This window comes from Ochotona curzoniae, unplaced genomic scaffold (genome assembly GCF_017591425.1).
Source record: "Ochotona curzoniae isolate NIBS_2020 unplaced genomic scaffold, NIBS_Ocur_1.0 contig_1, whole genome shotgun sequence".
NCBI lineage: Eukaryota > Metazoa > Chordata > Mammalia > Lagomorpha > Ochotonidae > Ochotona > Ochotona curzoniae.
The window spans coordinates 31,801,957-31,926,617 of record NW_024464918.1 but is presented as its reverse complement, the minus strand read 5'-3'; the positions used below and the strand labels follow the sequence as shown (position 1 = coordinate 31,926,617).

Sequence of the window (124,661 nt, the reverse complement as noted above, 5' to 3'; positions counted from 1 at the left end):
GACCCAGGCCATCCTCTGCTGCTTTCCCAGGTGTATTGGCAGGGAGCCGGGTCAGAAGAGGAGCACTCGGCTCGTCTGGGACTTCGCCTGTATTTGGTGCCGGTGTCCCAGTTGATGGCCTAACCCAACACTGACCCTGAATTTCCTGTGCTTTGCTCAGCCTTGCTGCTTCGTTTAAGGTATATTACACAGAACAGGCTAGGGAGGAAAAGGAAACCTTTGTAGGTGAGGTAGGAACCCTGCATCCCCACAAGGAGAGTTCATTTGCATTACCTTCCTCCGGCATTGGTGGGGAGAGATGGAAGCAGGGGTGCCCTTTCCCTGCCAAAGCAGTGTTGTTGGAAATCGCTCATCCTCAAGGTGAGGAAGGGTGAGGCTGGTGTTGTGGTGCAGCATGTTAAGCTGCTGTCTCTGATATCTGCATCCCCTGTGTGCACTTGTTCAACTGCTGGCTGTTCCACTTCCTGTTTAGCTCCTTGCTTGCTCCTGGGAAAGCAGCAGATGATGGTCCAAGTGCTTGTGCCCTGCCACCTACAAGGGAAACCCAAGATGGAGTTCCAGGCTTTTGGCTTCCACTTGGCCCAGCCCCAGCCATTGTGACCATTTGGGGAAGAAAGTAGCTGATAGTATCTGGTCCAGTGCTGTGGTGTGATAGCTAAAGCTGCCTCCTGCAGTGCTGACATCCCACATGAGCATTGGTTCAAGTCCTGGCTGCTCCACTTCTGATCAAGTTCCCTGTAATGTGCTGGAAAGTTGTAGAAGATGGCCGAAGTGCACCCATGTGGGAGACCTAGAAGAAGCTCGTGGCTCATGATTTGGCAATGAGCTAGCTCCAGTCATTGTGGCCATTTGGAGAGTGAACCAGTTGATAGATCTGTCCTCCTGAAACCTTCCAACCTCCTCTAATTTTGCCTTTGAAATGAATAAGATAAATCTTTTATTTTTTTTTAAGAAACAACAACAAAAAACAGGATCTCTGCAGTTGCCTTTCAGCAACAGTTGCCAACATTTGGGGAATGATGGAAGATCTGTTTCTCTTGCCTTTTAAGTAGGAAAATAATACTTGAAAAAACTTGTAAAAGTCGCATGATCGTGGGGATAGAATAAATTTGGCCACTGTGATGTTTTCCACATTTGAAATAATTACTTTCCTAAACACAAACTTCAAAAATAATTTTCTGTCTTTTGATAAGGCAGTCACTTGGGATTTTTAAAAATTAAAATCACATTAAATTTACAAATGGAGAAAAATTAATTTATAATATCCCAGTGTTTTAAAAGCAATATATATTTATCTTGAGTTGTTCAAAGTTTTATGGTTCCTAGTACAACTCTAAAGTTTATTTCATTCAATTTTTTTTACTTTTTAACATTTTTTGTTGTTTTTCTTTCTTTTTTAAATTTCATTCAATTTCTTCATAACTTTTAGAATTATCCCACACAAGAATACTTGGCTGTTGGTTAAGACGTTTGTGTCCCATACTAGGACACTGGGTTTGATGTCTGCCTTCAGCTCCAGGCTCCAGCTTCCTGCTAAATGCAGACCCTGGGGGCTGTGGTGACTGCTCAAGTGATTGAGTCCTGGTTTTGGAGTGAACCAACAGATAAACTCTCTCAAAAAAGAAAATTATGGGAAAAAATAGAATTAATAGTTTACTGTGTTACAAAACATTGTAAAATACTTTAAAAAAAAATAACACGCATTGTCCATGGCCATTTTGAAAACCCCTTGTATTTCTTGATTTTGGTTGTTGAAAATGGGATCTCTCATCTCGCATGCGGATCCTTGCTGAGGCAGTTTGCTCTCCCAGGTGGATGAGGCGGGTTGCACAACATCTCTGCCTTTTTGCCGTTTGTGGTTGGGTGCCCGAGCCTGGCAGCGCCTCCCCTGCCTTTGGGAGAGCTGGCCAAGGTTGGGGTATGAGGCGCTGTCTTTGAGGGAGTGACCTGTAGGTGTCGCTGTTGAGCAGAGCAGGCTGCTCTGGAGGGGGGCGCTCTCTCATGCAGAGGCCGCCCAGGAGACATTCCCTGGCTCTTTGCTCTGGCTCTGTGGTTAACTGCTCAGAGCTCACTTAGGTGAGCTAGACTCCCCAAAAGCTCCAGGAGAAGCAGCAGCACTTGCCTGTAATTGCATGGCTGCATCTTTAAAAGTGGGAGGTGTGATTCCAGTGTTTTCTGTCCTTGCCCCTTCCCCGCCATGAGCCTATTTGTGACTTCATTTCCCACAACTCTTTTTTTGATTCTCACACACTTACCAGACTCATGATGTCCCAGACAATCTTCAAAACACTGTAGTTTAAACCCATGTATTTAAGAACCCTGGGAAGAAAATACCAGCCCGATCCTCATCCTATTGCTGAGAAAATGGAGGAACAGAAAGTCACAGAGATTTGAATCCAAGCTGTCATGGATGTGAATGTTGTTTTTAATTGTGGACACTTCGATGCCCTCCTTCCTTGCCTTACTACTTTCTTGTTAACGATGGATTTAATTTTTATTTGAAAGGCAGAGTCGCAGAGGGGAGGGACAGACTTTCCTTCCTAGGGTTCATTCCCTGAATGGCCACAATGGCCAGGGATGGGCCAGCAGCTACTCGGAATTCCATCCAAGTGTCCCAAGTGGATACAGGGGTCCGAGTAGTTGGGGCTTTATCTGCTGCCTCCGCAGGAGCTTTAGCAGGAAGTGGAGCAGCTGGGACTTGAACCGGCATCCGTAAGGGATGCAAGTGTTGCAGCAGGCAGCTTGACCTCCCCTCGGCAGCGCAAGGTGGGCCCCACCCGAGTCTTTGGTAACGGCTGCGCCTTGCTGTTTTGTAAGTCCAGACCACAAACTCCCCGTGGAGTGGGTGCTCACTCTGACACCCCAGCACTCCTGAACACTGACTTGAGATGGCAATTCCCACCCACGGAGGCATTTCCCATGTAGCCGTAACGTCTGGAAGGGAGTCCTGGCGAGGTTCCCTCACCCCAGAGTCCACTCGGCACCAGCCGCGTCAGGGAGTACCACCCGCGTCAGGGAGCACCACCCGCGTCAGGGAGCACCACCCGCGTCAGGGAGCACCAGCCGTGTCAGGGAGCACCACCTGCGTCAGGGAGCACTACCTGCCAGGCAGAGAGAGTCCTGAGGCCCATCTCCTTGACCTGGACTCCTCAGGCCTTGTGCAGTCACAGGCCGCTGATCTCAGGGTCTGTCGGTGCCCTCACTTACCCCTCCCGGCTGCTTGTACCTCTGCAGCAGGTACCACCTTGGAAGTGGCATATTCAGTGGAGCCGTCCATGAATCTTTTTCTTTCTTTTTTAATTTTAAAGATTTATTTAGAATATTTTTTTCCATTGGAAAGGCAGATACACAGAGGAGACACAGAGAGAAAGATTTTCCATTCACTGGTTCACTCCCCATGTGGCTGCAACAGCAGAACTGAGCCAATCTGAAACCAGGAGCCAAGAGCTTCCGGATTTCCTGCATGGGGGCAGGGTCCCAAGGGTTCGGGCCATTCTCCTCTGCTTTGCCACAAGCAGGCCACAAGCAGGGAGCTGGCTGGGAAGTGGAGCAGTCAGGACACAAACTGGTAGAGCAGCAGGGACACAAAGCAGCACCCATATAAGATCCCTGAAGGTGCAAGGTGAGGATTTAGCCACTAGGCTACCGCACCAGGCCCAGAGCATCTTTCTTTCTTTTTTTTTTTTTTTAATTTTTACTTATTTATTTTTTAAAAAGATTTATTTTTATTGGAAAGGCGGATATACAGAGAGGAGAGACAGAGAGGAAGATGTTCTGTCCGTTGATTCACTCCCCAGGCGGCCGCAATGGCTGGAGCTGAGCCAATCTGAAGCCAGGAGCCTCTTCCGGGTCTCCCACGTAGGTACAGGGTCCCAAAGCTTTGGGCCGTCCTCGACTGCTTTCCCGGGCCACAGGCAAGGAGCTGGATGGGAAGCGGGGCTGCCAGGATTAGAACTGGTGCCCATATGGGATCCCGGGCATGCAAGGCGAGGACCTTAACCACTTGCGCCATTGCGCTGGCCCAAAGCATCTTTATATCTAATGCTTGTGTGAGTTCCCACCGAAGCCCCAAGTCCAGAGCAACCTCACAGTTCAGTTTTCCCTTTCACTGTCTGCAATCTTGTCTGTTCCAGGCAGAATTCTGCCTCCTTGGCTTCGAGTCACTCCCTGCCTCTTAAGCAGTCTCCTCCCCACCACTGCCCCACCCAGCACCTCTCCTCACCTCACCTCACTCATAGGTGCTGCTCCTTTGCATGGAGACACCTTCCCCAACTATCTTGTGCCTCATGATGGTCTGTCCAGGCACACTGAAGGCCAAGAAAGAGGGCCTGATCTTTCCTCAAATGTGCGATTTTGAGTGATAACGAAAATAGCATCAGTTGTGCTCTGCTGCCAGGCTGCCAGTTTAGGAGTGGGGAATGAGATGGCTGGACGGGTGGATGGGCAGATGGGCGTGGGTCCTGAAGGCCAGGCCGCCCTTTGCCAGGCTGATGCACCTTAAGGGTTGACCCTCTGACCTTTGCTCCCCCGGCTGCAAAAGGAGTGGGCAACAGCCAACAGTGGTTTATTTAGCATTTATTCTGAAAAGCAAAATGTCTGTTTCTCTCTCTCTTTAAGACATTTTTGTTGGAAAGGCAGATTTTGCAGAGAGAAGGAGTGATAGGTCAATATCTTCCATCAGCTGGTTTACTCCCCAAGTGGCCACAGTGACCGGAGCTCAGCTGATCCGGAGCCAGGAGCCAGGAGCTTCTTCCAGGTCTCTCAGGTGGGTGAAGGGCCCTAAGGACTTGGATCATCCTTGACTGCATTTCCAGGCCACAAGCAGGGAGCTGAAAGTGGGACAGCTGGAACCTGGACGGGTGCCCATATGAAATCCTGCACTGCAAGGGGGAGAATTTGTTGAGCCGTGGTGCCAGCCCCTAAATTTGCATTGTTTTATGTGGCGGCTCTGCGCTGTAATTAGCTCTAGGTGGGGCCAGCTTGGATCTTGTTTCCTTAGCTTGGCTGTCATGGCCCTTCCAGCTTCTCCCAGCCGCAGGCTTCAGTGGCCGTGTTCTTCAGGCACTGATGACTTGAGCTTTCCTCTCTGTATCCCTTCTTAGCTAAGAACAATCTTTGAACCTAGAGTGCAGCTAATAACTGAGTTGTGGACAGCACTGTTGTATGATTTAGGATATATTTTATTTTCTTGTAAGTTAGAAAATGCTTATCCTATTTATTTGAGAGAGAGAGCATTTAGTATTACTCTGATTTGCTGCTTCACTGTCCAAATGCCTGCAACAGCTGGGTCTCAACTGTGCTGATGCTGGGAGCCAGGAACTCAGTCCGGGTCTCCCACATGGGTGGCAGGATCCCGTTACTTTAGCCAACACCTGCTGCCTCCATGGGAGCACCTCAGCAGGATGCTATGTAAGTGAGGCCACAACACAGGCGGACACAGTCCTGGATGGTGTGGGCCAGTCCAGCTGTTTTGACAAGAACTGCAAAGAACCCAGCGTGTGAGCAAGGTTCTTTCTTGTTCAGCAGACCAGGACTGTGGTCCAGGGTGACTTCTGACCTTTAGTTCCTTCTGTAACTGTGTTTTGTAAGGTGGAGGGTGGCTGCCTGCTGTGTCTGGACTTCAGCTGTCCGTGAGGGAAGCCACGCCCCTGCCACTCAGAGAAGCGGGCCATGCTGCTTGCACCCTGTCTGCAGGGACAGCACTGCTCACACCCAGCAGGAGGTGGGAAAGCAGGCTTTCATTCCTGGGAGCCCCATACTCCGTCAACAACTGGGCATTCTGTTATATTCACAGAGCTCGCAGCCTCCACCCCTGCAGTGTCCAGGGCACTGTCCATTGGAGCTCGCAGCCTGCAGCTGCCTAGTCAGCCAAGCAAGACTCCACCTCGGGGCCTCTGCTTCCCTAGGCTATTCAGCACTCATTCCTAGCAAAACCCCTAAGTCTCCAGCTTCGTAAACAGCTAAACAGGGGCTCATTTCAGCACAGACCAGGCAAGTGAAGGAGGGGGAGGGGATCCTAAAGGCTGGGAGGAAAGAGTAATCGGCTGATAAAAGCAGAGAGGGAACATCTCCTTGCTCCATTTTCTATTCTTTGGCCCTGTGTCACTTTTTTTTTTTAAGATTTATTTATTTTTATTGGTGTGTCAGATCTCCAGAGAGAGATTGAAAGATCTTCAATTCGCTAGTTCATTCCCCAGATGACCGCAATGGCTGGAGCTGGGCCAGTCCAAAATCAGGAGCTTCTTTTGGGTCTCGCTCGTGGGAGCAGGGTCTCCAAGCTTTAGGTGGTCCTCGTCTGGTTTCCCAGGCCAGAAGCAGGGAGCTGGAGGAGCCAGGATATGAACTGGTGCCCCTGTGGGAGCCCAATGTGTGCAAGGCAAGGACTTCAGCTACTAGGCTATCGTGCCGGGCTCGTTCTTTCTTTCTTGCTGTCTTGTTTTTTCTTGCTTCCTTTCCAAGGTTTCTTTCTTTCTTTCTTCCCAAGGTTTGTTTTTAAAATTATTTTATCAGAAGTCGCCAAGCGTGGATGGGGGGACACTTCCATCTGTTGATCGATTCCCTAAATGCTGCCATGAAACCAGGAACTGGGATGTCAACCAAGGTCTCAACATGGATGGTAGGAACTCAAGTAGCTGAGCCATCTCTCATTATCACTGTCACCTCCCAGAGGCTGTGCTAGCAGGATGCTGGACTCAGGCGAGAACTCGATCTCGGGCATTCTCATGTGGAATGCGGGCATCTTAATTGTTAGAGCAGAAACCTGTTCTCCATGGGGGTTCTTAATTTATGTCATTAGGGTTCTCAGAGCACCTGAATTTTCAGCTCTGGGTCCTGTGGCATTGGGAAGTCATATATCTCCTTATGCCCAGCCTCCTCCTCCCATAAAGTGGAGAGAACCATGAGTTTTCTTCCCAGTAAGAAGATACACGCCATCATACTGGACACGAAAAGCTCCTGTGCAGGTGGTGTTACTGATGGGAGTGCCGAGGGCTCCTGCTGCCTCTGTGGGGCTGGGTAGGCCTGGCCCGTCCAAAAGGCACCCATTTAAGTGGGAGAGGCTCCACGGTCTGATCTGATCAGACACCCCTGATTCCACGTTAATTTATTAGGCCAAAAAGACATAAGAGACTTCACAAAGCTTAGCAAGGAGAGTTTCGATTCTCAGAGTAGGGACACCTGCCTGAGTCAGCACAGGAAGGAACGGGCCAGTGCAGCAGGAGCCCTGGAGCCGCCTGTGATGACACCAGGGTCCCCTCAGGGAAGTCCCAGCCAGGTCCTGGAGAGGGAGCCAGGGGAGAAAAACAGCTTCCTGACTGCCTTTCTATGTTCTCTGGCAGGGGTTTGTAGGGACGGCGGCGCCTTGTTCAGCCCTTGACCAGTGAGATAGAACATTCTTTTTTTTTTTTTTTTTTTTTTAAAGATTTATTTTTATTATTTTTTTATTGGAAAGGCGGATATACAGAGAGGAGAGACAGAGAGGAAGATCTTCCATCCGATGATTCACTCCCCAAGTGAGCCGCAACGGGCCGATACTATGCCAATCCGAAGCCAGGAGCCTCTTCCGGGTCTCCCACGCGGGTGCAGGGTCCCAAAGCTTTGGGCCGTCCTCAACTGCTTTCCCAGGCCACAGGCAGGGAGCTGGAAGGGAAGCGGGGCTGCCGGGATTAGAACCGGTGCCCATATGGGATCCCGGGCGTGCAAGGCGAGGACTTAACCACTTGCGCCACCGCGCCGGGCCCGAGATAGAACATTCTATCCGGTGCCTCCCATGACTCCAATCTGGGTGAGCATCTTAAGGAGAAGCAGGTGTGGAGGGCCAGTGGAAGCCTAACACAGCTGGGGCCTGTGGAACGCCAGGAGCCACGCCCACAAGCCAATTGTGCCTTTTATTATTTAATGCCCTGCGCCCCCAGCGGATGGTCACTGTTGACCTCTGCAGTAAGCCAGGTACCTATTTCTTTTTTTTTTAAAAAAAGATTTGTTTAATTATTTTATTGAAAATGTAGATATTAAGAGAGATAAAGAGAGGAAGATGTTCCATCCACTGGTTCACTCCCCCAAGTGGCCACGACAGCCGGAGCTGAGCTGGGCCAGGAGCTGCTTTGGGCTCTCCCACCTGGGTGCAGCGTCCCAAGGCTTTGGACCATCAACAAGTGCTTTCGCAGGCGACAAGCAGGGAGCTGGATGGGAAGTGGAGCAGCTGAGAAATGACCCAGTGGCTCATGTGAGATCCTGGTGGAGGTAAGTCGAGGATTTAGTCACCAGGCTATCACGCTTGTTCCTCTCAGCTCCAGCTTTCTAATGCCTTTTCTGAAATTAATGACCTATGCACAAGCCTTCTTGGAATCTGGGCTCCCATAGCCCTTCGGGCCATGTAAGTTTGTAAAGAGGGAACTTTTATAAAATTGTCCCGCTTTTGGGCAAAGATGGGGTGGACCAAGAACTTTGCTTGCGTCTACTTCTTTTCGGTTGCCTTCAGCTCGACATAGACCTTGGTGGGTTGAGGGCAGCAGATGGCGGCAGTATTGCAGACCTAGGAGCTTTGATTAGAAGTGATTTAATCTGAGATTGCAGTGAGTGGGACAGCTGTACTGTTTCCCATCTAGGAATGTGCGTTTGTGTGTGTGTGTGTGAGAAAGATTTGTTTGAAAAGCTGAGCTGATGAAAAGCAGAGCATTGAGAGATCTCCCGTGTGCTTGTTCGCTTCCCCATGGCTGCGCTGCCTAGGCCAAAGCCGGGAGCTTCATCCGGGTCTAGCATATGGTTACAGCAGTCGAGGTGTTCTCCCAGGTGTATGATGGGGGAGCTGGATCGGAAGTGAAGTGGCTAGGACATGAACTGGTGCCCCTGTGTGGTATTTGCATTGCTTAGCCCTCATGTCGCAACACTGGCTCCTCCACCAAGTGTTTGAAGTGTTGAGTGGAGCCTTCTGTGATGGAGTTGAGTGTCTCTCTGGATTGCATGGGTGTCCTCAAAAAGGTTGTTGACTGCTCCAATTGTAGGGCTTTCACCTGGGAGGTCCCTGAGCTGCGCCGTTTGCGCTCAGCTGTGAGCTGGGGAAGCTGCCTCTGCAGAGTGGGCCTGTGGGCAAGGGGGCTGCTCTGTGCTCTCCACCCTCCTTGGGGACCTCGGCGATTCACTGTGTCCTCTCTTCTTGGGGGAGAGGGAGGGAGGAAACACTTTAGGGATGCCTCTCGCTCTTTGTGCTTCAAACCTGGAGTGCTCGCTTTGGTAGCACACACACTTTGTGCTTCAAGCTCTGAGAATCTGATGTGAGTTTTCTACTGCACTTTGAATTTTAGAAGTTTAAAGTCTTAGAAGAATCAACACGATGCACTGAAGGGATTGCTTGTCTTCATAAAGAGTGGTTGACAGACACACACACATTGTTCTGTTTGTTGGTTCACTCACCAATACCCACAGCAGCCAGGGCTGGGCCGGTAGGAGGCCTGGACCCAAGCACTGAATTTGAGTTTTGCACGTGAGAGGAAGGAACGTGTGTATTTGAAGCATCATCCACCACCTGTTCAGCAGAAGGCTGTTTTAGAAGCACAGGCAGGGGTTGATCCTGGGAATGTCGTCATAAGTTGCAGGCAGGGGCTTAATCCACTGCACTGCAACACCTGCCCCAGATGGAAGATTCTTTGCTTTCTTGATGCAGCTTTTTTTATTCCTATGCAGATTTTAACTTATATCATTGAGATTGTCTTGTATATGATTCTAACATTAGAAAGACAGATACATGGAGAGAAGGAGATACAGGGAGAAAGCTATTCTGTCCACCTGTTCACTCCCCTTGTGGCTGCAGCAGCAAGAGCTGAGGCAATCTGAAGCCAGGAACCTGGCGTCTCTTCCACGTCTGCCACACAGGTACAGGGTCCCAAGGCCTAGGGCCATCAACAAGTGCTTTCCCAGGTCACAAGCAGGGAGCTGGTTGGGAAGTGGGGCAACTGGGATACGAACCAGTGCCCACATGGGATCCCGGCTGATGCAAGACGAGGACTTAGCCACTAGGCTATGGCACTGGACCCATGAGTGCCAACTTTTAAAAACACGATCAAGCCCACCCTGTGGGTGTCCAGAGTAGAGTGTGCACATGATTTTGGCCTCTGGAGGTGGAAGAGGGTTCTAAAGATGTGCCAGCAGGTCTCTGGCTTAGAACCGTAGAACCTGCAGCATTGACGCACAAGTTGTTGATGACACACTGTGCTGTGCAGGGCCACTGTCCAGGCCACGCTTGGTGCTCCTGCCTCCTCGGCGTGCACTTCAGCTGTGAGTCAAGTTCACATTGCTGCAGCGTGTTCTTAGAACGCAGATAAGCTTGACGCTTTGTGACCTTGGCCTCAGCATTGACCTGTGACTTTCTCACAAGTGCACTGCCTCTTTGCCTGCTGCAGGGACCTTGTTTGCTGGCTCATGGAAAGAACTGGGTCACCCTGGCTGCTGGGGCTGGGCTCGCCTTTCCAGGGCTGTCCTGTGCCTTGCAGAGCCTGGAAGCTGTGCAGAGAACTGCCCTCCCATTGAGATTGCCCAGCCTGAATGCGGGCCTGCAGTCAGCACGTGGGCTCAGGCCTGCATCTTCTCCTTGATGATGCTCCAGGAAAGACATCAGATGATAATCCAGGTACTGAGGCCTCTGCCACACGCAAAACCCAGGATGAGTTCCCTGCTCCCAGCTTCACCCTGGCCGGGCTGGCTATTGTGGTTATTTGAGAAATGAGCTAATGAATAGATGATGCTTACCTCTCTGCCTGTCCTCTGTTCCCCACCCTCTTCCCCCTGTTGCTCTGCCACTCAAATAGTAAGTAAATCTTTAAAAATACTTCAAAAACATCAAAATAATTTTTTAAGAAGATAAGGAGAGGTCTTACCTGCCCTTGTTAACTCCCAGTTCCTGAAATAGTCAGGTGTGGGCCAGTGTAAACCCAGGCGCCTGGAACTCAGGGCTGCGCTGCTGAGGGCTCGCAGGTAGGTCAGCTCCGGACTGGCACATGTAGGTGTTTTGGAGCTGGACAGACAACCTTCTATCTTGTATGTTGTGTGAGCTATTGTGATTGTGGTGCTTTGTTTCTTACTAACCTTCAAACTTAATCAGAACAGATGTACTGTGTTTAACATTTGTGTTGATAGACAGGGCAATGACTGGATTAAAATCAAGATTTAGGGTACCTGGCACGATAGTCTAAAGACTAAATCCTTGCCTGGCAACCCTGGGATTTCATATGGGTGCTGGTTCATGTCCCAGCTGTTCCACTTCCCATTCAGTTCTCTGCTTGTGACATGGGAAAGCAGTAGAGAATGGTCCAAAGTCCTGGAACCCTGTACCTCTGTGGGAGACGCGGAAGAAGCTCCTGGTGTCTGATCAACTCAGCTCTGGCCGCTTGGGGAATGAATCATGGATGGAAGGTCTTTCTCTCCCTCTTTCCTCCTCTCTGTAAATCTGCCTTCCCAATAAAACTTAAACATTTTTTTTTAAAGATTTATCCATTTTTATTGGAAAGGCATATATACAGAGAGGAGAGACAGAGAAGATCTGTCTACTGATTCACTCTACAAGTGACCACAATGGCCAGTGCTGTGCCAATCCGAAGCCAGGAGCGCTTCTGGGTCTCCCACACGGGTGCAGGGTCCCAAGGCTTTGGGATGTCCTCGTCCTTGACTGCTTTCCCAGGCCACAAGCAGGGAGCAGGATGGGAAGCGGGACCACCAGGATATGAACCGGCGCCCAGATGGAATCCCGGCACGTTCAAGGCGAGGACTTTAACCACTATGCTATCATGCCAGGCCCTAAAAATAAATTTTAAAAATCGAGATTTAGGTGTGGCTGTTTGGTCTAGCCAATTCCCATGGCTGGTCAGGTCCACGTTCCTGTGCCTGGACCCCATTGCTGCCTCAGACTCTGTACTGCAGCTGCTGCTCCTGGGATATACTAGTTGCAGCTCAAGCAGCTGGGTTCCTGCTACCTACACAGGATGCGTGGGGTCCACACTCAGGCCCGGGCGTTTCCTATGTGAACCGCAGGACAGAAGAGCCCTAGGTGGAGTGAGATGTTTAGAATCCTATGACAGCCTTAGCTGCAGTTGATTTCTTTGCTAATTCACTCCATAGATATCTACTTCCTAGGTTGGGACATTTTTCCTTCTTTTGATTGTTACCCCTTGACTTCAGGATTCTGTCACATGTTAAGTCGATGTATAAGTTTCATCTTGTGGAACCCAAAATACCAGCGAGAATGACTGGCAATGAAACAGAAAATTTACGATGCCTCCCCTGATGTACCAAGTGCCTCAGACACTGTGAGAAGGCCGTCAATTGACCCCACTCCTTTTTTTAAAGACTTTTTAAATTTTTATTAGAAAGTTTTACATACAAAGTGGAGGAGAGCTGGAGAGGAAGATCCTCCTCTCTGTTGTTGATTCACTCCCAAGCAGCCGTAACGGCCGATACTGAGCCAAACTGAAGCCAGCAGCCAGGAGCCTCCTCTTGGTCTTCAACATAGGTGCAGGGTCCCAAGGCTTTGGGCTGTCCTTGACTGCTTTCCCAGGCCACAAGCAGGGAGTTGGATGGGAAGTGGAGCTGCCGGGACTAGAACTGGATCCCGGCACATTCAAGGTGAGAACTTTAACCACTAGGCCTCGGTGCTGGGCCCAACAGAGGTCAGTTTCTTGTGCCTGATATCCTGTAAAGGATTTAAATTTCTTTTTTTTTTTTTAAAGATTTATTTTTATTATTTTTTTATTGGAAAGGCGGATATACAGAGAGGAGAGACAGAGAGGAAGATCTTCCATCCGATGATTCACTCCCCAAGTGAGCGCAACGGGCCGATACTATGCTGATCCGAAGCCAGGAGCCTCTTCCGGGTCTCCCACGTGGGTGCAGGGTCCCAAAGCTTCGGGCCGTCCTCGACTGCTTTCCCGGGCCACAAGCAGGGAGCTGGAAGGGAAGCGGGGCCGCCGGGATTAGAACCGGCGCCCATATGGGATCCCGGGCGTGCAAGGCGAGGACCTTTAACCACTTGCGCCACCGCGCCGGGCCCGGATTTAAATTTCTTTACTGCTTCACTGAGGTCACAAGAATAACAACTTCCTGGAGAGCAGAATGTTCCTTTTTTCTTAAACTGGTGCTCTGTTCTACAAGCTTCCCTTATTGTCACCATGCAAGAATCAGGAAATGCTGCTTTTTCCAGAAGGATGGTGGCTGTGGGTGACGGGCAGCCACTGGGTGGGGTGAGCCAGGAGCTTCCCCTACGGACCAGCAGGTCCATGAGCCAGGATCTGGGTGAAGATGCTTACCTTTCATTTTTAAGTGCATTGGGTTTCTCCTCTCTGGAAGTTCCCACTGAGCATGGTCTGGCGTGGGGTTGGGAGCTCTGTCGATCAGAGGAGTCTGGGGATATTGACATGAGAACGTTTTCTAACACCCTTGATGCTGGCATGGAGAAACACCCCACCTCCCGGAGCTGGGCTGTCTGTAGAGTAGGCTTCCCACTGACCTCTGGGTCAGATGCCGTGGCAACATTGGACAGGGTCAAGCTGCCTTGCTGTCACTGGATCTAACCATGATCAGAGCAGTGGTGGTTGAGCCCAGTGGCTAAGATGCCTGTACTCCGGACTGGAGTTGCCTGGGTTTGGTTCTCAGCTGAGCCACTTGCTCATGTCACCTGAGAAGCGGCGATGATGGCTCAGGTAGTCAGCCTCCTGTCACCTAAAAACTTTGCTTAAACTTTCTGATCATGCTTCAGTCTTCCTCTATCTATAAAGTCAACTTCCCAGGGACAGCGTGTGTGCTTTATTTAGCAGTGAAGCAGCTCTAAGGTTCCCACATTCCACTTGGATTACCTGGGTTCAATTCCTGGCTCTGACTTTTGATTTCAGTGTTTTTTTTTTTTTTCCCCAAAGACTTTATTATTTTTTTTAATGATACAGAGTTACACAGAAGAGAGGCAGACGCCTTCTGCTGGTTTACTCCCCAGGTGCCAACAATGGCTGCAGCCGGGCCAGTGTGAGCTGCTCTCCAGGGTGGGTGCAGAGGCCCAAGGACTTGGGGCATCTTTTACTGCTTTCCTAGGCATACCAGCAGCAAGCTGGACTGGAGGTAGAACAGTCAGGACTCGGACAGATGCTCATAGGGAATGCTGGCCCCACAGGCAGAGGCTTAACCTACGATACCATGGAGCTAGTCCCTACCAGCTTCTTCCTACCGTTAGCCCTGGCAGCAGCAGGCAGAAGTAGTTGGCTCAGAGCACCCAGGTAGGGGATGTGGAGTAAGTGTCCGGCTGCTCGCTTTCATCTGGCTCAGCTCTTGCTGCCGGAGCAGCTGAGTGTTAAACAGGTGCATGGGAGATGTCTGTGTGTGTTTCTGCCTCAGAAATAAACAAAAATTTAACTAAAATGGCCAAATATTGGTAACCTGCGAAAGAGGTTTTGATTTTGCTACTTTGTTCTAGAAGATTTCTTCAAATAGTAAACACCAGCATTGCCAATATGAAAGGATTAAAGAGCAGTTTTGTTTCAAAATCTCAGTGGACTGTGTTTTTGTTGTGGAATCGGGAAGTACTTCACATCACGAGGCAGACGAGCGCTCTCGTGAGGCGAGCTGATGGATGCCCTAAGTGGCTGCAACACCCAGGCCTGGCTCGGGCCGAGGCCAGCAGCTGAGTGACTAACTGCCGGGCTACTGCGTGGCCCCTAGAGGAAATCTTTAAAAACCTGCCAGAGTTGTGTGAGCAATTCAAAAGTGTTTGGTATGGACAGTATTCATTCTTACCACAGATAACTTCCTAGTGAACTTCAGCCTTTGCGTGTACTGAAGTTCCTTAGGCAGATGTATATTAGCAGTGACAAAACTGTAGACACAAATATTGTCTTACAAGTGAATTTCACATTGAGTGAAACTGATGGGGTTGTGGGGCTAACGTGGAGTCTGGAAGCCCTTGATCCCAACCCATGTCCTTAAGGAAAACACACCTGCTTTGCTGGGACGCTTTTTGGTAGTATCAGAAGTATCAAGTATGGGTGGTAAATTATGTCGTCAGTTATTGGTCATAACTCAAATTGCTGTGTTTTAAATGTGTTCATAATGTCTTGGCTACATCTTTTTTTTTTTTTAAGATGTACTTCATTGTAAAAGATTAGAGCCCGGCTCGGTGACCTAGCAGCTAATGTCCTTGCCTTGAATGCAGCAGGCTCTCATATGGGTGTAGCTTCTAATCCCGGCAGCCCTGCTTCCCATCCAGCTCCCTGCCTGTGGCCTGGGAAAGCAGTCGAGGACGGCCCAAAGCCTTGGAACCTTACACCCGCATGGGAGACACGGAAGAGGCTCCTGGCTGCTGGCTTTGGATTGGCTCAGTTCCGGCCATTGCGGCCACTTTGGGAGTGAACCAGTAGATGGAAGATCTTTCCCTTTGTCTTTCCTTCTCTCTGTGTGTAAATCTGACTTTGCAATAAAAATAAGATTCTAAAAAAAAAGATTCTATCTAGTGGTTCACTCCCCAGATGTCTACAACAGGTGAGGTTGGGCTAGGCTAAAGCCAGAAGCTTTATCCACGTCTCCCACTTAGGGTGCCACAGGCCCAAACTCTCGGGCCCTCTGCTTTCCCAGGTGCTTTAGCGGGGAGCTGGATTGTGAGAGGAGTGGCCGGCACATGATCCTGTGTGTGGCAGCAGCGTTATTTTCTGTTCCTGAACACTGGCCCTAGTGGACTTGGCTTTGGGTAGACTTTTGGTCTTGTATGATAGTTGCATTACTGCCGTGCGAACTGATCGCTGACAAAAACTCGTAGAAGATGAAGCAAAGCTTGTTGCTAAGTGTTGCCTCCCCCGTGGGGGGCTGGCGCGGAAGAGGTCCGCAGTGTGCAGGGGCCTGCTTCCCTAAACACTGCAGACACATCTGTAGGTCACTGTTCTTGGTGCTTCCTCTCATTGCTGATGCCAAGGACAATCAGGGTTGCTGCACCTGAAGACTGTCTTTTCATGTGTATTCAGTCTGCATAAACTTCCCCTTAGGGGCAAAAGCATAGCCAGGGAAACCGAAGTGACCTCATTCTTCCTCCCAGGCTTGAGAGTCCACTCGGGCCACCTGGGTCCCTTCTGTGGGAGCTGATGTGGAGGCAGGTTTTTTTATTTTTAAAAGATTTGTGTTTGAGCCCGGCGCGGTGGCGCAAGTGGTTAAGGTCCTTGCCTTGCACGCCCGGGATCCCATATGGGCGCCGGTTTTAATCCCGGCGGCCCTGCTTCCCATCCAGCTCCCTGCCTGTGGCCTGGGAAAGCAGTGGAGGACAGTCCAAAGCTTTGGGACCCTGCACCCACGTGGGAGACCCGGAAGAGGCTCCTGGCTTCGGATCGGCATAGCATCGGCTGTTGCACTCACTTGGGGAGTGAATCATCGGATGGAAGATCTTCCTCTCTGTCTCTCCTCTCTGTATATCCGCCTTTCCAATAAAAAAAATTTTTTTTTTAAAAAATTGTGTTTATTGGAAAGGTAGATACACCAAGAGAAGGAGATACAGAAAGATCTTCCTACCTCTGGTTCACTCCCCAATTGGCTACAACAGCTGGAACTGAGTGGATCCGAAGCCAGGAGTCAGGAGCTTCTCTCCAACCTCCCCTGTAGATGCAGGGTCCTAAGGGTTTGGGCCATTCTCTACTGCTTTTCCATGCCACAGTAAGGGAGCTGGATGGGAAGTAGAGCAGCCTGGACTCGAACAGGTGCCTATAAGGGCGGCTTGCATGCAAAGTGAGGATCTAGCCACTAGGCTCTTGTGCTGGGCCCGCTTTTAAGGGTGTTGTCCTGCCTGTGGTTGTGGAGCTCTGTTGCTGTATAACCTGCAGAGACTCAATTCGTTCGTCATCTGCTGTCAATATGAACTACCAAGTTCACCTCCAAGGAAATGCTGGCTGGGAAGTCGGCTCTGGTTTATGTCTTTCCACACTGCTCCCGGTCATGGAAGTTTTCACTCACATTCTGTTGTGGTATTTTGGATCTGTTCTTGCTGTTGATAAGCCTGGACAAGGCATTGTAAGTATATGGGGCAGCCATCGGATCAGCTCTGGATCTTGACCTCAGGGTGAGAAAGGCGGCCTAAAGGAATTCCAAATGGGGACAGGAGGTAACGGTTGCTGCTTTTGCTTGCTGCCTTCTCTGCTTGGTTCTCACGAAACTGGCTGCTTGCTTGTCCTTATATGTGTGTGTGTGTGTTTTTTTAACCCACAAGATTCCTAGGCAAAAAAATAACCCCATCTGTAACCAAGGTGCATGGAGCATCTATAATATTGCTGGATACCTGTGTAGGCACCGTAGTTTGCTAAAGGGAAGCTGTATCCGCAGTCTGGCATTATAAAAAATGTAGTTAGAAACGAAGTTACAAAACCTTGGAACTCTGGAAATTGATTTCATGAAACCTAGTGCTGAAAACCCTGCAGCTTTCTTCTTAGGAAAAGCCTGGATTATTCTGATAGTGTCTGGATTGCACTTTTAATGTCTTCTTACAGTTAAACTTTGGTTTACAACTTGGGGTCAAAGAATCTCCTTGAATTAAATCATCTCACTTCCTTGTGATTTCATCCGTTGGCATCTGTAGGTGGCGTGTGGTTCCCAAATCCGCCCCCAGGAATTGGATGGGAATCTGAGGGTCTACAAAAGCCAGCTTCCAGTTCCCAGGGACCCGGGCATTCCTTGGCCCACGGTGTTCTATGGTGGGCCAAGTCTTTCCAGTTAGCTGGTAGAGTATCAGTGCAGTGACTCAAGACCCCCTTCAAGGAACTGCCCCCGCCCAAACTGAGTCCCTGGTCACATTCATCAAAGCAGCAGCAGCTGATGGCATAAAAATAGGGGAGCAGAGTGCCTGGGACCACTCAGAGTGGAGAGAAACCCAGACACCCTGGAAGATGGGCGAGTATGGCAGCAGTAGCAGGAGTGTGCCCTCACCATTTCATTTAGGACATCATCAAGGAGTTGAGAGACTTCATGATTACTTGGTGCTGTAGTAATAACTTGGAGTACCCCCAATAGAAATAGGATTGTGAAGGTGAACAAGCAGCTGCTGCTAGGATCCTAAATGAATGAATGAGAATCAGATTTACTGAATGAGAATCAGATTTACGGAGGAGAAAACATAGGCCCAGGCTGTACACTTCCTTCCTGAAGCTAGAGTTTGCACAGGACAGGTGTGTGTGCGGAGTCAACGGCTTCATGATGAGCTTTGGCATTTCAAAGGAGGCCAGAGGGGCTGAGGTCATGGCTGTTGTTTGTTCGTACCTGTGTGGGTTACAGGAAATGATTTCATCTCGGCCTCATAGGTGCTCTTTCTGAAGGCAGAAGCCAGAGGATGGGAGTGACATACTGCCTCTTAGAAAAGTCGTTGGTTCACGGGTGGCACTTTACATGCAGCAGGAAGTCCACAGACAAAGCCGTATTGTGTTGGAACAAAAGACCATACACGGTGTGATTTAGAAAAACTAGCCTGGATTTCCAGGAAGATCGTAAGCCTGGGTCTGTCTCTCAGAGTCATAGGTGTGGTTGTGTGGGAACATTTTCTGGCAGGAGAACCAAATCAAAGCTGGTGGCCATTCACATCTTTTCTGCTGTTACAGCTCCTCGGCTCTTACAGTACCATTGTCGTTTTCAAGTCATAGGCTGTTCTATCGCTTCCCGGGCTTGACATTTGCCTTTGCTTCATTCTCATCACTGTGTCCTCAACAAAACTTGGCAAATTTCTAACCTTGATTCAGGTTGCCTGTGACAGAGGAGTCGGTGCTGAGGCAGCCCAGCCATGACTGAATGAGGACAGGCTGTGTGCTTCCGAGATCATTGTTGAGGTCTAAGTTGCCATAGCACTGGGATTCCCACCTCTGTCTAATCCAATGTCCCATCAGTTGTTCAAGAGAGTTCTGATGTTACTTCATATGCTGGCCAAGTTCATCGGACTTTCGGAGACCTGTTGTCACATAGTTTCTGTGAGGGGAATGGTGGTTGATGACCTTGAAAGAACAAGGATAGCCAAGAGTTGAATGGCTGGTTGAATGGTTAAGATGCTAGTTAGGATGTAAGAGTCCCCCATCAGTGTACCTGGGTTCAGTTCCTGACTGCAGTTTTCCCACTAATGTAAACCCAGTGAGGCAGTGGTGGTTCTTACCATCCTGTCTTCCACCTGGCTCCTGAACCCAGGCCTGAGTCTGTTGTCATTTGGGGAGTTGTCTTTGTTTCTCTCAAAAAAAAATTTTAGAAGTAATGTATAAAGGACACCAGCAGCATGGCATTGTAGGTTAAGCTTCTACCTGTGGTGCTGGCATACCATATGGGGGTCAGGTTGAGTCTTAGCTGTTCCGCTGGTGATCCAACTCCCTGCTTTTGGCCTGGGAAACAGAAGATGGCTCAGGTCTTTGGGCCCCTGCACCCATGAATGAGACGTGGAAGAAACTCCAGGCTCCTGCCTTCAGACTGGCCCAGCTCTGGCTCTTGTGGCCATTTGGGGTGTGAACCAGCAGATGGAAACTTTTTCCCTGTCTCTTTTTCTGTCTCTTTGTAAATCTACCTTTTAAGTAAAAATACATGAATGTTTTTCACTTGTTTTGGCAGTCTTACAACTTACTGAGTTCTCATCTGTACTGACTGAACATTTTTGAAAGCGTTGACAGGTTCATAGATAACCAAAGTATAGAGCTTGTTTGGTGAATATTCATCCTCTTGTTTCCTGGATGATTGTACATGAATGTGGTATGGGACATTCCTTATTCCTTTGGCCCAGACAGCTTGGTTGAGCCTGGTATCAATGAGTATATCTGGAGTCTCCATCTCTTTCATGGTAAATCTTAAACACAAAACAAAAACCAAAACCAAAAACCACATACATGGGAGATCAGTGCTGCAAAAGCTCTGAAAGAATTTAGTGGACAGTGCCATGTACTAACAGATTTCATCCAAGCATCCATTCTAGCAGGTGCATATCCTGACCAACCTGCTAGAAAGTCCTGCCCCAACCTTAATCTCGTGTTCCAGGTGTTCCAGTTGTTACCTAGAAAAAAGGTCACATAGGTGGATAAGGGCTAGTTATTAAGCAAAGTTATTACCTTGTTGCTTTAAGCCAATCTCCTACATTGTTATTTTATGATGAAGGTGGTGAAACTCTTCAATTGTTTTTTTTTTTTTTACCCCTGGAGCTTCCTGTTAGACTTTGCTAATAGGGGGCCTAGGGAGTGAAAGCTTGTAAGAGTGGTGGGGGAGAAGAGCTTGTTCCAATGTTGTTGACTTTGGAAGAACTTCCTGACTTCCTCCTCTCTTGCTCCTCCTCCCCCTTCCACTCACTTCTCTTCTCCCCTTTGCACCACTAGCAGACAGCTTGCTTCTGTTGGCTCGGTCCAGTTCAGTTTCTCTGACTCCTTTTGGCCTCTTGAGGACACTGGTACTGTTGCAGGGAATTCGACATAAAACATGGCAGCAACCTTGTTTCTTATCTCACATGAAGGAAGGATTTCCATGTGGATAGCTCTGGTTTGCAAAGCACGTTTTATTTAGGAAAGGGAGAAAGTGGGCTCCTGACATAGACAGGATGGGGCTCCAAGGAAAGCAAGATCAGAGGGAATTTGAGAGAAAGAGATCTCCTGCCATAGTGGCAGTAGGGGGCTCCAAGGAAGGAAGGAAAGACACGAGGAAATGGTGGAGATGGTGTCTGTTATACACCCTCTCAGAGGAGTCACTAAAAAGGAAATAAAATGGAAGAAAAACACAGTGGGCAGCAATGCAGCACCTTGTCCAGAACCGAAGGACATTGGAAAGGTGGGACTGATGGCTTCCTCTCCCATTCTGATTATGCTGAGAGAGAGGAACTGATGGGTTGAGTCTGTCCTATGTTCTCCCTTAAGTGGGAGAAGGTGCCCTTGAAGAGTAAGGACTAGGGAGAAGTAGGATTTTAGGTTTTTAAAAAGTAACTTCACCAGGGACTAGAGACTCTAACTGCCTACTATCTTGTCTTACGCGTCACAGTACCACTAGGCTCCGTCCCTTGCTAGGAAGTCTTGAGTCACAGCTCCAGAAGTCCTTCCTCTCAGCTTCCAAGCTTTACTAGTTAGTTCACTCCCTTCCTGTCTTAATTATTTGAAGGTCAGGATGACAGACACTGAGTGAGAGGAACATGGAGCAAGGTAGATCATCCATCCACTAATTCGCTCCTCAATTGAGCCCGACCAAAGCCTGTGAGTCGATCCAGGTCTCCCATGTGGATGGCAGGAACTCAAGTACGTGAGCCATCACCTGCTGCCTCCCAGGATCCACACTGGCAGGAAACTGGGATTAGAAACAGAGTCCAGACTCTCCAACACAGGCTCTGATTTGAGAGGCAAAGATCCTAAGAGATGGCCCAACCACTGCACCAGGAATCCTATCCCGACCACTTCCCATTTTGTCCTAGAACCCCCGTGCACCATCTCTGCATTGTCCAGCTCTTCTTTCCTCTTTTGTCAGATTCGTATTTGCCCTTACTTTCTTCACAATGTGGGCTCTTCATTTTCTCTACTGCAGGACTTCCAGGTCCACCCAAGATGAAATAAAAAGGAATTGTGTTGAGCTAACCTGAAACAACTGAAAAATTCATACAAAATACAACAATCTTTTCGAGCCTGGAGATGGGCCAAAGAATAGTGGTGCCCGAGGCCTCCTGTTTAGGGAGTGTGAGAGAGAGGGGGACTTTAGTTCAGGCTAAGGATTTTTTTTATACTAAAATTGGAACGATACAGAGAAGACTGGCATGACACCTGTGCAAAGATGGCATGCAGAGGATTTTGTTAGGGGAGAGAGTCTGACACACCACTCCCTGGTAGGAGATGGACCACTTCCACATGGTGGCAAGACTGTGTGAGGGAAATGGCTGCCCAGGATACACAGTACTGAGCTTTTACACATCTCAGAGTCAGGGGATGGGAGAAGGCAAAAACTCCTCAGTTTGCCTTGCGTGTGTGAGGAGTGACCTGTAGCACAGGGCAGGGTTCTCATCACAAGATCTGGGTGGTGCCTGAAATGACATTCCGGACATTCCTGAGTTGATGAGGCCACAGGGTCCATCAGGGACTCATTCTCTACCTCAGGCCAGGATCCTGCTCTGCCCAACCTGAGGATGTGATGCTGGAGTGCAGGGCAGGGGTCACACAGGCTGAGCCTGGGACTCTGACCTGCAGAAGTAAGGCAGGTGGGTGGAACTGGCAAGAGTGCCTGAAGGATAAAGAGAGAATGAAAAGGCAGCCTGGGAGAACCTCTTTGCTAAGCAAAAATTTAATAAAGAACTTGTGTGGGGCCCGGCAGCGTGGCCTAGCAGCTAAAGTCCTCGCTTTGAATGCGCCAGGATCCCATATGGGTGCTGGTGTTAATCCCGGCAGCTCCACTTCCCATCCAGCTCCCTGCTTGTGGCCTGGGAAAGCAGTCAAGGACAGCCCAAGGCTTTGGGACCCTGTACCTGTGTGGGAGACCTGGAAGAAGTTCCTGGATCCTGGCTTCGTATTGGCATAGCATAGGCTGTTGCAGCCACTTGGGGAGTGAATCATCGGATGGAAGATCTTCCTCTCTGTCTCTCCTCCTCTCTGTATCTCTGACTTTCCAACAAATAAATAAATCTTAAAAAAAAAAAAAAAACTTGTGTGCAGAATAGATGAGGATTTTTAAAAGGTCATTTGTAGGTCCTTGCATAATGGTCCAGGGGGTAAATCCTCACCTTGCATGTCCCGGGATCCCAATGCCTACCGATTTATGTTCTAGCTGTTTTGTTTCTCATCTAGCTCCCTACTTGTGGCCTGAGAAAGCCATAGAGGATGGCCTAAAGTCTAGGGACCCTGTACCCGCATGGGAGACCCAGACGAAGCTCCTGGTTTCCAATCGGCTGAGCTCTGGCTATGGCAGCCACTTGGGGTGTGAACCAGTAGCAGACAGAGATCTTTCTATCTCCTTCTCTGTGTAAATCTGCCTTTCCAATACATACAGAACTAAAGAAACCTTTAAAAAAGCCATCATAAATGATCTGCATTAGTCCCTTTTTGCCTTATGTTCATTAAAATACCTGCGAGGGGTTTCTTTGGGTATGAGGAAGGTCTTTTTATCTTATAACTTAAGGTTTAAGGTTGCAGGGTTGCAGTAAGATTCTGTAATACCTGTATATTATTTTTAACTTAATATTTGATTTTTTAAAGGTAATCCATTTTTACTTAGTCAAAGACTTACTGGCTAAATTAAAAAGTTCAACAAATTAAAAACATAGTTCAACAAGAAAATAGACAAATGAAAAGTGTTGAACTTGACTCAAAACAAGCTTTAAAATGGTCACAAGATCATTAGGAAGGTAATAGAATAAAAGTCCTGTTTATAACAAGGATTTAGAACAAAATTGTACAAAACACTGTCGCAAACTTAAACACACAAATATGTTTTAAAATTTTAGTTTCCATGTATAAAGAACATGCAGTATTTGTCTTTGGTTCATTTAACATTATGACCTCCAGTTCCATTCATTTTGTTGCAAATGATAGAAATTTATTCTTTTTAGTAGCTGAATACTATTTTTTATATACTCCAGTTTCATTATCCTCCTGATAATGGAAATCTCGTTTGGTATTTTGGCCATTTTTAACAGTTCTGTGTAAGCTTGGTGGGACAGGTATCTCTCTGATATAATTAGCTCATATCTTTCACATGTGTTGTAGTGGATTGTTCATGGCAAGTGTCCTGCTGGTCCCAGTGGCTGCACTAAATTACCTCCCTGGCTACCATGTTGGACCCTATCTTAGTTATTTGAAAGACAAAACTATAGAGCAAGAGGAAGGGTTCACTCCATGATCATATGGGATGTAGCATTGGGAGCAGCAGTTAGTGCCGTTGACCATCACCATGTTGGCCCAGAGGGCCACCTTACTGTGTATCACTGTGGTTTTTGCTTGATTTCTCTAAGGGCTAATGTTACTGAGGATTTTTTTCATATGCTTGTTGGCCATTTGCATTTCTTATTTGGAGAATTGTGTGTTGGTGTTCCTTGGCATTTGAGTAACTGGATGGCTTTTTGTTGAGTGCTTTGAATGGATACATTCTGGAAATTAATCCTTTGTCAGGCAAGTAACTTGTAACTTCCATATAAAATAGTTGGTTGTATATACATGGGTTAGTTTCTGGACTCTTTTTGGTTGGTTTATATGTCTGTTAGTTTTGATGCCAGCACAGTGCAGTTTCTATTGTTATAGCTTGGTAGAATGTTTGGAAATTAGGTATTGTTGGGTCTTGGGATTGACTTTCTGTATTGTTTATAAGGATTGCTTTGGATTTTATTGATTTCATATGAGTTTGAGTTTTTTTTTCCAATTCTGTAATGAATGTTATGGGGATTTTTTATTAAAAATGATTTCACTTATTATTGGAATGGCAGAATTGGGGAGAAAAGGAGACAAACAGATCTTACATCTGGTTTACTCCCCAAGTGGCTGCAATTGCCAGAGCTGAGTTGATCCAAAGCCAGGAGCTTCTTCCGGGTCTCCCATGTGGGTACAGGGTCCCAAGGCTTTAGGTCATCCCCTGCTGCTTTCCCAGGCCACAAGCAGGGAGCTGGATGGGAAGTGGGGCAGTTAGCACATGAACTGGCACCTATAGTGGATGCCAGTGCTACCAGGTAGAGAATTAGCTTGCTACCCCACTGCTCCAGCCCTGGTGGTTTAGGTTTTCTTTGTGTATAACGTCATATCATCTGCAAACATGGATATTTTAATTTCTTCCTTTTCAGTTTTGAGGCCGTTTATTTCTATAATAGTTTGAATACAACATTGAGTAGGAGTGATGAAAGTATATGTCTATGGGTCTGGTGCGGTAGCCCAGCAGCTAGCTAGATCCTCGCCTTGCCTGCAATGCGATCCCATATGGGTACTGGTTTGGTTTTCTTTCACTCTGTTGATGTGATTTATAACACGTACTGATTTCTGAATGTCGAACTATTCTTGTATCCGCGAGATAAATCCCAGTTGATCATGATCTATCATCTTTTTGGATGGCGTGTTCAATTTGGTTTGCTATCATTTCATTGACATTTTTTGCATCTGTGTTCACGAGGTGTAATGTTTTATTTCTGTGTTTTTCATTTTGTTTTGCTCTGAGAGAGGTTGGCCCCATAGAAAGGATTGGGCAGAGTTTCATGCTGTGAAATATTTTGGAATAATTTGGAAAGTAGTGGAGTAAGTTGCTCGTTAGAGGTTCTGTAGAATTCAGCAGTAAAGCCACCAGATGTTGCACTTCCCTCCTGTGGGGGATTTTAATTGCTGCTTGAGTCCTGTTGCTGATTCCAGGGCCCTTAGGTCTTCTTTTCCTTGGTTTAATCTTGGTAGGTTCTATACGGCCTGGAGTTTGAGCGTCAAGGTTGGCATATGGTGGCACGCAGTCATTTCTCATGTTTCTGGGCTGTCAGGTTTTCAGGTGGAATGTTTCTTTGATCGTCTCTAATTTTATTTAAGCTTTGTTCTTCTTAACTTGGCTAAAGCTTTGTCTGTTTATCTTTTAGCAAAGGTCAGCTTTTTGTTTATTTTTCTTTTTTGTGTCCCTTAAAATTTCAATTTCATTTCCTCTTCTGATTCTTGAAAATTTCTTTTTGGCAATGTGGGTTTGGTTTGTTACTTCTTAAAAATATTAGTTTTAGTGATGGCTGAATGGCTAAATTCTCACCTTGCAAGTGCTGGGATCCCATGTGGGCACTGGTTCGTGTCTCTGCTCTTTTTACTTCTCTTCCTGTTCTCTGTCTGGGGCCTGGGAGAGCCGCAGAGGAAATGAGGTTCTTGTAAGCAATATATTGGGGATTTTATGCTGTTGTTAAATGCATTCAGCAAACTGGTATATCTTGACTGGAGAATATAACCCATTTACTTTCACATTCAAGGTTAGTGTTGGCAGATAAGAATTATCACATCATTTGTTGACTCGCTTCTGGCATTTGCTCTGGGAGTGGATTTAGAAGTGTTCGGCCTTTTCCTCTAAAGGAAGATTCCTTTTAGGCTAGCCTGCTGCTGATGAATTACCAGTTCTTGTTTGCCTAGGAAGTAGTTTTTCTCCTTAACTTTTTTTTTTGTTTTTTTTTTTAAAGATTTATTTTTTTATTATTTTTTTATTGGAAAGGCGGATATACAGAGAGGAGAGACAGAGAGGAAGATCTTCCGTCCGATGATTCACTCCCCAAGTGAGCGCAATGGGTCGATACTATGCCGATCCGAAGCCAGGAGCCTCTTCCGGGTCTCCCATGCGGGTGCAGGGTCCCAAAGCTTTGGGCTGTCCTCGACTGCTTTCCCGAGCCACAGGCAGGGAACTGGAAGGGAAGCGGGGCTGCCGGGATTAGAACCGGCGCCCATATGGGATCCCGGGCGTGCAAGGCGAGGACCTTTAACCACTTGCACCACCGCGCCGGGCCCCTCCTTAACTTTTAATTTGTAGCTTTGCTGGATATAACATTCTCGGCAGTTTTTATTTTTTTTTTTTTAAGATCTTGAGTAGATCACCCCACTCCTGTGTGTAGGGCTTCTGCTAGGAAATCTGTTAGTGTAATTGTCACCTGACACTTTCTTCTGTCTTTACGATTGTCTTCTTGCTTGTAATTTTAAGTTCAACTACAATATACCTTGAAGAAAATATTTTTCAGTTGGATGCGTTTGGGGTTCTTGGTGGTTCTTGGATCGAATATTTATACTTTTTTTTAGACGTCAGACGTTTTGACAGTTTCACTGCTACTTCACTCAGGTTCTCATTGTTTTCCTTTTCTTCACTCCCTAGAATTTGACTATTTCTTTGCCTAAGAAATCACATATTTTGCATGACCCTTATGTAGTCTAATTCTTTTTGTGTCACTCTTGTGTGTGTAGGCTCCATCAAAAGCCTAGTTTTACAGATGAGAAATTGTTTGCTTCAGTCTGCTCTTAAAGTTTGGAACTGACTTTTTAATTTCATCATCAACATTAGCTTGGTTCTTTTTAATACATTTTTATTTTCTCTGAATTTTATCATTTCAATTTTTTTTTAAAGACTTGCTTTTATTGCAAAGTCAGATAGATATACAGAGAAGAGGATCTTCTGTCCGTTGATTCTCTCCCCAAGTGGCTGCAACAGCTGGAGCTGAGCAGATCTGAAGCCAGGAGCCAGGAGCTTCTTCCAGGTCTGCCACATGGGTGCAGGGTCTGGAGGTTTTGGGACGTCCTCAATTGCATTCCCAGGCCACAAGCAGGGAGCTGGATGGGAAGAGAGGCCACTGGATGTGAGCCAGCGCGCTCATATGGGATCCTGACATGTGCAAGGCGAGGATTTTATCCACTAAATTACCTTGCTGGCATACCTTCTTTTATTTTAAAGTATTTATTTTATTTTTATTTGAAAGGCAATGTTCAAGAGAAGAGAGGGAGGGACAAAAAGAGGACTTCCATCTGTTGATGGGCTCCCTAAATGGCTGGAATGATTGAGGCTGGGCCAAGCCAGAGCCAGAAGCTTCTTCTGGGTCTCCCACATGGGTGCAGGAGACCAAGTACTCGGGCCATCCTTTCTTGCTTTCTCAGGTATATTGACGACAGGCTGTTGTATCAAGCCAATATCTTATGGGGCAGTGAGATGAAAACAAAAACACATGGCTAAAGCTATGTGCATGTGGCCTGGGGATAATCAGAACCTCGGCAGACAACATTCTCAACGTGTAGCTGTAGCCTTGTAGATGAAAGGGAAGCTTGCATCTGCCTAGAGTATGGTTAAATGTAGGTGCACTGGTGGCCAAACCGACGCAGGTTTCTCCGTAAGATGTGCGCTGACCTCCTCATGTCAGAAGGCTTCACATACAGCAGTCCAAGTCAGCCTTCCTAGTGGAATTGTTTTTCTGAGTTATTTGTTTGAAAAACAGAATGACAGAGGTAAAGAAAGAGAACATTTCATCTGCTGGTTGAAGTCCTAAAAGTTTGCAACAAGCTGGGCTAGGCGAGGCCAAATCTGGGAGCCAGGCACTGCAGCCCAATCTCCTACATGGGTGACGAGGCTTCAAGCCCTTGGGCCACAATTTGTAGTGGAGAGATTTAGAAGACCTGAGGAGAGTGCAGTGTGTGGTTCATCAAGATCCATTGAAATATAGTGGCTTTGCCTTGGTGGGAAGCAAGGACCGTTTTTTGCCATTTTTCATTAGCACAAATTGTTATTGCCATGGTAGACGTGTGTGTGTGTGTGTGTGTGTGTGTGTGTGTGTGTGTATATGCGAAAAATAAAAACAGATACACCACAAGAAGCAAATAAGTCCTGGTATCTCAGCGGTCACAGATACTTCAGCTAATGATTGTTTTGCAATGAGCTTTTAGAATTTTTGGCATGAGTTTGGTAGCATCATGTTCAACAGTGACAGGTGTAAGAGCAGCGGGTAAGTTACATCACTGCTCACCTCTTCCAGGTCGGCTGTGACCTCAAAGAGCAGCTTAACTGCTCTAATGTGTGGAACGGAGACATTTTAAAGAATGCTTGAAACCAGCTACTTGGGTTGTGGCATGTTAGTGTGCATGCCATGAGAGCATCAGAAACATAGGCAAGAACAGCTTCACCTGAATCTGAGGTACATAAAACAGCACCCAAGGGAGTTTGCTATCAGCCACAATTATTGGTCTGACTTGCTGATTTTATGAAGTAGGATAAATTGTGAAAGGTAAGGAAAAGTCATCTTAAAGATGTGTCTGACAGGATTTCATTTCAAAGGATTATGTAACTAGCTGGAAAATGCTCCAGGGAAGCACTTTGTAGGAAGGGATGTATGCAGGAAGGTATTTTAAAGATTCACCATGTTGCAGTGGTCAAAAATAATCTATGCATTTCCTGTTTGTCAATTATCCCAGGTTGTTAATTTCCTAGTTATTAAAATAATCATGAATTAAATTTAGAATATATAGAACTAGTGTTCAACTGATAGCTGCTACCTTTCTAGAATCAGAAACGGCTAAATTTCTATGTGTAACGTGTACTGTGGGTGTTTGTTAGTCACTCACCATCTGAACTCCTTTGTATTTGAATTCCCTGCATTTGTTCCTAGGTGGTAAACAGCTGCTTTCCTGTGCCTGCAGTTACTAGGTGGGCACAGGGAGAGGCATTGCATCATTATTCGGATCCTCCTGCTTGACACTTTGAGTTGAGAACTACACGTGAATAACACAGCAGATCACAGTGGCATTCTCCAGGCCAAAATCATAACTACATCCAGGACCGATGTAGCTTCCTCTTGCTGGCTAAGTGAAGCGCAGTGGTGATTGAAGAGCGACATTCCAGGTGCACAGTGGTTAGTCATGAGGCGATGAGACTTTTTTTTTTAAAAGATTTATTTATTTGTTGGAAAGTCAGATAGATATACAGAGAGGAGAGACAGAGAGGAAGATCTTCCGCCCAATAATTCACTCCCCAAGTGACCGCAACAGCCGATGCTATGGCAATCTGAAGCCAGGATCCAGGAACTTCTTCCGGTATCCCACATGGGTGCAGGGTCCCAAAGCTTTGGGCCGTCCTCGACTGCTTTCCCAGGCCACAAGCAGGGAGCTGGATGGGAAGTGGAGCTGCTGGGATTAAAACCGGCACCCATATGGGATCCTGGCGTGTTCAAAGCAAGGACTTTAGCCACTAGGCCATGCCGCTGGGCCCAATGAGACTGTCTTGATCTGATTCCCTACAAGCCACCCAACTTCTTAATACCTTGATGTAAACAACAAGGTAATGAGTGCTCATTTTACTACAAAACTGGCAGAATTTAAGGAACATGTGTGTTTGTACACACAACATAAATGCAGGGTTTCTTGATAAAACTCTGATCAACCATACAGTGCTACCCTAATGTGATTTCTATGCTTTTTTGTGACAATAATTAATAACCATATAATTTTCCCCCTGCAGAGATAACCACATAATTTAACTGTTACTGAACATTTACTTAAGCAGACAGACTGTTTCAAGGAATATTCTTGTATGTAAAACTTTGTCTATGTCTGATTGCTTTGAGAGATTCCTAGACAGTAGTTCACTAATGGTAAAATCTGATTTAAAAACAAAACAAAAAAACTTTCCACCTAATTGTAGAGTTGTTCTCCAGGGGTAGCTGACTTACTCTTCAATCTCTATGGGATATCGGTAAAAGTCTTGAAGTTGAACTTGGAGAAAACTGGAATGTGAGCTATGAAAATGTTTTAGAATAGCAAACATGGTACTTTTATATGGCTTGGCTGATTAGGCCATGTATTTTAGGGAAAAGATAATTTCTTCATTCTCTCTTCTTCCTGCTTAATTACCTGCACTTCCTCTTATTTATTTGAAAGGCATGGTTTGAGAGGAGAAAGGTTCTCCATCTGCTGGGTCACTCTCAAGTGTTTACAGTATGCAGGCCTGGGCCAGGGCCAGACCGATGCCAGAAGCCTGGAACCCAGTCAGGTCTCTCGGTGTGGGGGTGAGGGTGGGAGTGGAATGGGCCCGTGCATTTGTGCTGTGCTCTGTTCCTTCCCCCAGCATGTTAGCAAGCGAGTTGTAGCAGAAATGGAATGGCTGGGACTCGAACTGATATTCTGGGATGCTAGCGTTAGAAGCAGTGGCTTAGTTCATCATGTCTGATGCCCTCTCCCCCCGCTCTTGTAATGATTATATTTGTTCATACTTTCAGCCTCATCAATATAAAAGAGGGGGGTGCTATCAGATTGACTTCAGCAAGATAATTATAACTCAAAATGTACATCCAGGAATCAAGCATTCTTTTTAGATTTCAAAGGTACATTTTGTTTGATACTGTTATAAACCTAGGTAACTTAAATCACTTGAGTTTTGAAATGAGTATATAGCAGAAGTATGACATGAGTTGGGAGTTGTATAGGGCAGGCAATAGAAGAGTTCAACTGTGTAGCAATTATTACTTGAGAGACTTCTCAAAACAAAATGTTAAAGTTTAGTTTTTTTTTTTTTTTTTTTTTTTAGATACATCCATTTGGAAGAAAGTTCTAAAGAGAAGAAATGGGGGTTGGGAGAACCTGTATTTGCTAGTGGCTACAACAACCCAGGCTGAGCTAGACAGAAGACAAGAATCCATCTGTATATTCTGTCCAAGCACCTGGACCGTCTTCTGCTGCTTTCCAGTGAGCATCAGCAGGGAGCTGGGATTGGAAGTGGAGTAGCTGGGACTTCAACAAGCATCCAACTGGACTGCTGTTGTTGTATATGGTACCTAGCCTGCAATGCTGGCCCCAAGTGAATTTACAAAGCGACACAACACACTGTTAGGAGGGGATTTTAACCAATGAGCATTTATTAGAAGCCAGTGGTGCACCAGGCACAGTTGCTGTCCAGTAGGTTACCAAATACAAACGATGGGACCAGTTCACTTATTAGCTTATCTGATTAAACAAGACATTTCATAGAAATGATTATAAAATGCATTGCTGATAGAATTTTTTTGCACTTGCAGATCTTATGGTACCTTAAATAATTATTAATAAAAACCAGCCAATCCATACGGTAAAGTTAGCAAACCACCATTCCTTTATTTTAGCCAGCAAAGGAAGAAAACACAGTGTAGTCATGCTGAAACAGATCGGCTTCAGCACAAAATCTTAACATGTTGTTTCCAAATTGCTAGCACAGTCCACTTAGAGTATTACACATCTGCTGTCTGTCATCCTGCATTAAGTCACTAGTACACCTTTGGGTTTAGATTAGTTTTGGTTTCAAAAGGAGTTAAATGTAGTACTTGAGTCCAATACCTCAGCTTCTTGTCACGAGGTGGGAGGATTACTCCAATTACAAGTGAGTTACGGATCAAAACCAGAACATATGTAAGGTAGTTTCCTCTACTTTGGCTGGTATTCTTGCCAAAACTGAAACATTAAGATTACACAGGTAATTTTAAATGACAAGTCGCAAAAAGAAAACTAGACAAAACATAGGCACGGCTTGTTTTGAAGCAAATCTGTCCATTGAGAGCCACTGATTGCATTTGGGAGACGCATGGCTAATTTGTTGAAGACCAGAGAGTTCACTAGTACAGTCGGCAGGTTGGTCAAGAGGGTGAGGGAGGGAGGACAAGAGGGGCAGGGAGTGGAGTGTTTTTTGCTGATACCATCCTGCTCATCGCTGAACCGCAGTCTTTCCAGAGAGGACCCCAGGGGTCTTCCAGAGACCACCGGGACCTATTTTCTCTGGCTTGCGGCAGCAGCAGAAACTGCCTCAAGAGTCAAGGTCAACATTTATTGCACAAGAACTGACATTTTCCCCTCCCCTTTTCCTGAGCTGGAGACCTCCAAGTGCAAACGTGTCTGGATTCTCATCTGTTTGCGCCTCTGACCAGCAGGGGGCATCTGCCAGATCGCCTGGGGAGCACCTTCCGCAGAGGGAACCTTGAGGTATGACGTTGGCCCAAGCTGCCTGGCCGCTCAGTCGCCATTGTCCAGCAGCTTTTGTAGGTTGCTTTGTATCTGGAATTTAGGAAAGAGGGGTTCTCATTATAATTTGGAAGTATCTGCTATGGTCTAGGTACTGTTCCAGATAATTCTACCTTGAATATAATGCTACACATATAGGTTCCACTTCAGCGAAACAAATGTATGCTTTTGTGAAATCAAAGAATTTTTAAAACAGTATAAGAAAGGTAAAAATGTCAGGAGGGGGTCAAGGGACGAGATGGAATTAAAGAACTAGCATTAGGTGTGACTTAAATGCATTCAGAGACGGTAGAAAATTGGCCTTCCCAGAATCGATTCTGAAGATGCCACATAATAACGTTGGCACAGATACACAACATTTCCAGGAATATTGTAAGTTCTTTTTAAAATTACTTATTTGAAAGTCATAGTTACAGAAAGGGAGGGAGAGATCTTCGATCTGCTGGTTCACTCTACCCTGTGTCACAATATTAAGCCTCATGGCCGGGGAGGGAGGATGTGTGAGTAAAATCAGATAAACCCTGAGACTGCTTTGAGCAATGTGTGAAGCCTAACACACATCCACTCTGGGGCCCCTGTGTACTGACGCTGCCATGCTCTCAGATGCACTGCGGGCCTTCCAGCTGGGCACCTGCCCTGCTCGAGATGGGCTGGCTGCTGGCCTGCAGTACACGAGTTCTGGTTTCTGTTCCCTTATTGCATAGTGTGCTGTCCCAGCTGGGCCTGGCAGGGGAGAGGGAAGAAACGCAGGATTCCATGTGTTTCTGATCCAAAGACTATCGTTTGTACATCAAAGTCAACAAAATCCAAAACTAACAACTCTCCCCTGTTGAAGTCGGGATGAAAGCCACATATGTGTAAGTTCAAAAGAAACTTTGAAATGCTAGATAGTGTTGCTGTAGGGAATCAGACAGTTTACTGCTGTACATCTCATCCCTCGTCCCAGTAAGTGTGACTGGTATTATACAGAGCCCCACAGCGCAGGACCATGTGAGGGTGGTTCTGCTGGAGCACTGGCCTCCAGATTTACCCTGAAGGATGGCGCCAAACAAAGCCTTTGTCCTACAGGAAGGAACAGCAGTGTGGAAGGGAGGGAGGTGTCTGGATTGGGTTTAACCTCTGATTATCTTGCCTTGCTCTCCCACTGCCACCTAGGAGTGCACAAGCGACAGGCAGCTTTGCTCCAGCTCTACCTGGCTGTAGGAAGATACTTTCCAAGATCAAGGTAAGTTGTGGCTTTGCTGACTCTAGGAAGCAGTCAGATTGCTGCCAACACAACCAAGCAGGCAGACGGGCCTGGTGCAAGTTCTAGGTGTGTGATTGTACCAGGGTGTGACCTTGAGCAAGGAAACTTGAAATGGATTCTTCTGTTATACAAGAATGCTGCCTCCTGTCCCTCAGGGTTCCAGGTGGGCCTGGATATTTTATGGATGCTAGTGGCCACTCTGGGTTGGGTTGGGGTGCCTTTGGGTTTGGGCTGCTGCTTTCTAACTCATTCCCTACTCCTGTGCTGAGCCTTGTGTTAAGTGGTCGCTAGCTGCTGGGCTGCTAGCACAGAGATGTAAGTAAGCAAGGAGAAAAATGGACAGACCAGCAAAAGCGTGTGTTTTAAGGATAATGAAAACGTATTCCTTTGTGGAAAGAAATCCTCTTCCACATTGCTTCAGCACACCGCTGGTGGCGAGTATGCAACTTCCCCCAACGCTCCCATGCTGGCCCCCCCAGAGTCGGGAGAGCAACGGGTCACCTTTTCTAGTTTCACTATGTTAGCTGAAAGCTCTTGGCAGAGGACTTCCACGTTCAGTTGTACCTGTGAACCAAGGCTGGAGGGTACCGTCTGCCTGTGAGAACAAAGCAAAAAATGACCATGGTCAGGGATGGCCCAGGAAGAAGCACAAGGATCCCATTTCAATGTATATGAATAGAAATCTAGATCATGGTAGAATGGGTTGAGGGCCCGAAGTCACCCACAGCTCCAGAAGGGATGCTGAGCGGGCTGGGTGCCTTAACGCTGCAGACCTCTTTTGCTGCCTCTATGTAAGAGATTGCATTGGGTGGGCCTCAGTTTCCAAGCAAACCTCAAATCTTCCTCAAACACCTCCCAACCTCTGTCCCCATGCAGTATCAATCTGCAGGGATTACGGCAGGTGCCAGTCACTTAAATATTTCTTAATGGGAGGAGCCATTTATGTTGCAGCAGTTAGAAAGCTGAGGACCATCTTGTGTGTTCACTGTGGTGATGTCTGCAGTTCCTTCTTGGCAGCTTGATGAACACATGTAACAGGTCTCACTGTATGCCCCAGCAGGGTGTTCAGAGTTTGCCTTTGGACTGCCACCTGGGCTCCTGCTCTGGGCTGACATGATGGGACATTAGGAGAGGGATGGTCAGCTCTCAGGACCTATGGGTTGAATTGAGCAAGGGTCCCAAGTGCTAGTGGAGGTGTATGCCCTTTGTACTGAACAGACTTTTTCTTGTCATTATTCCCTAAACAGTGCAACGAAGCAACCCTGTGCAAAGCACTGACATTGAGGCATGACACAGCACTAGGTGACTAAGGAATGCACAGAGGTCATAATTACTTCCAACAGCAGAGGTAGAGAGAATGTACTCCCATTTGCTGTTTGCTCTGCACATAGCCGTAACAGCAGGGATTGGCAGACAGAAGCTGGGAGCCGAGAATCCAATCCAGGTTTCCCACGTAGATGGCAGGGGCCATCACCTCCTGCCTCATAGAGCACGATTAGCATGAAGCTGGGACTCGAACCCAGGTACTTGAGTGTGGGATCGGCCTGTTAGCCACTCTGCCACATGCTTATCCCCATGTCCACATCGAAAATTGTCTAAAAGCAAGCTTGACTATTCCATGTCAGAAAGCATGCTTTCCAGACAGTGTGTCAAAATCTGGCTGTGAAAGAGCTCTTTTCTTTAAGCCTAAGTTTTGAACCAACTTGGTCTGGCATAGTAAAGGTTGGAGAGGGCCTGACATTGGGGCATACCCCCTGAAGCCAGTCTCCCAGCTGGGAGTGGGGTTTGAGTCCAGGTTGCTTTGCTTCAGTGCAGCTCCCTGCTGCTGCGCCTGGCAAGGCAGCTGAGGAGGGAGAAGTACTTGGGCACCCTCCCTCCATGTGCCAGACCAGGATGAAGCCCCTGCCTCCTGGCTTTAGCTGCGCCCAGCCCTGGCCACTGAGACCATGCGGGAGTGAACCCCAGGGATATACGGTCTCTACCATCTTTCTTGTCAGTTGGCTTTTCAAACACAGAAATTTTATCATCATTCTCCCAAACTCACACATCCTACTAATTACTAGTCCCATCAATTTTTGTTTCTTGGTCACATATTTCTTTTAACAAATGCACAGAATCTTCATGATCAAATGTGCTATTTGAATTGCTTCTTCTCAGTGAAGGTCTTGACTCATTGCAATTTTACTAAGATAAAATTGTCTAGTTTAAAAAAATGGGCCAAGGTCACGGCCACAGGACAATGTAAAACTAGACTTGTTTACTGCTCCATGACTGGCAAACAATATAGCAACTCAAGAATGGTTAGGACATTAGTTTCTAGGAGCCTCTTACCTCTTCACGCTCTACAGGTGCACTTAACGAGATGTTCCCTGCATCTAAGTTTGCTTAGAAGGAGGCTAAGCTCAGAGCAGTGACTGATTCTAAACAGCGAGCGACAGCAGGGGGCGACGGCCTTACCCAGGATTATGGCTGTCCACAGAGGAGGTGAGTGAGCCTAGTCGTTCCTCCAGCGTGTTAATTCTGTATCTCATGTAGAAGGTGGAGATGATTAATGCACAGACACTGCCAGGGGACAGAAGGGACATTTTCAAGTGGTTAGTGGCCAGAAGCTAATCATAAAACAATCAACTCAAAGCCAACCTTGTATACACCCAGTGAAACATTTTCCAAATTAACTAGGCTAAAGATACTTTGAAAAGATGTTTTTAAAAACATCCTGGTGTTAACCACAAAGCTTTACAGTTTTAAAATCCTCCAGTGCAAGTAAGTGCCTCAATGGGTAAATCATGGCCATTCCACTAGGACTGCTCAAGGCCAGGGTTCCACCTCCCCTTGGGACTAGAACGACCTGCACGGAGTGGCCAACCTTGTCCTCTAAGTTCCTTGTTTTGTTAGATATATGATTGAGCACATCGTCCTTGGTGGGTGAAGAACAGTCTACACCCGGGCCAGGCTATTTCCAGAAGAGCAATTGCTCGCAGATTAGCATTGAAACAGTGGCTGCACTTTCAGTAAAGGGAATGGCATTTTGTAGTTGTTTGGGCCTCTGGACAGAGGACATGGAACAGCTGGAAAAATCTGTGACTAGAGGAAAGACACCTCATCGTACACAGCAATTTTCCAACTAGAAGTGTCCAGTAGGCACTCAGCCGTCTGCCAGTCTTGGCATAATCATTGTGAAAACATTACTAAGCTGATGAAAAGAGTCAACAGGAGAGACGTTTTCAAAGAAAATATATGGATCACATTAGAGACAACTGCCATGGATCTTGGCAATATAAAAACAGTTGTTGAACCATTTTCTAAAGTCAAAATAGCAAACTCATTGACTTACACAACTGCATAGAATATAAGAATATGGTGAAGGGTTGGACATTTCTGAGACTTGACTTTATGCAAGATTCCACTTGTTTCCAATTGACCTATTGGGTAGAAGACAACAGAATGCAACAGTTGATAAACCACAGCACACTTCTTTCATCCAGCAGTGTCCCTACAGGGAAGAGGGACTAAGAACAGGACTCATTTTCAGGTAACAGAGGTCTTCCAGCTGTCTTTGTAGCTGATGCTTAGTCCTTCCAACACAACTCATTCCATAGTCACCCAGTCTTTCCTGTGCTGTTGGTAATGGTGAACAGTGCAGCACCAGCCTTGCATTGTGGCAGTACAACAGTAGGTTATGTTACGGGAATAGTGGGTGAGTCTCACTTTTGTTTTACCAGCAATTCCTGATGCACAATCTCAAAGTACTCAGAATAATTAAATGACCTTTGTGAAGGCCATCACTTTTGTACTCCACCCGCTCAGTAAAGCATACAACTGGGCATTGCTGGTTGGATGCACAAGTGAATTTATATGTCAAGACCTGCAGCAGGAAGGGAAAGGTGGGAATATGAAAGGTGAGTTAGAAAGGGAAATAAGGGAACTCTTTAAACATTATACCAAAAAATGTCCCCTAGAGAATCCCCTGCTTACTGTGTGTAGGGTGACTCTTGGCTTTTCCTTCCAGTCCTCTGTTTGCATGGGTGTCTGCACGGGCTGGTTTCGCTTCTCCTTTGGAGACATTCAGAAATGTTTGGGATTCAGTCACATGGAAGTCTACCAGGCCAGCAGTGTCGCGGGAACAAGAGGTAAGCACACATGACCCATTCCTTCCAACCACCCTGTAAGATGGCCATAAAGGCAGCAAAGGTTTACCACCCCGGCAAGCCCTTTGCCCTGAATCATCCAGACTCCCACTCAGCATGGAGGTTTGTGTGCTTTTGTTTGGGAATGGGCCAGACGGGGATGTCTGGGGGAAATCCCACTCTCGGGCAAATGCACACACCTCGCGAGTGCTCTGACTCCGGGGTCTGAGAGCCGGAACTGCTGTACCCTTCCATGTCCTGCCGCCTTTGCCGAACCACCCCGTCCAGATCCGGGAACTCGTTGAAATCCTGGAGGAGAACAAGGAAATGAAGAAGCCCATCTCCCCGTTAAGCCAGTAGGGCTTTGTAAACCCCCTCTAGCCTTTCACTTGGGTTCCACCCATCACATAGAGCAGGAGAGAGGACTACCCCAGGCCACGGGGGTGTTTCTGGCAAACTGCTGTCAGTCTGGCTACTGCAAGGGCAGTTATCTGGCAGTTAGATTTGTCAGCAAACAACCGCCAGCTTGTTAGGATGTTGTCTCTAGAAAAATCCAGAATGATGGTGGTTGTCAACCTCCCACTGGGAAGCTAGGGAAGCCTCCTTAGTGATCTGCAGCAAAATAAAATGCTGCAACCACCAAGGTCGGGGAAGATGGGGACTTCTCAGTCCAAGGGATTGAATGGTACTACCAAGTTATAAAGGTTTTTGTTTTGGTTTTTAACAAAGTTTGCATTTGAAAGGCAGAGGAAGAAAGATGGTCTAGATTGGGATCTCCCATCCACAGCTGGGATGCCTCAAATGGTCACAACAGGCTCAAGTTGGGAACTGCAAACCCAATGCAGATTCCCCATCTAGAGAGCAGCACCACAGCTGCGTGAGCCATCCTCTTCCGCCTCCCAGGGTGAGCACTGCAGGAAGCTGGAAACGGCAGCGGAGGGAGCCAGGTCAAGAAACCAGGCATCTGATTATCATGAAACTGAGATGCTAGAGGACAAGTACAGCAGGAGGTTGGCATTTATTAGGGGAAGAAATGGAAGTTAAAAAGCTTGCCTCCCAAGGGCTGGCACTGTCATACAGCGAGTTCTACTGCTATCTGCAAACTGGCATCCCACAAGGGTGCCTGTTTGAGTCCCAGCTACTCCACTTCCAGTCCGGCTCTCTAATGCACCTGGGAAAAGCAGCAGAGGATGGCTCCGGTGCTTTGGTTCCTGAACCCAGGTGGGAGATGAGGAGATTCAGGCCCTGGCTGTTGCTGCCATCTGGAGATTGAACAGTGTCTAACTCTGATTTTCAAATAATTTTTTTCTTAGAGTTTTTCGATGACATATCACAGCTGAGTGAAGCCATGGTGAGTGCAGTCCCGGTGTGCAAACTGGGTTTCCTGGATTCCAAATGCCAATGTTTTAATTTATACTGTATTGCTTCCCACTACTTTGTAAATGTTTATGTAATGTAAAACCATGTTAGTATACAGTTAGTTCAGTGGTTTGCAGAATACTTACAATGTTGTCAGCTCCTCTACAGTGTCCTATGTTACAACACTGATATCGGGCCCAGAGCACATGCTCTCTGGGTGCTGGGAAGTGGTGACTCCGACATTTCCCCCAATCACTTCCTTCCTCCTTGTACTTGTCTAGTGGGACATGACATAGAATTGTAGGACCCACTGATGTCACAGCCTGTGTGGATTCTTCAGTTCCTTTTTGTGGCTTACTATCCCTGTACCAATTATAGCTCATCTTGAAAATTCATTCATCATGGATTCACGATGGGCATTAGGTTTTTGTTTTCCCCACCCCCCCTTTTTTTTTGCTGTGAGTCATGCTGTTCTGAACTCTGTGGTGCTAGTGTTGGTGTGAACATGTTTCCCATCTGACTATTTTGCTGCTTCACTAAAAGTGAATATTTAACAATGTTCAATTTAGAGATGGTCATCTGGCTGAGAGAGAACTCTCCTGGCAAAGTATTGTAGCATTACACATCCAAATCTTGTACAAACGGGTCAGTGTTTCATCTCATGGCTCAGCAGCTAAGAGACTTGCATTCCAAGTGAAAACACCTGGCTTTGGTACCTGGGTTCCTTGTATCTACACAGGAGACCTGGACTCATTCCTGCATCCAGACACCACTTTGGGCAGGAGAGAATCGGGGATAAGAGGACTGTCAGTCCACTTATGTGTCTGTTTCACTACCTCTCAAAAATTTTCAAAATCCTGTACTAGCAGGAGGAACTACTTCCTACTGCAGATTCACTCCAAAGTCAACAAAGTCAGAGGGAGGCAAACCACGTCTGCCTGCAGCTGGGTGTGGTCCGCCTTTTATTTTGGTGACTTCTGAGTGTGCCTTGTCTTGTTCTAAGCCATAAACTCTTTGAAGGCAAGCATTCATTTCGATTTTTCCTCGTATCTTACCATGTACACTAGCATGGTGCCTTGAACTGTTAAGATATTCAACGATTTGTAGAATGACTCATGCCCTGCTTCAAAGATTTGTGAATCCTTCCAGAACAATACTGACAAGCAAACAGTTTGCATTGCTTGAGTGGCCAGTAGCTCACAAAGACACCCTATGGTCAGTTTTGCTTTTGCAGGGCATCCCTTCAGCTACTTAAAAGGATTATGGCCTCCTAAGTTCCCTCTCCCTTAGGAGAGCTGTGTCCTATTTCTGCAAGTGTACCTCAGGTATTCTGGCCCACACCCTTCGTGTAGCCACTGACACAGGGTAAGCATGGATATAACTGGAGGGACCATGTTGCATCCCCCCTTTTTTCATGTAGATGGTTATATAGGCAACTTACCAGAGGCAGGGATGAAGGACGCTCTACTTGGAAACAGTTTTCAGTAGAAGATGGATTGGGAGTGCTGCATGGGTTGGGACTTGCATTCTGAAATGATGTGAATAAAAGGAAAAAGCAGCTTAGCAATGAAATGAAGAAACACAAGAGAAGATGCATCCCTGAGCTCAAGGATGGCAGACTCACATCTAGGTGTCCGCACACGGACTTGAGCAGTTTGTAAGTTGAATCTCTGGAGAGTAAGGAGACGAATATGTACTGAAAAAGAAAATAGGATCATTAGTAACAGAAAGCCTCGGACAAGCAAGATTTCAGAGTTTAGGGAAGCATTGAATATTGTTTTGATTTTTCAAATGATATGGCCCATTCTCTAGGCTACATTCTCATTTATCCCATTTTTAAAATTCCCTTCCCGCCATAAAGCAGATAGGGTCCCCTACAGGAGCAGGGTGATCTCGCAGCCCAGTTGAATAATGAAGAAATGCAGGGCTAAACGAGGGCTCTGGTGCTTTCCGTTAGTACAGACGGGCACAGACAGGGCTTGTGGTACGTGCTAGGTTCTCCGGAAGGCCTTTCCTCTCTTTTGTGTGTGTTTTTAAAGGTTTTCAACAATTCCAGAAACTCCATTTTCTCTGTTCTGGCCTAGATTTCCATTGAAACATTGTTAATGGTTTTTAACAGCTGCTCATTTCTCATAGCACTTCCAGATTGTTCCCTGTATAAATAGTTTTTTTTTCCCTAGCAGAGGCTTCTAAGTGAGCTATGCCAAAACACTAACATGAGAGCTAGACCAATAATTGGGAGGCAAGAGGAAAAAGGTGTTACCATCAACAGTGTTCTCTGGAAGTACAAAGAAACTAGCTATGCAAGCACTGCAAAAAGTCTGTCAAACTGAATTGAGACAAGTTGATGTGGTACAAAAATGCAAAGTCATAAGTTGATGGATTAAAATTTTGGGGGAGGGCCCCCAAATTTTTTTTAATTCGTTCTTTGAAATACTGCTGATTTTGAGTTGCAGAACCTTTTTGAACTCCTTTTTTTTCTCTTCAGGGAGAGAACCTGCTATGATTTCTAAGTTCAGCAGTTAGATCTAGTTGCTAATTTTGGCTCGGACAAGTATACTAAGTGAGTGATGTTAGGAAATTAATGTTAACTATGTGCTGTAGGGTGAGGGGATGGAATAACCGAGTATATATAAGGGAAGCACTTACTGTAAGCCTACTGAGGATTAGAGACTCATGGCTGTTAGCTGCTGGTTTTAACCTAGGGGTGGGTGCTGGGGTGAAGTAAAGCCCTCGCTTGAGATGCCAGCATTTCATGTGGGCGCCTGTTTGTGTCCTGGCAGCTCTACTTCCCACCCAGCTCCCCTGCTGTTGGCCTGGGAAAAGCATTAGAACACAGTCCAAGTGGAAAAATCTCCTGGCTCTTGGCTGCGTTGAGGCCGTGTGGCAGTGATCCTGTGAACAGAAGATCTCTCTCCCTGGCTCTAACTCTTCCAAATAAACTTTTTTTTTAAAGGCATTTGAAATATAAAAATCTTTTCTTCCAGGACGGCCTCTTATCTCCCCTTCTCCCTTCTTTTCTGTTAAGTTATCCAGTATGGTGAGAAATTAAATGTAGCTTTGTGTTCACAAAAGCAGTAGATAAGATGAAACAGCAATTTCAAAAGAAAAATAGCTCAATGACTGCTCCCTTTTGCTTGCCAACCAAAATAAATTCCACTTCAATGCCAATGTTTCTGGTTGACCTGTCAGGGGCTGTCACCAGCCAATGCCAGCGCTGGACTCTCTGGGTACAGCAGAGTATAGCAAAGGTATAGTAGTATACTCTACACAGTATAGTGAAGGGCTTTGGGCCTGCTGCTGAGGCTGCCACTGCTGAGCAGGCTGCAGGTCTGTGCATCTGGGATGGTAGGCACTGAGAAGGGGGCTGCCTGTGTGCCCTGCTGGCTCCTCAGAGGCACCCTGCCTCCCATGGTCACCTGGGTTGTAGCTGCTGTTTTTGTTTTTCAAAAATGATGTCAAAAAAGCTTAGCCTGGTCCAACAGATGGCAGGGCAAAGTAGGAATTAAGTCGACCAGAATGCAGAGCTGGCAACAATGAGGTGAGAATAAATGCCCTGGTGAGAGTATACAAGGCCGGGCAAGGGCCTCAAGGTGCTCATGTCCAACTCCATTCTTGCAGAACATGCGTCGCCTGCTTCCTTACAGGACATGGGAGGGATTCAGGGCTCAGGGTCTCGCTTCTCGGCAAGAGGCCCGGGCAGGACTGAGGCCTACTCACCCTGTCTGTGACTGTCGCTATAATCAGGGCGTTTGGCACCAGGAGCGCGGTTTTGGTTTTCTTTATTAGGGTTACCGAGAAAGCCGGAATAGAGATCTGTAAAAGAATCATCGAGTTAGTACCCATTCAGATTTCACTGGCAAGCACTTGCAGCCTTCATGTTCAAGGAAGAAACAAAAAAGCAGCAGCAGTAAGCCCTGCAGCTTCCACTGTAACACAAGAATGAAGGTCAAAGCCTGTCGGGGGCTCCATCACCGAGCTGCTTACCTCAGCCAACACACACACGCAGCTCGTTGTTTCTATCGTACATCTTGGTGGCAGCCTTCATTTTCAGGCACAGAACACAAAGAAACATCTCCATTTTAAAGATCCAGTCTGAGGTTCTATAGGCACTTCTGCGGTGAGATCAAGTGGCCCTAACCTCCCTGCACCTCCGCCCTAGGCTGGCAGAATGGCCACGCCACCAAGTGTTCAGCTCTGTTGCCAGCGGCATGGCTGCTCAGAAACTGCGAAACCCATCTCCTGATTCCATCAACTGGAGATGGTCTTGACAGCTTGAGATTTCCCAGGAACTGAATCATATGGCAAATGCGCAGTGCCAGATAACTTATGATGAAATCACAAGACTGGTAAGTTCCTTTCTGGTTCAGACTATAGAGAACAACCATGGAGCAAAGTATTTGGATGCCCTCAGTCCGCAGTGGATCCAGTCGGACCCACAGGGCTGTTGGCAAGGAGGATATTCTGCAGTGTTGCCAAGTCCAGGGAGCCTGCGGAGCCACCTCACACCCGGTGGCAAGGAGACCCTCTTGTCCTCAGATCCACCCTCCGCTAAGGTTGGCGCTCTTGCCTACTTGGGACTACCCAGTGTGTCCAAGACTTTTTTTTCCTTTAAAAACAAAAAACCGGGTCACTGCCTCCAGCTTTTTGGTGTTCGTCCTCTCTTAGGATGAAGATTAGGATTTTAAAACCACTGGAGAACCGTATCAGCCTGAAACTGTATTTCCTGCCTCTGTAATTCCTCCAGTTGCTTGGCAAAGGACAACCCTTGCTCACTACTTCTCCAGCCCTGCTACTTGGCCCGGAGCCTCTGGTTCCCTCTCCGTTCCCAAGAATTCACAGCGATTACCAACACTCAATCTCCCCTCCTTTCCCATTCCATGGGCAAGCTTTGTAATCAACAAATATGATGGAATACTGCTTAATAATGCTTTGTATTATATTCATTCAGATAATACTATGATCCAGTGTTTATCTAAACTTGAACCTATGTAATAAAGAGTATTAAATTTGTCTTAACTAAGAAGAGTATTGTGCTAGCCTGCAGACCCAATGTGATCCAGAAAGTTTCTATGCCAGTGGTTAACTGGTTTTGATGTAATTGCTGATGGTCATAGGGAGATTATTTAAATAAAGCATATCACACAGTTTTTAATCAGTTACTTCCTGAGTATTAAAAGCGCTGACTCAAAAAGCATGAATCAAACTGAGTGAAAACTCACTGAGGTCACGCAAACCCAAGCTGTATCTCTGACTTCCTGTTGTAGGTGCTGGCATGAAACATCCTCACAGCTCAGGAGCAAAGCATGCCAACACACAGCGTGGTCTTTTCCCTTTTATGCCACAGTCACAAGATCCTCATTTTACAAGGTGGGGTCCCGGGGAAACTGCCAGTTTACCGTCTTCACAGCCATGTGCTGTGCACCTTTGCTCCCCCATAGCTGCGTTTAATAATGTGATGGGAGGGACCACAGACATGTGACTCCCCAAGATGAGGCCCTTTCCACTCCATTTCCTGCTCATTTTGTGCGGCTTGAAGTTCAAAGGGAGCTGGGGTAGGTAGTTTACGTAACCTCTTGTACGTCTCTTAAGACTTTGATGGGAACTGGGAAGAATTTGGTACAAAAGAAGAGTTTCTGAAAGTATTTGTTCTGGTTTTACAAAATGAGACAAACTACAGCACAGGCTCCACGTGAAACGTGGGGACAGGGCTGAGAGGACTAGGGCACAGTTGTGGGCGAGGTCCTGAGTGGTCCCTGTAGGATACACAATTGTCTGGAGGCATGACACCTTTACAGGAATAATCACGGCTGAGATTCAGCTTAGCGAACTCACAAACAATATTCACAATGCATTAAGACAAAAAGCCAGGTTAGCTTGCTTTTCAAAAATGTATACCCACCTTAGTGTCTTTTCCAAACACCTTGGAATGAAAACAGATCCAGTTTTCAGACACAAAGAGCTTTCCCTGGTACAGGATTTCTTTCTGTAGAGCGCAGGTAAAGCCTGGGAGAACACACACCATTTAGAACACCATTTAGAATTTCCTCAGAAAGTAACAAGGATGGGCAGACGGGAATCGTACGCCATACTCCAAACTCCAGCCTCTCTTAGTCGGAGAACTCCACTTTGGTTTCTAATTCAGAGTTGTGTGGGGTTTAGAATAATGAAGTTGAACAGGTGAGTCTGGCAATGCACAGAACCCAGTTCCGTGAAGGCCCCTACCCAAGCGGGTGTCCATCTGCGTGCTAACCAACACAAGCCCTGCATGCCTCTCTTCCTGGGATTCTCACCAATGACTTCTTAGAAACACATGGTCTGATTGTGGGAAGGGCATGTGACTCACACCTCGGGTTTGAAGCTCTTGGCAGGAGCCCAGCATCTTGTCCTAACATTTGTACACCGGGAGAGGCTCGTGTAGAAGCCCAGGCTCGGCGATGAAGCAGATATTTCACTGATACACTGGGCAAGAGATTTAGGTGTGAGCACTGTACCCACCACACCCTGCACACCACAGGTGTTAGCATGCATGCCCACGCAGATCACTATTTTAGCCCTTGTCTTCTAGTGGCCTCTCTTGACCTGAGCTGGTTACCATTAAAAAAAAAAAAACTCAGGAAAATTTAATCACATGCATTGCAGCAGTAAAACGAGAAGGTAAAGATACCATTCTGGATGATTCTACATGGCGAGATTCAGTTTCTGTTTCTATCCTTGGGTCTGCACACTGAAGCTGGCACTACTGCCACATAAGGACTTTCAGAAAGCTATTACCCTGGATATAGCTCCTTCCCTGGCACCTTCCCTCTTTCTCCCGACCAAATCAGTTAACACCTTTCAAAATAGGAGCTTACGATGTCAAATGGGTCAGAACTTACTTTGCTTTAGTGGCTCCTCCGTTGGGACCTCGAGAAACAACTTGTGAAAGTGCATATTTGCCTTGTACTGTAAGGAGAATGAGTGCAGGTGTCACCTTTTTATGCAACATGATGCCTTCAACTTCAGTCATAACCACAATTCTCTCCCCCTTAGTACTAACTTGAGGAATTCAGCCTCTCCCATCTTCAGGTCTCTAAGACAACCCCTCTGTGACAAACAGTGGGAGTTTGGGCACAAAGGTTTTCTTTTCCAATATTAATGCCTTTCCGGTTGACGAGAAGGCTGCAGGTTGTGGTGGGCCTTGTGCTAAGATGAGCAGGCTAGACGTGGATGTCACTGATGAGATGAAATTCTAAGGGGTCTCACTAAGGCAGGTGCTGGATCCCGAATGTGAGTACTAGAAGAGCTAAAGGCTCACCTCTTGGTTGGTATGCGGCCATAGCCTGCTGACTCAACCTCCCTGGGTTGCTGTTTCCTTTTCTGTGCCCGAGTTCAGGAAAAGTTCCAATCTTGGAGAATGACCCAAGGCTCAAATGGGACACCTTATGGGACCCATTGCTTGGAGCTGTGCTGAAGGTGCTTCTTGGGCAGCCACGGGGGTGGATGACAGTCCTGACCTCAGACAGGGCAACAGAAAGCTCCCTCGCCCCCAAGTCTGAAATGCTGCCAAGTTGCCTTCCTTTCAAGGCATCTGTTTTGATAGCTGTGACAATGACACTATCCAGCTAGCAACTTACAGTTCTTACAACGCTCGCAATATCCTCCTCACCATAACCCAGGCTACGACCCTGTGACTTGGTGCACCACACAGTAGTGAAGAGGAGGAGCTAGTTGCTCTCCTGCAGCATCTCTCTGCCTTTTGGGAGGCGAGCTGGCTAAGGAGAAGACAGAAGCACAGAAGGGCCCAGATGCTTTAGGATCCAAAGTAGGAGTGGCTGCCCTACTGCTGCTCTAAGGAAGAGCCATGACCTGCATCGTCAAGGCGACAGACAGGCTGCCAGTCAGTGACTGCCCGTGGAGGCCTTCCTTGTATGAAGTGAATTCCAGGCTGCATCCCAGCAGCACACTTTGCATCCAGGGAGGGATGCTGGAAAGCCAGATGATCTATGGGGACTCCACGAGCCTGTGTTTTGAATAGCCATAGACTCTTGGCTGCACCCTTGATTTAAAATATCCTAAGCTAGATCCTCTTCAAAAATATTAATGTAATAAAAGGCCAAAAAAAAAAAGTAGTAGTAGTAAGAATGAGCTACTGAGCTCCATGGGAAGCCACATTGCAAATGAATGCAGGATGGGACTCCTAAGGAACTCCAGAGAGAAAAACAAAACACAATGTAACCTTTAGAAGGGCACTCATTCCTGGGACAAATGGGATGTGGAACAGGGTTTCACTTGAATAATACTTCGTGTACTTAGCTAAATGTCTTGAGAATGCCAATTGTTTTTAGCACACATGCATGGATGCTAAGGTGAAGTTTAAAAAAACCCTGCCACCCAAACTCTTGGCACCAGTCATTGTGTACCATCTACAACACAGCACCTGAGTGGTACCCTGTATGTATTTCAAGGCCATTCCTGCTGAGGAGCTTCCTTCCCAGGACCTGCTCCAGGTGCAGGGCTGGCCCTCTGTTAGCTACATCACCTGACTCTTGCCTGTTAATACACGAGGTCACGTTTGCCCCCTCTCCATCCTGGTAATTTTCAGGGCTGCACATGGCTGCGGGTCCCTGTGCTCTGGGCCTCTGCTGGAGCTGAGGGCCACTGCATGGAACTCATCATCACTCAGGTGCAACTGTGACCGTCACCGTGGTGGGATATGGAAGGAAACAGAGAACTTGACACCTGTCTGTGCTTGTAAATTCTCCAAGTGCTGTGCCTGTGCCAGTCCCGAGCAGCAAGCAGCTGCCTCCGTGGGCTGTGCTGTCCTCTGCCTTTGAGGGACTCTGTCACCTGTGGACACAGCACACCCTCCCAGGTTACCTGGCTAGAAGAGGAGGACTTTTTCCTTTCAGCCTTCGAGTCACTTTTGCCTTCTGCTTTATAGTCATTCTTGTCGCTTGCTAAGGAGGCACCGTCAAAGCTGGATTTTGACCTGGGGAAATAAAACCCAAGGGATTTACATTTTTTATGTCACTCTTTAATTCAGTCAGACAGACCTTGGTTATCATACCATCCCACAAGGAAACTAGGTTTTTGTTTTTCTCCTAGATGTCAATTAACCATGTCTGCCACTCTCCAGGGCGTTGACGCAGCTTGTGTTTTAGGAGACAAGGATGATTCCAGCTGGTTCTACACAACCTCCTAAGTGAGAAGTAACAACCAAGTTGTGAAAGTAACTGTATCATCTTCAAAGTATTTTAATCAGTTGCAAGAGGAGTACTTGAGGCAGATGAATAAATAAAACTGCAGCTATGGGTTCAATCAAGGAATATTTTTGTTTCAGAATCCATTAATATTTAACAGGTGTTAACTGAGAGTGGCATTGTGTAAAATGCCTTGGGCACACAAGGACAGTATTTAGGCTTAAGCAACCCCACGCATGTAGGCACAGAATGTTTTAAAACAGGCAGTATATGACTTAGTATTCAAAAACAGCACACATCTTAGAATTAGGAGATGGGACAGAGTGGAAGTCTAACAAGGCGTAAAAACAGACAAATAGAAAAGTATGGGTTTTTTTTTTTCAAGGTTTATTATTTACTTCAAAGGCAGAGTGACAGAGGGGTAAAAGCAGTTCGTTCATTCTTTTCACTCCCATTATGGCCCCACCAGCTGGAGCTGGGCTGCGCTGGAGCTGGGAGCCCACGCAGCCCACACATTTGGAGCCGTTGTCTACCGACTTCCCAGGGCAGTAAGCAGGGTTTGGACTAGAAGTGAAACAGCCAGGACCTGAACCTGCACTTCGATAAGGCATTGTAAGTAGTACCTTAGTGCACTATGCCACAGTGCCAACCACAGAATATGGGTTTAGTATGCTGAGCCTAAGCAGATGAACCAGAAATGGGTATGAAGCAACAGAATATCCCAGGGGCAGTACAAGTAAGATCATAAAAATATTTTTTGGACCCGGCGCAGTAATCTCGTGGCTAAATCCTCACCTTGCAGCTGCAGGGATCCCATATGGGCATTGATTCGTGTCCCAGCTGCTCCACTTCTCAGGGATCTGCAGATCCCTTTTTGTGGCCTGGGAAAGCAATAGATGTCCCAATGTGTGGAACCTTGCACCAACATGGGTGAATTGGAAAAAGTTCCTGGATCCTGGCTTCAGATCAGCTCTGCTCTGGCCATTGCAACTACTTGGGGAGTGAACCAGTGGATGGAAGATCTTTTTGTATATCTGCCTTTCTAATGAAAAAATAGATTCATATATATATATAAATAAATGTATTTGAAAATCTTAAGGAGAAACAGGAAAGCAGACCAAAGTTCTGCCATCAGGTGATTCAACAACAGTCAGAACCAGGCCAAGCCAAAGCCAGGAGCCCAGCATTCCAGTGGAGTCTCCCACACGGGTGGCAGGACCCAAGTGCTTGAGCCGTCACCTGTTGCCTTCCTGGGTGTGCATCAGCAGGGAGCTGGCATGGGAACCCAGGCCCTCTGATACAAGCTGTGGACGTGCCAAGCGCCCGCCCTAGAGGAGCAAATATGAAGTCAGGCTCTCCTTTGTCCTGTTGCAGGCAGAGACGAGCACCCCAAGATTCCCTTCTCGGGCAGCTCTAGGCCTGGTTCTGGTTCACTTCCGTGTGAATATATATGTCCCATCATCTCTACTGCTCTGACCAGGTGCATCAGGGTGGGCCACAAGCACTTGCAGGAGATAAATATTAACATACTTTGTAATTATGCAGTTGCTCTATTGTTTGGGGGCGGGGAATGGTACATCAAAGTCCTGATTTTGCAATAATGATCTTTTAAAATGAAGGTCAAAAATATTTGGTTCAAACATGAAGAATACGAAGTAATTCCAGTGGCACTCAGCGCATGGTGGGGACGGAAATGACTGAAGTGGCAATCACCTGAGGCTGGGGTTCTCACAGTTGGGAAAAGATGCTCTATGTGGTGTCTCCGGCCCCCTCAGCTCTCATAGCTGAGGCTTCCCCAGGATCCACGCACAGCTAAGCACCCCTCAGCAATTCCACATAGGCCATGGAACCCACTCAGACACAGGAAACCAGGGAATCCACGAGTAAACACTTGTAGTCTACTTGAAAATAAAATAAATTTTGTATCCAATTACCCTGTATGTACACAATTCGGTAATTCAAACAGGTCCGCTCTAATGACGCAACTTAACAAAAGTGGGTGGAAGCACCAATGTGGCAATCAGCTGAGGACTTGCAAGCCCGGGGGCAGTGGGCAGTGGGCAGCTTTATTCTCACAGGATCTCAAGGCCCAAGCAGCCTAGGGGCTCCAGGGCCTGCAGAGGCCTGGCCCGGGGCGCTGCCCGTTAGCCACATGGTATTTGATTTCTTTGGGTCTTCTCAGTTGCACCACTCTCACGCCCTGTAGGCAGGAGGAATAGCCCTGGAGGCCCAGGGAAAAATGAAAACATGGGGACTCAGACACAAACATTATAAACAGTTTCTGGGCCAGCGCTCCATCCTGTGGCACCAGCTTCCCATATGGGTGCCAGTTTGTGTCCTGGCTGCTCCACTTCCGAACCAACTCCCTGCTTATGATCTGGGAAAGCAGCCAAAGATGATCCAAATCCTTAGGCCCTTGGACCGAGATAGGAAACTTGGATGAAGATCCTGGCTCTTGGCTTTGTACTGACTCAGCTCAGGCCATTGCAGTCATTTGTGAACCAGTTGATGAGAGACCTTCTCTCTCTCTCCTTCTCTCTGTAAATCTGCCTCTCAAAAAAAAAAAAAAAAACAAATCCAAGCAGCAAAAGCATTAAGCCAAGTGTAAGGCCTGGAGCCACAGTCAGAAGAACAAGAAACAGCCTGCTCTGTGCCCGGATGAGGAGAATCAGTTACAGGGTGAGGCGGGAGCCCCGATGTGAATAAAGAGAGGAACAACAGGGAAGAAAAACAGGGGCCTGCGGACGGGGGATTACAGTGAGAAAAGGACACACTGGGTTCGAAAAAAAGGACAGGTTTACAGAGCAGCCCCAGCAGGGAGTGACAAACAGAGGCTGCCTGTCCCCTGCAGCGCAGACCGGAGGGGCGGAGGTGGACCGGCCAGGGAGCAGCTCCTTTAGCTGGCAAGTCGGGATACAAAACTCCAGACATCCTGCACTGTGATATGAGCGATTCCTTTTTTTTTTTTTAAGACTTATTTATTTTTATTGGAAAGTCAGATTTACAGAGAGAAAGATCTTTCATCTGCTGGTTCACTCCCCAAGTGGCTGCAATGGCGGAAGCTGAGCCGATCAAAGCCAGGAGCCTCTTCTGGGTCTCTGACCCAGGTACAGTGTACCAAGGCTTTGGGCCATCCTCTACTGCTTGCCCACGCCACAGGCAGGGAGCTGGATGGAAAGTGGAGCAGCTGGGGTACAAACTAGTGCCCATATGGGATCCTGTAGCGTGCAAGGTGAGGACTTTAGCCACTAGGCTAGCACTCCAGACTGAGCGATTGCTTTTAGAGGCTTTACAGCAACATGAAGCCTTTTGTTGGAGAGGGCTGGGGACCCCAACTGTGCATCTCACACCCACTTCTGCCTTTCTCAGCCCCACACAAAGGACCCCCGGCTGGGCTCCTAGAATGGCTGCTCATCTGCCCTTCTCTGAAGCTTCCAGGCAGGGGAGACACAGGTGCACCCGCTCTGAGGCTGAGCGGAAACTGCCAGGCGAGTCTGAGAGCTGGACCCTGCAGAAGGCTACAAGGGGCAAGGGAGCACAGGAGTATCTGTCCAGCCCCGGAGAGCCAGGCTCCACTGCTTGTCGGGGCGGTTCTTGGCCAACAGCACGTCTCCGCTCCTGACAATGACCACGAGACTAGAAAGAGCAGAAGGGAGGAGAGCGGGCGAGGACTCACCAAAGGCTGATGCTTCTCTTGGAGTCCGGGGACTCGGTGTCCACGGAGGAGGCAGGAGACTGGGCTGTTGGCGATTTACACACCTTCTTCTTCTCCTCGGCGCCATTCTCGGCCTCTGAGCTGGAGAAGAAAGACAGGCGCTTCACCTTGGACATCCAGAGGGAGGTGGAAGGGAAGACGATGAAGTAGCCACGCTTTCTGGACAGCGGGACAATCCTCAGACCCCAGCGGCAGGCTCGACAACTGTCACAGCTATGCCCTGTCTCTGTCTCCATCGTGAGCCCTCTCGGCAGCAGGTCACACCTGCTGCATTTATGACAGGGCGACGGTGAGCTCCCAGGTCTGGGACGTGGGCCTAGTGCCGCCCAGCCCTGCCCTGCCCTGCCCTGCCCGGCTTAGGTGTGTGCCGCGGCAGATCACCTGGAGGTTGGGAGGGCCCCCCCACATGTGACCCGTAGTTTCCTGCAGGTGTTGGGAACCCCGCCCCCTTTGTTTGCATTTGTCTCACGTCACTTATCGGCTTTTGTGGTAATTGTGTAGGTCCCACTTTGCGATGTTTTAACCAAACACTTCCCTAAGCAATTTACAGGCTCCGATCTTTACAACCGCCCAGGCGAGGGAGGAATTGTGACTTTCATTTTACAGATGAGGCGTCTGAGGCTCTCAGTGAATATATTGCTCAAGATCTCCTGGTGCGCATCTATCTAAGCTGGGATTCAAACTAAGTGGGAGCCTGTCCATCAGAACAGAACTCTGTTGATGCGTCCACATGCCAAGCACTTGCCCCTCCATTTATCCACCTGTTCCCCTACCGGCTCTTCCACGTGGCAGCTCCACTGTACAGCAGGAATCTTACTTATCCTTATGCCAACCATAAGGTCTGCACAGTGCTGGGATACCAAGTCAGGAGGCTTTGGAATAGCTGTTCCCAATGTTGATAAAACAAAGTGGAGGGGGAGAGCGAGGAAGTAAAACCCAGATTGCACACTGAACCACTGACGACTGGAGGGCAACACAAGCATGACAGACAGAGCTGAGGTTCCTAGGGTGGAACCGGAACACCTCTCCCGCACAGGAAGTCCATTTCCAATGCGGAAACCAGGAGGGGATGAGGGGGAACAGGTGGGACCCGCCGACTGGAGCGTCTTTGATGCCAGCTGGTGCAGTGGAGCTTTGTTCACGCTCCTGAAGATGGGGAGAAGCCCACGGTGTCACTGAGCACACAGCGACACCATGAAGATGGCACTGACGACGATGACAGATCAGCTTCCTTCAATCCCACACGTCACCAATCGCGTGTGGAGACACTCCTGGTCACCACTTCCCACAGCGGCAAACACCGCAGCCCCATGTAGGGCAAGAATCAAGACCAAGTGTAGGTGACAAGGGGTCCCAGCTAACAGTCCCTGCGCGTGTCCGACTCTCGTGCAGCAGTCAGCATTCACCTTTTCCCAAGTAGACGAGCATGTGGAGCAGGGGTGTGACTGACTTCTTTGGTTTCTCTCAAAGAACCGAAGGCCTCAAGTGCATTCAAAGGGCTCAGTACAAATGTGAATTATCTTATGTCACGGAAAGCATATGGAGGGCCTTGCAGTAGAATTAGGAAAATATGGTTTCATGTTAAAATGAATTGGTTTGATTTTATTTGCATTTGGCATCCAGGTTAATTTACCGACTCAGTGCATTTTAGAACTGCCACGCAGAAATGCACTGAGCCCCTTGTGCAGCAGGGAGCCGGTGTGCTGTGTGCCTACGGAACTTCAATGTTTCAACTCAGCACTCACCAAGTTACTGTGTCCACGGGTGATCAAGCTGAGACAAAGAGGGGAGCTGTGGCTGCCTGGGACAGCACCTGCGTGTACACAGAAAGAGCCACTGTCCCTAAGAAGCCATGTGTTTGGATGGACTCCTGCCTGGAGACAAGGCGCCCCTGGCTGTGGGCAGACAGCCCAGCTCCGAGGTGCAGAGGCAGGCAAGGGCCTGCTGTCCACCATGGTACTTTCACACAGTACAGAGACATGTGGCTGGCTAGGTTCTAAAGCCCCACCAGCTCAGCTCTGAAGATTCTAGTGTGGGTTTCGGGCCTGTCCTACTGTGTCTCTCAGTGACAGAACATAAACATGTGCTCAAGCCAAGTTAGCCTTTTGCTAGATGCCAGAGTGCTTTGGGGGAAACCCGTGTGAAGGAGAGGTCTCAGAAAGTGTGTGAAAAATACATGTGGTGAACAGACTGTGCACGGATCTCAAAATCTTTGGCAGCACAATAAACTCATCTCTGAATTCCATCTTCTAAGATTTTCTTGCAGGGCTCCCATGCCCTCCTAGGCTTCTCCTTAAACTTGGTCTCTTTCCTGCCCAGGGACCCATCCTTCCTTCTCCAAGTCTCCCACCCCACTAAGTCTCCTCTACTCTCCGGGCACTAAGGAAGCAGCACCGGGCACGCTTCAGTTGTCTCTCCAGTGTCTCAGTTACTCCACCACTGGGCTAAAGTTCCTTCAGGGCAAGGAATGTGTTTTTTTTTCCAGAGCACTCAACTCACCCTTTGCTCACTGTGGTCACGGATAGGTTGATGGATATGGGTTAATCATGTAGTGTCTCAAGGAGGAAGTGCAATCCACCCATGGGTCAACTCAGTTGGATGTTTTTATTTACATCAAGCAGGCTCCAGCAGACTCCCTCCTGACACAGCCGCACTGCCTGCCACCAGTCTCCCCTGCCATGGTGGTCTTAGCAGCAGCAGGCAGCTCTGTCTGAGGGGTGGGTGTGGGAGGGCATGTGGAATGCGTGCCCAAGGCCCACTCACTCACATCAAAGTTGTCAGTGACGCTCAACAGGTTTCATGAAAGTTATGAAAAGAAGGGTGTGTGTGTGTGTCTGTGTGCGATTTTAAAACTGGAGAGTCAGAAGAGTCACCTTCTAGTCCCTGGCTCAGTCCCCAACTGCCTACACGGGCTGAGGAGCTGGCAACACAATCCAGGCCCTCATCTAACTGAGCCATGCTGCATTAGTGGGCAGCTGGAGCAGAGAGTCAGAGCTGGGAACCAAACCTGGATACTAGGATAGTGGATATATGTAGCTTGATTGTTTGCCTAAATTTCCTTCCCATCCTCCTCCCCCCAAATAAACAAGACGACAAAGCCCTTCAGGGATACTGACTAAAAGGGTTAACTAAAACAGACAGACAGATAAAATGTAAAGAACCCTGCTCCTCCTCTTTCAGCAAATCCTGCTCATAGGATGCTCGGGTCTCGGAAGGGAGAGAGGTGGATGAACCAACAGTTGGAAGTAAGCGGTCTTCCGCATGACCCTGGCACGTGATTCCTTCTCCTGGAAGCTTTCCAACAGACCTTCCGAGCAGTGTGACAATCCGCTGTTGTCACCTGTGCCTGCTTCATCAAGCTAGGGACAGCCAGGAGGAATCCAGTGCTTTCCATAAAACACTGCCACTCACTGTTGCCCAATCTGCCCACGGTCTACAGGGTGCGCACTCTGTCAGCAGCCTACAGCTCTCCCTTCCCACACCTCCTGAAATCTGGGTTTCACAAGTTCTCAGCCATCATTCATCCTCAAGGTGCCCTTGTGAGTATGACAGACTGCAGCGCAACTTTCTCTGGTGCTGCTGGTCTCCCAGGCCTGTTGCCTCACTGCTGAGAATGGACAGCACACACACAGGCGTTCACAGCAAGCCCAGATCAGTAAGTAGCTCCGGGGGAGAAGCTGCGATTAGCCTGCATCTCAGGTGAACAAGCACTTCTCTGTGGGTCAGTCTAGGAAGCCGATTCCTTTGTAACTGCAGTGCCCTTACCTGTGTTTGCATGGGCCTTGATGGTAACCTTGCCAGGGATGGGCATTGTGCTTGTGGGTTAGGATCCCTGCTTACCATGGGATTTCCTGGCTGTTCCAAATGTCTGTTAATGCATTTAAAGAAGCTGTGGATGAAGGCTCCAATACCTGAGTCTTTCCAAACATTCAAGAAGCCCCTGCCTTTGGCCTATACCAGCCGTGGCGACTGTTGACATGTGGGCAACGCCCAGTAGACAGAGGTTCCATTCCTCCTACTGCTACCTCTTTTGCCTCTCAAACAAGCAAAAGATAAACTTTATTTTTGTTTAAATCAGCCTAATCTAAAGCATAAAAACCATATTATTAAACTCCCTTATGGTTGTGCATGTGGAGACAGCATTAAATCCACTCTGCAATAAAAATATTTTTTAAAAAGCCCTCAAAGTCAGATATACAGAGAGGAGGAGAGACAGAGAGGAAGATCTTCTGTCTGCTGATTCACTCTTCAAGTGACAGCAATGGCTAGAGCTAAGCTTCCCTCCAGGTCTCCCAGGTGGTGCAGGAGCCCAAGGCTTTGGGCCATCCTCAACTGCTTTCCCAGGCCCCAAGTAGGGAGCTAGATGGGAAGTGGGTCTATTGGAATTAGAACCGGTGCACATATGGGATCCCAGTGTGTTCAAGGCGAGGAATCTAGCTGCTAGGCCACTGTGCTGGGGCCCACGATGAATTTTGAAGATGTTCCCAAGAATCATTTTAGAAACCACAGTGCTGACCAGCACAGGTTGAAAAGTGGCTTGCCAGTGACTATTTTGCAAGAAGATTCCATGGTGAGGTTTCTAGAGACAGGTTTGCTATGGTCTGGCCCATGTAGGAAGGCAGAGAGATTTGCTAAATCCTTGTACCAACAGCAAAGTTGGCACCAGGACTTGCTGAACCCCGAGGTCCCACAAGCCATCGTGTCTGCGGGTCTGCCTGCTTGGGGCTCCTTGGCTGGCAACCCAGGGCCCTCAATACTGGGAAGCAAAAATATGCTGTAGGCAGGCGGTGGGGAGTGGGGGCAGCCACCACAGTGCAAATAAACACCGGCATTCCAGGAGCCTGAAGGAGGCTACAGACTGGTGTGCAGAGTAGGTAACAGGGCCTGGGATGGCTAAGAGACCCTGGTTTCCCTAAATGCATAGGCTCAGAATCTCCCAAATATTATTTTACTAAATCAAGAACAGACTTCCAGGGCCACAGGGGGTTAAGCTGCCACTTGCAAGCATCCATATAGCAGTACTGGTTTGTGTCCTGGCTTCTCTGCTTCTGATCTAACTTCCTGCTAACGTGCCTGGGAAAGCAGAGGAAGAGGATGCAAGTGCTTGGTTCCTGCCAGCCACGTGGACAGTTTCACATGACCGGCTTCAGCCTGGGAACAGCCCTGACCTTCGCAGCCAAATGAGGAGTGAAGCAACAGGGAAAAGATGGCATTCCCTCTCTCTCTACCCGTCAGGAAATCTCTAAATATGTTTGAAAACTGTGCACAGGTTTTTCAGAACAGACAATTCCCACCGACTTCCCGAGAACCCTCATATACGCGAGTCCACTTTTTGAGCACATGCCGCAGCATTCACTTACTGCACCTGCTTTTTTCCCATCAGAACACGTAGATCATCCTGCTTGTTCTTAATGAGTGTATAGTTCCACCGCAATGAATAAGCTATCATCTAAACGGTTCCTTGACCTTGGGCACTTCTGCAAATGCCAACCATACTGCAGCAGGTGCCCCCTGCTGGTTCTTCATGTGCACGACCACATCCCAAGGGTCGCTTTCTAGAAATGAAACTGCTGTGTTAAAAGCCTTGTGATTTAAAAAGTTTTATGGTCACGGTTAATTGTTCTTAGGAAAAGTTTTATGATCCACACCCATATTATCCAGAAGTGTTTCCACATTCTTAGTATCACAGACAAGCACGTATTTCAAAAGGGCTGGCCGAACAGCCAGCACAGGGAGAATAGGAATCGTTTACTATGGACAATACTGTATTTTTTTGATCTTTGCGGATATGAGGGTTTAAAAAAAATCTCTCATTATAAACGCACACTTTTCTCATGTGTAAAGGTGAGTGCATTTTCATGTACTTAATGTGAGGAGTGACTGGGCTGGGCACATTTTAAATATCTATTTCCCCTAGGTCTCGGCCTCAAAGATTCAGGCGCCCGCTTAGGTTCAAATTCTGTTGCCTGCCAATCAGCTGTAACTTAGCAACCCTGTTCCCACCAATCCGCTGTAGCCTCATGGCACCACACCCAATGGCCCCGTCCACCAACCCTTCGTGGCCTCTCCCCGTAGTCCTCGCCCACTGCAGCAGCCACCAATCGCCGGCGGCCCCCACAGTCCTACCCACCCATCCCTCGTGGTCCCCCAGTGCCGCCCTGGCCATACAAAGACCCACTCCTGCCTGTGTGCCGCCCTGGCCATACAAAGACCCACTCCTGCCTGTGTGCCGCCCTGCCTGTGTGCCGCCCTGGCCATACAAAGACCCACTCCTGCCTGTGTGCCGCCCTGCTTCTTCGTCCCCGCCTCTCTCTTCCCTCTGAGCTTCCTCCTGCCTCGCTCCCGTCTCCACGGCGCTCATCCCTGCTGGAATAAAACCTCCTGCGTGGCTTGCTGCGTCTTGTTTCGGCTTGAGGTGGCTAACTGAAAAGAGCTTGGACCGAAAAGAGTTAATACTAAAAAGACTTAACACTTAAGACCTTTTAAAACAATTCCCTGTCTTCTTTGCATGTTTTGTCAGTTTTCCTTATAGTTTGATAACTGGAATGTTTAGGAAAGAAAATCCTAACAACTGCAACACAAATTCTTGGTAATCGCATAGAATTTTATCCTACAATTTACTTTTTCAAAAATCTTACATATTTGAAAAACTTAAGTGCTGGGGCCGTGTGTTGGCATAGCCGGCTGGTCACCTGACTGTGGGACCAGCATCCGTATGGGCAGTGGTTCAGTCCTAACTCTTCCACTTATGATCCTGCTCTCTGCCATTGGGCTGGGAAGGCAGGAGAGAAGGGCACAAGTTCTCGGGCCCCTGGCTCCCGGCTCAGGACCAGCCCACCCGCAGCCATGGTGGCCATCTAGTGTATGAACCAGTGACTCCCGACCTGCACTCGACTCGCTCCCACCACACTCTGAGCATCTGTGAGAAAAGACCGATACCCGGGAGGGCACTGGGGCATGGGTGAGGATGCCACTCAGTATGTCCACATCGCAGACCTGTTCAAAGCCCGGCTCTGCCGCCCACCAGGGGATCCGGTTCTTGGCTCTCGGCTTTGGACTGGCCCAATCTTGGCTGTTACAGCTCTCTGGGGAGGGGAAAACATTTTCTTTCTCTATCAATCTTTTTTTTTTTTTAAGATTTATTTATTTTTATTGGAAAGGCAGATATACAGAGAGGAGAGACAGAGAGGAGATTTTCTGTCCAATGATTCACTCCCAAAGTGGCCGCAACAGCCAGAGCTGTGCTGATCCAAAGCCAGGAGCCAGGAACTTCTTTCAGGTCTCCCATGCGGGTGCAGGGTCCCAAGGCACTGGGCTGTCCTCGACTGCTTTCCCAGGCCACAAGCAGGGAGCTGGAGGGGAAGTGGGGCTGCCAGGGCACAAACCAGCATTCATATGGGATCCTGGTATATGCAAGGCAAGGACTTTAGCTGCTAGGCTATTGCACTGGGCCCCTCTATCAATCTTTCAAAAGCAAACAAATAGAAAAAAATAAGAAATGAGGGGCCTGGGTTGCGGCTCAGTGAGTTAAGCCATTGTCTGCAATGCATCGTGTGGGTGCTGACTCAAGTTCCAGCCACTCCACTTCCAATCCTGCTCCCTGCTAACAACCTTGGAAAATGGTGGGAAGGTGGTGGGGGCGAGGATGATGATCCAAGCGCCTGGGCCCCGTCACCCACGTAGGAGACCTGGAGGAAGCTCCTGGCTCCTAGCCCTGGCCATTGTAGCGATTTGGGGATTGAACCAGGAGATAGGAAATCTCCCTCTTTGTAACTCTGCACTTCAAATTAATTAATTAAAAAAGAAAGAGAAAGAAAACCCAAGTATTGGCTGCTCCGTCATAGCACACGTTCTCCCCCAACTTCTTACATGTCTCTTTTCTTAATGAGTCCCATATATTGAACTAAAGACTGGGATGGCAGCATAAAGATACAGCAGTTAAAAAAGGAGAGGGGAAACCCAGATATGTGTAAGTCAAGCTGCCCTACGTCAGAGGAACAGGCATTTGAAAAAGAACAAAAGGAATGAGTATGAAAAGAAAAAAGGAGGAAGCGTGAGGGCAAAACAAAGGCCCAAATGCCAGGAAGTCCGAGGGATTTAACAGGAGAGCCGGGCTGCTGGAGGGCTGTGCGAGGCAGCAGGAACCAGGAAGAGCGTGACATGGAGACGCAGCTCTCGGGGAAGGAAGAGGGGAGGCGAGCAGCGAGGATTCTTCTCCCCTAAGACAGGAAAGTGAGAGATGAAATGACCCTTACAGAACTAGCTCCACGCACACATCGTGACAGATAATGAAGTAAGCACCAAATCAGATAGAAGTCTCACGCACACGGGATGGAAGGGTGCCAGCAGTGCAATCTAGGATGTTAATGCGTTATGCTATTTTGGTAAACACTTAAAAGATAGCCAAAGATGTTATATCCTTTGCTGCTCCTTACAGCAAGGGCTTCCCATCCCTCCAGGCCCAGGGCAAGCGCAATTACGCTCGCTCTCGTCCCTTAATTTCCTGTGTGCAGAGGTAAAAAATGGTGCAGTTGATGCTTGCTGATACAGGACAACAGCCTACACTTTGAAGAGGGCTTGGGGAAAATTTGGTCTCATATCCTCCCAGGTAAATGTGCTTGACAAGCGTGACTGACGAGTCTTACTGGAATACACCACGCTGCAGAGTGGGAGGAGCGGGCAACAGAAGTCCAATTCTCTCCTTTCCATGGCTGAACCAGTGTTGTGTGCAAACTCATTGTTCACACTGAGTATAAGATGAGAAATCGGGCCCAGCAGCGTGGCCTAGCGGCTAAAGTCCTCGCCTTGAATGCACCGGGATCCTATAGGGGCGCTGGTTCGTATCCTGGCAGCTCCACTTCCCATCCAGCTCCCTGCTTGTGGCCTGGGAAAGCAGTCGAGGACGGCCCAATGCCTTGGGACCCTGCACCTGCGTGGGAAACCTGGAAAAAGTTCCTGGCTCCTGGCTTCGGATCGGCACAGCACCAGTCATGCTCACTTGGGGAGTGAATCATCAGACGGAAGATCTTGCTCTCTGTCTCTCCTCTCTGTATATCTGCCTTTCCAATAAAAATAAATAAATCTTAAAAAAAAAGGGCAATCGTTGAAGCAGTGTGAAAACCTGAAAGGTTATCACCATGACTGGAAGAATCAACAGCAGCAAGCACAACCGCCATCAAACTGAATAATTTCTCAGCAGTGGCGGTTTGAGGCCCAGCACCGGTGCAAGGCAGCGCAGGAATTGACAGGAAGATGCCCCACGGAGGCAGCACCCGAGTTCTGCAGTGTCTAGTCGGGGCAGGTGGTGCTGCTGCCGGGAAGCTTGCTTTCGCCAGTTACACCTCAGCAAGTGAACACTCTCTTCCTCTCTTTCAAGTTGCCTTTCAAATAAACATTTACAGAAGTTTTTAAAAATGGAGAAAATTGGTCCTGGTGCTATAGCCTAGTGGCTGAAGTTCTCACCTTACATGTGCTGGGATCCCATATGGGGGGGTGTCACATCTTACCCTGGTTTCTTCAGTTCCCTTCCAGCTCCCTGTTTGTAGCCTGGGAAAGCAGTTGAGGATGCCCCAAGCACTGAGCCCCTTGACCTTTGAGAAACCTCCATGGCATCAGCCATTTCTCATATTACTTTAAAACTGCAGCCTCAAGGTGAAGCTGACCTGGGCTCTGAAGCCTCTCCTGGCTTTCACGCCCCTTCCGGCCTCCTGGCAGCACCTACATCAGAGCTGCCATGTTCCCTGCCGCTCGCTCATCTGACATGTTCCGGCTCTGGCCTGGGGCACCTCTTCCATCAAGTTTTTTCTGACCCCTTTGGACTCTGAGGATGGAAACTCCCTTCTCTGCACTGCTGGGGCAACCGTACTACTTTCAGATAGGGTTTGCCTTTCCCGGCTCCGCCATCAGCCCTGGGGGCAGGCCCTGCAGCTACCACATCCCTGCATCCCACCAAACAGGCTCAGTTTCTTTGCCTTAGAGATGTCATGTTCTTGAAGCTAGCGTCAAGGTCAGGCTTTCTGGTTCCCAGCCCTGAGCCATTTCTAGCCGCACAGACGGTACAAATAGCAACGGGAAGAGATGTGTGTGTGTGTGTGTGGCTTGGAACGCCTGGGCTTGGGCAGACTGGCACGGTGCAGGTCAGGACGGCGTCCTGCCCGGGGTGCATCCGGCTCCGACAACTGGAGACGGGTTTGGGTGTCAGTTGCTGCAGGTGTGACAAACATGACACAAAGCGGAACTGTGACAGGGTAAGGAGGAGCATTTGTCCTGAGAAGTCATACCCTTTTTCCTTCACAAAACCAGGTGAGAGGTTGTGGCGTGTACCTAGTCAGCAAGGCGAGTGACCTTACCGCCAGTGCTGGGAGGGGCCGTGACACCTGTGTTTACCCTGAGAGCGTTTAAAGGGCCATGCTGGGATATGGCAGCTCACAAGAAGCTGCAAGAAAACAGACTGCTTTCCTCATTTTACCCCTTCTGGGAAATGGAGAAGGCTCCGGAAGAAGAGTCTCGCTTCTGTGACCAGCAGTTTCCTAAGAGCAGGCAGATACAGCTTCTGGGAGCGGCACCTTCAGAAGGATGCTTGGCATTCCTCAGCCTCTGCCGGAGCCTCCTCACCAGGCCTGCCTCTGCCAGAGCCTCCCACAGCCTCCTCACCAGGCCTGCCTCTGCCAGAGCCTCCAACAGCCTCCTCACCAGGCCTGCCTCTGCCAGAGCCTCCAACAGCCTCCTCACCAGGCCTGCACTCCGCGAAGCTGCCCCTCTCTGATCTTCCCCCTGCCACACCCAGGAGCCAAGAATGCAACCCAGGCATCCCATATGGGTGGCGGGAACCCAACTACCTGAGCCATCACCCACTGCCACCCAGGGTTTGCAAGAGCAGGAAGCCGGAGCTCTGATCCAGAGCAAAGTAGCTTTTGATTCGGGACATGGGTGTGAACTCTCAGGTTCAACACCCATCCCAGGTTCTCTCAGCACTTCTGAAGTAAGCTTTAGAGAGGAACTTCAAGGAACTGGCATTTTCTTTTCTTTTTATTTATTTATTTGTATTGGAAAGGCAGATATACAGAGAGAAGGAGAGACAAAAGATCTTCCCATCCAATGGTTCACTCCCCAAGTGGCTGCAATGGCCGGAGCTGAGCCGATCCAAAGCCAGGAGCCAGGAGCCTCTTCCGGGTCTCCCTCGTGGGTGTAGGATCCCTAGGCTTTGGGCTGATCTCAACTGCTTTCCCAGGCCACAAGCAGGGAGCAGGATGGGAAGTGGGGCCGCCAGGACACAAACTGGTGCCCATATGGGATCCTGGGCATGCAAGGGGAGGACTTTAGCCACTAGGCAACTGTGCCGGGCCCTGGAGCTGGCATTTTCTGATCCATGAAGCTAGGCATGCTTGATGAGTTTAGCAACGTTTGTAAGATCACCATGGTTACTGCTGGATTTCTTTAGCCAACTCAGACTCATCTCCTTTTGGGGATTAATATTAAATTCACACCATAGCCGAGTGATTAAGAACCCCTACTTACTTTCACAGAAGATTAGGAAATTTTAAATCACTTCCTATGAACACTTTACAATACAGAAGCAAATAACATATTGTAAGAAGCCTGGCCAATCTTATTTCATCTATATCTCTGTCTGCTATATCCTCCTATTTATTTTGAAGTGAATCCTAGACACTATCTTTCCATCTGCTGTTACTACAGAATGTAGCTTTGGAGATAAGGGTTCTTTAAAAACAAACAGGATAGTCATACCAAACCTGAAGACTAAAAATTTAAACTGATACTAAAAAGCCAATAAATGGGGTTTTGACACAGTAATTAAAACACCACTTGGAATGCCCACATTCCATACTGGAGTTTCTGGGTTTGAGCCCCAACTCTGCTCTCAATTCCAAGTGTTCTGATAACGAAGACCCAAGAAGGCAACAGGCAGTGGCTCATGCCATGCACATGGGAAACCTGATGGATTCTCAGGCTGCTGGCTTTTATCTGGCACAGCTCTGGCTATTGGGGGCATTTGGGAAGTGAGCTAGTGGACAGAATTTTCTCTCTCTGCCTTCCAAAGAAAATGAGAATTTTTAAAGATTAAACAGTGAGCCAAGTCTTACTCATTAACTGCTAAGCATTGCTGAGGGTGGTGTGGGCTGAAGCACCCCGAGGCATGCTGCCATGTGTCTGGCACGCACTGTGAGACTCGAGGACTTTCCATTCCCTGCATCTGTCTATACATCAATGGCCAGATGTGCACAGGAGGGACCCACTGGGTCCCAATGATCCTTCAGCTGGGGGGTGGTACAGTCTGCTGTGGCTCCTGTGGCGAGAGGCAGGCAGAAACAACATCCTTAATCGCAACATCTGGGTCTATTAAGACTTTCCTGGAGGTGACGGCAGAGAACCCCCAATAACAGTCAGCAGGAAGTGAGCTGTACACATGAACAGAATTATCCAAGTGGATGAGCTCCCAGGACAGAGCGGGATGAGGCAGCTGCTCCTGCCTGTGCCTCACCGCGCCCTTCTCCAGCATCCCTCCTGCTATGTCGGAAACACAGTGGTGGGAGAAACAGCAGCAGCAAGAGACAGAGGCGACAGACAGCTGACCCATCCACAACCCGTGGCAGCAAGGCCTTGGGCTAGCCTGGCCCGCGAGACTGTGTGGCCTTTCACCCCCGTGCACCTGTGTCTTCAGGGATCTGCCGAATCAGGGCACACCTACTGAACGCAGGAAAGTGACAACAATGCCTTTCCGTTGAAGAAACAAGCAGTGGGTGGGTTTTGAGACCAAAGATCAGCCAAGATCAGCTTTCTCACAAATACAAGAGTCCCGGTCTGTTACAGATATGATGGCTTCAAGGTTATTTCAGGGAGCTGGGGCACTGGTTGCCCAGGCCCTGAGGGCCCCATGCACCCCATGGGGCAGCTGCCTTAGCTTCTGGAGGGGGTGCCCCAACCAAGGAGGAGCAGGTGACCAGGCTGGAGCAGGAGATCATGACGACTACGCGAAGGGCCTAGACCCCTACATATGCTACCCCCAAAAGCAGCTGCTGGCACCAAGGAAGACCCTAACTTGGTCCCTTCCATCACCAACAAGGCACAGTGGGCTGCATGTGTGAAGAGGACAATGGCGCTGTTAACTGGCTCTAGCTGCACAAAGGTGAGGCCCAGCGAGGCTCTAGCCGTGGAACCCACTGTAAGCTGGTGCCTCGCCAGCTGGCCCGCTGAGTCCCTGCACTAACTGAAACAAAATGTGCTGTTAAGTTTCTTTTTCCAATAAAGGTTAGCCATTGTGTGGGCGCCTCCTCTCATTAAAAAAAAAAAAATACAAGAGTCTCAGAACTGGTCGACCTTAAACACAGGCATGAAATATCCTCTTATCATTATAAGAGGTCCTTGCCAGCTGTTGGACTGAAAATTCACAGAATCCTGCTCATGAAAAAGTTTTTATGGAGGAATAACTTCCACTCTGTCCTTGGGTGGCTTCAGATAGGCCCCCACTATCCCTGGGCTCTGAAGAAAGGTCTTACTGAAGCTGGTGGCCTGGGATTAAGTTACACATCCAAACGCAATGATTTGCTCAGCGGGGCGAAAGGCCCCTCCCTGCAGTGTCTCTGAATTCTTCTATCCCCACCCTCGTAGGCCCCCACCCCTGGCCCTTGCCCCAGTGTGTTCTATTTGTTTCTTTGATAGGTCAGGATCAGGGGTGGCATTGGCTGGAAGAGAACCAGAATGAATGCGTGAGGTCCAGCCAGCAGACAGGTGGTCCTGGGGAGCAGATGGTAGAGGCGGGCCGGCTCTCCCTCATCCAGCGGTCAACTGGCTTCGGTCTGCTCCTCCCTCCAGCCAAGGGAAAAAGGCAGGACAGGCCCCAGCAGAGCGGAAGCAGTGCCCTTGAACTTGCGATTCAGTGTGAGCGTTTCTCCTTCAGACTTGGCAGGGAGACTCCACGCGTGTCGTTAGATGCACAGCTCAGTGCTTTCTCGGCTGCTTCCTCCTCCTCCCTTAACCAGAGTGGTTGAGAGTGTGACGGCCTGGATGGTCTCTTCTCCGTGGGGGGGCATATCTGCGGATTCCACTCAGTGAGGGCAGAGGTGGCAGGCAGGACCAAAGCCAGCTGAGGCTTCTTCAAAACTTCAAAAACGTGGGATCATGAAACGACACGTGGATTCCAAAAAAAAAATTACGCATCAAAATCAAGTTATCTTTTACTTCAATTTTTTTCAAAAGCTTTGAATTATTCTTACACATGCTGTTTTTCTCTCTGTATACATACCTAAGATAAAGCTTAGCTTATAAAGTAAGTATAAAAAGATAACCAATAATAAATTTGAACATTTACAGCACACCTATGCTGCACTGAAATGGCCAGTGTGATGGGCTACTTCTGCACTTCAGTTTCTGTTAAGCAAAGCAACAGGCAAGTGGGCACAAATCCGGAGCCTTGATAATTCATCAGGACCTTGAGGGCCACTAAGTGATCACGGGGAGGAATTTCTGTTAATATTTAGGGAAACCAGCGGGCTGAAGATTGAAGAGCTGTCTACCCCTCTTTCTAACACTTTCAAAAATAAAGAAATCTTAAAACAACACCTGTGGCCACTGTCAATATTTAGGGGGAGAAGTCAGTGAAGACAAGAACAAGAGTTAGTGGATAAATGCACTAAATCCCAATCCTCGGGCCTGGTGTAGTAGCCTAGGGGCTAAAGTCCTTGCCTTGAACCCACTGGGATCCCATATGGGTGCCGGTTCTAATCCCAGCAGCTCCACTTCCCATGCAGCTCCCTGCCTGTGGCCAGGGAAAGCAGTCGAGGACTGTCCAAAGCCTTGGGCCCCTGCACCCACGTGGGAGACCTAGAGGAATCTCCTGACTCCTAGATTCAGATCACGGTCACTTGGGGAGTGAATCATCGGATGGAAGATCTTCCTTTCTGTCTCTCCTCCTCTCTGTATATCTGACTTTGCAATAAAAAGGAATAAGACTAAAAAAAAAAAATACCAATCCTCGCATGTATGTTCCCTGTTCTTCAGTGGCATGGTGAATCCTATTGAAGGGACTTCATTTCCAGATTGAAAATAATAATTCCTTCTTACAGAATTGAGATATTTTAGTAAGTTACAAAGAAGTTTCAGATTTAAACTCCCATTCAGACTGTAACAGCTCTGAACATCAACAGTGCTAGGGAACAGACAGAGGATGGTAACCTGTGGTCCAGGCGGACACTGCCCTGCTTGGCACTGAAACACATACAGCTTAGTACTACAGGTGGTAGCTAAATGTGCTATGCCACAGTGCCAGTCCAGTTCTCTTTTTAGTTTTTATATTATTGCTCAATTCAAAATTTACTTTAACATACAGTGAAACAATGGCTAAACAGTCATCCTTGCTCTTCCTCTTGTATTTGAAAATGCCTGAGAATATACTCTGATTTCTTTCTGAACACTTGTTACGACAGCTTCGCTGTGACTCATCCTCAGTCCAGATAATTCCTTCAGAAAATTTAAAAACTATTCTGTCGTAGTCTCTCAACTGAGATTCTGTTTGGAGTTGTCTCCAATTTGTAAATTTGAGACACTTAATAACATTGAATTTTCCTTATCCAAATGTTTTGTTCTTTAGCAAGCATGCGTTTTCACTTTATTTAAATCCAATTAAATTTATCTGGGTGCTTTATCGATCTTACTACTTGTCTATAACCCTTGCTTCAATTACTTTTCAACTTATTATTTCTGGTAAGAAAGATAATTTTTCTATTTTCTTTTAGTCAACTTACTATTATTTTTAAAATTTATTTTAAAAACAGACTAAGTTTTGAATAAGTTGACTTCTTTTTTTAAAAGTATGTTGCAGATTTTTTTTTACTGCTTTTGTTTTTTCATATAGATTGGGATTCTCCCCAAACTCCTACCCCCGACAGATTTTCCCCATGTTACTTCAATAGGATAGTCCTTCATAAGGAGTCATGATTCCATCAGTCTGTTATGTAATTGTACCCCTACGCTGCTGGTACGACGTCAGACAGTCCAGGATCCCATCGTCTAGGCATTTCCAACAGTTTCATTGGGAGTCCATCTCTGATGTGGGAGCAGGGATGCATACTGCACCATATCCCCACATCTGTATATGGTAGTCTCTTACTCCATCATTATACATTCCCATACATGCTAAACCATGAAATAAGGTCAACAACTGGTATGAATTAGAACAACATCTACAACAACAAACTTATAACACCATGAGAAAACGTGCCACTGAGTAACAAATGCATGAGCGACAGAAAACACAACAGTCTCTTGGGTAAAATAATACCACGGTGTAATCCACGAGCCAGCAAAGAGTTTGACTAAAGTATTTGCAATAAACGAAACCAAAATCAAAACATCAAAACACATAGGATGCAGCCAAAACAAAACCAAAAAACAAACAAAAGACACAGTATGGAATGCGTTATTGCAGTTACACTTTGCATGATGATTTCCTTAAAAAACTTGTGTCTTTAAAAAAAAATTAGAGAGGGAGAGACAGAAACAATGACTTTGATTTGCTAATTGATTCACATTTCAGATGGAAAGATTGGGCCAAACCAAAGCCAGCAGGTCTCCCACATGAATAGCAGAGACCCATACACTTGGGCCATCTTCCATTGCTTATCCCTGGCCATTTGTAGGGAGCTGGATTGAACAGCAGCAACTGGGACTTGAAAGGGCGCCCATATGGAATGCCAGTGTCACAGACGGTAGCTCTACCCACTGCGCCACAACACTGGCCCCTCCATTGTCTTGCTTTTAATTGTTTTGTGTTGGTTCACCTGACATTGCACAACACCGTAGAGTCAGCTTTTACCTGTACTCCAAGTGAAGTCTGAGAAAGGCCAGTCTAGTGCGGGTTACGCTTAACCCCTTTACAGCCCTCACCTCTGCCAGTGATGCCTTTTACTGTCCACCTGGATGGCATCCACCACTCTTGCTCTCCATGCCAGTGACCTTTACTGGCATTTCACAGCAATCACTCGCCGACACTGCCTGTCTTTCATCATGGCTCAAACTGCTCCATCCAGGGACTGTCTTTGTCAACAGATGTCTGCAAGTAACCTACCTGTGATCCACCTATGTGGTTCTCACCCCTTGCCACCCCCACCACCATCTTCTCTTAGTTTATCAACGCCCTCCTCCCGCCCGGACCACAGGAAAGGACGTTGCAAGTAAGTGGGAAAAGGAATCCATGCACAGGTTTTCTTAATACACATTCTCCATTAATTTTTTGAAGAGGCCTCATATGCACAGATTTCAAAAATTTTGCACTAACTTTAAACTCCACTTTCTCAAGAGCTTCTTTTTAAAATATTTTATTTATTTATTAGAAAGGCAGATATACAGAGAGAAGGAGAGAAAAAGAGAAAGATCTTCCACCCGCTGATTTACCCTCTTCAAGTGGCCACAACAGGTAGAGCTGAGCCTGTCTGATGCCAGGAGCCAGGAACCTCTTCCGGGTCTCCCACACGGGTGCAGGGGCCAAAGGCTTTGGACCATTCTTGACTGCTTTCCCAGGCCACAAGCAGGGAGCTGGATGGGAAGTGAAGCTGCCAGGATTAGAACAGGTGCCCATATGGGATCCCGGCGCGTTCAAGGCGAGGACTTTAGCCGCTAGGCCACGCCGCCGGGCCCCCAGGTTCACTCTTGAAATATCTCCATAGTCCCAGGCTGGGGCCACAGCCAGAAGTTATGAACAATAGGATCCCACCTCTGAGGGCAACACCCAGGTCTGCATTAACAGGAAGTTGGCATTAGGAATAAAGCCAGATATCAAACACAGGTTCTGCTGTTAAACTCCATGAAGTTTCAGGAATCCTTATATGTGACTGGTCACCCTGTTTCCTTGGTCCCCCGGCCACATTGATTCACACCCAAATCAGATCCAGACTTGCCTTCTGAACTCGGAAACCCCAGGTCTAGAGCTCCCACAAGGCAGAAACATCAGCCCTTGCGGTTAACTGGTGTCTCTGTTGTCATCTGAGTCCCTAGCATCTCTTAGGCGGCTGTTACCTCAACTCATCCTCCACACACTCGCATGCTCTTGCAGCCCTAAGCCAAGACCCAAGTCATCCCCTCTCAATGGGAACAACCACGTGGGGTACAGTAAGAACATGGAAACGCTGTGTCCCCAGCCAAGAGCCACCTCCTGTCCACTCCTGGCCCCAAGTTATCTGTCTCTACATCTACTCCTTCAGTCTCAGAAGCCCAGCCTCTCTCCTTTTCCAGGTCAAGCCCATTTCCTGACACCTCTGGGCTTCTGTTATCAGATGCCACCTGAGTGATCTCTCTTTCTCAAGGCTCCTTTTCCCAGTTAAGATGCACACTCACTAGCCTTTCCCATTCACACACCAAAACCTTGCAATGACCGGACTCGGTCCTTTCACTCCTTTACTTCTCAACCAGGTGTCCTGAGGCCAGTGTCTACACAGGCTCTGTGTGTATCCCCACTTCTCAACCACCTCGTTGGCATAACCTAGGCTGCAAGCTTGTCACCGCACTGAAATTTCGGACACAGTTTACTGGTGATTTCTGCATTTTTACTTGCTAAGGGCATTGTGGCACACCTCTCAATGTTGCTCTTGTTTGCACCTGTCACTGGTGATCATCTCTTGAGTTTTTCCTTCACTTTCCTCTCATCGTGATCCTATTGGTCTCCTCTCTTCTGCTAGCTGTCCGTTGTGTTGCCACTTCCCTATCATCTCTGGGGCCTCTCCTGTTGAGCTTCATCCCCAGGTTCATGGTCACAGAATCAGTTCCAATGTCTCTCTCAGGGATCCCAGTCTTTTCTACTGGAAAATTCCATCTGTGCTCATGCTTGATACTATCGCCTCTAGGCTGACAATTCCCAAAGGCATATTCTAGCTCTGACCTCTAGTCCAATCTCAACTTTTTGGATAAGAATTCACTTTGGTAACTCCAATCTCTTTAATTGTTATGCTTCATAACTTCCTACAATGGCATCACAATTCACATAGCCATCTGACAGGGGGAAATGAGTCATTCTAGCTTCCTCCATCAATCCAACTTTCCACCCGGTCCTTCCAATTTTATCTCAACATTTGTCAAGTATATTCTTCCTGTTGTGCATACCAAAACAACCCCACTTGAACTGTTTTACATGCAGCTAATCCCTGCTCACGGCTCTGTCCTCTGACAAATCCAACTTAAACCCTGGCACTGGAGTCATCTCTAAAAAAAGCCCCCTACCTGTGTTCCAATCTAGAGTCAATCTCTTCATTGGCACCTCTGCCTTATGGACAAAACAGCTCCTCTCACCACACAGCTTGCCCTCTGCTGTGACCTTCCTGTGACTTCCTCCCCTTGCCTCATGTTCTGGAGGGAGTGTGGGAGGGAGCAAGCAAGCAAGTACTCCCCAAACGCCTGCAATGGCTGGGGCCAAAGCTGGGAGCTAAGGATGCAACCTAGGTCCCCATGTGGGTGGCAGGGCCCTAATTACCTGCAGCCTCACAGGATCTGCAGCATCGGGAAGCTGAAAATAGAAGCCAGAGCTGAGAATTGAACACTGGCACTAGTGAACACAGGTGTTTTTTTTTTTAAGTTATTATTTTACTTTATGACAGTTCCATTGGCTCTGGGATTTCCCCTAACCCTTCCTCAAGCCCTCATCCATACTGATTTCCTCTATATTATTACCATAGTATAGCTCATAAACTGTCATAATTCCTTCATTGTGGGCATGGACCATGCATAGCGACCAGCATCCTGTTGTCAAGTTAAATTGAACAGTTTCATTGGGAGTCCACTGAAAGTAGAGATGCAGAATATCCTCTCATTTAGATATGACAGTCTCCAATAAACAGTTACTATACACCCCTTTAAATGAAAAGCCACAATACAAAAATCAACAACAGGAAGAAAATGGAAATTTACAACATCATGAAGTTAAATAACATGCTACTGAATGACTAATGTGTTAGAAAGTGCAAGTTCTTAACCAACTCCTGTAACTACTTCATTGACATCTCAACTTTAGTTTATACATAACCGACTGCTGTAAACCTTAAAATGGTTATAGGGTATTATTCGGCTGTCTCGAGTTTTTCTTATATATTTATATTTAGCAGTTTATAGTATTCAAGTGAGATTTTTACAGAACTTCTCAAATTTCAGGATATTCCAAACAGGCTTATGACTCAAAATCTATACATTAACCATCGAAGAGTAGAACAGTTTCAGGAGGGGTGCACAGAGAAATCTGTAATAACTTAGGTAGTGAGGAATAACTGATCTTTGCATCCTATCCAGTGAGGTATATGAGAATCCAAGCTTTTTCTTGTCTGTTCTAAGCTTTCCATATTTGTCTATTTGGTCTAATTTTTGGGGCTCCGCAGCAACCCTGATGGTCAGTGCAAGAGAGGATGGGGAGACAAAATTGGAACTATGTAAGAACCAGAGAAAACTCCTCTCCTGAGGCCAGAAGGAAGTTTGCTATTCTTTTGTCTCGGAGGACTACCCGGGACTCCTGGCTGTTGTTCCAATGTCATTAGACCCTGAACACAAAGTGTCTTAACCACTAGGCTAATGATCTCCTTTAACCATTCAGTTCAGTGTATTTTATGTCCTAGTAATGTTAATTCTTCAACAATGCTGCTTTATATCACTGTATCTTTGCTTGTGTGGCTAGAATCACATCCTTTTTATGGGTGCTGTGGGAGCTCTTATTCATCCTTTAAATCTTATCTTGGGCCTCCTCATTTCCTCTAGGAAACCGTCACTCAATCCCCATACTAATTTCTTTCCATTCTCTGAGAAACGCTTGTACATAACCTTGTTTACGACAGTGGAGTGAACTTCACATTGAATGTCAAACTAACATACATATGGTTCAGCCCTGGCACTACTGGTGTAGTACGCTAAGCCTTCACCTGTGCTGCCAATATCCCATATGAGTACCGGCTTGAGTGCCAGCTGCCTCACTTCCAACTCAGCCCCCTGCCAATGGCCTGGGGGAGCAGCAGAAGGTGTCCCACCTGCATGGACCCCTGCACCCAGGTGGGAGACTCTGAAGGAGCTCATGGCTTCCAACTTCGGATCATCTCAGCTCTGGCCATTGCGGCCATTTGTGAAGTGAACCAGCAGATGGAACATCTGTCTCTCCTTACTATGCAACTCTGTCATTGCAATGAAACTAATCTTTAAAAAAATATTCATTGCTAGGATTGTGATGAATTTTTCCTAAAAAAAAAAAAAAAATCTTAGCTGAAAGGCAGTGACAGATACAAATCTTCCCAAATGCTGGTTCATTCCAGACAATTTCCGGACAGTATGTATACCAGGAAAGCCTGCAACTGCACTGATGTTGAACTTGGTCCTCCTTTGTGGTAGAGGTGGAAATCAACTCCCCAATTAGTCATTTCCATTCAGCTCAGTCCAGAGGCTTTGAGGCAAAGCAAGGCTGAGGGAATGCAATGTGAATGCTGATGAGTATCTTAGAAATGTGTAAGAAGATAGTCGCTTGGTTATGTCTTAGTGGCTGTCCTGCCTTAAACAGATATACGTTTATCCAGGGAAAGAAAAGAAAAAAAAATAATGAGGCCAACCCAAGCAAGAAAGCATGGCTCCTATTCTTACTAAAAGTGCTTTCTGTGGGATTGTTCAGTGTGATAGAATGGCTGGCAAACAAAGGCCGCAGGAGAGTGTGTGTAAGTAGGGCAGTTTCTTCAAAGACTCCGTAGTCTGCAGCTTAGCAGCGGGCTAACAGAACAGGTCATCTGGCTCTCTTTGTCCAGACGCTGGGATTGGAGAGGAAAAGCAGCTTCCTGGAGTGTCAGAGCCTGCAGGGAAGCAACAAGGCAAAGCAAAGGGGGTCCTCCAGGGAGTCCTGCTCCCATGTGGTTCCCCCCCCCAATTCCCAGGAAACCACCATCTCTCCGCCCCTCCAACAGTCCAGCAAACAGCATGAACCTAAACTTCCAAATGTCCCATCTTTGTCTTCCCTCCGCCTGCAATCATTTTGCCATTCCATCTGCGGCTGAATCCTTTCTTGTCCAATTGTCTCACTCTTGCCTCTGCTCACCCCAAGAAAAGCAGACTGCTGTCTCACAGTGTATGCTAGCTGCTGTGGAATTCTCACCATGTGATACTAACAGTAGTGTGTGTGTGTGTGTGTGTGTGTGTGTGTGTGTGTCCTCCCTTCTCAGCCTGAAGGGCATCACCTGAATCCATTCTAATGGTCAAGAACAGGATAACATGTCTTTTAATACGCTCAGGGCCTGGTCATTTAGCCCGATCAGTGAAGACAGATGTTAAAGATAGAAAAAAAAAAAAAAAGAGCAATGCGATGATTGTGCTGAAAAGTAGAGATACCTTGCATTCAGTGAGAAAAAGCTCAAATGATGTAAAATGATGCCAGGGTTAAGAAATCTGAAATGTGTAATTTCCATATAAATCTCCATAATACGGAGGGAATAACAGTTAAATCCTGTCTAAACTCAAGGCAACTTTCTCAACCATGATGCTGTCTATAAAGTGAAGGTCAGATTCTTAAAGAAAAAAAGGATAAATGCACTATACTTTTATCCTCAAAGTATTTTGTGATGCTTAAGATACTTCAACACTTATTGAGTAGTAACTAAAATTTTACTGTTTCTAGAATTAGGCTGCTAAGTTATAAACCTAGGTTGGGTAGCGTGCACATTTGTATACACGTTGCCAGAAGTGCAGTTTTGCTGCTTTACAGTCACATCATGTTTTTAATTAAAAGTAAGCTTACCCGCAGAATGGCTTACAGCTACTTAAGCTATTCTTATCCATCCTATTCACTACTTTTGGCTTCAAGAACTTCAGACTGTTTCCAAAACCTGAATTCCCTTTCAAACAAGGGGTTTGCCAACCTTATGACTACTCAGATGTTTTGCTCCAGGCTTTGAAAGTAACTCTGCAAGAAGAATTTCAAAGAGCTCTGGTGCAACTGCAGCTCTGTTCAAAAGGCCTTTGGGTTTCTCCATTGCCTACTTTGAAACAGACAGCATTCACATGCCTTTTAAACAGACTGGTCATATTGCTTTATAAAAACACCCTGTCCTGGTGTGAAAGGAACCCAAGCACAGCTCTGAAAACTTGGGATCTACGGATGACTGCTAAGCAAACGACAACATAAAGCAGCAACCAAAACGATGAACTTCTTGCCTGTCAGGTGCGAGCAGCCCGAACACATCCGTTTCCAAGGAGACACCTGTGTCTGACAACACCAAGGGTTCTGGTGTTTAACTCAAAGGGGATCTTCCTCCTACAGAGCAGTGTTAGACTGACAGGATGGAAATGAGCCTGGGTTTCGTGGCTGCAAAAAACAAACCTGTCGGAGTTAAGAGACCCACTCAGGGAAGCCCATACATTTGATGGAAGGCAGCGACATCACTGTCCTTCCTATAACTAGAGAGGTTGCAGAATTGATGATTGTAGGAAGCTGGTTCAGATTAGACTGCCTGCCTTTGAACTGAACACTTGAACAGCTGTCATGACCTAGGATGGGCGACAGTCTCTGTTAGCCACAAAATGTGATGAAAATAGTACGTGTTTCATTCACTCACTGTGCCCACGTAGACACACTCTGAACGGTGTCCTGTGCATACAGCAGTGATATTCCTAACAGAAGTGGTGATATTTTTTGAGCTGTCCGGTATCATCTTTGAAAAGAAGATCGAATCTCAAAAAGAAAAATGTTTCTCTTCTTTGTTCCTTTTTCCTGTGGGCAAAAAGCCTTATCTTTTTCAACTTGCTAATCTCCATGACACTCAGCATGGCAGCCAGTAAGAACAACCAACCAGTTGGAAATGCTGGTGAGAATGTGACCAGATCTCAGATCGCCATCAATGATCAAACACTGACCTCCTCTAGCCTCTTGTCTCACAGGTTATGATGAAAGGTCTGACGGTTTGTGATTTTTAGGGAAAGCGTGCTCTGACTCTAAAACCATTCTGCTAAGCCTATCACATGATGACAGTGAAACTGCACTGGCAAATAGTCTGCCAGTTCCTCAAGGGGTTAAATACAGAACCACCACAGGACCCAGCAATTGGAGGCATGTACCCGAAACTAAAGCAGTTGTCCATACCAAGATCTGCAGGAAACACTGACCCCAGCATTGCTCATTACAGTGCCAAAGTGGAGCAGCCTAACTGTTCAACAGATGCAAAGAGACACAAAATGTAGTATAGCCATGCAATGGAATGTGAGCCAGCAACAAAAGCCTTGGTGGATGAACTTCAACATACCAGGTGAAGGGAAGGGGGCAGGGACCAGAAACTTAGATTTGCCTGCAACACAGTCTTAGAATTTGTCAACTTATGAGTGTCCAACCTGTGATTTTTCCACTTTTCAGCAGCATGAAAGGGATACATACTTGGGAATTTCAATCTGTGCTCTGACGCTGTGGCGATTTTGGGCAGCAGAGCCACAGCCCATGCCAACCATAAACCAGGAGGCTGAGAGGTTCAGCAGGTTGGGCAGGGTCCATGGAGGAAACGCAAATTCAACTTAACACTATTTCTAACTTAAGGGTTCATCAGGATGTGAACCCACTCTAAGTCATGAACATCTGTATGAGACAGCCAGAGAAGGCAGACAGCAGACAGAAGGTTAACTCATTGCTTCAGCCTAGGGCTGCCAGCATGGTGCGAACAGAAGTAGGAACAAATGAACCTGTTCTCAGGCTATGGTGATGGCCCAATCACTGACTTGTATACAGGAGAAGTGTACATTTTATGACACGTGAAATGCATCATGGAGACATTAGGTCCCATAGAAATGTGGAAACCTGGGACATGCATGGGAGGTCAAGCGACATTACACACATCCGTCTGCCTGAGGCAGGGCAGTGTAAGTTGGTTCAAATACCCTGCCGAAAGTACAACAGCAGGCCTGTGTTTGCCTAAAAACTCTCCCCTTCCAGGAGAGGAAAGCAGCCACTAACAGCAGCAGAGGAAGTAACATTTAAATAAGCAAGGAGGTCACAACATCATCCCACCCAACATCCCTTTAGTATCAAGTGAAGACCAAGACGGTACCCTCCTGGGCCCTGGACATTAGTTTGTGGAAGGAGCAAGCACTAGCCAGGTGCTTACTATGCCTGATCCCATATTGGAGTGCTGGGGTCCATTCCTGGCTCTGGCTCACACTTCCTGCCCATTCACACCCTGGCAAGCTCAAGCCTTGGCTACTGTCACCAATGCCGCAATGAGCATGGGCGTGCTATCCATCACTTCCTTAACTACAGGGCTACTGGCAAGATGTGGCAACAAAAAGTGTGCATGCTGGCTGGGATTAAGAAATGAGGTTGAAATGGTCTCCCTGTGCTGATTAATCCAGGCAGAGGAGCCCGTTTTCGACTAGGCCACTGGGTGCCATCATGGGTTTTGGAGCAGAGGTTAAAGGGAGTAGAGTGCAGTGGTTACAACAGTGTGGGCTTCATTCTGAGCCCTGTCTTCCTAGCCATGGCGACTCTGTCCACTCCTCTGAGCTCACTGCTCATCTATGTGCAACAGAGCTAACAGTGCCTACCTCCTACAGTGTACAAAGTCATGCGACCCTCTTCAGATGGCTGACATACTCAATAAACACCAGCTGCTACTAGCCAGGAGGCTGGGTACCGGTCATGAGGCCTAGAAGGAGCAGTTACAGGTGCAGGGGAACCGGGCAGGGTGGGGAGAGAAGAAATGAACACTGGGACACTCCATTCAACAAGACTTTGGTAACTAACTGAACTTTCAAACAGAGGCTGAACTAGCTTTCTGGGCGTAAAAACCTTGCAAGGATTTCAACACGGAACGATCCTGCCAGTATACACCCGTTCTAACACACTGTCACCGCTCCCTCTTACAATTACTCTTATTCTACAGTGAAGCAAAAGTTCCTTCTGAGTCCGTTAAGATGTTAGAACCTAATATCCCTTAAGATATTCACATGGACTCACAAATGGCTTCAGTGGGCTTAGAAAGCATCACTTTAGAGGGAAAGACAAACTCCCTCCAACTAACAGACATTTACCAAAGAGGTTCAGCAATGAGAGAACTCAGTTATAGGCCAGATTTTTTTTTTCTTTTATAGAACCTGGGCTCTGCTTGAGGCCCAGTGTGAGTCTTCAGAAGCCTCACGGAAAACACACACTATGAAGAAAACCATGTGTGGATTTCAAAGATTTCCTGCATTAAAATAGAACTTTCGTCTTCCCTGCATCCCTTGTCCTTGCACTGCTCCTCCTAAACCCAGCTCCTGACGTTTCAGAAGGGCAGATTCCAAACCAGGCTTACCCACTGCAATGCAAAGTAAGGATTCTAGTACATGTTGAACTAAAGCCAACACATGACATTTGCTTTTCCAAGTATCGGGCTGGAATGGGGGCTTGGGCCTCAATATGATTACACTTGGCTTTCTACAAACACCACCTTCCCAACACTCACGAGTTCTGAATTGTGACAATCCATCTAAATACCACAGAAGACTTTTCAATCAGTGAATCTAGACAACTAGGGACACGAGGACTTCAAGACTGGATAAGCTGTTGTGTGGAATGGAATCCTGCTCTGTGCAACCACAGCTAAAGGCTGCCTTTTCCAGCGAGTTTCGGACAAAGAGACCAAGCCTGGGAGTCTAGTCTTGCGTCTGTCACTGCAGACACCTGTTCCCTGCGCCTGTAACATGGTGACAAGACCATCCCTACCACCTCTTCTTCATGGAAATGAAAGTATATGCTAGTTAAGTGTAAAGGAATTAGATTTTATTTGATGCTCCATCTTTATAAGTTTTCTTTCATCTTTATAAGCTTCTATTTTCACTTTTCACTTAAAAGGCAGAGATCTAGAAATCTTCCATCCCCTGGTCCACTCTCCAAATGTCTGTGATAGACAGCGCTGGACCAGGCGGGAGCCAAGAGCTCCATCCGGCATGTTCCCGTGGACTGCAGACACAAGTTCTGGAACCACCACCTCCCACCTCCCAGGAGGTGAAGCAAGCTGGATGGGAGGCTGGGACTAGAACCAGGCACCCAACCCAGCACGCAGACCCAAATGTCTACCCCCGACAGTTCACCTTTTCCTGAGTGTGGATTAGCACGAAGTTAGAAATTTTTGGGTGACAAAACAAAAACGATTGGGGCAGGGGTTCACCTACAACAATTTTTTTTTTCTCAATGGTCTTTTATCTGTTGCTGCAAGTCCAGAGACTCGGTTTAGGTTCACAAAGTCAGCAGCACAAAGGGAAAGAACAACCAAACCGAAGCAGAGACCCGGGAAGGCTACACAGCCACAGCCTTGGAACGACAAACGAGAGTGAGAGCGTTGCGTTCTTCCAAAGCCAGTTCCAATCACAGCTGATGCACAGCCCAACCTGCTTTCTTTCACCCAGCGACGTGGAACACGGCTGTGTGGTACTCACAAAACACTACATGCACAACAGCTGACGGCAGGCGAAGTCATCCCTACTCAAAAAACGCACCAACTTTTCAACAATTCGACCTGCTACCTTAACCCTGGGTAGCAGCTTCGGCAGACCTGCATTCAGTCGCAGAGGTCTGCCCCGGTGATGCAGCAAGGAGTTAACCACCGAGCCATGCCTGGCCTTTTAAGAGAAGAAGGTCCGACAGTAACAGTCGTGAGGGACTCAGATTTTGCAGATTCAGAAACACTTCCCGAAACGCGGCGGAATCCAGGCCCTGCGTGGCAGGGAGCTAATCTCGTCATCCGAGTCTTGCAGCCCAGAGTTTCTAAAGGCAAGTCACCGCGCAAGTTTGCCTCCGTGCACGTGGTATGCAAGCTACCGACGGCGGGAGGTCTGCGAGGGGAGGGACACGGGAAGCCAAGCCCTGGTTCTCCACCACTCCGCCTCTCTCCTGGGGTGGGAAAGGAAGGGAATGTGGGGAAGGCAGCCCCTAGTCTCCAAACACACACACAGCCGCGTCTGGGAAGCTACCGAGCAGGGCACCGCGGGCAAGCGGTGAGAAGTGGGACACGGCCGCGACGCGAAGTCGCCGGGGGGGGGGACTTGGATGCTGTCCCCGGGGAATCACAATTCCCGCCTCGCGCCTTCCCGGCAAATAATTCGCAACCCTTAGAAGCATGCAGGCCACGGGCCCTTCCAGTGCCTGCCGGGGGCGGAGGGGACACACAGGGAGAAAGCATTCCACACGACAGAGATACCGGCGCCCAAGACTCCTGGAAAAGTGGCAGAGCGTGGCAGAGGGCGTCCGCCGCCGGGTGGCCGGGTCCGGGGGCGCGCGCAATTCCGCGTCCTCCCGCCCGCGCGCTCGCGCCCCGGCCGGCGCGCGTACTCACGGGGCAGAGGCGACCCGGCCTTCCCTCTTGCCGAGCAGTCTCACGGGCTTGGCGTCGTCCACCTCAGGCTGGACTTCGGTCATCAGGGCCGGCTCCGGAGGGCGCCGTGAGCCCCACGCGCCGGCTCCCCGGCTCCCTGCATCCGGGCCGGGCCGAGCTGGCGGAGGCCGTGGGTCGGGGCGCGTCGGGGCGGGCGCGATTGGCCCGGGCCAGCGGAGCCCGGAGGGAGGGACAGGGGAGGGTCGGAGCTTAGTGACAGCCTCTTCCCCCAACCCGGCGGGCCGGCGGCCGACGAGGAAACCTGTTGAGCGAGTCTTGCGGGCCGAGGCAGCTAATTGGCCGGGTAGGTGAAGCCTCTGCCCACCCAGGCCCAGCCTGTGGGGAGCCCCGGCGGCGAGCGGGGGCGGCCTTCCTGCCGAGCCGGGAAAAGCCGGGGAGGGTTTTTGAACGGAGCGGCGGGCTCGGTCGGCCCAGGAAACGGAGCCGGCCGCGTGGAGCTCGCCCGTGCCGCGCCGCCTGGGCCTGCGCCTGGGCCTGAATTATTCACGCGACGACGTGGTCGGCGCCACGGCCGCCTCCGCGCGCTCTCACCGGGGCTGCGCTCAGGTTTTTAGGTAAAAGTAACAGAATAAGCAGAAACAGATGCAGTCGTTTGCGGTTGGAGACCTATTAAGCGCCTCAGTGCTGTGAGCCTCCGGGTGGAAGGTTCCCAGGCCTCACCGGCCGTTCCCCCACCGGGGCTGACAGGCCGGGGACTTTCTGTGCTGAGGTGAAGTTTCGCATTTTCATTTAACACCTGCTTGAGGGACGGCAGGTTCTAGGTTTTAGGCGTCGCTATGAACACTGGCAGAGGGCCCTGTGCCGGTGGCTTTCCAATTTACCACAGGCCCACAAAGGAGCCTGACATTGAGGATACGGGTTAAGATGCCTGGGTCCCGATGGCGTGCTGGGCCTGAGTCCCTGGCATGTCCTGGCTCCAGCTTGCTGCCCATGTGGGCCTTGAGAGCCAGTGGTGCTAAGTTGTTGAGTCCCTGATTCTCAGGTGGGAGACGGGAGTTGAAATTCAGCTCCCAGCTGGCACCACTCAGACCCAGCTGTTAAGAGTTTTTGGAGCGGAGTTCAGTAGACACGAGAGCAATTGTGCTAGTCAGATGGAAAAAGATGTTTTAACGTAAGCATGCTATAAAGCACATGCAAACATGTGTATATGCATGTGAGTAAATACGGGTGTGTGTGTCAAGCACCCACCCTTATCTAACCCCCAGAACTATGGAGATTCCAGTCCTTTCCAAGGTTTTCTCAGTCCTTCTGGATTTGCTGGTTTCTATCTTCAGTCTGAGAGGCACAGAGTGTCCTTTTGTGGCCTGTTCCTCCACCACTGATGCTTGTAATTTGTTTAGTAAAATTGTGCATGTATAATTCCTAAAGGTTGGCCTAATCACTTCTCTTTCTGACCGCTGACCTCTTGGAGGTTGTAGGGGTGTAGGGGTGCGGGGTGTGGCTGGGAGATAGTAAGGGCTGCATCTCTGGGTGACCTGGGAGCCGGGAAGGGGACTCCTTGGTACCTGGAACTGGCGTCTTCCTGGGGGCCTTGCTGAAGCCTTCATCTCTAGGTGGGATGCAGAGTGGGCTTGAAATTTAAAGGGACTGAGAGCCTCCCAAACTCAAGGTGGCGACTCCTCACCTTTCAGATGTCCATCAAGACCTACTGCTGAACGCTGTCACTCTCACTTTTTCCTTCAAAGTAATGTGAAATCTACATGGTAGCACTTACTGTTTTAGCCACTGGTGAGGATACAGTGTCATCCAATACATTCTCAATGTCGTCTAGCCATAACCACTGTCTACATCCAACTCTTGTTTTAATCACATACAACATAATCTGCCATTCAGCATTTGCTCTCCCGTCATCCCAGCCCCACTGTCTATTTTAGAAAATTAACACTTTCTTTCTGTGTCTGCATGATTTCTTAAAGTCCGTCTGTGTCTTAGAAGATTTTATTCCTTCTCTTGGCTGAGTCATATTCCAGTATATAGGCCACGTGTTTTTATCTCGTCACCTGCTGACAGATTATTTCCATCTTTTGTGTATGGTGAATGGTGCTGCTGGCTACACTCACACACAGGTATCTTCAAGTCCGTGGTTGCTATTCTGCTTGTATACTGGGGAGCAGACTTGGTGGGCCGTATGCTGTTCTCTGAAAAACCATGGGCAGGCTTTTTGGGGCAAGTTGAAAGGCAAGGATTCCCAGTAGCACCGGCCTGGGCTTACACCACAAAGAGAGCCTGGGAATTTATTCTTGAGCATATGACATGAAGAGTTCCACTGCTTGCTATTCAATAAGAGAAAGAGAGGAGGAGGCGTTTGGAGGGGAAAGTGGCTCTGAAGGAGCAAATGGCACATAATTCTTTAGTGGAGGGCTTTGGGGAGGAGGAATAAGTTACCTTATTTTGTCTGATGGCCTTTGCTTAAGTTTAAAAGAAATGGCCACATAGCTGCCTTCCTTGTTGCTTCTTGGGGCTAAGATGGAATGCCATATTTAAAGGATAGCAGTTACTGAGCAGTATGGGGACATTTTACTGCCACGTGAAAACACTGACATGTTATGCCTGAAATACATTTCCAGTGGCTTTATGATTTTATACCAATGAGAGGTGCAATACTTTTCTTCCTCCTAACCTCTGAGAAGCTGAAGTCTTTTTTTTTTTTTTTTCTGATATGGAAGAGTTCTTGCAGCTCCTTTCACCAGTGATTGAAGCAGCTTTGGTAGAAACATGCCTAACCCAACTTCAAGGAGTCGGGAGCTAAGGATTCCAGCGGCTTAGCGTACTGGTCAGCTGTTGACCTCCTTTTGACGTTGATCATGTGAGGCACACCTGTCCATAGTCTCAGCAGAGTTCAGATAAGCTGAGCAACTTAATTAGAAATTTGGCTACCATGTGTGATCCAAGTTAACTAGTTTATAGCACATGACAGGATGATTATTCATTAGGCAATGTAAATGCAGGTCAAGCCTTTCCACATGCCTGGGATTTGATACGTATGGGCTCATTTTGTGGACAATGTTCATGTTGATGATGAAACTTGTAAGTTTAATAATGCATGATGTTTCATCATCAAAGAACACCAGGAAAACTTATCCAACCCTTCCTTCCTGTTTTTAGTTGAGATCAATATCCAAAGGCAAAAACGGGAAAGACCTCAGTTCAGCTCCCAGTAATACTGAGAAACTCAATTCTAAGGAGTTTTTAAGAAGTTAAGAAGCATCAATTGAAGGGACATATTTTTTTGTTAATGATTTGTGCCAAATAATGATGTTTTCTGATGATTGTGGCCTGTTAGTCTTGGGATAGGCTATGGATCTCATACTATGAAAGTTTTTGAAAATAAGACTAAAAATATATCGATACAGTGGTTTTAAATCAACATTTTCCAAACCAAGTGATAGGTTGTGAACTTTGAAATACTCTGTTTCTCTCCCTAGAGATAAGGAAGACCTATGCTTGTCACCTGTGTTGGGAGAGATGGGTGAGATCCTCAGGCCTTAATGGTCCAGAGTCCAGAGTGTGGCTGGAAAACATTAATATAAGCAATTCAGGGGAAAAGTTGAAGCAATGAAAATCTCTTACAGTTCAGTATTTTTGAAACATTAAATGCTGCAGATCCCAACATGGGGCATGGGAAGACTTCTGAGGTCACCCAGTGCAGTGGTTCATAGCATGGCTGGGGAGGTTTGGACTCATGGGACACATGAGAGGAACACCTAGCACTTGAACTTGGGTCTTCTGATTCCAGTGCCTGCTTCTTGCACTCCTACTTCAGTCAGAACTCCCCTTTCATCTATCTGTGTTCTGGGAAGGAAAGTGTTGCCAGTCACCTAGCAAGCAAAATTTAAACATCAATCCCTTACCATAATTTTTCTGAGAAGAGTCTGAACTTGGCCAGAATTACAGTAGCCCCATGAGACTGAAGACTTAGTTTGCTGACAAGAACCTTCAGATGTGAATACAGTGTTTATGGGGGAACAAATATTTGCATCTAGAAGTATCTTTCATGGTTGCATGTTTGCTTATCTGTTGCCATGCAACTAACCAATTTAAACCATGGAGACTTAAAAACAATTATCTCCTGGTTTTGTAAGTGACTAGACTCAGTTGGGTGGTTGGCATCATGTGTGATCTCAAGCCTTTGAAGTTAGCTGGAGACCAGGAGTAGAGTCGGCTGAGGACTCGGCAGATCCCGTCACTCTTCCACTCTTGGGCCTAGGGCTTTAGCTGGGAAGTCTGCAAGAACTGCAGGTAGCTGATCACTTCAGCAGCATCACGGGGTACTCCTCAGGGCCAACCCTGGCTTCATACAGCTAAGTGCAATCTGTAAGGCTCTGTAAGAGTTAGCCTTGGAGGTCAGGCAGCTTCATGAGTGCTGCTTTATGCTTCTGAAAGGTGTGCCACTGAGCTGGCCCAGACTCATGGAGCATTACACAAGATGCCAACACCAGGAACTGTTGTTTCCTGGGGGCTGTTGCTGGAGCGCAGCCCCCACATGGCAGATAACAGATGAGGAGCTGTGACTGGAGATGCTTTGTGGTGGGGCTTGTGGGCAGATGCACGTCTCTGAATGCAGAAGGGAGTAAAGCAGGCGAAACTCACTGTTCTACCGCTTGCAGAAGAGATAGAATGACTTTGGAAGTAAGGACGTAAATAATAGTTTGACTAGATAAGAGATATGCTTGAAGAAAATAAAACAGGAAAAGCTGGAGAGTGAGGATGGCCTGTTTAGCAAACAATAATCAAACAAGACTGAGAACTGATATTTCGGCTGGACTTGAAGGAGGACAAGAGGGAGGCCATGAGACGGTGTGTGTGCCAGGCCTCAGGGAAGAAGCAGGTCAAGACCCCGGGGCAGTCCTGAACTGGCTGTGTTCTAGGAAAGGCAAAAAAAAGATTCCTGTTTGCCACTCTGTCTGGGGTGTTAGGAGAGAGGTTTGCTGAGAGAAGGTTGGTGTATCATGGAGGTTTTCTTTTCTTTTCCATGAAATCTAAAATGCAAAACTCAATCTTCTCAAACACTAAGACCTTATCTGTTGTGCTTGCTACTTTCTCTGCAGCTTCTGGCTCATTTTAGTTGCTCAGTAGAAACTTGGGCGTGAATGAATCCTTCTGTGGTGGTTTCTAACCGTGCATTCTCAGCCACACTGCTGCGCAGTTCTGAGATGTTCTCTGTGGAATAACACTGGCGCTTTGTGTATTTGACTATGTAGCAGAATAAGAAAATAGTTCATGAAAAAAGAAATGAAAAAACAAAACAAAAACAACCCTGTCCCTACCTCCAACTAAAAAAGAAACTCTTGGGCTCTTGTTTCTATCACTTGTGGGCTAGCTGGATGAACGTTCCCCTGCAGATGGGACAGGTCCCGTGACTCCCAGCTGCCCTACCTCTGGACCAAGTTCAGGAATCGCTGTTTATAACTCACAGACAACACTTTAGAGTTATGGAATTTCTCTCCCTCTGTCTCTCTCTCTCTGCTAAAGAGAAACGGTCATACAGCTGCTTCCTCTCCTTGTTTTGGGAATCGATGCTCCCACCAACAGTAAGAAGACTGGTCTTTCTCTTTCTTCTCACCGGGGTTTGGCATGTTCTGTTTTTCTCCCTGTGAAATGTTTTGACAACTCAGTCTGTGCATTGTAACGGACACATTGTTTGGAAACAGTTCATGGTTAGCTACTTTGAAGTGTAGGATCTACGCATTTCCTATTTTCTTTCTGTCACTCCTACAATTGTGTACATTTTTAAAATATTCTCATTTGTTTCATTCTTATATACTTTCACTTTGATTTTCTATTTTGCAATTCCTATTTGTCTTTCATCATCCTAAACAATTTTTCTCTGTGTCATATGCTTCAGTTTTAAGAAATCATTCCCAGGAAAAAAGTTAGCAAATAATAAACAAGTGAGAAGTGAATCAACAAGATTCTTCAGGCAAATAAACTTTTTCTATATTCTTCTCAAGTGGTAATAGATTTACTTTTACTTTTTGATTGAATCTTACATGTAGGCTCTTGGTTGAAACAAGATGTGTACTTCCATCCTTTCATCTTTGCCTCCTCCCTCCCTTCCTTTCATCCCCCTTTCCTTCCTTCCTTCCTTCCTCCCTTCCTTCCTTCCTTCCTTCCTTCCTTCCTTCCTTCCTTCCTTCCTTCCTTCCAGGAAGCATTTTTTTGGAGTATCTTTTAAGTGCCATGCCATATTTTGGGTGGTGGAGACTTAAAAAATAAATAAGGACAATGACTGCTATAAATTTGCATCCCGGTAGGAGAGAAGATCAACAAACAGGTATTACAGAGTGTACATGCACAGAACCTCTTCAAAAATGATCATGTGCTTATCCCAGGAGCAGACACTTGATGCCAAGTACCATCATGGTATCAAATGGAAAGGAGGGGAAGGGAATGGCCATTCAGTGCTTCTTGTTCTTCTGTTTTGGGTCATTCACAGCCTCCATGCCCACCCCCGATGGCAAACACTCACACATTTGCACAATTCTTAGAAAAGGCCCTAGGCTGGGAGTCAAGAGAGCTGGGCTGATGTCTAAGCTCTGTGCTTTGTGCTGGAAAGTGAATCTGTTAACGGGATACAAGGCAGAAGTAACAGAGCAGCTGATGTTGAGGACAGAATCCTAGACTGCGGAGTTACAGCAATTCCACTTATCTAGGCAAATTATAGGCATGCAGAAGGTAAACCTTCACCTAGAAATGGTGTATGTAACAATTGAAAAACAGTTTTCATGAAAAGATAGCAATTATTGAAATCTCACCTAAGAGAAACACATTCCTAGAGGGCTTTATAATTTATGTTAACTTCTACCTTTATTTTGCTAAAGACTTATTTGAAAGGCAGAGTGAAGGAGAAAGAATGAGAGAAAGAGAAGGAAAGAGAGAAACTAAGTTTTCCAACCATTGGTGTATTCTCCTCAAAATCCTGAAGAGCCAGGGCAGGGTCAGGCCAAAACCAGGACCCATTCAGGTCTCCCATGTGGTGGGTGGCAGGGAGCTGAGTCATGGGGCCCTCATTATCTTCCTTTCTGGATACACTAGCAGGAGAATGGATCTGAAGCAAAGCAACTGGGACTTGACCAGTTCTCGTATGGAACGCTGGAGTTGCCATCAGGGGCTTAACACGAGCACCATAAAACTGGCTCTTGGTTTCTACCTTTAAAACCATAGGCAATAAAGATAGAATTTCTCCCTGTGTGTTACATCATAGACTCGTTAAAATCCAAGTTTGATATTTATTTTTACTACTAATCAAGAACTCAGATTAAAAATCCATCTTTACTTCATGTTGGCAGTTATGTTCTCTGATGAGACACATATGAGAGGGAGAGCCAGACATGATAAATGTTTGGTATTCCAGAATTCTAAGTCCTCAGAATTTGACATAATGCCACATAAATGGGCAGTGGACATGACAAGAGAATGGACAATGAGAAATGGTGAGTATTTCCAGCTTCTTAGTAACCCTCCCCAGGTGGTCTTATAGTATTTGCTTCTGTGTCTTTGAATGTCTAAGAGATAGGTTGTGGAGTCCTTGCCATAAATCCCTCTTGTTTGAAGTTAGGTGTGTTGTCCTGAGAGCAGGAGACTCCTGACTGGGAGGTACAATGAGAGAACGCTTAGCAGGCTGATGTGAATTTTCTAATACACAGCCTACAGCCTTGGACACGTGACTTGCCTTCTCTGAGACTCAGTTTCCTCATTTTTTGAGGGGAGAAATGGGAATAGTGAGAGAATCTGTGTTATAGAATAGTTAGGGAGCATAAAGAAGTAACAGCACACATAGTGTTGTGTGCCAGACACACAGGGAGACCACAGATTGGTGGTCACCATCACACTTGTTATGGCCCAGAGTAGTGTTTTTCAGAAATTGGGGATCTTGTCTTTCCTCGGGCCATCTGTACTTAGTGTCTAGAGTGTTGTAGCTCTTGCTAGAAAGGGTCACTAAAGACACATGAGGTGTGACATCTGCCCTCACAGCCCCCAATCCTACTGAGGCTGATGTTTTCATGTCCCATGTAGAATCTCTATACCAGAGACACTGATACATGTAACTGCTCATTTCACACAAAATGCATCATGCTTCCTTGATTTTTCCCACTCTTGGATGCCTTTGTCACCACTAGAGCTTTAGTTCAACTAGTAAAAGAGTCATTGAAATGATGAGTTCTGACAGAGGTGGAAACTTATGTTGATTGTCAGGCCATGAACAGAAAAAGTTCATGGAAAATATATCTTTTAATTCAACTTTCCATGAGCTTGTTGAAGTCTTCTTGTATGTCCTGATTGCTTTGAATAAACCTGGCAGTAATAACATCCCTTCCTTCTCAAAAGGTGTCTTTATTTTGTGAACTGACAGTATTGAACAAACTAAACCACCGTATTAACTCAGTTGGTCGGATTGAACTTCAAGTAGACCAAGATCTCAGTCCTCATTGTCTTTCTTGCTGTGTAGGCTATTACTCCTTGTACTCTCAGCTTCCATTTAAATACCTTGAGAGTCACTGGAAAGGTGGGGTGAAAAGTGTTTGCAGAAAGACCAAATGACCAAAGTTACTTGAGAAACAAGTCAAGCTTTTAGTCCATTGATCTGGTCCATTTGATGTCAGAGCTGTTAGCTTCAGGATGTAGTCATGTGTTTTGGTTTGAGTGATTTATTACTTATCCTGACTTTATTGACCAAGAGGGAGACATTTTTGTTTAGACCTCATTGAATCACATCTACACTGACAGTGAGGTTACAAGCAATCTGGTTTAATTTACCAGAGGCTTTCTCTTTTGCTCTAGCTTACAAAGAAAATTATTGGCAATCCAATTTTTCTAAGATGGGAACTTATAGGCTATGGTTTTCAGTTTAATCACACAGTGAACTAATTCCCTAGAACCTTGAGAATCTTTCTGAAAAATCTCCTATTGAGTAAACTGTGTAATACAGAAACCAGCACTTACAAAGTCAGCTATAGGAGTTCTTTACTTTTTGTTCACCATTAACTATTCTTTATCCACTTTATTTAAAACTATGGATAGGGGACTGGCACAGTAACACATCAGGCTAATCCCCAGCCTGCAGCACTGATATCCCAGATGGGCACTGTTTCATGTCTGGGTGGTCTACTTCCCATCCAACTCTCCGCTTATGGCCTGACAAAGCAGTAGAGAATGGCCCACATGCCTGGACCCCTGCGCCCACATGAGAGACCAAGAAGAAGCTCCTGGTTGTGGTCATTTGGGGAGTGAACCAGTGGCTGGGAGATCTTTGTCTCTCCTTTTCTCTATGTAAAATATGCCTCCCCCTCCCACCCCGCCAAAAAAAAATCTGTTTTAAAGTCCGCGTGGATGGAGTACTGGCTATGCTGCTGCCTGGAGCGTCTGCATTCCATGTCAGAGTGTCAGGGCTCCGGCTCAGGCTTGCTTCCGATCCAACTTCCTAGCACATCGTGGGAGGCAGTGAGTGATGCCTTGAGTGGTTGAGCGCCTGCCACCACTGTAGGGAACCCAGACTGAGTTGCAGATGTTTGACTTTGTTCTGATCCAATCCTGGTTGTCGTGGACAGCTGGGGAGTGAATCAGAAGACGAAATTTTCTCTATCTCACTGATGTCTCTATGCTTTTCTCCCTTCCTCTCTTTCTCATTCCCTGCCTTTCAAATAAATAAATGAATAAATGAAAAAAACAAATATGTATATACAAAGCAATGAAATTTTAAAAAGAATGAAAGTGTGCGTTTCCTAGTAGTTGCCTTGATGGGATGGACTGGGGAAGGAGGGAACTTGAAGATATGGTCAAAATGTTCTGTGTATTGATCTGAGCAGTATTGGTTATCCAGGTTTGTGAATACATTCAGTATATGCTTAAGACTGTGCATTTTAACATATGTAAGTTAAACTTAAATTTTTAAAAGTAAGAGCAAGGCCTCAAATATTTTTAGCTAAGTGGTTTTTCTAGTTTCTGCTTGTTGAAATTTATGCTTAGTGGTCTATTTTTTTTTTCTATTGTTGATTTTGTATCATGACTTTTAATTTAAGGGAATGTACAGTAGTTATGTAATGGAGACTAACAACCAGATGTGAGGATGCAGTGTGGTATGCATTTCTGTTTCCAGACAAAGATGGACTTATAGTGAAACTTTATATTATATTTTGACAATAAGATTCTGGACTCTCTGCCATTGTCCATGCCCACAATGATGAACATATGACTGAGTATGAAGAACTATATGTCAGTAATGATATAAAGGAACTGGGGGGGGGAGAGGGAATTGGGGGGGAAATAAGGGAATATGGAACTGTATCATAAAATGATAGCAATAATAATAAAATGTGAAAAAAAAGAAAATTATGCTTAGTGGTGCATTAAAAGGTAAATTGAAAATACATTATTACAAAAATTAAAGCAAGAATGGAGTTGGACAGAAAGAGGTAAGGGAGGGAGAGAAGTGTGGTTATCTTGTTAGAATTGTGTCTGTGAAAACATGAAATCTCTTTATGTTAATAAAATTAAAAAAAAATCATCTGAGTTAGTAACATGACAGAAGAAAAAAACACCAACAAATGTGAAGTCTTTTCTGCCTTTTTTTCTGTTGGATATCTATATGATCCTGTCTCTACTTACTTTTATCCTAGGGGTAAATGTCTCATTATCGCTGCCTTTGCTTAATCTTTGAAAACTTGAAAGTATACATGAATTTGCTTACAGGACTTTTTCTTCCCACTCTCACATATTTATTTTAATATCCAACATTGCAAAGTTTTACCCTTTTCACTATATCTTTCTGGAATCTTTAGGGTTGGAAACTTTTTAACCTATTCATGATTTTTGAGTAGTGTAGTCTTTACGTTTAAGTTCCTAGTTCATGTCTCACCTAGCTGTTTAACACATTCATTAGCTTGATCAAGAAACATAAACAGCACTTTAATCTAGCATAACTACATGGTGGAGTAGCATCTTCCAAATGAGAAAGTGGATGCCTTCATCTTTCTGCCTCCAAAGGAGGTTCTCATCATAGCCAACCAGATCACGATCTGGTTGTCATATGTGGCTAAGTTCAAGAACACAAGTCACACATGATTAAGAGACAGAGTCCTAAGGGAGTGTGACCACTGAGTGCTCCCTGCGTGCCAGGCTCTATGCTCAGCGTACATCACTGGCTCTTCCTGGCCACCCTGTGACGGTTCTCGCCATGGAGCAGCCAATAGCCAAGGCTCTGAAAAGGGAAGCCACAGGTCCAGTATCTTAGCAACAAACAGTTCTGCTGTTTTGGTTTCCAAAACTTACTGGTTTTTGCAGTATACTAGCTCCAGATACATCCGTAAGTAGCAAATTCCAAAGAGATTAAAAGATTCAAAGGGCTTGCTCAAAGTACTTCTCTCAACCCACATGCTTAGGGACAAGCAAGATTATACTGTGTCCTTCTGGACGACAGCTCAACCACTTACCCTTCCTAGAAGCACCCTCTCTGCTTCCTGCCCCCTGTTGCGCTCTTCCATAACTCACACCCCTCACCATCTTGCTCCTCATCATGGTTGGAACTAAAACCTCTCACATGAAACATTTTGGGTGATCAACTGAATAGCTTCTGGATCTTGGGTTTAAATCCCAAGTCAGACACTGAGAAGCTGGGTGACCTTTGGTAAGTTCCTTCACCTCTCTGAACTTTAGTTTCCTCAGTGTGAAAAGAGAGAACATAATGGTGGTTGTGATCATTAAACGAGTTAAAAACAGGGAAAGCTGTAAGAAGAAGCTATCATGTTATTTTGTTGCATAATACTCTGTTTTGATTTGTGGTGGCAAAATTACAAGCTTGTCTCCCCAGTGAACTGGAAAAGATATTGCATACTTCTTTGGAATGAACTCCTCTTTTCCTCAGTGCTGAAAATGTTGCTTAACAATTCCAGACACTAAATAAAGGTCTATGGGATTGATTTAGTTTTCCCAGTTAATGGCTTTTTATGTTCTCCAATTAGTAACTCCAGCAACTAGAGTACCCAAACACCCCAGACCTTCATCTGCTACTATTAAGGTCCCTGATTATTTTTAAGGGTTCCCCCCAATTTATTTGAAATGCAGAATGACAGAGAGAGAGATACACACACACACACACAGACAGATCTTCCATCTGCTGGTTCACCCCCTAAGTGGTCACCACAGTAAGGGCCGATCCAGGTTAAAATCAGGAGTCATCCTCTGTTGCCTCCCAGGCAGAGTCTCAGGCAGAGACTTCACCCTCTGCATTCCAACGCCCACTCCTAATAATATTGATTGCCAGGCTGGCATACTCCCAACTCCCTAGATTTTGGAATGCTTTTAGAAATCTGCAAACATATTGGTAGTTCTATAGGCCCATGATTCCATTTAGGAATTGATTGTTTCTTTGTTCTTGCTTGTCAGGTAACTAATATCAGGACGGCCTGTCTTTCTCTTCTTGACATTGTGTAGTGATGCAAACTGGTCTCTCTGATGGGTAAGTAGCCCTAACGTGTGCTTTCAATCCGTAGTTCCTCATTTCTATCAGCACTGGTGTCTCCATCTTCCCCTGCTATCTGCCAAGAGAAAAAAAAATACAGGCTTTAACCCTGTTTACTTTTCTAAATGTTTGTTTCATGTTTCAATGATTTCCACCCTACACAGAGCTAGTTTGCCTTGAGACTATAGAATCCTGGTGTTTCCTGATTTCAGGAGAACTATTGTGTTTTCATTTCCTTCCTGTTTCAATAGCAGCAGGTCACAGTTTCCAGAGGTATATAGAACTTGGTGACAAGCTTTCGAAAAAAAAACGTGGGCTACAGCTCTCTGACTGGGGCACGCCATCCTTATCATCTCTACTCTTCCCCGATTCAAGTACTATCCAGTGTCTAGTGTTTAAGGAAAGGACGCTCTCACTGCTCTGTAAGCATTGTGCACTGTTCGCTTCCACACAGCCGTTGCTTACCAGCAGGAGCAAGGGAATAAATAACTGTATTCAGAAAGTCTCTGTGTGAAGAGTTGGCTCCCTGTCAGCTGCCAAATGTGAATTTTTGTCGTGTGACAAGCTCTGTTGCAGGAGATATGAAGCTGACTTTTGAAAAGATAAAAGAACACAGGAAAGTTTGGGTGCACTAAAATGCAATAGAAAGAGGAACGTGTGGATATTCAACTTCTCTTTGAGTTCAAACTATAGTTCAAACTTTTTTCTTTGTCGCCTCTCCCTAGCAAGGGGAATGTCTAGTTCATGAAATCATTTGGTCTGGTCCTGCCAGGACAACTCCAGGAGAAACTCGAAATTCAATAAATGTGTATCAGTTTAATTTTTTAAAGATTTATTTACATTTATAGGAAAGTCATACCAGATTTACAGAGGGAAGGAGAGACAGAGAGAAGTAACTTTCATCTGCTGATTCACTCCCCAAATGGCCACAATGGCTGGAGCTGAGCTGATCTGAAGCCAGGAGCTGGGAGCTTCTTCCAGGTTTCCCATACCAGTGCAGGGTCCCAAGGCTTTGTGCTGTCTTCCACTGCTTTCCCAGGCCATGAGCAGGAAGCTGGATGGGCAGTGAAGCAGCCAGGATATGAACTGGTGCCTGTATGGGATCCTGGCACTTGCAAGGCAAAGATTTAGCCTTTGAGCCATCATGCCCAGTCCGCAGGTTAATTTTTTAAGGTAATGATTTTGCATGGCTCTCGAATGATATTACAAATATCCAAATCACATATGGTAGAAAAAACTCCTCATCCCTGAAGGAATCTAAGCTTTGTAAGGGGCTGGTTCATTGCCTTTGTAGAGCCTCTAATCTTAGTAATTATGTTAAGTACTCACATTCAATAAATGTTTACTGATTAATAAATGATTATCTAATTACTACTAAATAATTATGATTTAGTAAATCATATTGTCTGAATTAAGTAGAAAAAATTATTTGTATTGCAGAACATCTAGCTGGGAAATGCCATGTGTTCCAAATAGTATTCTGAGGTTCATTTGTAGGCATACAGAATATATTTTTTTGTTTGACAAATACTGTGAAGAAAAACTTGGATTCTTGTGTTCACTCATGAACTCCATTTATACCATGTTGTAAATTCTGATGTTTTAACTGCTTCAAGAGCAAACTTTTCTGGGTTATTTTGGGAATCCAATGATTGCTTTAAGACTTGTTTATAAGGAGAAGTCACTTCTTACCCCAAGGTGACTTTGCCACTGAATTCAAGGGTAGATTTACCCAGAATGTTATTCCAGTGATACCAGACAAATGTGGCTCTGGCTGCTGAGAGGGAAGTGAGTGTGCTCTCCATGGCTTTACAGAGATGGCGCCCTAACTCCTGGCACTGTGGAAGTATAGTCTGCCTACTGCAGGCCCCACCGTGAATACTTGTGTTTTTTATCGGTGACCTTCTTTCACAGTTCCTGCATAATTTCCTGAGCTGGTGAGGGAAACTGTGCAAGAAAATTCTAGAGGTAATTCTGAAGTTTTAGATTCTTAGCCCTTTACCCCAAACTCATGGGCCCAGATGCATTTTGGAAATGAGAGATACTTTTGGATTTTGCAAAAGTAATGTGACACATATGCTACATGTTGCATAATGTATCTGGCTTGTAATTCAGCACATTGATGTTTCTTTGGCTAAACAGTTGAACATTCCCTCTGAGGCAATGGATATTGTTTATGCATTTACATCACTTCATGTTCTACTGGCAAAGTAGCAAAAGCTGTTTTTTTGGAGCCCTGTCTACCTCAGAATTGTGGGAAGAGTATTTTGATCTTTAATACCGGTGGGATTATGTTTCAAAGTAAAAAAAAAAAAAAAAAAAAAAAAAAAAAAAACCAAAAAACTGAGCATCGTCCCAGGCCCTGGATTTGTTTCTTGACCCTAGTTAGAGACAGGGAAGAACTATTTCTTAGGATGAAGGTCCAGCCTATGATTCAAGATGGTGTTTACCAATGACTCCCAGGTCAGCTAACTCTTGGTCTCATTAGCTTAAAAGTGTTCTTCTGTGTGGGTCTACAGTTAATGAAGCTAGGCCCTCTGAGTTGGCTTAAAGAACTGTCATATTTAGAATCCAATACTCCAACTTTTCCTCAGTCCACTTCGGGTGGGGTCACAAGAAGGCACAGTGATAACTTGGAGCACCTGTGGAGATGTTAACAGAAGCCACACAGACATGTGAAAGGGGGATGCTACTGAAGGCACTGGAGGAGAAGTTATGTTTCTGGGCATGGTTGGATCTGGACCTCATTTCTACAGGGAATTCCACATAGTCTTTTGATTTCTCAAAAAGAAATTGTCAGATAATATGTCAGATAATATGCTTTGTTGGTTTGAAAATTTAACAGTGACTCAAAAGAGGAATTCAAATTGCTATTTGAAACTGATATTAGTTTCACATTTCCAATGAATTTAAGTGTTCTGCTTACAAACAAACAAACAAACAAACAAAAAACACTCAGGTGACTAGGAGGGGATGGAAATTTTTAGTTGGCAATCATTTTGCAATGTATCATGCATGTCAAAAGAGCTTTAGGTAGATTATACCTCAGTACTGGGGAAAACTCCCTCTTGTTCTGAACTCTGAGTAGCAGTTCCTGTTGCCTTTAATTTTCAGTCCCTGATACTATTCTTTTTCTCTTTTAAGCCTCTAGGATTCTAATGCTGAGCACTGCTTAGTTTGCTAATGGATGTTTAGGGAGTGGGAGAGATTAATCTTAGCAATTAAAAAAGCTTTAGACAGAAAGAAATAAGGTAAGCATTTGTGAGTGCAAGCTAATTTTCCATGAAGACGTGTTTGTTCAAGCGGTGTTGCCCGGAGCCCTGCTGGAAGGTTCAGTGAGATTAACCTCTGGAATTTCCCCGTGCCCCCTCTCCAGGCAGGTGGATTCTCTGGAGCCGTTCAGTTAGCAAAGATGGTGATTCCAGACTGCCCTACAAATGTATGGTTGTTGAATTCAGATTAGGGTAAAGCGATCATATCTTGCAGTGTGCTGATTAGGAAGGTAATTAGAAAATGAACTTCACTGATTATAATTAATAGGCAGGAATAGATTATACTTAAGCAGTTCTGTGCATTAAAGAATTAATTCTGAGACTAACGTGAACCATATTTGAAAAATCCTCTTCAGTCATTTTCTTAACCAGCTTTATATTGCTTTTGTAATTACCAGACATTTGTTCTGTTTTCATGAAAGAAAAGTGTCATTTAGTTACAAAACATATGTAACATTAAGATGTAAGAGCTGTAACAAAAAGCCAAAAGAGGATTCTTACTTAGTCACTTTAGAAAAATAGTTGTGAGTCTTTTGATTAATACGTTTTGGAGACCCATGGTCGTAATTTAAATGACGTGGCCCTGAACGTATTTTAATTATTCTCCAAGCTAACCTTAGACTGTTTCATTGATGAGGATTATTCATTTGGCTGTGCTCACTCTTGAGAACAAGAAACCAGAGTTGAGCTACTCCAACTGTAGAAAAACCCAGGGCTTCCATTTCATAGAATTGGGATTCTTATAATTAGGCAAAACTTCACAGAATCCATCTTTAGGCATATCTGGGTTTCCACTATACATTTGAAATAACCCCTCTAGAATCTAACTTGGCTTAAAGTAGAAACAATGACTGTTTTATTCAGCTATGTGGAGCTAAGGTTGGACCTCTAGAAGAAACATTTAGTAAAGAAAGGAGAATGAGAGACGAATCCACCAAAGACCCAAGCACTCTGGCTACAGAGAACCCATCACTGCCCAGCCTAGGACCGTTCCAATTCCTGAGTCCTCTTCAAACTGGGTTGTGCTCCTTTCCTGCTCTGATTCAGTGTTAGCCCTTCAGTATGAGTAGACACACAGCCAATCCTTAACTTGATGCTCCTGCCTTCCTCTGTCCTCAGATCTGTGGTTGCTTCCTCAGTCTGTTATCCCTGGTTCTTTAACCACTGACATTGCTTCCAGTGTCTCCCGGTCACCTCAGGAGCTCCCCTATGAGCAGGCCCCATGGTGATCTGGGATGATGGGGAAGCCTCATGTGTATGCAGTTGCTATCTTATGTATTCTAGAATCTATGCTTTGTGCTATTAACTTGACTTTCTCAGGTTTTGAAGAAACCAGTGTTTTCAACCTTAATGAGAATTTCTATTTTAGTCTTACCTGCTTGTATGAGAGACAGTGGGAGATTATGATAATCTTGGAGCTGACTTTGCATGCTCATGGCTCAGCAGTTGCAGTGTTTTTTCCAAGAGTCAAGACAATTTGGCTGTTTATGAAGGTTGTCCTAGTTGGTCTCTACGGGGATTCTTTCTCCTGAGTCAGTCAAACCTATTACTGGGATGACCAAGTTTGATTCTGGGGAAGAAGGGTTTCCCCATGTGACTGTCTGATGGTTAGGGAGAACCTAGGAGAGTGTGAAAGACTGTAGTATGTCTACTCAACTGCTCAGTAAGAATTAATCGTATGTCAATTCCTAGGACTTAATGTCCAATTGAACAAAAAGACTTAAAGATCTTTAATTCATGTGAATTTCAGTCTTTCCTAAAGATAACCTTATTTATTTATTAAAAATTATTTATTTATTTGAAAGGCGGAGAGACTAGCATAGGGAAAGATAGATAAGAACTATTTCCAGCACACTGGTGCAATCCCCAAATGTCTGCAACTGCCAGAGCTGGGGCCATACAAAAGATAGAGTGCAGAATTCAAGCTGGGTCCCTCTGGTGAGTGGTACAGTTCCAAGTACGTTAACCATCCCTAGGCACCTCCCAGGGTGTCTGTGGTTAGGAAGCTGAAAGGTTGAGTAGAGCAGGGACTTAAATATAGGTGCCCCAATAGAGAATGTGAGCATCCTGTAGTGACTGAATCACATTGCCAGATGCCCTTTACCCCACCCGCCAGGTAATTTTAAAGAACAAATTATTGGGAGCCAGTATTGTGGTGTAATGGATAAAGCTACTGCCTAGGTAGGGGCATCCCATACAGGAAGGCCGGAAGATGGTCCAAGTGCTTGAGCTCATGCCACCCATGGAAGGCTGAGATGAACTTCCTGGCTTCTGATTTCTCTCTGGCCCAGCAACCTTCTGGGAATGAAAAAGTGAATGGATGATCTCTGCCTCTGTCTGTAACTCTTTCAAAATAAAATTTTAAAGCCAAACTATTAATTTAGAAGATATAAATATCCTGCAAATGCAAATAGGTATGCATTTTTATTGTGAATAATCCTTTTGTGAAATCATATATTGCATTTGGGAAAGAAAGAAGACAGCAGTATTTTGCTATTATTTGACTTCCATGAAATTACAGTCATTTTGTACTTGGTTGGGAAAGTGGTTGTTGTGGAAGGGATGGGAATTTAAGGATACTGTTGGATGAAAGATGGGTCAGGAACAGGAGAAACAAGGAAGATAGGGAAAGGCAGGGCAGAGTGAGTCTAAGGAATTCCAAGTCATCAGAGTCCTTACCCTTTCCTTGGTTGCATTTTGAGTCCTGCATTGTAATGATATATTTTGTAACTAACTAGTCAAGAGTTTATTTCTCAAGGTTACCTCTTTAACCTTCACATCGGGATTAGTAAGAATAGCTGGGCTAACAGGTGTTTCAGGGGTGTGGTACGAACTCTGTTCCTGGTGATGCCCATGCCATTGGCATCTTGGATCTGCCAAGATTCCTTCTTGCATGACACAGGCAAGCAGTAAAAGGCAAAGAACCTCTGTCCTCCACCTGCCCCTCCCTTCAGCTTCCTGATAACAACCTGCAGACTCCAGGGACGTGCTAGGAGATTCATGTCACCAGGAAGGCTGGAGATGGCAAGGCCTTGATGGCGGAAATAGCTGAAAGCCAGAAACTCCTGGGACTTTTGTGATCAGAGCCCAAAAGCCATATTCCTGCAAGGAATCTCATCTGCCTGGGCATGGATGTCAGCAGCCTTCTGACTTGGGAGCCACGCCATCCAGCCAGTCCTTGTGGAGTCTCTTCCTGAGACCCCGAGTTCTCCTCTTGGAGGATTTAGGAATCCTTGTTTTCTAGCCCAGTGCCTAGAGTTAGCATAACAGGCCTTAGGCTCTCTTCACCGAACGACCTGCTAGCTAGCGTGGCTCTTAGCAAGCTTGGGAGAACTTGGACTTCTGGAATGTTTCAGGGATGATAAAGGGTACCCAGCCTGAGCAAGTTGTAGGATTTATACCAACCTCCTGCAGTGCTCCCGGGAGCTTGAATTTGTAGTATGTGCTAAGCAAAAGGTACACCATTTACTAAAACCTTGATTTCGAGTCTCCATCAGGCTCTCCTTTTTACAGAGGCTGCCACGGTTTTTGTTGCTGGAAGAAGGCAGCACTCATTTGTGACACTTCATCAGCCTGAGCATGCATTCTTCCAAACTCTACCTGTATCTTTCCACAATGAAGCCGCTTACCGTGTCACTTTAACAAATCTTAGGCATGAATACAACTGTATTCTGAGTTCTTTGACTCCTCCTAGGGATGTTGGTGAGTGTGAGATGTTCCTGGGGACCACGCACACAACTTCTGCTGTCCCAACTCTCTACACAATTTCAATGAAGAAGATATAACAGAAGAATGTTTGAAAAGTTTAATATTAAATAAATAAAACATTGATCTAGAAGGTCTGTTAGATAAAAATATGTCAATTGTTTTGAAAAAAAAAAGGGAGCCAATTCATCAGACTTGCAAGAATAATGTATAGGCTATATTTGTAGAGAATATGAGATTTCAAGAAGGGAATAGCTTTTAAGGATCTCTCACCATTAAATCAATTTTAAGATTGAATTGATGCACTACAAAATTTGTATATTGAGAGTATGCAATTTCAGGGACTTACATGCCACAAAATAGAATTTAATCTAATTCTAGAATATTTGTGTGAACCCCACCTACCCAGAAAAACCTTGTGCCCATTAATAGTTGTCCCCCCACCTGAAGCCCTCCCCCTGCTGCCACTAGGCACTATTAATTTATTTTATATTTATTTGTCTATTCTGGACATTTCATAGAAATAGAATCATGTAACCTTTTGTGACTAGCTCCTGTTATCTGTATTATAACATATAGTAGTGGTTTATTCCTTCCTATAGGTAAACAACTTTCCATTCTAGCATATTCCACATTCTTGAGTAAATGGAGATTGAGGATTTTCTCTGCTTTCTGGTTGTCATGAACGACACTGCTATGAGTATCTATGTACAGGTGTTATTACTTGCACATCCCATCCTCCCAGCTTTACTGAGACATAACTGACAAATAAGCAGGCCCTAGTTTTTGTGAGGATGTGTGTTTTTGGTTCTGTTGGATAGGAGACTGCTGATCGTGTGCAGGGTAGCTCTGGATCTCCTTTGAGGAACTGCCAGGGTGTTTTCTCAAATGTATGTGCTGATGTACACTTCCCTCAACCTCTCATGATGGCACTAATATCACTACATATCTACAAACTCCTGCCAGTTTCTTGTTTCAGGTATAACCAGTCTTGTGGGTGTGAAGAGATACCCAACTGTGATTTTAATGATTAGTACTGCATTGCATCTTATTGCTCATGATCTGTCTTCTTCTAGTTAAAAAGCTACTCAAACCTTTTGCCCATTTTTCTTTTAAGAATGATTTATTTGATAGACAAAGTGATGACACAAAAAGGGAGAGAGAATACAAGAGAGTGGGTGCTTCCATCCTCTGGTTAAATCTCCAACACCCAGGGCTGAACTAAGCCAAACCCAGGAGTCAGGAACTCCTTAGAAGTCTCCCATGTGAAGGGCGCGGATCCAAACACTTAGGTCATGATGCATCCCTTCCTAGGCAAATTAGCAGGAAGCTGGATTGGAAGTGGGCCAGGAACACCAAGATGGGATTCAGGCATTCCAAATGGTGGCTTACTTCACTTTGCCACAATGCCTGTCCCCGTTTGCCCATTTTAAAATGTGTTGCCTTTTTAATTGAATTTGGAGGATTCTCTGTACGTTCTAAATTCTAGCCGTTTATCGGATATGTAACTGGCGTATACCCATTCTGTTTATTTTCACTTTCTTTTTAACATCTTGTATTTTGTTGAAGTCCGATTTACTATTTCTTTTGTTACTTATGTGTTTCATGCCACATCTGATTCTCACACCAGGTCTTAATCATCCCACTTTGGGAGGTCTACAAATTTCAGCCAAATTTTGTTTTTCCATGGTGGAAGAAAGCCAAAAGCCAGAGGAACTGGGGTATAGGGAAGCAAAATGAAGATATGATTTAGATATCAAATTCAGAGTGTTTGTTTTTTTTTTTTTGTTACCATGAAAGTTATGTGCTTAACCTTTCCAAGACTCAATATCTTATCTGGAAAATTGGATTATAATAGACCCTATTACATGAGGTTATTCTGAAATTTGAATTAACTAATTGTGGAAAGGGCTTAGGAGTAGACATCTGATACACAGGAGGTACATAACAAATGTTAGATTGTAAAAGGCCTAATGAGAGTGTGCAGCACAGACACAGTTATCCTGCTCCTAACTGCATTTTTGAAAGCCCGAAAACCACACAAAGCTCTAGCTCTTATAGCTTTCTGGCACCTTGAAAACACCTGATGGGCTCGCAGCCCAACAATAAATAATACTATTGCTCTTTGCAATTATAACAAGAGCCCTTGGCCAAGAAAAAAAAAAGCCCCCATGGTATCAGCAGAACTGAATACTTCATCCTGATGTTTGCTTGTTGTTATTCATCATTAATTCACAGCATTTATAGAAGCCCGGGGAAAAATCACAAACAAAGCTCCCTCTCTGTCAATTAGATATGGGATTTTAAGAAAGGTCATTTGATATTTTAGTTAAATATTTACCATGCTTTACAGCATTGCACAGAGCTTTCATTGCAATTTCCCAGTTACTTGGTGCTCACCGGTATAGAGGCAGATTAAGGGCCACAATAAAACACCTCTGTTTTATTATCAGAAACACCACATTTTGAGGAAAGTTCATCCTCTCTGCTTAATTCCTGCACCATAAGGAAGGAGACAGCTTCCAAGAGAGATTGCATAATACTATCTAGTAGAAAGAGTTTGAGCTAAGCAACTCAGCCCAGCATTCACCACTTTATTCACAATTGACAATGAAAGCCTGGTAGGCAGTTGGCAGAATTATTCTTCCCACTGTGACTGACCTGTCAAATATTAAATTCTTTTTGAAAAAAAATATAATAATCCTGTGCTGTGAAACACACAATTTTTTATTTTAGTTATTTCTGTCTAAACTTGCCACCCACAGCAACACACACACACACACACACACACACACACACACACACACACACACTCTGATAGAATCCTACCAAGCAGAAAGATGAAACAGTGCCTTAGGGTATCCATTGAATAGCCTAGTTTTTTTCTACCCAAAATTCGGCAGTTCATTCGGTGATCTCATAGGAAGATGTCATCTCCAGAGGGAAGATGACAGTAGGATTACAATTCTCGTTCCCTACCGGGTGCTGATATAGACTGGGAGGTTTTTTAAGTCCTTTGTTTTAACAATGAGCCCATGGGACAGAAACTGTCAGTCTTCTACCAATAGGAGAGCTTACTAAAACAGAGACGTATGAGCTCCGACAAGAAGGGAAGCCAGACAGTGTTGCACAGTGGCTGGTGCTCCACACTTCTGTTCCATGCTACTTCTGAGTTTAGATAAGAGTTGAACAGTCAGTTAGATTTCTGATTGCTCTAGTTCTTCAAAATCCCTAGAATATTGGATATAATAATGTTAGCCAATAAAAGATTGCGAAGTTTTGCTTTTCTTTTCAGAAGGAAAATGAAGATATGAGTTATTTTGCAATAAAACCCTACATTTAAATATGCTATGTAAGCTAGTATGCTGATGATATGAGGTTGTGGAGAATTAGGATGAAGAGGTAGGTTGGGGGTGTGTGATTGTCACACTGTCAGGAAGCTGCCTGGACCCTATATCAGAATGCCTGTGTTTGCATCTTGCTTCTGCATCTGATTCCACTTTATTATTAATGTGTATCCTGGGAGACAAGCCCAAAGACTTGGGTCCCTGCCACTCATGTGTGAGACCTGGATGGAGCTCCCAGGTTGTGGCTGCAGTCTGGTCCAGGCCTGGTATCGCACACGTTTTCAGAATGAATCAGTTGGTGGAAGATCTGTTTCTCTTTGTTTTTCAAAAAGGGAGTTAATATTATTTGAGTACAAAACACTTTTGAATTTCAGATATAATTTTCCATTGTATACATATTCCTAAGCTTTTTGAAGACCTCTTGTGTGCATGGGTTTTATAATTTTCTTTGCAGCACAATCGTTTATCTATCAGTTTTCTCGTAAACCTTTAGAAGAATCTTCATGCGGTTTAGTAATAGCAGTATGCGTGTTCCAAGGAAAGTCACATCTGTGTAGGGCATAACTCTCATTTCTGTGCTAGAACCCAGTTATTTTAGTAATACCTTTTATAACATAATAATAGTTTCCTGAATATGTTTGATAAACTGTATGAAATCCTGATCATAAAGAAGAGAAATCTGTTCTTGGCTGAAAAACCATTTCTTTAACAACAACTGGGGCAGATTCTGATTCGTGGGATCTGAAGCTTTTTCACTCTGGGAGTCTTTAAGGAAAAATAATATATACCATTAGGTGAAAATCAGAAACAGCTCCTTGGAGCACTTGCCCCTGAATCTTCAGCCTCATGGTCTTTGTAGTATGCCCATCACTTCAGAGAGCAGCTGAGTCCATTTTTAGAATAAAATGATCCCTGAAGGATTTGTTCATGGTCTCCTGAAAGCTGTTTACAGTTTATAGAGTGGAAAACATTTATGTATCTGTGTAGACTGCCTGGTTTGGCGTTCTTCCTCTGTTTTTTTGTTACTCCTTAGTCTGGAGGGACCTTGGTCACTGCGTTTCTTTCTGCCTGCTGAAAAGAGGAGTAAAAGCGAGATAGAGATTTGCTGAAGGCTGCTGTCTCTTCCCGCTTCCATTCTCAGCATGACAGACCTGGGAGGTAGGGTTCTGGGTGTGCACTCCGAGAACCTCTTCTCCTGGTTTGCCTGTGTTGTCCTTTTGCTGGGAAAGACATCAAAGTTGTGAACATTTGAAATCTACCCAAACCCAGACTCTCTTAGTTCCTCAATAGGGACCCCACTGAGGCTCTGGGAATGTTGGGAAAATGTTCCTGTTTTGATGTAAGTTAGAACTCAACCCTTTGGACGTGTCTTTTCTGCTGGAGTTAAATCTACCTCAGTTTCATTTATTATTTTTTTGCTTCAGGTTTTGAGGAATCCCCTTAGCTCAGTGTTGGCATGGACTTGCCCTGCAGCTCCAAGTCATTTCCCGGTTCCTGGCAGGTCATCCTAGTAGAGACTTAAGCCATATGGGAGAAGTGAAAGTGCATGACAGCTGTTAATGTTATTGAAGTTTGACCCTGCAGTCTGTATGAGTTCTACATACATTAAAATACACACAAATAAGCATTTTTTTTCCTGGTTTAGCTTTTCTTCCTCCTGTGTTTGTCATTCACCGAGTTATAGAAGAATAGAATGACAGAGGGAAAAACCTTTAGAATTTGCCATAGGGTTGTGTGGCTATTGGCTTCCAACAGCGTTGCTATAGTAACAATTCAGCTACTTTGTAGCTACACTAGGAGTTAGCAGTTGCTGACTGCCTCCTGCCACAGTCATCCTTATCTAATCTTTAATACAGTCAGACACAGTGGGGCATTATTAGCCTGATGTTACAAATGAGAAAAATGGGGTTCAGAAAGCTAGAAGGGCGGGCCAAGGGTTGCAGAGTGGCAGATTTATGATTCAAACACAGATCTGAGTTGCTCTAAGGCTGATCCCCTCTCATCAGGCACCACCTTTCAGACCAGACAAAGGAGGTTAGTTTTGTGTTACACTGAAGGGGTTGCTGCCTCCAAGATGGTTCCTAGTGATACCCTCCCCCTTTGTACTATCTCCTTCCACACTCTCAATTCACAAGGCTGCCTGTGTAGCTAGCACAATGGTGCATGCCTCCCGAAGGTGGGTTGCAGGGGACCCTGAGCTTTCCCACTGGTGTCTCATGAACCACATTTTATGGGAAGCCGACTGTCATGCTGAGAGATATACAGCCAGCTCCCTGTTTTCACAGAGAGACCCCTGGCTACCTGCTGATCCCTAGCAGCAGCCCATCAGGTAGTGAGCCTCTGTGGGATGGTGGCCTTGTCAGTCACCTGATTGCTGCCTGGCTCAGAACCCGCTGATCCTGTGTGGGATAATGAGTGGTTGCTGGTGAGGAGGTGGATCTGGCATGATGTGCTGCCAGCCATGCAGCTGCTGCCAGCCCTGCCTGTTGCGAGCACTCATTCCCCATGTGTGTCTGTGGCTGGTATGGGATTGAGGTTGGCCCCGGGGAAGTTGGGTGGCATCGAATTCTGCAGGGTCTGTGGGCAGGGCTGGGTGAGGAAAGTTGATAAGAGAACTGCTCACTGCAGTTGACCTCAGTTGGATGCCATCCCCGAAAGGAGTACAAGTTGGGTGGTGGGGATCCTGGAGAGCCTTTAATTCTGTTTGCAGCAGTGGGACAAGAGCAAGCATCTGAGTTTCCCGAGCCTGAGGTGTGTTTCTTTCCTGCAACCCTCCCCTCTTTGTGCCACGGACCCGCTCACAATCTCGGCAGCTTCACAAGCAGTTTCTCTTTGGCAGAGAGCAGCAAGCATTGCTTCTTCACTGTGGGATTCTCGTTCTCCCTCATCCTTGCTCCCCAGCACCTGCTAATGCTTAGAACTCATCTTCCACTTCATTTCATGTGGGCTGATGATTCCAGCGGCTGGGGGCCTCCAAGTGTGGGCTGCAAAACCCCTCTCCCTCCCAGGACACACTGTTCATTGATGCATCCCTAATGCCTATTCACAATAACAAATTCTTGTTTGTTAAGAATTATTTCAGAATGGGTGTGGGGGGCCGGCATCCTGGTGCAACAGGTTAAGCCTGTAAGGCCAGCATCCCATACGGAGCCAGTTCCTGTCTTGGCTGCTTCATTTCCAATCCAGGTCCTGCTGCTGTGTCCAGCACAGATGGCCCAAGTGCTTGGGTTCCTTGCCACTCGTGTTGGAGACCTGGATGAAGTTCTTGATTCTGGTCTGCACCAGCCCCTGGTGTAAGGAATGATTCAGCAGCTGGAAGATTCTTGCTGTCTCTCTCTGCCTCTCACTCTCTCTGTAACTAGGAAACACTATTCCCAAAAACCAGAGCAGCAGTTTGAGGATAGGAAAATGAGTAACACATGAGGAGGAGTCTAGATTAAAGGGAAAAAGGGGACCTGGCACAGTAGCCTAGCAGCTAAAGTCCTTGCCTTGAACTCATGTGCCAGGACCCCATATGGGCACTGGTTCTAATCCCAGCGGCCCCATTTCCATTCAGAAGCTCCCTGCTAGTGGCCTGGGAAAGCAGTCAAGGACAGCCCAAAGATTTGGGACCCTGCTCCCATGTGGGAGACCTGGAGGAAGCTTCTGGTTCCTGGCTTCAGCTTGGCTCAGATCCGGCCATTTTGGCCACTTGGGGAGTGAATCAACAGACAGAAGATCTTTGTCTCTTCCTCTCTGTATATCTGACTTTCCAATAAAAATAAATAATTCTTTTTTTTTTTTTGAACAGTGCATTACTGCAGTAAGTGCATTCCTGGGTCATTTCATGCCGTTTTGCAATGATGCTATTTATTTTTGAACTCAAATGTGATGCGCAATTAAGTAAAGATTAAATTTACAGTTTTTTCTTTTGTTGGGAGGAAAGTTTCATTGACTTGTGACAAGTGAAGTAGATAGGCAGGTCAGGTTTCCACGGGGAAACTATCTTCCAAATTTACATGTAGACTTGCAGAAATAGATACTTGAGCCTATGTTACTCCTGGTAATCCTTTTGTTGAGTAAATTTACCGCTTTATTGGTAAATGGCACCACAGAGGGTGGAATCCCAAGTCAGGTCTTAATCTCCTACCCTGGGAAGCACTTGGCAAAGCTTTGGACTGTGAGTCCGAAGGTCTGAGGCGTCCTCTTCTACGGGCTGTTCCAGGATGAACACAGCACCCTGGTCACGGCTAGGCTTGGTGTCCACCCTTGCTGCCGGGGCCTCTTCCTTTAGCCGTCTCCCTCCCAGCATTGAGTCATCCAAACTGACGTTTGTTGTTGCCTACTTTGTACCAGGAACTGTGCACCTGATTGCTTAGAAACAGAAGGAAGAAAGACAAACATCGCAACAAATAGAACTATGTGTGTATTAGGCCTTGCGCCTAATGTGAGTGCAGACAAATGGGCAGAGATGGCTGGGCAGGATTTCCTGAGGCAATTATGCGTGCCCAAGTGTTGGACTAAATGGAAGGGGCAAGGGTCTCGAACTCTCGCACATGCATGGAGTGTGGAGCAAGTAGCATGAGATGCTACTGGGCCACTCAGCATCCTTCCCAGAGGACAATGGTCAACCCTGGGAGATAACCTGATTCTAAGTTTCTTTCTTATCTCTGTGTTTGCAATGAGTCTATTTATGGCACCTTGCGCTGCCCCTGTGCAGCCAGTGAAGGAATCAAAATACAGGTTTCCTTCTCTCTGGGATCATCTGGAGACTGTCAGGTTTTTGTGCTGCACAGGGCTGGTTTTGTGCTACACATTATTTCAAATATTTCAAAATTATTTCAGTTTAGGGCTCGGCATAATATCCTAGTAGTTGGTGAAATCCTCACTGAGGTCCAATATGGGTGTTGGTTCGTGTCCTGGCTGCTCCACTTCCCATCCGGCTCCCTGCTTGTGGCTTGGAAAAGAAAGCAGTAGAGGACAGCCCAAAGCCTAGGGATCCTACACCCACGTGGGAGACCTGAAAGAAGCTCCTAGCTCCTGGCTTCAGATCAACTCAGCTCCGGCCATTGTGGCCACCTGGGGAGTGAACCTGTAGTAAGATCTTTCTCTCTGTCCTTCCTTCTCTCTATAAATCTGTCTTTCCAATAAAAATAAATCTTAAAAAACAAAAGAAGAGAAATGGGCAGTTTATGTCTAGAGCTAACAAGTTGCAGCGTGGGGCAATGGGGAAGCCTGTGTGGTCATTAGTGTGTGGAGTTGGGCTACTAATCCTTTTCCAAGGACCTACGTGTTGTCTGCCTTCTCTGACGCTTGAGTGGGGGTCTGTGACTAACAGAGACTGCAGCCCCCAGAAGCAGGCACTGCAGTGTGAGGCATGTACATACTTGTCAAGAATCCTGCACGGCACTTTTTGTGTGTGTTAGAGAGGGAAGGGGTGTTCGTACCCAGCTGTACTTGGTGGTGAGGCTACCAGTAAGCCTCTGGGATTGCATTAGGATAACCACAGTATCAGAACCTTTGCTGGGTACTAGTATGTTACAGATGATCTCTAATATTCTGCAGAGTGCTGTGATTATCCCAAAGAAAAAGCATAACTTGTGTGTGACAAAGCCACAGCTGTGCCCCAGTCTACACGCTGCCTCCACACAGGGGTCCCAGAGAGAACTCCATAGCTGTGCAATGAAACTGGCTGTGACACTTGTTCCTCATTCTGTCACACTCGGAGCAAATGTCACCAACCTGGGCAGATACCATCAGTCCTAAACATGATGATCTGACTTATGTTCGTTCTACTTTATGACCATATGAAAGCAAAAGTCACTGAACAGAAAGTGCACTTTGAACTTTGCTCTTTTCTTGGGCTGGTGATAGTCCACAGGAAGATCCTCTCTTGCAGAACTGGGCAGTGGCAGTAGCTGCAGCTCCCACTCAGGAATCCAGGCATGAGGGAAAATAACTCATGTTGTGGGGGATGCTGTGCTGCTGGGCAACCATCTTTGGTAGCTTAAATAGACTCAACGCATTATCAATGTATGGCACTTTGAACCTACGATGCATTTAGGTAGTGACTTCACTGTAATATGAGGGGTTTCTCTATAGCTAACTGAATCCCGCAGAATCACACATGGGGGTCAGGGCAGAATTGGGAATCCCAGGTACGGCCCTTGGCTTTGTTCTTTCTAACAGTACCATGGCTGCTTCTGAAACTCACATCTCCTCTAGGCTGCAAATGTCACCATTGGTAGGATAAAGAAACTGAATTGAGTGGCCCTTGGGACTGGTTTTTCACCCTAGTGATTAAGATGTCCACAGCCCACATTGGAGTGCCTGGGTTTGATTGTTTCCCTGGAATCAGGCTCCTCATACCAGCTTTCTGCTAAAGCAGGCCCTGAGAAGCAGCTGTAGGGCCCAGTGTGATGGCTCAGTGCCTAAATCCTCACCTTGCATGTGCTGGGATCCCGTATGGGCACTGGTTCCTGTCCTGGCTGCTGTACTTCCCATCCAGCTCCCTGCTTATGGCCTAGGAAAGCAGTGGAGGATGGCCCAAAGCCTTGGGCCTCTGCACTTGTGTGGGAGACCTGAAAGAAACTCCTGGCTTCAGATTGGCTCAGCTCTGGCTGTTGCAACTGCTTGGGGAGTGAACTAGCAGATGGAAACTCTTTCTCTGTCTTTCTTTCTATCTGTAAATCTGCCTTTGCAGTAAAAAGAGAGAGAGAGAGAAAGAGAGAGAGAGAGAGAGAGAGAGAGAGAGAGAGAAGCAGCCATAATGGCTCAAGTGGTTGGATTTCTCTCACCTCTTTGGGAGTCCTGGACTGAATTCTCAGCCTGTAACTATCCTGGCTCAATCCCAGATGTGGCAAGTAAATGGGAGTTGTTTCTCTCTCTCCCTTCTTCCCTCCCCCAAATAAATAAATCAAATTTAAATATGAATGAAATGAATGATTCTTGAAGGTAGATTAGATTTTTGCAAACAGTGCAAGTAAGAATTTGAAGTCAAGGCAGCTAGGAAACCAGCAGTGAAGTTAGATAATGCTTATCTGGCCATGTATCTGATTGTGCATTCACTACCTGAGCTGATTTTATGGGCTTATTTTTGCCACACAGCAGCAATAGGGGATTTCTTTTTGTAATTTGTTCTCATCTGAGCAATGGAAAGAAGCATTGTGAAAAGCCATGGTGGTTGACAAGGTCACTTCTGTAAGAAGTTGCCATGAGTAAACCACTGCGAATGGAAGAGATGCTCCTTTTCACTGCTGTGTTATAGATAAGCACTCATTCATCACTTTTATACTTCCTGGCACGGCTAATTCTGTGCCTCCTGAAAGCTCCCTGCAATATCTTCCACAAAACTCTACAGGATGCTACTCAGTTATACTGGTTAAATATACAGGCTAATTGAGGAATAAATAAATGAAGATTAAGTAATGTAAATGACCGTGTTGTTATTATTTAAGGAAGTGAAAAGGAGAGAGAAAACCAGAGATTTGTTATCTGCTGGTTCATTCTTCATGCAAATCCATGCAAAAGCTCGGCTTAGGCTGATGCCAAAACTAAGAGCTGAAACTCAGTCGAGGCCTCACAAGTGCATGGTGGGGACCCAGCTACTTGCACTGTCGCCTGCTGTGTCCCTGGCTCTTCCTTAACAGGAAACTGGAATTGGAATCTAAAGCTGAGGATTGAATCCACATGCTTTGATGTGGGACATGGGTGTCTTGACTGTTGCCTTAGTTCCAGGCCAAACTCCCATTCTTATTTAAAAAAAAAAAAAGTTAAGATAGATTTTTAACAGAAGTGAGGATTTTAAGTTGATTTGATCCATACTATGTTTTTAATGTAGCTTTAAAATTTCACTTAAAATTGTTCAAAGATTAAGACTAAAGTTTGTTAACATTTTAAAAATATTTTCATTTGAAAGGCAGAGTGATAGAAAAGGAACGCATACGTTCATGAATAAAGAGAGGGAGAGAGAAATCTCCTATCTGCTGGTCCACTTCCCAAGCGGTCTCAACAGCCAGACCTGGGCCAGGCCAAAGGCACTGGTCAGGAATTCCATCTGGGTCTTCCACATGGATGGTAGCATTCCAGGTACTTGGAGTATCTTCTGTATCTTCCACTAACTTTTCAGGTGCATTTGCAGAAAATTGGAGCAGAAGTAGTGTAGCTGGGACTGAAGACAACTCTGATACAGTATGCTGGCATTGAAGATGGTGGCTTAATGCTGTGCTACGAAATATCAGCCTTTACATTTTTAATTAAAATCCTCTTATTTGAAGGAGAAATAGAGACAGCAGTGGACAAACACATGTACTAACACACAGAAAGAGTCAGAGGGAGATCTTTCTTCGTACACTCATAACAGGACAGAATGTCTGTTTTGAGCAGGCTGTGATAGCCTACTCAATACTCAGTTCAGTGACTGAAAGAACTTGCCAGAGACTGGCTTCGGGCTTCATACATTTCAAACCTTGCTTCTCTGTCATTCCCCATATACTTTCAATACATGACCCCAGTAAAACACGTTTATATCATGAGGCTATCTGTAGCCCTTGACTTATAAATTCCACTAATCCCAATCTAAATTATCTTTAAACAGCAGATTAAAAAAAATTCCTTGGCCATTTGAGTGGAGGGGACATGCAGCTGAGGGAGAACTGGCATTGAGGGAGAGGGTGATGGGAACTGCAGTATTGTGTGTACATTGTCACATTGTACAAAAATGTATGTGTGGGAGCACCTTGCTGGGAACCATCCAGTCCCTTGGAAGGACCCATTAGGGAGCATAGATGTTAACCTACAAAGACGTTGGCTTTGTAATAAGTCCATCTGAATGGCAGGGCATTCTTACATGGCTGATATGGGATATAAGGCCAACCATTAAGAAGCTGTTTTTCTGAGAGTTGAGAGTGGAGGATCCTGCAGAATTTATGCCAGATTTTCCAAAGGTGCATCTGGAAAAATTAAGAAGGGTTTCCAAGGTGATCCAAGGTGGGCTTCCAGCATGTTCCAAAGACTGACAGCTGGAGAGAGCAGGTGCGTTAGACACCACAGAATGCTTTGTGCAATGGACTATGGGGCAGGACCCAGAAGTCTATGAAAGGCACGATGGATCCTGTTTCCCTGGCAAGGACCACCACCTAGGAGTTCTGTTCTCTCCTACTCAGAATTCTAATTCTTGTACAAAAGAGGCCTGGTCTGTTGCATTCCAAGTCTCACAATCCCCTGTCCTACCTCCTGAGGCACATAAAGCTTCCGGTCCTGACTAATCTGTCCTAACCTTGGCTGTTGCATCCATTTGGGAAGTGAGCAAAGATATGGAAGATCTCTCTTCCCTGTTTTCTTTCTTTGTCTTTCAAATAAATAAATCTTTTTGAAAAGGAATATTCTAAACCTTTATCGAGAGACATTAACAATGACCTCAATACACGAAAGAACATCCTGTGTTTATGAAAAGGTGCACTTAACACTATAAAGATGTCAACAATTCTCAGATTCAACAACAGAGCCAATGCAATTTCAATTTTAAAATAGAGATCTGACTTCACAAGCTGGTCTGAACATTTAAATGGAAGAACCCTGGGATAACAGTGACTGAACACTTCTAAACTAAAGCTGACTCATATTCCCCCATTTTTTTTATTACAAAGGAATAATAATTAAAATCAGGATGTATAATGAAGTTCACCTTGCAGATTAATGGAGAGAGAACAACCTAGTAAATAAATAATGTAAAAACATTCACTAGTTATATAAAAATATTAAAATTCCTTAAGTCACATCAGAAGCAAAATCAACTCCAAATCTAAGAACCCCATTTGAAGGGAAAGCCTGTAGAAGCAGAGGCGTGCAAATGTGCTCGTGACCTCAGAGTAGACAAGGGTTTCTTCAGTGAGTCACAGAATGTGCAAATGAAAACTTAACACATCATTAAATTAAACATAACTTGGATGTAACAGAAAGTGAAAAGATAAATTGATATGTTAGAAACTTTTTTGAACTCATATAACAACAACAATCAATGTCTGGAATATTTTTTAAATTGTCGGGGGAGGGAGAGAGAGAGAGAGAAAGAAGAAAAGATGCTGATCTTCCTGTACCAAATATTTGTAAATCATTACTAGGCATTAAGAAAAAGAAGGAATGGGGGTGCGGGGGGAGAGATGTTCCTCCTGCTGCTATAAGTGAAATGCATGTTTACACCACATCAAGGCACCACTTTACACCTTCCAGATTGGAAAACATTGAACAGCCACATCAGTTAGATGTTGAGGAACATCTCTCAGATCCACTGAATGAGTGGCGAGGGCTGCTCTGTAGGGAACACCCCACGATAACCCTCTGTCTCTAAACTCTGTGGCTGATGTCACAGTTGGGATAGATTCCAGACCCTCCCCACACCCCCCATTTCCTGTTGCTGCTGGATGCCTCACTTCTTACAAGAATCATAGTCCTACTCTTGTCTGAGCAATGCACTCCTTCCTAATCTTTCATGGTTGCATCTTCTGCGTTCTCCGAGTTGCTCGAAATATCACCTCTTTGGTTTACTCTATTTGCCACCCTATCTAATTTGGGTTTTCCTCATCTGTTCTCTAGCTCAGCTTTGATTGTTCTCCTGCAACGTGTAAATAGATTAAGTTTTCAGTTAGGCAGTGACGTATGCCGTGGTGCACGTACTTCTGCCTGTCTCTTGTCCTAATAACTTACCCGAGGGCAGAGACTCTGTCTCTTTAACCTCAGACTATTCCACTGTACTTTCCATGTTAGTCAGATGTAACAGTTACTCAGTAAACCTTTGCCGAGTGGAACAGCTGAATGAAAACAGTGCATAAATTGTGTCTGTGCCTATTTAAAGAACTTTGGTGGTCTAGGAAGATGTTTATCAGGTCCAGCTCATGGAAAGGATAATGGGGTCTCATAACAGCTATGTAATTTTCTAATATTTATGTAGAGGAAAAGGGAAGTGTTTACTTGGTCTTATTTTTGACCTCAGAAATTTAGCCACTGCGTCCCTGAATATTTCCACAAAAATTTTCAACAATTTTATACACACTAAAAAGAAATCTTTCCACTGGACTAAAAGTTGTCCAATGCCCAAACTATTTTGGAGACATGCCCAGTGACTTGGGGTTTGTTCCAGTGCACATTTCACAGAAACACTTACAGATGGAGAGAAAGATTGGATATTGAGTGCCTCAATGTGCAGGTGACTTCGGCCTGGATTCCTTTTGCATGACTCTTACATTTACAAGGCTCTCCAAGGGTTTTGTGTTGTTTTAAATTCTATGTATTTATTTGTAATTATGAAAGCAGCATTTGCTTAGATTATCCTTTCTGGAATCTCTTATTTGTCTGCTGCTGCATTTAATTAAATTTTTTCATGGTTAGAACTTGAGTTGTAAATAGTAGTTGCCATGATAATATACTTAAGAGATGGGATAAGTAGACAGAGGTATTTGAGAGCCACTTGAAGTTGAGCAAAACATGGAAATAATGCAAGATTTTGCATTTTCAGTCATAAGAATTACACTTTGGTTCAAATAATCACCAATATGAGACAAGAGACAGATTCATTATAATGATGGTTAATAAAAGTAAGGTATATGGAGGACAGATGTATCAAGCCAAACGTGAATAAATGCTGTCTTTGGATCCTCAAATCTTAAAAAGTATTCAATTTCCTTTCCTAACGACATTCTGATATGCGAATGTCATGGAAATAAGAGATAACTTTGTTTTCTGTTGAATTTGTAAGAGCAACACAATAAAGCACTCTGTAAATGATATACAATGTTTTAAGAATGTAGCACAAGTGATCAAGCATAATTGTTGACTGTCTCGATCAAAAAGTAGTTTGGATGTAGAGGTCAATATTTTGCTTTCAGTTGAAGTTGATGTGAAAGTTAAAGTTAACATGAAGGTAGGTGAGGAACTGCCTTGCATTTGATTTCCACTTCTATATGACTCTACAGTTTAAAACTTGCTAGAAAAAAAATGAAGACTTGATGAATGAATTTTCATTCTAAGTATACATATATCAGAATAGAGCTGGATTAGATATTACTGTTTACAGGTAAAAACAATGTGTTCTGAGCCTTGCCAAAGCTGAATGCCAGAACACAGTTAGTGCTTTTTTTAATATTTAATTTAGGACTGCTATCTTACCATTTCAGTAATAAGAAGAAAGAAGGTAGGTCTGACGCAAAAGTAGGTTTTTCATTTCACTAGTAGACTTTACATTTTCGGAACTGGAGTTATAGTAAGCCAGGAATAGAGGCACTGACCACTCTTCCAGGATTTGAAATATGTAAGCAAAGGCACTGAGGGTGAGCTCCCCAGACTAGTGGTCATACAAGTGGTCGGACTGATTGTAGTAAGCTCTGATCGGAAAAATCACATTCCCTCTTGAGTCTCTTACAAACTCACCCTCCCGGATTCCCAGCCCTACCTTCTCCATGCCCTTGGCAGACTGCTGCCAGACGGAACTGAGGAAGGCGCTCCCTCAAGGGCCACCTGTTGAGAGGCCACGCCGTACCCACCTCAGAAACACGGAGCCGGGGCTGTCTGTGGAGCTGTGCAGGGCCTCTCCTCTGCCCTTCTTGGGACTGCCAGGGAGCTCAAAGTGGAAGACCGTGTCGTTGGAAGACAGCCTCTTTTTCACCATTGTACCTGTGTCTGCTGTGGAGGTGAGACCCAGCTCACACCCTCATGTCTGGAGCTCCCCAAAGAAGTGAAAATCGCTGAGCTGCAGCTCCAGACCCGTTCCTGCATTGCAGGAAGCATTTCTTCACATGACTCCTAATCTAGCTGAGGCTGTTTTTTTTTTTTTTTTCAAGTCAGTTAATGAGTAACGTGTAGGTAGGATATGGGGTGGTTTTCATCCTGCCGACGATTATTCTAAAGGGAGAAATAGCCATGTTTGGAAAGTTGACAGTTTAGCAGATTCCTAGGGAGACCCCTAATTAGAGACTACTTTTCTAGGTGGAAAAGTCTATGGGAAAATGCAAACACTTAAAGAAAGCAAAGAAGCACAGTCAGGCAGCATAAGTTATGAGCAGCAAGGATGCTTTCTGTGACCAGCAGGGTGAGCAATGTGGAATGGAGCCTTTCACACACAGGATGTGGCCGGCCCTCACTGTACTGCAGCTGATGCCCTGGACGCTTAAAGCTGCACTTCTGGTTCTTGGGACCTGAAGAGTTCTGGGATGCTGATGGAAGGTCCTTGTAGGAGGCAGGGACCTGTGCCCAGTACACGCGCGTGCACACACACACACACACACACACACACACACACACACACACACTCTGGGAGGTGAGAGTTTGTGCTCCATCTCTTGTTTACTGATGGAGTGCCCCCAGTGGCCCCCATCCTGTTGTGTTTGATATCTGCGACATCCACTGCACAGGCATAGGATGAAATGGTATGGGGGAACGTGCTGTAGGAATTTGCAAATATTCTCTATGTTCCGTATATTAGGATCTTGATCCATGTTTTATAGACTTCAGGAAACTCAGGAGACCTGTTTCTTATGACCGACTTAAAGTTTTAGTGTCTTTCCATCAATGTTACTATTAACTCCAAGAACCTTGTCTGAAAGAAGCTACGCTTTCTCTTCTTGCTGTCCTTGACCTAAGAGACGCTCACAGCTTCTGGCTGTGGAAGAGAACCAAGTTTCCTGGGAAATCAGACCTTTAGCCTTGGCCTTATTAGCACTTTGCTCTCCCACTGATAACCAGGCAGGGCAGGGCTATGTTGCTCCGTGTGCAGTACTGTATCCAAGCATGCTTTCGAAATAAGACATATTATCTTTGCCAGTGGTGCCTAAGAAGGTGACCAACTTTATCCTGCTTTGCTTTGGATTTTGCTCGGACTAGAAGAGAATTTCCTGGAAGCTAAGTCCTCAGAGCTGGAGCTGGGCTGTCTGTGACAGGCAGTTACCCTTGTTTCCAGAAAACACTCCTTTCCATCCTCCACACTCCTGCTCCAGCTCCAGCAAGGGATCACGCCCAGCTTCCCTTCTTGTCACTCATTGATGGCATGGTTTGCATTTTCTCTTTTCTTCCTTATTTCTATGCTGTAGTTGAATTGGAAATGTCCTTAGAATGTCACAAATTATGCCAAAAGATTGGATTAAGTCAATCGCTCTACCTCATCTAGTAGTGGCAACCTGCATGGAGTTGATGCTTCTACTGAATGTTCAAGTCTAATTGGCATGGATGTTCACAACCAATGTAGTGTTGTGTGCTGCTTTCTCTCAGGCAAGTCTGAATTTCAACTCGGGGTGGTACTTAACTAAGAATGAAATAGTTTTAAAGAAGGAAATTCCAACAACAGCTCTGAGTCTTTGGGCATATTTTTTAAAGGGTGAGTTTTCCATGTGCTCCTGCAAAGTTTTTGCAAACTTTTAAGCAAAGTTCTGTGCTAGTTGCAGCAACAGAGATAAACTATGTCAAGAAATAGTTCTTTGTTCCAGCAGTGCAATTAGGAAGAGAAATGTGCCTCATTGAAATGGTAACAAAGAATAAGAGGTTCAGAATCAGTACATGTGCCATTCTTGAGCGCCTGTAACAGCTCTTATAAATAATTTTATAAACAATATTCAGTTCTTGCCAAAATTGCATTGTTGTTTTATAAATAAAGAAACTTCTTAAGGATAAGCAACTTGATCATAATTCAGTACTAAGAAAGCAGCCTTCCTGAGATTCACGCATTCAGCAAGTGTTTCTGGACCATACATTTGAAAAGGAGGCACGGTCGGTTCAGACTGGGATGACATGGAACAATCTGATGGAAAAAGGTAGGGTTTGAATTGAGTTTCAATGAGCAGACAAATGACAGGGCTTGGGGCAGGTGTGTGTGTGGATGACAGAGTCAGTCTGTATTGGTGAAGTAAGACATGGATTTGAGCATCTACATCCTTTAGAAGGCAGGCTATGAAGCAGTTTGGATATTAGTGTGCCTTGCCCAAACTTTCCCTATAGGCAAAAGTCACGAGAGAGTAGTTTGATGGTCATGAGCAAGACAGCATGGAAGCAGAAAGGGATAAGCTGGACCGGGGCTGCAGCTGTTTGGATCTTATGGTATTTCATGTAGGTAGTAGCTTACCAGTCTACAAGAAGCACTCCGGAGCAGTTAAAACAGTATTGACCCAACTCTTGTGTAAAATGCTGAGTTAATTCCTTATCATAAGAAATTGTGCCAAAGATGAGGTTGCTGGAGGTCTGGAGCAAGCATCCCAAACTCAGATGCCTTCAGGAGGCAGACAGGTGACACCAGGTGGAAAGTGGGGTGCTGATGTTTCCTCTCGGGTGTTCGAGTTGCAGCACTTGCCAATGTGCTCAAGAGCTGAGGGTAATAACAAGTGGAGCGAGACATGCTCATGGAACCACAAGACATTTGTGGGTACTGGAGTAGAGAACAGGCTGTAGCACCCATGGCCACAACATCCACTGGCTCACACAAAGACCAAGATACAGCAGGAGACTGTGCCGGGTAAGGGCCAAGCACCTACTGGCACATGTGAGATCTGGGAATGGGCCTGGTGGGGGAACTTGGAAAATTCCCTTGATGGGACATAGCTCCTGATGATGAGCATGTGATTCAGACTTGGGTGTTGGTCAGGCCTGGAAAGGTTGTCAGCAAGTGTGTGGGTTGGTTTGACGAGGTGGTGGGGTGGGGTGGTTGGACCAGGCAGGGCCAGGCTAAACCTTAGCGCACTGGTGGGTGCAGGAGCCAGGCTAGAGTGCGGGCCGTACTGGGCTAGGCCATCACACCTACTGGTTTGCACATGCCAAGGATGGGAGCAGGCTGGGCAGGGCTAAGCTGCAGCACCACCAGTGAAAGTTGGAACTGGGCCAGGCTGCAGCATTTGATGGCAAAGGCCAAGACAGAGCTGGGTCAGAGCAACAACTGGCACCTGTAAGATTTGTGGCTGGGAACAGGCCTGATTGGGGAGCTAAGAGGGTGTATTGGATGGGTAGTGGTACCCACTGGTGAGTGCAAGAGCAACAACTGGGCTGGACATGACTGTTGTGTCCCTTGGCATGAGTGTGGACTGGGTCTGAGGTGTGCCAGACTGGACTAGACTGCAGCACTTACTGGTACTCGTGAGAGCTAGGGTGGATGTATGGTGGACTGGGCCAGGTCTCTGTACTTGTTGAACCACAAGAAAGCTGGGTCTAGAGTTGGTCCAGGCAGGGCTGGGATGTAGCACCCAACAGTGAGAACCAGGATGAGTGTGGGTCAGTCAGGCAAGGCTGCTGTTCCTGCCAGGATAGGAGGAGGGCCAAGTCAGGCTGGGTCAAGGACCCACCAGTGTGCATGAGATCTGTCACTGGGAAGACATCTGATAGATGAGCTTGGGGAGGATGCAGTTCCTGCAGGTGAGTGTGGTAACCATGACTGGGAGCAGCCCAAATCAGGCCAGGTTATAGTACCCACTGGCAAACATGTGGGTCAGGTCTAGGGGTGGGCCAGGCTGGGCCAGTTTATAACACCCATTGCCAGATCAGAGAACCAGAACAGGGTGCGGGACAGATTGGATTGGGTTGCACCACTGGCCAGTTCACATTAGGGCCGGGACTGGAGGCTGGATGGTCTGGACTAGGCTGCAACACCCACTAGCATGAGCTGGAACTGGGGGCAGACCTGGTCCTGCCAGGCTACAACACCTGTCAGCAAATGCCAAGGTAAAAGTGGGCCATGCCAGTCTGTGTCACAGCACCCACCAGAACAAGTAAGACTCAGGGCAGTTGGGGGTGAGCCTGATAGGGGGCAGCAAGGAATCCCCTGCTGGGCCATTGCTCCCACTGGCGTGTATGAGAACTGGCAGTGGGGGCAGACCAGGCTAGGCAGAGCCACAATACCTGCTGGCCTGTAAGTGAACTGATTTAGGGGAAGAGCTAGGCTGGGCTAACCGACTATATCCACTGGTGCATGCTTGAGCCAGAGTAAGTACAGGCTGGTTGGGCTCTGCAGCAGCATCACCTGGCAAGTGCTGGGAAGAGGGGCAAGTCCTGTCAAGCTAGACTGCAGAACCACCTGGGAAGTCCAAGATCCTGGACTGGGAGTGGGCACTTCTTTGATTGGCTGCAATTCCCACTAGTGATCATGAGAATTAGGGCTGAGGGAGGGCCTAGCTGGACAAGTAGTAGCACCTGCTGGTATGATGGCTGCATGGTGGGGTTGGTTGGGCTGAGCTAGGCTGCACACCCATTGGGATTGGGACAGTCCAGATCAGTCTGTTGCACATACTGTCATACACTATGGCTGGAGAAGACCTGGTGGGAGTTATTAGGGGTTGCTCTTACTAGGCTGCAGTTTCCACCGGTGTATATGAGGGTCAAACATGTGGTGGGCTGGGTTGCAGCATCCATTGATTTGAATAAGAGAGGGGACTGGAGACAGAACTGACCTAGCAATTGTAACCACTAGTGTGTGTGTAGGCTGATGTGGATGATGGACTGAACGGGACCCCATACTGCCTAGCACACACACAGGAATCACCTCTGGTGTGGTTTCTTTGGTGAGCGGCCCCCAACTGAACTGCTGGACTCAGAACTCCAACCATGGGGAGAATCATAGACTGCTGGTACAGTGCATGTGTTAGAACTGGGCCTTCTCAGTGGCTCGGACAGAGCAGTAGACTGCATACCCATATGCACATTTAAGATATGGCAGTCCATTGGGGCCTACAGAGGACATCTGGGAACATAGCAGACAATGGAGGACAAAACAAATGGGTCATTATCCCAACCAAGCATTGACAGCAAATATCTGGGCGAATGAAGGTGGACTTTATCAGCCAGTGGACCTTGGAAAGATTTCCTTCATCCTTGGAGCACAAAATCAACAACATTTCAGAACTATTGAAACCACTTGAGCAGAACCCTTGGAGCATGCTCCATATTGGGACCCTGGAATGACACTGGGTGGCTGGTCCCCATCCCCAGATACTGATGCAGTTAGGATTCTGGGTGCAGCTTCTCCCCTTCTCCCCTCCTTTCCTCCAGATATAGGAAGAAGAAAAAGAACCAATAATCTCACCTACTTTCCCCTAATCCTCAACCTTTCCCACCCTAATCACTGGTCTACATGGACACACATCTTTCTCAACTATGTAAACATCATCCAAAAGAAAAAATAAATCTGACCACAATTCCAAGCAGTTGTTTGGAGTTTATGTTCAAAGGTGAATGAGGTTATGATGGCGCATGACTGCTGAAAGATGAATTGTGATTGCCCTGTTTTGGAGACTGATGATAATTGACAGTTGAAGAGCAGTCATTGGTAGCACAGGGCTCACCCTGCCTGTCTCCTTTGGCCATTTAAACGTAGCTTCTGCTTAACACACTCCGAGCCTGGACTACAGCTTTCATTTTTATGTGTGGAAACGGAAAAAAAGACCAGGTGGTCAAAGATAAGCATTGGAGTAGGGCGTCTGTGTAAATGCAGCAAAAACGGGAGCAGACACACTGGCCAAAATAAATAATAATCATGCTCACTGGAATACAATTAAAATAATGGCACGTGCAGATTTATGTCCTTGCATGGAAAGGGAGATTTAGAAGCAAAATATCAAAAGCTAATAATCCATAGGCAGTTTTTGTTAAGGTCACCCATGATGAAAACATCTTCTATTCCCGATGCTTTCTTGTTAGCAGAAATCTCTAAAATATTTCATGTAAGATATAGGTACCTGACCTTGCTTGGGAAGCTCCACCTTCAAAGGGGATGGCCCTGTGTCTGGTACTGAGAGGCAGCGCCCTCTGGTGGTATGGCTGAATTGTAACGTTTGATTCCCTCTCCAGCGGGTTCTGCTTCACTTGTTCCTAACTTGTGCATTTGAACTTAAAATCCCTGGCCTGGGGCATGTTGGAGTCTTCACAAGCTCTGGCTTTCTTGGTTTAAACTTCACAAGTTAAAATTTGACCATGAGATTTTTTTTTTCTTTCTTCAATGAAACAAGGTCAATAATTGAAAGAAGTTAGTGTTGTGCAATGATGATAGTCTTTGATCGTTATATGCAAGCATATTGGAGACCACAAATTCACCTGCCAGTGGTAGGCTAAATAGGTAGGTGGTGAGGGATTTATCCTTGCATGGCCTACATCTGCTCCCCTCCTCCTCTTTCTGCCAGCTCATTGGGATTTGGATACGGAGGCAAAGGACCAAATTGAAAACACCAGAGTTTCACAAATGAGTTTTCCAGAGGCATGGGGTATAAATTTGCATAATATAAATATAAATAAGCTGGATTCCCTCTACAGTTAGGAAAAGTTAGAAAATTCACCTGGTTCAGCTCCGGCTGTTGGGGCCACTTGGAGAGTGAATTAGTGGACAGAAGATCTTCTTCTCTGTCTCTCTTCCTCTCTGTGTATCTGCCTTTCCAAGAAAAATAATTTTTTTTTAAAAATAAAAGATTTATTTATTTTGATTGGAAAGACAGATATAGAGAGGAGAGGAGGTACAGAGAGACAGATTTTCTGTGTTCATTCCCCAATCCGATCCAAAGCCAGGAGTCAGGAGCTTCTTCCAGGTCTCCCATGTGGATGCAGGGTCCCAATACTTTGCTGCTTTGCCAGGCCACAAACAGGGAACTAGAGTAGTGGAGCAACCTCGATACAAACCGGCACCCATATGGGATCCTGTTGCATGCAAGGCAAGGAGTTGGCCACCTGGCTGTTGCGCTGGGCCCCAGCGTGTGTTTAGTGGTGGCGTGATCCCGCTGGGAATGGAGCGTAGACATTCTGGGGCGCTGGGGTGTGGATGTCGATGATAAAGGCACTGGGGAGTCCATTCTGACTCCCGGCCTGGACAGCACGTAAGGCTCCGCCTCTCCTTCTTTATCCTGAGGGTGTTGTGGGAAAGGCTGGAGAGGAAGTTGATTGGGGCTCCAGCGTCTTGGACCTTCTCGGACAGGACTCAGGCCCTATATGCTGTTCTTGACAGAACACTGTGTGTAGCACGTTGTGGCTGGAGAGGAAGTGCTGGCCCCAGAAAGGAGCTCCAGTAAATATGAGACCAGTGTCTGCGTAGCCTTGGTTTCTGGTGTGTATGTGTGTGTGTGTGTGCACGCATTTGCTCTCCATGACACATAAGAATTCTGAAACCTTGTTTGGACAAGTCTTCATTGGGTCAAATGACATTTCCTTCCATTTTTGAAATGAGGACAGTTGGAAGTGCAGCTCTCTGTCAGTGGATATATTTATGATTGAAATAGTGCTGACCTGGTCAGCTGGGTTTCTACAATGGCAAGAACTCTCTGATGTGTAGTATTGGCCAGTTTCCACAGTGCAGAACTCATACCTTCATAAAGTTGGTATTTCAGAGCTGTTGTGCGAAGTGGCTGAATAAAAAATATTGCCCTCCATAAAAAACAAGAGGGTAATTCCAACAATTCATGGAAAAGGAAATTTTAAAAGTGAGTTCATTTTGGTATAAAAATTTTTAAAAATCCATGTATTTTTTTTTCTCATCACACTCCTTTTCCATGAACTTTTAAAATATCCCCTCATATTTTAAGTGTTTGCTTTTTTAAGGCTCTGTCATTAATTATCATGTTTAAAAAATTGTACCAATTCTCTGAATTTCCAGGATTTCCTCCCTGGATTTCACAGTCAGATTCCAGGGCCAGAATATATTTTAAATATATGGATTCTCAGTGTTTGAATCCTCAGTGTACCACATATTCACTGGAAGACTTAGAAAATCCTCCGTGTTTTAGTTTCCAAATCTGTAGAATGGGAAGAACAGAACCTACTACATAGGTCTACCGGAACAGTGATTGGCTGTTACAAATACTGTTACTCTGAATCTTGCTTGCACATCATACTCGGTGTGTTTTTCTGTTGAACTTGACCAAGATTTGTAAGGTTCTTTTTTGTTTGTTTGTTTAACTGACATGTGTAATAAAATTTTAGGGTCTTATTTATAATAACAAATTACCTGATTTTAGGAGTTTTATGAAACAGCTCTGTTGAGACACAGTTTACTTAACACAAAGTTCTCCTTTGAAGTTGTAATTCGGTGGCTTTTAGTATATTTGCAGAGTTGGGCAACTGCTGCTGTCGCCTACGTCTAGAAGATTTTCAAAGAAATCTTGTACCCAAGGGCAGTTTTTGTCCCCTCTCTATTCCCTTACTCAGCACCATCTCTGTAGATGACAAATTCCGTATACTACATGTACGTGTGTGTATGTTCCATACACATAGGTGTGTATACACACAGTGACTACTGTGGGTTTTTTTCTGGAAGTGGGATCTTGTGGGACTGGCTTCTTTGACATAGCATCGTGTTTTCAGATTTTACCCATGGAACCTGTTTCCGGGCCTCATTCTGTTTTATGACCAGCATTATCCCCTTGTAGGAACAGACTGCCTTTTATTTTTCCATTCCTCAATTGATGAGTATTTGGATTGCTTCTGCTTTTCTGCTCCTATGAATAATGTTGCCTGGGAAATGTACATACAGGTTTCCGTGTGGACAGACTTTCAGT

The 124,661-nt window shown here is 46.2% G+C and overlaps 1 protein-coding gene, 1 long non-coding RNA gene and 2 pseudogenes across 2 annotated transcripts; 3 read left to right on the top strand and 1 right to left on the bottom strand.

Moving 5' to 3' along the window:
* Positions 1-21,692: 21,692 nt before the first annotated feature.
* On the top strand, positions 21,693-21,778 carry LOC121154583 (annotated as a pseudogene).
* Positions 21,779-30,984: 9,206 nt separating this feature from the next.
* Positions 30,985-33,634, top strand: LOC121148858. The gene is made up of 3 exons (XR_005882599.1): positions 30,985-31,109; positions 32,260-32,372; positions 33,567-33,634. It is a non-coding gene; the product is annotated as an uncharacterized LOC121148858 (long non-coding RNA).
* GRAMD2B (GRAM domain containing 2B) lies at positions 31,257-115,828 on the bottom strand. The gene is made up of 14 exons (XM_040969120.1): positions 115,704-115,828; positions 52,002-52,121; positions 48,003-48,114; positions 46,022-46,088; positions 45,046-45,149; positions 42,864-42,959; positions 40,768-40,839; positions 40,585-40,671; positions 37,985-38,093; positions 37,633-37,755; positions 36,992-37,079; positions 36,115-36,219; positions 34,159-34,252; positions 31,257-32,444 (listed from the first exon to the last, which is right to left on the bottom strand). The coding sequence occupies exons 1-14, from the start codon at positions 115,826-115,828 to the stop codon at positions 32,403-32,405; spliced, it is 1,344 nt and encodes a 447-aa protein (XP_040825054.1). The 3' UTR covers positions 31,257-32,402.
* LOC121151912 lies at positions 64,877-65,255 on the top strand (annotated as a pseudogene).
* Positions 115,829-124,661: the final 8,833 nt, after the last annotated feature.

Excerpts from the sequence above, each read along its gene's own strand:
- GRAMD2B (XM_040969120.1), bottom strand. The coding sequence starts at position 115,828 with ATGGTGAAAAAGAGGCTGTCTTCCAACGACACGGTCTTCCACTTTGAG. Across the intron at positions 48,115-52,001 it reads AAGAGAAGCATCAGCCTTTG|GTCAAAATCCAGCTTTGACG; the intron begins GTGAGTCCTCGC and ends TTATTTCCCCAG. Across the intron at positions 37,756-37,984 it reads GGAGTCAGAGCACTCGCGAG|ACTTCCATGTGACTGAATCC; the intron begins GTGTGTGCATTT and ends CTGGCCTGGTAG.